This window comes from Mesoplodon densirostris, chromosome 4 (assembly GCF_025265405.1).
Source record: "Mesoplodon densirostris isolate mMesDen1 chromosome 4, mMesDen1 primary haplotype, whole genome shotgun sequence".
NCBI lineage: Eukaryota > Metazoa > Chordata > Mammalia > Artiodactyla > Ziphiidae > Mesoplodon > Mesoplodon densirostris.
Genome location: NC_082664.1, coordinates 49160316 through 49304494, shown reverse-complemented (window position 1 = coordinate 49304494; position 144179 = coordinate 49160316). Strand labels below are relative to the sequence as shown.

Genomic DNA, 144179 nt, shown 5'->3' with positions numbered 1-144179 from the left:
TACAACAAAGAAATTAAATAAGTGGAGGAAGACATTTGATTTGCCAGCAGATTTCAGGCAGCAGCAATGTAACAAAGCCCCAAAATCTCACAACTGTGTGCCAAACTGTTATTAGTAGTATCAGTGTCCTTTTAAAAAATATTTTTAAATTGAGTATGCTTGATATACAAAAAAGCTGTACATATTTACCTGGATGAGTTTGAAAGTAAGTATACAGCCATGAACCTGTCACCACAATAAACACTGTCATAAACAGAACTATCACCTCTAAACATCTCCTCCTCCCCTCTTTTTTGTGATAAGAACATTTAATATAAGATCTACATTCTTAACAAGTTTTGGAATATGCAGAACAGTATTATTAACTATATGCACTATAGTGTAGAGCAGATTTTCTAGAACTTACTCATCTTGCATAACTGAAACTATGTACCCTTCAGCCAACACCTCCCGATTCTCCCTCCTCTCCACCGCCCCCCATAACCACCCTGCTTCTATCGCTGTTTTTTATATAAACAAATGAATAGTTTGATAGTTGTTTGTTTTTGATTAAGCAATTGTTGGCTAAAAGGTACTCTTACATAACTCTGTGAAAACTACATCCTAGTTTATAGAAGCAACAGGAATACTATGCTATTTTTTTCTTAACTGTGCGTTTGTATGTTAAGGAAAGGAAGGTGCAAGATAAAACCTCAAGTAGCACAAAGGGGTATATACTTCAAAATGTCTCCCTCCTGCCCTTGCCCCCTTCGGTAGAGGCATTAAATGATACCATATCTTATATATCCTGAAGTTAGAATTCTAAGCATATATAATAAGCGAGTTGTTTTAAAAAAGTTATATATGTAGTTAGCAATATGATTTTAAAGGGTTTTTATTTGGTATGTAAGTTATGAAAAATGATCTGAGTCATACATTTTTATGTAAATCTTGGAGATGATTCTTCTTAAACACTTATAATCAGAGGCCCAAGGAAGAGGGTCTCAGAGAAGTGCTTAAATCCTGTATGAGTTTCCTAGGGCTGCCCTAACAAATGACCACAAACTGGGTGGCATTAACCAATAGAAATGTATTCTCCCATGGTTGTGGAGGCTCGAGAAGTCTGCAGTCAAGGTGTTGGCAGGGCTGCGCTCCATCTGAAGGACCAAAGGGAAAATCCTGCCTTTCTCCTTCTGGCTTCTGGTGGCTTCAGGCGTTCCTTGGCTTACAGCAGCATAAATACAATCTCTGCCTCCGTCTTCACTTGGCCTTCTTCTCCCTGTGTCTTTGTGCTTCAGATCTCCCATTCCTCTTATAAGGACACCAGCCATTGAATTTAGGGCCCACCCTAAGTCCAGGATGATTTCATCTTGAGATCTTTAACTTAATTGCATCTGGAGAGACCTTATTTTCAAATAAGGTCACATTCACAGGTAGTAGGGATTAGGACTTGGACATATCTTATTTGGTGACATAATTTAACCTATTACAAATTCCCATGTGTAGATAAGCCACCGGTTCCTTTCTGACCTGCCATCCAGCACCTGGGATTCCTCTGGGATCCCAGACCCAAGGGGCTGGGTTGGATGGATAGTTGACTCAAGACATGAACAAGGTCTCCATCTGGAAGACACTAAAGACAGGGACCCCTTTTCTGGGATTCCCTTCTCCCCTTTCTCCTCTCTCCCTACAAGTATTTACTGAATGCTTACCATATGCCAGTCATAATTCTATGGTACTGGGGATTTAACAGCAAGCAAAGCAAAGTTCCTACACTTATCAAGGTAATATTCTAGTGGGAAGACAAATTATAAACAAATAAAACCTAACGTGTCAGATGATAAGGGCTATGAAAAAAGAAACAGAGGAAGGGAACAGGGAATGATGCTGTTTTAGACAGGAAGGTCACAGGAAGCCTCTATGATGAGCAGAGACCTGTATAAGAGAAGGAGTCAGCATTTCAGTGACTGCCCACCCCCAGCAGATGTAATGGGTGCAAAGTTCTTGTGATGGTTACAAAAAATATGTCCATGAATGCTTGGTGCTCTTTAAGAGGTGGAGCTTGACTCCCCTCTCCTGGAGTGTATGCTGAATTTGAAATAAATAGAATATGGCAAAACTGATGATATGTTACTTCTGAGATTAGGTTTTAAAAAGATTACAGCTTCCACTCTGGGTGCTCATTTTCTCTCAGATCACTCTGCCTGGGGAAGCAAGCTGCCAGGAGAGCTGCCCTCTGCTCTACAGAAGAGGTTCATGCAGCAAGAAATTGAGGGCTGTGTCTGGCCAGCAGTCAGGGAGGAAAGGAAGCCTTCTTTCCCCAAATCCACGAGGACCTGAGGCTTGCCAACAACCTCGTGAATGAGCTTAGAAGTAGCCCCTCCCCCAGTTGAGCCTTCAGATGACACTGTAGCCACAGACAAAAGCTTGACAGCAACCTTATCAGAGACCTTGATTCAGAACCGCCCCCACCCCCTGGCTTTCTGACCCTCAAAAACTGAGAAATAATAAAGCTTTGTTATTTCAAGATGCTAAGTGTTGGGGTAATTTGTTATGCAGAAAAGTATAATTCATTAAGGCCTCAAAGCTGCAGCTTGCTTGCCAAGTTGGAATGTGGCTGGAACAAAGTGAACAGGAGGGAGCATGGTAGGTGATGAGGTCAGAGAGCAAACGGGGAGCCATGGAGAGCAACAGTAACACTCTGGCTTCTAAGCCGAATGAGGTAAGTATCCAGAGTGCAGAGTTTTGAGTAGTTGAGTGACATGAGGAAAGGACAGGCTTGACGGGACAGATTGTACGGGGGAGTGTAGAATGTGGGAGACCAACTGGAAGGCTACTGTCATAGGTGACAGCTTGGATTAGAGGAGAGGACCTGGGTTATAGAGGTAGTGGTGACAGTGCTGAGGGGGACTGGACTCCAGATAGATTCTGATGGTGGAACCAGTCGTGGAGGAAAGAATGGCGGAAACATTTCTGAAGAGGTTGCTCTCTTTGCTAGAATTAGGATAATTTTATGAAAGTTTAGGGAAAAAGATGAAGTAATAAAATTGGTTTCCAAAGCATCTGGCAGCCTGTCCTTTTGGCTTCTTGCAGAGCCTCTTGTCCTCACATGTATCTTCATGTTCTTTTTCCTTTCCCCTTTTACCTACTAAAATCTCTCCCAGGGAAAAATCTATGGAACCTGTTCCCAGTAAGGTATAAATAATTGACGAGACAAAAATCAATAGCACTTCTGTACACTAGCAATAATAAACTAGAAAATATATAGTAGAAAAATAAGACATATTTCACAGTAGCAACAGACTATTAGAATATCTAGGAATTAACAAAGAATACACTAGAGCTCTATAAGAAAAAATTTTAAACTCTATTAAAGGACGTAAAAGAAGATCTGAATAAATGAAGAGGTATTCCACACTCATGAACAGAATGGCATAATATGAAAATGCAGATTCTCTCCAAATTAATCTATAAATTAAATTTAATCTCTGTCAAAATGGCAGGGTTGGCTTGTTTGTTTTTTGAGAAACACTGAAAATTTATCCTAAAATTTATTTGGAAACACAAGTCCATGATTTAGCTAAGTCTACCTTGAGAAAGAAAGGCAAAGAGTATTTAAGAATACTACTAAGCTATATGATTCAAACATTATGGTACTGGTTCAAGAAGAGACAAAATGGACAACTGGAGCAGAATGACAGACTCCGAGATAGAACTGTGTTTAGATTGGAACTTGGTCCCCACATATAAGTCTGGGAAAGGATGGACTGTTTACTAGATAGGAAAACTGGCTCACTATATTGAGAAAAATTAAACCAAATCCCTATCAATTACATAAACGAATGTTGGCTCCAAAAGGGTTAAAGACTTATTTTCAAAGCTATCATGAAGCTAATAGAAAAATATATATATATACTTGTGACCTATGTGTGGGAAAGGACTTCTTAAATGCACAAACCATGAGTGGAAACAAGATTTTCTTGATATTGTTGAGGTTGCCCTTTCTGCTCACTGAGGCAGCTGTTGAGTGTTGGGCCTCCAGGGTCACTCATTAAGACAATTTTATCTGAGCCAACCTGATAGCTCTTCAGAGTTGTCCACTCTGCTGATGGGTAAACTCACTCCCAGAGACACAGGCATTCCCTCAATCCCTTACCTGAGACACTGTGCAAATGGAGTCCCATCCCTCTCACTTCCTGGAAACCTGTAAAAGCTACCCTTTCCCAGCTACCCAAGTTTGGGGAAATGCCTAGTTCTTTTTTTTTAATAAACTTATCTATTTATTTTTATTTTTGGCTGCGTTGGTTCTTCTTTGCTGTGCACGGGCTTTCTCTAGTTGCAGTGAGCGGGGGCTACTCTTCGTTGCGGTGCGTGGGCTTCTCATTGCGGTGGCTTCTCTTGTTGCAGAGCACGGGCTCTAGGTGTGCGGACTTCAGTAGTTGTGGCTCGCGGGCCCAGTAGTTGTGCATGGGCTCAGTTGTTATGGCTTTCAGGCTCAGTAGTTGTGGCTCAAAGGCCCAGTAGTTGTGCATGGGCTCAGTCGTTGTGGCTCGCGGGCTCAGTAGTTGTGGTACACAGGTTTAGTTGCTCCACGGCATGTGGGATCTTCCTGGACCAGGGCTCAAACCCGTGTCCCCTGCATTGGCAGGCGGATTCTTAACCACTGTGCCACCAGGGAAGCCCCGAAATGCCTAGTTCTAAGCTCAGCCTTATCCCATCCTCCTCTACATTCACTTAGATCAATCCTCCATGCTGGGCTTGAAATACAAAAACTCTTTTCTTTTCTCTGGGAGAAGAAGAGTAGTAAGGACCACTCAGACACAATATACAACAAATTTAGCACAAACAACACAATGAGTAATTGAGGAAGAAAAACCCTGATGTAACATTTCCTCCTACACTCCACCATAGTTACAGGTTCTGAAAATTCAGAGAAGTCTTTACTTATTCAGCACCTCCCCTTATATACTCAGAGTGCTATTCTGATTTCAGTTTTTATACCTGGGGCATCCTGAGGGCTTTTGGAATTACTCTGAGATTTGGAAATGAACATTGGAGTGTTTTGTGCCTGGCACTCATTCTTAAGTTGCAGGTCCTATACAAAGACATGGGACAAAGAGAACCCAATCCCTGCCTCAAGCACCCCGCACCCCCCAGTGCGGGTGACTGGCATATAGAGAGATAAATACAGTGGGAAGTGGGAAGTCTAAGGAGGCCTGTACACGTGTAATGCTGTGGGATGCCCCCTGCTTCCTTGAGTATGACAGTTACTGCAAAGCTGAGCTTCCCTTGCTGCTCTGTGTTTTGAAGCTGATCATACTTTTCGATAGTTTAAAATTCTGATTGAACTAGCAGAGTTCATGAAGGTAATTTGAACTCCTAGTTAGTTTTGAACATCCTCAAAAATAAGTGAAAAAGCTAAAACAATAAAAATACAAGATATATGTTTGACCAAACTAGGCAACTTCTTTAATTCTGTACTAATTAGGAAGCTTTTGACTGCAAGTAGCAGAAAGTCTGACTCAGACTGGCTTAAAAAATAGGGAAATGTATTAAGTCATATAACAGGAACTCCAAAGATATGTCAGGCTGGACAATATCATCAGTCACCCAGATTTTTTCTGACTCTTTTTGCTCTTGTCCATAGGATTCATCTGAAGGCTGGTTCCCCTTGTGTTCTTCTTGTGGCTGCCCATAGCAATTTGGGCTACCTGATTTCTTGTTCACATCCTCTAGGTGAGAAAGCCATAAAAGTCCTCATGGGCCACCTTAGTTCACATGCCTGCCTTTGGATCAATAACTGTCACCAAAAGGATTGCCACGTGTTGTTTGGCTCAAACCTCGGTCACTGAACCAAACACAGGTGAAGGAGTGGGAAGAATTACTGAAATCGGTTTAGGCCAACCACAGCCCATTTCTTGACTGAGAATCGAGGGATGGAGCCATCTTCCCCTGAATCTCCTGGGCTGTGTGTGGGCATGTTGGATGCTTGAAAAAAGTTGGGGTTTTATTAGAAGGAGAGAAAAGGGGAATGGTACTGAATGGGCAACCAAAGTGAAACTACAAGCCCTGATCTACAACAAAGAGGAAGTGATGCCAGATGCAGTGAGGCTCAGTGAGGGCTGGTGCAGGTGCCAGGCAGAGGCCTTTTAGTGTGGATCCCAGATAGATTCCTCCGTGTGGCGTGCTTACGCCACGAGGGAGAATTCCACACTCCCTTGTCAGAGAGGGATGCAAACAGGCTGGCTTAGGCGGCTGCAGGAGTTCCCAGGTGGCACTGAGGAGTGGCAGGGTTGGGAGGGGTAAAAGGAGAAACACACACCCTTGCTGTATTTGCTGGAAACAGCCTGTCAGTGAAATAAGGTAGGAAAAAAATACCTATGAATTGTGAATAGCCCCGCAGCTGTTGATCGCTACTGACTGGGGAACAGAAAGGGCTAAAGCATCACACACATGCACACACACATGCGCGCACACATAGAACTTTGTGTTACACGGAACAGGGAAGAATTTTTGCCAGCTGAGAACACCGGCTCAGTTCCTCCTTCACTCAAACCTCCTATAAATTACTCTTCCAGGAATACTCATCTTATGTCTGACTCTGCCACTTACTACCTGCACGCTCTTGGAAAGGTATTTAACCTCTCGGTACTTCATTTTGCTCTTACGTAAAATAAGGATAACAATAGTACTTACCCTCATCGGGCTATTGTGAGGGTTTGTGAGAGATCCTGAAGCAGAAGACCCAGGTAAATGTGTGCCTGGATTTCTGACCCACAGAAACTGTGTGGTAATAAATGTGTGTTATTTTGTTCCTAAATTTCTCGTGTTTTTTTATGTAGCAATAAAAAAGTACTGCACAAATTTATATGGAAACTTAGTTTCTGATAGAGGTAGCATGGGTGAGGATTGGATTATTCAGTAAATGGTGTTGGAACAACTGGATAGGCACCTGAGGAAGATATAGATGGAGACCTACTTATCCTGCCACTACAATAAATCCCAGCTGGATCAGATTAAAATGCTAAACATAGAATAACAAATCTTCAAGGAAATGGGGAAAACTTTTGTCATTTCAGGGGACATACAATCTAAATGCTAAACTTTCTGGATGCCACGAATAAAAAGATAACTTCAATAACATAAAACTAAAGAGAGTTCAGTATGAAATAAACAATGTAAGTACAAAGGGAAGAGAAAAATAAAGTGGAAAAAATTGTCCTGTATATACATTGACAAAGGACTATTTTCCTTAACATACAGAGTTCAGTGAATCAGAACAAACAATGCCATACAGAATGGGCAGAGAACATAGTTCACAGAACAGAAAATGCCAGCAGCTCTCAAACATAGGTAAAGATGCTCAGCCTCATTTGTTAAAGAAGAAACTAAATTAAAATTACAACGAGATACCATTTTTTAACTTATCAATTGGCAAACGTAAAAAAGTTGAATAGGGGAAACTCTCATGGATGTGCGTATACAGTTGTATAATCTCTATGGAGGGAAATTTGACAAACTATCTATCAAAATGTCAAAATGCGACATCCCACCTCTAGAAATCTGACCTACATGTATACCTGAACATGATATATGTTCAGAGATATTCACTGAAGCACAGTTTGGAATAGACAAAGATTGAAAATAACCACCATGTGTATTAACAGGCTATTGTTTAAATATCTAGTTAAAAATCAACAAATAAACAGGGGAGTTCTATTTGTACTGATATGAGACAGTTTTCTAAGTTTATTAAAAACAAAGAATGGAACATTGTGTAACATATACTCTTTGTACAAAAATTTACATATACCAGACATGGTTGTACATGCGAAAAACACTTCTGGAAAAATATGCAAGAAACAAATAATGCTTGCTTCCAGGATGGAGAACTAGGTGACTGGGGTGAACACAAGTGAGAGGGGCACTTACTTCTTATTTTACAGTTTTTCAAATATTTTGCATGGATATTACGAATGTATTCTCTATTCATAATTATCAATAAAAACACTTAAAAGAGGGTAGTGTTTTGACACCAAAGGCTCTCTCCAGGACTTAAAAGGGAGGAGTGCTTTCAGGCAGGAAGAAAGAGCCAGTGAATGCCCCCTCTGTTGGCATAAAAGGAGAGAACGCCTACTGCATTTTTAAAGAGCTTCTTAAAATAGTGTACTGCAAAGCTCAGTGGGCTCAGCCCTTTCTGGTTGCTGGTTAGAGGACTGTCAGGATCATTTTCCTCCAGCTAACTTGCAATCCTCTATATTCCAGGTTGTTTTTCCTGTGAAAATGTTTGGGGCTTAGAGGATGTGTCTGTTAAGAGCCCGCAGCTCCACGCAGAGCAGGCGGGGATGCTTCAGAGGAGTGGTCCCTACACAGCTTTCCCCTGGTTGTTTTCTTTCTTCATTTCAGCCAATGCTGCCGCTCCTCTTTCCCGGTCTAGCCTTTGACACAAGCTCTGCAGTTGCTGCCACCGACCCCTCCTCCCTCGTTCCCTCTCTCAGTCTGGAACAACCCTTGCTGGCACCTCTGCAGCTGTGACTCATTGCAAATGCTTTGCATTCCGGGAGGTTCTGCAGGGTTTTGGGTCTCCCCTGCTGCTCGAAGCATTAGGCAAGTTGAAAGGGAGGAGCAAAAGAGGTCCCGCAGCTGCCAAAACATTGCAAGGATGAGGGGAAAAATTGTTAGGGAAACTGAAAACGTTTTGTGAGAGCAGGACCCTGGCCAGCCGCTCCCTGGCGTGGGCCTGCTGGTAATTTGATCAGGGCTGGGGGAAGCCATAGAGGCCGAGTTATAGGGAGTGGTTGTCCAAGACCCGGTGAGGCCCAATCACACATGCAAAAGCACCACAGGCCATCTGGAGACCACCTCCATCTGCCCAGGAAGGACCTGGGTTGAAGCCACTCTGGAAAGCAGAAGTGTGTGTCTCATCCAGAAATGTTTGCTTCAAATATGTTTACCTTTAATTTACTGGAATTACTATGTTAGCTTATTTCTCCTACCCACCACCTACAACTGTACACAATCTATGTTTATATTCAGGTCAACTGATATCTACTTTTTTTTTTTTTTTTCTTTTTTTGCGGTATGCGGGCCTCTCACTGTTGTGGCCTCTCCCGTTGCGGAGCACAGGCTCCGGATGCGCAGGCCCAGCGGCCATGGCTCACGGGCCCAGCCGCTCCGCGGCATATGGGATCCTCCCAGACCGGGGCACGAACCCGTATCCCCTGCATCGGCAGGCGGACTCTTAACCACTGCGCCACCAGGGAGGCCCTGATATCTACTTTTAAAACAGTTGTGTTCTTTTTTCTTCTTCCTTAAAGCTATGGAACCCTGTGTTGAAGTCTGTGTAAAAGAAAGAAATTCTAAACTGCCTGGGTTAATTAAAAAGACATGGGTGGGAGCTGGGGGAGGGGAAAGCCCTCCCCAGTGACCTTTACCTTCATTTCTTCCCTGGTCCTCTGTGCAGGCTCCAATAGGGCATAATTTAAACAAATCTTTTAAATAAACTTCATCAAGGTAAATTTGCATACAATAAAATACACCCATTTTAAGTGTACAGTTTGATAAGTTTTGGCAAATTGTATCTACCCGTGTAAGGTATAATTTGAAACAACTGGCTTAGTAGATATGAACACAATGAAATAAATGTACATTTTTTAAAGGGGAGATAAACTGTATTTAATATTCACCTGTATTGTCCTAACCCCATGGGTGTAACATCATCTCATGTTAAGTCTCCTTTACTATCAAACAAATAATAGTATTTGATTTAGTTTCACTTGTATTTCATAGATGAAAACAACTTGGATTTCTTAGAAAACAAAATTTAAGTGCAAAGAATTGCTGTATTTCCAATAACTTTTTCTTCTTTATAAGAAATATTAGCTCCTGGGATTCTCTGGTGGCACAGTGGTTGAGAGTCCGCCTGCCGATGCAGGGGACACGGGTTTGTGCCCCGGTCCAGGAAGATCCCACATGCTGCGGAGCAGCTGGGCCCGTGAGCCATGGCCACTGAGCCTGCGCATCTGGAGCCTGTGCTCTGCAACAGGAGAGGCCACAACAGTGAGAGGCCCGCGTACCGCAAAAAAAAAAAAAAAAAAAAAAAAAAAAAAAGAAATATTAGCTCCTAAAAGATCTCTTTAAGATTAAGAAGAGAGGGACTTCCCCAGGAGTCCAGTGGTTGAGACTCCGCCTTCCAATGCAGGAGGCACGGGTTCAATCCCTGGTCGGGGAACTAAGATCCCACATGCCATGGGGCACAGCCAAAAAAAACTTAAAAAAAAAAAAAAAGATTAATTAGAGATTTTCGAAGTCACTAAGTGTGTTTGAGTCACGTGTTTCAAATTCATACATTAGTTGACCCCTTTTATGAAAGATGGGGATAACATGGTCCCCCATCTTCACACCCTCTCTCCCCAACTTTTATAGTACTATCTTTATATGTTTGCAACAGTAATGTTCTCTTCAGTGGCAGTGCAACAGTTTGTTCTGGTCTATATTTAAATAGATTTGGTGTTCACCAAAAGCCCTTTATATGGTTTCTCTGTTCCTTTTTTTCTTAAATTTGTCTCTTAATTCCTGGGATATCACCAAGTAGTTTTTTTGAGAGGCTCATGGGTGCTGTGTTTCCTGATTTTTTGCACGTTTAGGAAAGTCCATTTTGCCTATGTACTGGAATGACAATTTATTTGGATAAGACACTCTTGGTTAACGTTACTTTAGTCATTGTTCCTGTTTTCTGACATTAAATTCTGAGGTCAGTTCGTCCGCTGCAGATAATTTAATATTGTTTGTCTGAATGCCCAAAGAATTCTTTCGTACTTTTGAGTTTCAGTAGGTAAGTCATGCTATGTCTCAGTATTGAATGTTCCATGTTGAAGTTTTCTGAAACACAATGTATTTTTTAATTCTGAAGATTCACTTTCCTTTGTTTCAGGGGTATTCTCTTGAATATTTTTGCTTAATTTGATGGGTTTACTATATGAGGGCCATCATTTGTGATTATATTAGATAATCTTTAGTCTTTAGTCTCCATTACCTTCCTTCTTTCTACTTACTTTAGTCTTGGGTTTTTGGGGGTTTTGAAATCTGTATTTACTGTGATTACTTCGAACTTTTGCTCTATGTTAGTAAATCAAGTTTTAGCTATTTCTACTCTGTTCCTTGTTGTTTTACTTTTATTAGTTTTATAAGTATGTTGTTTTGTCCTTATTTTCTTTCAGCTCATCCTGCTTTTTTCTTTTTTCATCACAGGGTATGTGAGCTCTTGTTTTATTTAATGCATATTCTTAAAATGTTTTGTGGTGGAAAGCATTTGTAGGCAATTCCCTTGTTTCTAGGGCTCTTCTAAATTGTGTCCTTTATCTACCATGTTTATGTTCTTTTCCTTCTGTGAATTGTTGGAAAAGCAAGTATGTTTATAAAATTGCTTTGCAGTTTTTTTTTTTTCATTTTGCTCACATTCTATCTAGATTTCTACTTTCTATTTGCTTTGAATCAGGATTCTTTTCCCTCTGTAAACTTCTGAAACCAGTTTGTGGCACTTTGTTTCCCTCTCTATACCTCTCTATATGGTTTGAGGGCTGGAAATTTTGTGTCTTCACACTGTGCTGTCTGTGACTTGAGGTGATGGTAGTGGATAGAGGAAATAGACATCAGCTGAGGCAATTCTCAGTCTTAGAATATTTGAGCTCTGCTTTTCTGAAATGTTGTTAAGTATCCTGTACCAGCTTTCTTTCACCCAGCTGGAGGTTGCATTCTCTTCTTGGGGGGTGTGGGGAGGAATACTTTTGAGTTTAGGTTTGGACAACTATTTCCTGAAGATATACATGTGGTCCTCAAACCAGAGGGAAGCCTGGTCACAATGCTTACTTTTTACCCTATCCTATGCAATCCTTTGATTTAGTCTGGAGAAACACAAAGGATTAGCTTAGAAAATGTGTAGCAGCAGAAACCTGGTAATGAAAACCAATTAACTGCATGATAGCACCATTACTTGAAAGATATTAGTTTTAAGTTTGAACCCAAATTAACAAAATGAAAATTTATATACCCAGCAAGGTCCTCATTCAGATTTGGGGAAATCAAAAGCTTTACAGAGAAGCAAAAGCTAAAAGAATTCAGCACCACAAGACCAGCATTGCAACAAATGCTAAAGGAACTTCTCTAGGTGGATAAGAAAAGGCCACAACTAGAAACAAGAAAATCACTAATGGAAAAGCTCACTGGTAAAGGCAAACATAGAGTAAAGGTAGGAAATCATCCACATACAAATATGGTATCAAAACCAGCAGTCATGAGAAGAGGAGAGTACAAATGCAGGATATTGGAAATGCATTTGAAATTAAAAGGCCAGCACTTAAAACAATCTTGTTTATATATACACTGCTATATCAAAACCTCATGGTAACTACAAACCAAAAATCTACAATAGAAACACACACACAAAAGAAAAAGGAATCCAAACACAACACTAAAGTTAGTTATCACAAGAGAAGAGAACAAAACAGGAAGGGGAGAAAAAACACCTACAAAAACAAATCTAAAATGATTAACAAAATGTCAGTAAGAACATACATATCAATAATTACATTAAATATAAACAGATTAAATGTTTCAACCAAAAGACATAGACTGGCTGAATGGATAACAAAAACTCTTAGAGGAAAACATAGGCGAAACACTCTTTGACATAAATTGTATCAGTATCTTTTTCAATCCATAGGGTAATGGAAATAAAACAAAAATAAACAAATGGGACCTAATTAAACTCAAAAGCTTTTTCACTTCAAAGGAAACCATAAACAGAACAAAAAGACAACCCACAGAATGGGAGAAAATATTTGGAAACGATGTGACCAACAAGGGATTAATCTCCAAAATTTACAAACTGCTCATGTAGCTCAATATCAAAAAAACAAACAACCCAATCAAAAAATGGGCAGAAGATCTAAATAGACATTTCTCCAAAGAAGACATATTGATGCCAAGATGCTCAACATGGCTAATTATTAGAGAAATGTAAATCAAAACTACAATGAGATATCACCTCACACCGGTCAGAATGGCCATCATCAAAAAGTCTACAAACAATAAATGCTGGAGATGGTGTGGAGTAAGGGAACCCTCCTACACTGCTGGTGGGAATGTAAATTGGTACAGGCACTATGGAGAACAGTATGGAAGTTCCTTAAAAAACTAAATATGATCCAGCAATCCCACTCCTGGGCATATATCCAGAGAAAACCATGGTTCAAAAGGATACGTGCACCCCAATGTTCATTGCAGTGCTGTTTACAATAGCCAAGACATGGAAGCAACCTAAATGTCTATCAACAGATGAATGGATAAAGAAGATGTGGTACATATATACAATGGTATATTACTCAGCCATTAAAAAGAATGAAATAACACCATTTGCAGCAACATGGCTGGACCTGGAGATTATCATACTAAGTGAAGTAAGTCAGACAAAGACAAATATCATATGATATTGCTTATATGTGGAATCTAACAAAAATGATACAAATGAACTTATTTCCAAAACAGAAACAGATTCACAGACTTAGAAAACAAACTTATAGTTACCAAGGGGGAAAGGTGGGGGAAAGGGATAAATTGGGAGTTTGGGACTGACATATACATACTACTATACTTATTTGTTTGTTTATTTATTATTATTATTTTTTTGATTTGGTATTTTTTTGGTATTATTTTTTTGGTTGTGTCACGTGGCTTTTTTTAGTTCCCCAACCAGGGATTGAAACTGGGTCCACGGCAGTGAAAGCCCATGTCCTAACCACTGGACCGCCAGGGATTCCCCACACCGCCATATTTAAAATAGATAACCAACAAGGATCTACTGTATAGCACAGGAAACTCTACTCAATATTCTGTAATAACCTAAATGGGAAAAGAATTTGAAAAAGAATAGTTACATGTATATATATAACTGAATCACTTTGCTATACACCTGAAACTAACACAATGTTGTAAATCAACTATACTCCAATACGAAATAAAAATTAAAGAAAAAAAGATAATGTATGGTTGCCCAGTGTCCAAAAGCTTTACCTATCAGGGAGGAACCCTAAGATTATAATAGGGAAGCAGCCCCCCTCCACTATGGAGGCCAAAAGGGCTGTTATCCCCCTGGGAGTATGAGCAAGGACAAGACCTAAGCACAGCCAATCAAATGCTGCCACCTGGACTTTATATCCTGAGGGGGTGACAACACAGCTCAGGCCAATTAGGGATGCTTCCTGGTGGCTGTGCAGGGAGGAGAGTCTGGAAGGGCAAAGTGCATGTCCAATGACAGTAGAACCCAGCACAAGGATGGTAGGTGTCCAGTGGTGCAGATACCAGTCTTGGGGTACTGAGTGCCCTGTCGGTGAGTGGCACGTCCTGAGCAGCCTGTTACTGTGGCGAGTATCTGATCCATTTCTACTTTTTTTTGCTTCTAGGAGCCACCAGATACCCATCCAATACATTCCATTTCTACTTAAGGAACTGTAGTTGGTTTCTGTTATTTATAATCAAGAACCCTGACAAGTATAATATATCTGGGTTCAGGATTCAAAAATCAACTGAGAAGACCTGGATACTTGGCAATTCATGTGAAACAGACTTAGGAATTTTTATGCACCATGATATAATGGGTCAATAAAGTGGCGTAGCTGCCAGAGGCTACAGCAGGTAGCACAAGGAAGGTAAGAGGCCTGCTTCCTCATCCTTCTGCTCTTGTTAACTACAACTAGAGTGTATTTTCCTGTTTAAAGCATTTTATTTTAATGCAGACAGGGACAAATTAAAATTTGTCCAGTGGGAGAGTGATTAGGAAGGTGATGAGTCTTTATATGAAGAACTGGAGAAATTTAACTTAGAAAAGCCATACGGAAGACATTCTATGATTCTTTTAAATTATGTTACCACTGAGATAATTTTATAAAAATGTAACGGTACAAAGGCAGATGAAAAATGGCCTTTAAAAAAACAGCACCCACTCTCTGCACCAAATATCGGATCTGGGTAGGTATCACAAAAAGTGAGAGAAAATGAGAGATGAAACTTTCCAGATGGGACTAGGATGAGAAACGAGTGTTGAATGAACAACTAACTTCCATCACTAGTAGAATGAGCCTGGAGGGACCATTTCCTGGTTCCACCCACTTTCCTCTTGGAAGCCCTTACTCATGGGATGCAGATATCTTCCTCCCAGAAAATGTTCATAAAATAACTAAATAACTAGAGTCCAGAGGCTCCAGATGATTCACCTTTTCCATCATAGAAGAAATATAAGATCTAAATTTACTGAAATATTCCAAAGGTATACTATTGTATACTCTCATATTCTCACTTTGCTTTCTGGTTTCTAATGTGTTAAAGTGAGTGATAAGCCCCAAACCCTGTTCTTTCCTTGCAACTTCATAATAAATCTAAGGCCACTTCCATCATCAGTGTGTCTCTGAGAATAATGGTGATTATTTTGAATTAACTATTTCAAGTAAGAAATGATAAATATATCTCGGAAGTGCATATATTACTTGCATATCTCTTCTAACTTCTATGAGGAATGTAAGAATTGAAATAATTAAGGTTATTTTGCATTTGCAAGAAATAAAAACCTCTGAAGGTCATTAAACTCTTTTGCTAGCTTGTATGTAAACTGGTACTACCACTCTCAGGATCCACTGGCATCAGGAATTGAGAAAAGTTGTGGGGAAATGAAGGCCTCCCCCACCTTCAACTCTCCTTGGCAGAGCACTGAGGACCAAGGCTTCTCCAGGGGAAATACAATCTGGAGATTCAATACCAGCAGGATTTAGAGAGTCAAACAAGAGCTTCATTCAGGCTCATGAGGGCTGCTAAAAGCAATATTGCTGTGAGGATCCTTCTGACTATTGAGCATGCATATTAACCAGCCTAACTTTTGTTCCGTGTTTTTACAGTTATGGCAAATGATCTGGGTTAAGCCATCTCTTCTTCTCCCTGTCCTGTCTTGTGACACATATTTCAGCAAAGTCTGACTGAGGCTTAAAGAACAATCTGTACTAACAGAACAGGCTGTGAGCTCTTTAGGGTGGGGTTGGGAAGGTGTGGAAAGAGGGAGGCTTGGCTTATTGAGTTTTCTCTCTCTTGCACTTAAGAACACTTACAAGCAGGTAGTAAAGGACTGTTGGATTGAATTGAACTAAAAGGAGTGGAACTAACTGGCCCATAATATCAAAACCATACACAAACAAGGAATATTTGCTAGGTAGCTAAACAATTAAATTAATAGATAAAGCAACGTTTTGGCAGGGAGAGAAGCTGGGAAAGTATTTTTCCTTGATCTTCATATTATAGCTTGACCCACTGTAGAATAATTTATGAAGAAATAAGAAAAGAGAGGAAGGCCATTTTAAAGAAAGTCAATAATAGCATTTTTTTTTTTTTACTCCTATTGTCATATTAGGTTTGTTACTTAGGAGAATTTGTCAACAATTCCAAAATAAAAAAATCACAAGACACTTAAATTTATAATTATATTTACCTAAAGCAAAGGAAAAAAAATTATAATTACATTTACCTAAAACATAGGAAAAAATTAAGGACTTTATTCCATTTCTCCTCACTAAAATTTAATTCTCTCTCTTTAAAAAATTCTTCATATGGAGGACAATAGAAATGACATACTAATTTTTATTTATTTAAACAATTTCCAAAATGCTACATTAGGCATGAACTGACATTATTGCACCTAGTACAGCAAAAGGAAGAAGTGCATAAAGATAAAAGTAGATTTTAAAGAATTAGAAAACAGAAAAATAGTAATACTAATAAATAAATCCAAAACCCAACAAAATTAATAATTAACCCTACTTTCACCAATGGACAGATCATCCAAAATGAAAATAAATAAGGAAACACAAGCTTTAAATGATATATTAAACAAGATGGACTTAATTGATATTTATACGACATTCCATCCAAAAACAACAGAATACACATTCTTCTCAAGTGCTCATGGAACATTCTCCAAGATAGATCATATCTTGGGTCACAAATCAAGCCTTGGTAAATTTAAGAAAATTGAAATCATATCAAGTATCTTTTCCAACAACAAAGCTATGAGACTAGATATCAATTACAGGAAAAGATCTGTAAAAAATACAAACACATGGAGGCTAAACAATACACTACTTAATAACCAAGTGATCACTGAAGAAATCAAAGAGGAAATCAAAAAATACCTAGAAACAAATGACAATGGAGACACGACGACCCAAAACCTATGGGATGCAGCAAAAGCAGTTCTAAGAGGGAAGTTTATAGCAATACAATCTTACCTTAAGAAACAGGAAACATCTCAAATAAACAACCTAACCTTGCACCTAAAGCAATTAGAGAAAGAAGAACAAAAAGCCCCCAAAGTTAGTAGAAGGAAAGAAATCATAAAGATCAGATCAGAAATAAATGAAAAAGAAATGAAGGAAACGATAGCAAAGATCAATAAAACTAAAAGCTGGTTCTTTGAGAAGATAAACAAAATTGATAAACCATTAGCCAGACTCATCAAGAAAAAAAGGGAGAAGACTCAAATCAATAGAATTAGAAATGAAAAAGGAGAAGTAACAACTGACACTGCAGAAATACAAAAGATCATGAGAGATTACTACAAGCAACTCTATGCCAATAAAATGGACAACCTGGAAGAAATGGACAAATTCTTAGAAATGCACAACCTGCCAAGACTGAACCAGGAAGAAATAGAAAATATGAATAGGCCAATCACAAGCACTGAAATTGAAACTGTGATTAAAAATCTTCCAACAAACAAAAGCCCAGGACCAGATGGCTTCACAGGCAAATTCTATCAAACATTTAGAGAACAGCTAACACCTATCCTTCTCAAACTCTTCCAAAATATAGCAGAGGGAGGAACACTCCCAAACTCATTCTATGAGGTCACCATCACCCTGATACCAAAACCAGACAAAGATGTCACAAAGAAAGAAAACTACAGGCCAATATCACTGATGAACATAGATGCAAAAATCCTCAACAAAATACTAGCAAACAGAACCCAACAGCACATTAAAAGGATCACACACCATGATCAAGTGGGGTTTATTCCAGGAATGCAAGGATTCTTCAGTATACGCAAATCATTCAATGTGATACACCATATTAACAAATTGAAGGAGAAAAACCATATGATCATCTCAGTCAATGCAGAGAAAGCTTTTGACAAAATTCAACACCCATTTATGATAAAAACCCTGCAGAAAGTAGGCATAGAGGGAACGTTCCTCAACATAATAAAGGTCATATATGACAAACCCACAGCCAACATCGTCCTCAATGGTGAAAAACTGAAACCATTTCCACTAAGATCAGGAATAAGACAAGGTTACCCCCTCTCACCACTCTTATTCAACATAGTTCTGGAAGTTTTAGCCAGAGCAATCAGAGAAGAAAAAGAAATAAAAGGAATACAAATTGGAAAAGAAGAAGTAAAGCTGTCACTGTTTGCAGATGACATGATACTATACATAGAGAATCCTAAAGGCGCTACCAGAAAACTACTAGAGCTAATCAATGAATTTGGTAAAGTAGCAGGATACAAAATTAATGCACAGAAATCATTGGCATTCCTATACACTAATGATGAAAAATCTGAAAGTGAAATTAAGAAAACACTCCCATTTACCACTGCAACAAAAAGAATAAAATATCTAGGAATAAACCTACCTAAGGAGACAAAAGACCTGTATGTAGAAAATTATAAGACACTGATGAAAGAAATTAAAAATGATACAAATAGATGGAGAGATATACCATGATCTTGGATTGGAAGAATCAACATTGTGAAAATGACTCTACTACCCAAAGCAATCTACAGATTTAATGTAATCCCTATCAAACTACCACTGGCATTTTTCACAGAACTAGAACAAAAAATTTCACAATTTGTATGGAAACGCAAAAGACCCTGAATAGCCAAAGCAATCTTGAGAACGAAAAATGGAGCTGGAGGAATCAGGATCCCTGACTTCAGACTATACTACAAAGCTACAGTGATCAAGACAGTATGGTACTGGCACAAAAACAGAAATATAGATCAATGGAACAGAATAGAAAGCCCAGAGATAAACCCATGCACATATGGTCACCTTATCTTTGATAAAGGAGGCAAGAATATACAGTGGAGAAAAGACAGTCTCTTCAATAAGTGGTGCTGGGAAAACAGGACAGCTACATGTAAAAGTATGAAATTAGAACACTCCCTAACACCATACACAAAAATAAACTCAAAATGGATTAAAGACCTAAATGTAAGGCCGGACACCATAAAACTCTTAGAGGAAAACATAGGCAGAACACTCTATGACATAAATCACAGCAAGATCCTTTTTGACCCACTTCCTAGAGAAATGGAAATAAAAACAAAGATAAACAAATGGGACCTAATGAAACTTAAAAGCTTTTGCACAGCAAAGGAAACCATAAACAAGACCAAAAGACAACCCTCAGAATGGGAGAAAATATTTGCAAATGAAGCAACTGACAAAGGATTAATCTCCAAAATTTACAAGCAGCTCATGCAGCTCAATATCAAAAAAACAAACAACCCAATCCAAAAATGGGCAGAAGACCTAAATAGACATTTCTCCAAAGAAGATATACAGATTGCCAACAAACACATGAAAGAATGCTCAACATCATTAATCATTAGAGAAATGCAAATCAAAACTACAGTGAGATATCACTGCACACCGGTCAGAATGGCCATCGTCAAAAAATCTAGAAACAATAAAAGCTGGAGAGGGTGTGGAGAAAAGGGAACACTCCTGCACTCTTGGTGAGAATGTAAATTGATACAGCCACTCTGGAGAACAGTATGGAGGTTCCTTAAAAAAGTAAAAATAGAGCTACCATATGACCCAGCAATCCCACTCCTAGGCCTATATCCAGTGAAAACCATAATTCGATACAGATGATACATGCACCCCAGTGTTCACTGCAGCACTATTTACAATAGCCAGGACATGGAAAAAAACTCAATGTCCATCAACGGAGGAATGGATAAAAAAATGTGGTACATATATACAATGGGAATGTTACTCAGCCATGAAAAAGAATGAAATAATGCCATTTGTAGCAACATGGATGGACCTAGAGATTATCATACTAGGTGAAGTAAGTCAGACAGAGAAAGACAATTATCATATGATATACCTTATATGTGGAATCTAAAAAAATAGTACAAATGAACTTATTTACAAAACAGAAATAGAGTCACAGATGTAGAAAACAAACTTATGGTTACCAAGGGGGGAAAGGGGGAGGAGGGATAAACTGGGAGATTGGGATTGATATACACACACTACTATATATAAATAGATAACTAATAAGAACCTACTGTATAGCACAGGGAACTCTACTCAATACTCTGTAATGACCTATATGGGAAAAGAATCTAAAAAAGAGTGGATATATGTATATGCATAACTGATTCACTTTGCTGTACAGCAGAAACGAACACAACATTGTAAATCAACTATACTCCAATAAAAAATAATAAAAAAATGAATAGCATACCTTGATAAAATATGATTCATATAAGAAATGCAAAGATGGTTCCATTTGAGGAAATATGTATCTATATAATTCACCCTATTAATGTTAAAAAGAGAAAAATCATATGATCATCTTCATAAGTGCTTTTAGAAAGCATTTAAAAAATTTCAACAATTCTTGGTTAAAATGCTTAAAACATGATATAATCACATTATATCATTCATATATATATATATATATATATATATATATATATATATATATATACACACACACATATATATATATATATCCCAACCAGAAAGCCAATGCTCTTATGCTCTATAGGGAAACAGAGGGATGTCTACCCTCACAATTATAACCCACCATCATCATTCTGCAGGTAATAGCCTACCTAATTAGACAACAGAAATAAATAAGAGGTACAAAAATTGGACTGTAAAGATAGAATTAAGATTAACCATTATTAATAGATAATATGATTACACACCTGAAAAACTCAAGAAAGAAAATCACCTGAAAAAACATGATAAACAACATGAGTATTCACTAAGGTAATTAGGAACAAAGTAAATGTAAAAAATAATTAGCCTTTCTTTTAGGAAAGCTATATTAAATTGCTAATATTTAACTTTTTTAGACTCACAGAAATGGTAGTTCCATATAGCTTAACCTAATGTATAACAACCACTGAGAAAACATAACAGGTAAAAGAGGCCATTTATAATGGTCACAAAAAAGACAAAATACTCAATACTTCAGTACAGGATAAAACTAAGAAATGTTCACAATCCATAGAAAGAAAACTAAAAAAAGCTCTAAGAGACACAAAATAAAACCTGAGTGGAAAAACACATCCTTTTCTGAGATAGGACGCTTCAACGTCAAGAAGATGCCTGCTTCATCCCAAATAATCTAGAAATATAACACAATCTCAATGAAAACACCAAAAGAAATTTTTTAAAGTAGAAAAACTGATTTTAAAGTTCTTACTGGAAAAGAAAAAGTAATAGCCAAGAACCTTATGTAAAAACAGAAGAACAGTGAAGGAAGACCAGCCTTACAAGATAACATAGCATTATAAAACTGCAGTAGTCTAAACAGTGTGTGCTTTGTGAATGAAGTCAACGGAATAGATTCCAGAGTACAGAAATACACTTATATATGAAGAATTTTAGCATGATAAAAGTGGTATTTTAATTAAATAGGGAAAGGATTATTAAATTAAAAACTGTTGGACAGTTAGTTAACTAAGGGATGATGTGAAAACCAATACTTCACCTAAAGACCAAGATAAATTTGAGATAGATCAACAGATTTAAAAGTAAACAAACTAATAGAAAAAAACATGGAAAGATTTTTGTGAGATTCTAAATTCTTAGGAAGTTCTTTGGATAAAGAATTTTGGAAGCTCTTTGGAGGAGCAAGTATTTTAAAAATCTCAGGAGAAATTAGAAGTTTTAAGAAGTCTGATTTTCTGACCATCAGTTGAAGAATGGGTTGGTTTAAGCTTCTGAAAGTTTCCTCTTAGAGGTAGGAGTGGGGAATTCCAAGCACTTCCTTTGTGCCTGTTTAAACTGTTGATAAATAAATGTATTGCCTCTTTCATAATCTCATTGTGCAGGTCTTTAGTGGAGGGAGGTATAAAACAGAAGTCAGGTGAATTACCTTCTGCTTTGAAATTCGAAGGGAATTAGTTTGAGCTCTTGAGTGCCTCCTCAGGGAAATCTGGGTAGTCTGTGCATTTTCCAATCACCTCAGTATTTGGAGAATTAATTTCATTTATCAATTGTTCTGCATTGCTTTGTCCCAATGAGGAGCATCAGCCCTTTCCCCCTCATCTCCCCTTAAATTATCATTCACACAAGGCATTTATGTATGGAGTGAACTTTATAGAAGGTTGCTTGGTTTCCCTTTTCCTTTGAGACCCTTTTCACACTTTCTTACCTTAAACTTAACTGGGCTCTCGGGTTCTCTACTCATCAGCTCAATTCTCTTTATGTGCAGAACTATTTTGATCTTTCCCAGGCCTGCCTTTGCATATCTCCAAACTCATCAGTGTGTTTTGCAAAAACAATGGCTCATCTAAGGGAAGGTGAACCTTGAGCCACAAGGAGAAATACTGGCAAAGACTTTTCTTTTTGGCCTCTATGTGAAGTGGGGAGCAGATGTTTTGCCACAGGTAAGAATCACTATTCCACTGTCCTTAGAAGGCAGAAGTGGCTACAGTCAGTTTTGGTCTTACATAATTTGCTTCTTCTCCATCATAAAAAGGACCAGATTTCATAACCTCTGTGATAGAATTTTCCTCCTTGCCTAACATTATTCACTACATAAAAGAAACAAGAAACAATACAAAGGTAAAACAAAACAATAAACTCATTATGGAGCTCCTAGGTCCTGTGAGAAAGTGTTAGATCTAAATCCTGTTATGCATATTTGAATACTGTTCCTAAAATATTTGGACCACCCAAAGGCTAGGATTCATGGGCAAGTGTTATGATTTTAAAAGTTACTTAGGTTATTAGGTTGACTTGAAGTCATGTCCCTGTCAACACTTCAGTTAGTTCTTTCAGAATACTGGGACAGATCGCTCTACTTTTAAAGATTCTGATCCTCTATTCCTTTAAACGTTTGCGTAAGACATTTCTTTCCTGTTTCCAACTTTCTACAATTTCCCAGTATCTTCCTCTGGGATAATAATAATATTTCTATTGCTCAGTACTCTCCAAGAAGAAGAGACATTTGCATTCCATAGTGTTTAGACTGTGGTACGTAAATGTATCCCAGATTATTGTTCATATTATTTTATTTCTGCTATCAGTGGTTGTATTGTTGTTGTTGGTTTTTTTTTTTTTTTTTTCTTTTGCGGTACGCGGGCCTCTCACTGTTGTGGCCTCTCCCGTTGTGGAGCACAGGCTCCGGATGTGCAGGCTCAGCAGACATGGCTCACGGGCCCAGCCGCTCCGCGGCACATGGGATCCTCCCGGACCGGGGCACGAACCCGTATCCCCTGCATCGGCAGGCGGACTCTCAACCACTGCGCCACCAGGGAGGCCCTGTTGGTTTTTTTTTTGAACACATACTTTGCAATAGGTAGTTCACACATACAGTTAAAAATTCAAAAGGCATAAAAGACTATATACCTAAAAGTGAGTTTCCCTCCCACTCCTATCCCTCATCTATCTAATCCTCTTTTGCAGAGGAAACCACTGGGACTAGTTTCTTACCTTTCCAAGGTATTTTATACCTCCCAACCCCCTTCACAATAGATTACATTCTATACATTCTACATTCTATACATGCTGTTCTGCGTTTTGGTTTTCAGTTAACCATATAGCTTGGGGATTGTTTTATATCTGTACATCCAGAACTGCCTTATCTTTAATTTCTTAAATCTTTAAAGTGCACATCATTCCACTTTATGGAGGTACCATCATTTATTTAACCAATCCCAATCAATGGACATTTACATTAGTTCTAATCTTTTGCTGTCACTAACAGTTCTGCAATGAATTACTTTATATGTAGGTCATTTTGCACACGTGAGAACATTTGAAGGATACATTTGTAGAAACAATTGCTGAATTGAAGGGTATGGGCATTTACAATTTTGATAGCTATCACCAAATTGCCTACCGAAGGGCAAACACCTATTCGTGTTTCCGCTGGCAAACAATTGAGAGTATCTGTTTCCTAGACCCTGACCAACAGAGTACATTATCAAGCTTTTTGAACTTTGTCAGCCTTACAGGGGAAAAGTGGTATCTCATACTTTTAATTTAGATTCTTCTCACTGAGCGATTTAAAATACCAACTTTATCATAGACTAAATTTATCTATTTGATGCCTTTCTGGGCTTTCTAGTTTATTCCATTGGTCTCTCTTGTCTCTTCATACACTATAGTGTTTTCATCACAGTAGCTTTACACTATGTTTTACCTGATAGTAGGTCTAATTACCCTTATTACTCTTCTTTCCCCTAAGAAGTTTCCTTGCTATTCTTGTTTATTTTTTCAATATAAATTTGAGAAATAGTTTGTCTTCAAATAAAATCCTGCTGCATTTTTATTGAGATTGCATCATATCAATAGATTACTTAGGGATATCACTACTCACCTGTTATTTAAGGCTTACCATTTCTTGTCCATATCTTTTGAATAATGTCTTCCTTGTGCTTATAACACTGTCTTAAATAAAATGTTTTCTTATTCATTCTTCTCAGCATCTTTGGAAACAGGCAGGGAAGATAGGAGATACAGGATTAGTCCCAGGTTATATTTGATAGAAGATCTTAACCCAGTTTTATATCTACTATTTGGTAATGCCTCACCAGTAAGTAGATTTTAAGAAAATTCAAAAACAAAACAAACTTTTCCACCCACAATTAAATTTTCCTATTGCAAAAGCAAGCAATATGGAAGCACAATTCTGCAGTGTATTTTTTGTGTGGTGATCTGTGGCCAAGCAGTGTGGAATGCATTCCAATCATGGAGTAACAATCTCAGGAGAATTTTGAAATCAGAGTTGGCTTGAATGCTGTACAATGACACCCAGGATCTTGGCTTACTTCCCAGATTTTCCCTTTTTGGTTTTCTAGCAAGTTTGGTCATGCCTGGGAATTTGCTGAATATGGTACTTGGATCAGTGACTTCCTGAATGTTACGTTGGGATCAATGGCATTTGTCTGCCCAAGGGGTTTTGGACTATAATTTTTAGATAAACCTCTGTTGTAAATAAGTTCTCAGGAAGCCCTGGCACGAGGGTGCAGACAGGAAGGGCAGTTTTTGAATTGTTAATGGAAGGCAAAGATCTTGTGAGAGAATGTTCTACTGTGAATAGTACTGAGTTGCATACCTGGGCACACTGGTGTTCCAGCTGGAGGATCGTCAAGATTTTAAGTAAATATCTAGTGTATTTAAAAGCTATCTTTAATGCCACCCTTGACACTCACTAAAGGTCAGCCAAGACTTGATAAACAGTTGCTAATCTGCAGTAACCTGGGCACTGCCTACCATCACCCTAGTTCAATTAACATGGAGAGAGCCGAGAAAGCGCCTACATTAGCTACTGAATTACTTAGGACACAAATATGTGTCAACATATATCTGAGTATATTTTTGGATTACATTTCCAAAACAAGTACTGTTTGCATCATTTATTTTTAGTCAACACTTTTCTCCTCAATGTCATGTGTAATTAAGACCTGACTTAGGTAAAATATTTTAAAAATGTACAGCAGTGTGACACACATACTTAGGTAACATCTGAGGCTTTTTGGCACCGCATAAATGAGAACTTTCTTTAGCTCGTCCCTCTGCAACAAAAAGACTACTGTGCTCTAAACTAGAATGTTATGCAAGAATCTGAATAGTGTACAGTTTACTGAATGCTCAGCCTGTTTAGTGACATACCAAAAAGTAGGACAAAGGCTAAAAGCAAAAATGTAGGGCAAGTTTTAAGCGGTGAAGTTAAAGGCATATGGATGTTGAAATGTTTAATTATCAAGGCAGAGACCAGGTTGTAAAATCTAGCTAATAAAAGTATAAAGATGAGCTGTGAATGGGATAGTTGTTTGATTCAATGATCTCACTTGTTTGTTGAGCATTAAGAGTGTTGCCAAAATGCTGAAATTAGACCTCTCTGAACAGAGAATAGTGATGGTGAGATGGCGTTTTATATCACTTGCCTTTTATTCCCACTATCACAGCAACTCCTTAGATTATAAATATTAACCATTTATACATGAGAAATTAACAAAAGGTGAGGCAAAATGGGGAGCAAAAGTAAAGTGTTACAGTAAATTAGGTAAAGGGTGTATAAAGTTAGGACAGCATTTTCAAGTCTAAGAAAATGACATAAACACAAATTTCATGACTCTACTAAACACAAATTTCATGATTCTCCTCATATTAATAGAATTTGTGTCAAACAAGTCACATGAGAGTCTGACAAACCTCTTAGAGAAATGTAAAATGTGATTTAAACTAAAGAGGGGACTTCCCTGGCAGTCCAGAGGTTAAGACTCCGTGCTTCTAATGCAGGGGATGCAGGTTGGATCCCTGGTCTGGGAGCTAAGATCCCACATGCTGTGTGGTGTGGCCAAAAGATAAAAAGAAAAAGAAAAAGAAAAAAAAAAACTAAAGGGAATTCTAGTTCCTTTTGATGACAATTTTTCAGTTAAGATTTATGGACTCCTTAAGGACCTCTATATAGTTCAGAACCTGAGTGTCTTTATATATATATATATATATATGTCATTGTAGAGAACTGTCTGAAAGATTTCAGAGTCTGAATTCTGCAATAGACTTCACACCATTAAAAATGTGGTTCCAGGGCCTCCCTGGTGGCGCAGTGGTTGAGAGTCCGCCTGCCGATGCAGGGGATACGGGTTCGTGCCCCGGTCTGGGAGGATCCCATATGCCGCGGAGCGGCTGGGCCCGTGAGCCATGGCCGCTGGGCCTGTGCGTCCGGAGCCTGTGCTCCGCAGCGGGAGAGGCCACAACAGTGAGAGGCCCACATACCGCAAAAAGAAAAAAAAAAAAAAAATGTGGTTCCAGGATGATTATGACAGATTACAATACAAGGTATTTTTCAGCCTTTCAAAACCTAGGGAATGCGAGCTAACCATTCCCAGGACTGTTTTATTTAGGTGCTGTATGTACTTAAAGGAGTACAGGTAAGATTATACTCATTGGGCAACTCACCTGTCAAGATATCGGCCATTTCTGCTCCTAGCCCTGAAGGGGGCAAAGCAGGATGTGATCACCTTGGTTTATTCCTCTCATGAAATATGCTCATTTCTATCCTGCTTGCAAGCACTGTGGTTATTTTTACCAGCATCTGAGATCACAAGCAGGGAAGTAAGCTAGAATTTTGACTGAGTTACAATTCTCAGGCTTTTACCTACAGATAGTGAGGTAGAGTCTGGTCCTGAGGCCCATCTAGACTGTCTTCCCACGCATTGCACTGCGAGAGGCAGCACAGTACAGGCTTGAGCAGCAAACACCGCAGCTCCATCCTCTTGTAGCTGTGTGGCCAGGGTCTGGTTACCTCAACCTTTCTATGTCTTGGTTTCCTTGTTGAAAAATAAGGCCTGACAACAGTGTTTACCTCAGGAGGGCACTGTAAACATTAAATGAAGGAATTCATCTAAAGCATCTAGCACAGTGCCAGGTAGAGAGCAAACAGGTAAATGTTAACAATAATTTGAACAAAAGCCACATGATTGAGGGTTTAATAAATTTGGCAAGCTAGTAAGCTCTCCCCCTCCCCCGATGCATATAGACATATCCTTAAATCTTCTTACAGTAGAGAGAGGGAAAAATGAGCAGGGAATCCTTGAGACAGGTGATGTTAGCAAATCTTTACAACCATAGATCTAGTTGAGAAAAATTCCCAGGCTTCAATGTGTCAAACTGGAGTGTTCTCCAACTTGGGGTTACTATGAGGAGCCAGTCAGCCCCAAATAAGATGCCCCAGTTGTTCCCACTTGCTAGGTCACTTTCCACTGTCACCGCCTGCGGGAGCAGTCCTTCCCCTCTGCCGTGCTGCGGTATCCTTTCCCCACACAGGTGCTCTTTAGTACAGCACGTGATCAGTCAACCATCAGAGGCAAAAGTTTTGTGTAAGTACTGACACAAAACTTTGTACATTTATGTACAGGTACAAACTGGTGGTCCTCACCCTCCACAAAAGTTGTGCTCCCAAAGTTGACAGCTGTTCATATGAAACGTGGAAAACATTCCCTTCTTTATAAACAAAACACAACAGAACATTATAACGTCTCTCACAGAAGCAAATTAATGGACCAACTGCCATTTCCCATGAACTCCATCTTCTCCTCCTTTGCTTGTTTTCTCTTCCTTTATGTTTCAGTTGCAGAGAGGGTAAATCATAAATTACCATCTGGTATACAGAGAAAATAGTCTGCAGCTGGAAGGAATTGGGAAAGCACTGAGAATTTTCTTTTCCTAATCATGAATGCAGTGATTACTGACTTCAAAATAAGTAAAAGCTCCGTAAATGGGAAATGAGCAGAAAACATTCTAGGGTGAGGGGACAGCAAGCGCAAAGGCAGAGAGATGTGAACATGCACCGCTACGTTTTGGGAACAGCATATGGCAAGAAGGAAATACTTCTTGGTCACTGTAGGAAGCACCACTGAGTTACTATGGGGCACAAGTTGGGGAGTAATTATGAATACCTAATTAGGCATTTTTGTTCTGCACAGGTAAATACAACAGTCAGTATTTTACATAGTACACCCAAGATCTACTTTCAAGTTCACCCTGGCATACAATACTTCCTACTTCTTTTCTGCCACATCCTAGGAGCTATTAATTTTGCTTTCTTTGGTTGTGGAAAAAGCAAAATCCCTTCTGTCTGAGCCTCTTGGTTCCATGTAGGGTTTGCCTATTCTCAAGGCTTCTCCCAATTCAGCAATTCCCATGAATTTCAGTCATGTAATTTTCATGGTTATTCCTAGCACTTACACTGTACCAGTCTAGATATAATTCAATAAATTTGAGCCCCTATGATGTAGTGACTTATGGAGAGTCCGATGATGCTCCCTACCTTTTTTTTTCTTTTTCTTTTTTTTTTTACGGTATGTGGGCCTCTCAGTGTTGTGGTCTCACCCGTTGCGGAGCACAGGCTCCGGATGCGCAGGCTCAACGGCCATGGCTCACAGGCCTAGCTGCTCCGTGGCATGTGGGATCTTCCCGGACCGGGGCACGAACCCGCGTCCCCTGCATCGGCAGGCGGATTCTCAACCGCTGCACCACCAGGGAAGCCCGATGCTCCCTACCTTTAAAGAGCCTGCCAGTAAGTGAAAAAGCAACAGGTAATCAAAGGCCAAATCAAGGCAAAATGAAACCAGTGCAACAAACACATTGTTAATGGGGGGTGCTAAGGACTGAATGTCCCCCCTAAAGTCATTATGTTGAGACCTAGTCCCCTATGTGATAGTGTTTAGATGTGGGCCTTTGGGAGGTGGTTAGGTCATGAGGGTAGAGCCCTCATGAATGGGATTAGTGTTCTTATAAAGAGGTTGCAGTGGAAGATGCAGTCATTGAGGAAGTGGTCTCTCACCAGACACTGAATCTGCCATTGCCATGAATCTTGGACCTCCCAGTCTCCAGAGCTGAGGGAAATGTTTGCTTTTTATAAGCCACCCAGTTGATGGTATTTTTGCTACAGCAGCCCAAATGGACTATTATGAGAGCTCACGAGCTGTTATTAATTTCAACCAGAGGATTGAGGAAAGTCTTCAAAACATTGTCCTTAAACACAGAATTTCCATTAGGGATGTGGAGGTTATTTTTTGGTCAAATGATTATTAACTTGAATTCTTCTGGACCCAAGGGACAGAAACCCATCTCAAAATAGCTTAAGCAAGTAACAGGAAAGTGGAATTGGGAACGCTGGGGGTGGCATTTGCTTCAGTTCTCCAGGAACTCTTGGCCCTGCTCATCCGTGTGTGCTTCCTCCTCTCCCATAGCAGAGGGACATAACCCATGTTGCAGGAGGAGGGGGTGGAGTTTGACTACAGGTGCAGGTGGCTCCATGCTCACATCACACCATGTGCCACCCGACTGTATTGAATAGCCCCAGAAGGCTATCTGCACATATGGGCCAGCAACTCAGTCCTATGGAAGTCCTCTTCTTGGTCTACTTTGGGGCATGTGCCTATCTCTGGGATAATCACTGTGGCTTATGAGATGGGAAATATGGTCTGATCTGAGACATGTACCCATCACCTGGCCACAGTACAGACGGTGCTTTGACCATGCTGTTTTAATAATAGGGACTCATGCGAAACAAAATAATTTTAACCAAGGGTGGGAAACGTTGCAAGAAGACTTTTATGGGATTAGCAACTTAGAACCACACAGAGTGGGCAGGGCAAGGGCAGTACTTCATAAGGAGATGGGAGGAGAGGACCCTAAAGGAAGAGAAACAGGATGTTGGGTAGACAAAAACAACAGGTAACCACTACAATAACTAAAATGCATGCATTCTTAGGCCAATGGTGTGCAGCCTGTGACAGAAATGCTGCTGAAGATAAGCAGTGAGAACTCAGGCAGGAGATGCAGGTTGGGCTAGGGTGTAGGGCCTCCAGTGATAAATGGAACCATCCAAGGGCTTCAGTTCAAGAGATGTTGTGATCAGACCCATCCCACCCTATCACCCCCCTTTCTCTGAAAATGAAATGTCTAAGCTGCCAGACTATCATGACCAGGGACCAAGTTTCTTTCCTTCCCCATGTTTGCCTTTTCTTTCTCCAGTTCATACACTGTCCCGTCTCAAATTCTATACGTCATCCCTACATCCTGGCCGTTTATTTCCCAATCTAAAGTCAACACCACTTGAGGGAACTGCTTTTATCTAGCACTGAAATGCCTGGATTCTTACAAAATACACCTAAAACCCTACTTTTCAGTCTGACACCAACCAAAGGGTGAGGGAAATGGGAAGTTAAGTGGAACTGTGGTAGTGATTGGTCCCAATCTGTATGGGTTCTTGGACTTACTTTTCTATCAGTTATCACATATTCAGATTAGCCTGAAGGCCTGAGGACTATGGTCATCTTTTGACCCATTCACAATTGAGAAGCTGTGAATGGGTTTTATTCTATAAGATCAGCATGTGCCAACCTTTTCCTCTCACAGTTGAGGGAGCCAGTGTGCCACAGTGGCCACTGACCCTCCTCGTAGGAGGTAGTGTGGTGGCCATTGCTCGTGAAGAGGTAGATTTTAATATTTTCACTCTTCATGAACTTTCTGGATTATCTAATCAAAGATTAGGAGGAATATGTTCCCAAGAATGCTTAGAACAGCCTACTCTTTGAGGCTGTTTACTAGAGAGCACAATACTTGCACTTGGTGAATGAGATAATGAATGGATCATTCAGCTAGAGAAACAGTGTAATCCAGGAGAAAACTACATTTATCTCTCACTTCCTTGAAATTATTAAAGGTGCATGCACTAGTTCCAAATGAGAAAAATCAAAACTGGACAATTCTAAAATGAAAGTTATATATTTTTTGCCCTCTGAACTGATCACTACACAGATCAAACGGGAAAAATGCTTCAGTAAAACTGAACATTCTGAGAAAACTAACCTGCTTTGCTAACTGAAAATGAAAGGCAACAAAGGAAAGGGAAGGAAAAAGGCCACCTTCTGTGAATTGTTACTGTAGTCACTGACAGCACTTAGGGAGGGTAAACGCAAGAAGAGGTCATAGAAGCTGAAAGAAAGGCAACAACGTAAGGGTCGCAAGAGAGTCATAGTGTTAGCTGCCTCTGAGAATTGTACCTAAGAGCAAAAAACAAAAAACTTCTCAGACTCTTACTGGCGGAGTTTGGATTTATTATGACAGCCTTAGACCCACAAAATGGTTGTACTTTTCCATCACAAAGCTCATGGGGAATCAAATATTTTCAGAGATCAAGCAGAGATGGTAGTGAGTGTGGGTGTCGTCAAGGGAAGGTATGAAGGAGCTCATAGATATTCGATGTCTTCCAGGAGAAAGTACTAAAGGTCAAGTATTAACATACTTGTTTTTCATCTTACTCTCCAACAGAAGACCAGATGTAACCTCCCTAAAGAACAGCTTCCCAACACAGCCTGGCAACTGCACAGTGGGAAGGAAGCGAGATGCACTCTGTGACACATAAATGAAAAAACAGAAGGTAACAGACAATACTAAGTGCACTCCCACCCCTATTCAAACACAAAGGCTGAGGAAAAGTTCATGCTAACTACCTGCCAAGAGACTGTTTTTGGGGAAAACACGCACACACACCAGAAACTCGTCTCATATTCTCCACATAGTACTTGACTTTTAAAATTTCTATTAGTTAACCTATGTTGGAACAGTTTTAGAAGGGCTCTACTTGTCATGAATTGATAAAAGGTCAACATATAAACAGTACAGAAAGGAAACAAAAGGAATATTAAACATTATTTAACACTGTGCAACTTGTTTCCCTACCAAGTTTGTATTTGTCACTAGAATGGAAAACTAATACAATGTATCCTGGGCATTTTGGATTTTTCTTATGTAATTTTTTCATTCTTTTGCTTATTATTATTTTCTTTGATTGTGCCACCCAGCCCTCGGCAGTGAAAGCACAGGGTCCTAACCACTTGGCTGCCAGGAAATTTCCTCTTTTGCTTTTCTTTTTTTTGGGTATTTTGAATCTAAGACACGAAAGGAAGTCTATCCAGACCCGGTAGGGCATTCTTTCAGGACAGCCTGGGAACAAAGGAAACCAACTGGGGAACTCAAGCCTAGAGCCATTCGTTGAGAGCTCACAGCTCCAAAAGCATCACGCGAGCGCTCCCCCCCACCCCCCGCCCTGCCCCGACGTAGTTTCTGCCATTTAGGAGCTCGATATGTATTATGGGAAGGAAACACAGGCACTGTGGTGTAAGACAAAGCTGGGAATCAGGGGACTAGGTTCTAATTCTGACTCTGTCATTGGCTGGCCATGTGACCTTATAGGGTGGGAGTGGTCACTTGTCAAACAAAACGATACATCTCTGTAAAATACAGGAATTAAATGTGATGGCACTTCTCTAAGTATATTCATATAAATAAAGTTATGGTTAAATAAGTTTGGAAAAACTCCCCCTCCTCCACCCCACAGCACCAGATAGATTCACACTGCATTTAATGCATCAGAGGCTCCTGAAAGTCCTGCCGTAAAGGAGTCTTCTAAATTTGGCATTTCCCAAACTTATTTTCTGAACCGACATCTATTAAAGTCCCCAGAACATGCTTTGGAAAATGAGGATATCTACAGCCCTTCCAGCTTTAGAATTCTACTGTGGTCAACGACATTTTTCCTTAGAGACACCATCAAATTCCCTCCTCTACTGCTGAGTATTTAGTCTCTCAATGTCTTTGGGCTGAAGCTAACATGCCACCCCTCCCTTCACTTTTCATGACCTCTATGCTATTTAAATGCTCACATGAAACTAAAACAGGGTTGGACTAGATGACCTCTAAAATCTGAACAAACCCCGAAATTTTAGGATCCTTTGAATCATTGCAAACATCCAATGAAGACTAAAATAGGATGCATATGACCAAGGCTGTTATCATGCCAGCAGTAACATTTACTAAATGAGACCTTTGAGATGAAATTTTATATCCCGCCATTCTGTACACTGCTCCAAGCTCAATACTACACATACTTCCTTGGCAACTTCCTTTCCCTCTGACTACTGCAAAAGGAGACAGCGTGGTCTGCAGGCTTCCTAGACCCATCCTAGAAGTAACAGAGTTCAGAGTTCAGTAGGGGCGCTTCCTGCCGAATCTGCTGTAGATACAGCAAAAGTTTTTCTATGTAGGTAAGTTATTATAAGATGTCAGGAAACTATATGCGTTGCCCATACCTAACCATAAAAGGATTTAATGCATGTGTTTCAAATTCAGCCAGAGGACCATCTGACTCTTGGCAGAGGCTTGAGGAGCAGGGATGACAGCAGAATCTGGGTAAGAGACACTTGAGAGTAACCACAGAAGTTACCTACCCAACACTCAAGACTGTCTGGTCAAGTTCCAGTTCTTTCTCCAGTCAATGACTACTACATCCTCTTTTTAGCTCTGCCTTGACTCTTCTTTAATATCGCATATCTTTTTTAGCCCCATTTCCATGCTAACAAGATTATTCAAACAATTGTTAAGACATAACACTCAAATTAGTTTTCTCAATTGTCCAAATGCCTTACTCATTACAGCTGAGAAGACAGAAATATTAACTAACCTAAGCAGAAGGCAATTCAGTTTTTTTCCCTCTACTGTAGGCCTTACAGTGAACTTTCTAGGTTTGGTCCGATTCCACCTTAAAGGGCTCAAGTGTCATCACTGGAAGGAGTTGTGGAATTGGCCGTGACACTCCACTGATGGTTTCCTTTCCTGTTTGCTCTTTGGGGGAAGGATATGACCCAAATGCTTCAGCCCCCAACGAGGAAACAACAGAGAGAAAATGAGAATGAGATGAATGTTTACATGTCACTGTCTGAGGGCTTCTACAGAACGTTCAATGTGAGAATTTCCAAAGGCTGACAGATGCTATTTAATAGAAGACAAACATAAGATTCCTAAGGCTTGCTATGGAAAACTGAGTACATTTTATAATATGTTCTAATATACTGTAACACTGGATTATAACACAAGCATAATTACTGTTGAAAATAAAGTTATGAACAAAACTTTCTCCTCATTCTAAGTTTAAATAATTCTTGGGGACCTAACTAGATTAAAATTGTTTGAACAGTCTGACCAGTACTCAGAAGAATCATCATAGCAGGTACACAAAATAGAGAATAAAATTTTAATGGTATCAAAAATTTAGTACTTGCTGGAATAAAGTTGCAAAATATTACTCAGTAACTGACTTAGCTCCTAAATCAAGCTATAATTACACATACTCTGTATATTACTTGAGTACGTACAAGTACATTCCATGATAACATGCAGACATGGAAACAAGAAGAGTACTGTGAAATCAAAATCGCCATCTCTATTGATGAAATAATGAATTGAAAACAAAACCCCTATCCAATAATCCAGAATATCTCATTTTGAAAAGGGGGTTTTGAATGTTACTATTTTCAAGAACTCAAATAACTTCCATGGGGTTAAATTGGATTTTTTTCCTCAATATGAAAAAAGGGAAGCAGATATATTCCTATAGCTATGGGAATATACTTTTCTTTTTACTCTATATCAAATGAAAAGGTTTGCTAGGTTTTCAATCCTCTCAGGTAAAAGGGGCTCTTCACATTCTAATGGTTAAGAATGAATCCCTTGGGACTTCCCTCGTGGTCCAGTGGTTGAGACTCCACGCTTCCAATGTAGGGTGTCCAGGTCCAATCCCTGGTCGGGGAACTAAGATCCCACATACTGCAACTAAGCGTGCAACTAGAGAAGCTGCAAGCCACACGAAGACCCAGGGCAGCGCCCCACCCCCCCAAAAAAGAGAATGAATCCCTTAAAGCTCTTAGGCATGTGAGTGTCATACCACCCAAATGCTCACATACCTTTAATGATAAAGTCATATGGGATATGAGTTTAATTCTCCTGAGAAGTAAATAGACCTACGAAACAAACAGGGTATGAGAATGACCTGAGTTCACAGGAATCTCTAAATTCGAAAGACATTGCTTCAGCTTTGCTAAGATTGCATCAAAAGCCTTTTATAGCAAGAGTTTCTTAGTGAGTCACGTATTTGGGCATGGAGCCTTGGGATCTTTTTAAGCACTAAAAAGAAGTGCTTTATGTTGTGCAAATTCAATGGAAGGCCAAAAACAGATAGAGGACTGACAGTGCTGAGTAAAACCTACAAGTAATCCAAAGATTCTATCATCTTAAAAAGAAAGGAGAAGGTGAGATGTACAATCGACCAACTTTGCTCCCAGTTTGACGATTCCTGGGGAGCTAAGATAAGCAAAGATAGCACCTTAAGTGGAACCCAGTGGAAGCCTCTCAGAAGTATGGGTTGGTTGTGGCAAAGATGGCTACTGATCCCCTCTAAGTAACTCCTCCTTTGAGTGTGAGAACCCAAGAATGTATATGACGAGTAGGGTAAAGTACTGGCTTCACAGTCATTTTTCCAAATTATGAATTGCAACTTCTGTTATTACTGTTTGCAAAACAAGAGGTCACATGTGAATTATCAGTCAATGAACAGCACATAAGAGAATATGGTCTGTCTTCAGTCTGAGCTCTGATTTGCTCTGTAATCTAATTCAAGGCACTTTAAATGTTTTGGTGCCTTAGTGTACTAACATATAACATGAGAATAACACTCATTTACTTACCTCAAGAAGCTACTACATAGATTATTAAATCGCAAAGCACTTTGAGCTCCTCAGATGAAAAGCACTGTGGAAAAAATTACAGCTGAGGAAACTCTTTCAATGCCTCAGAATCCTGAACTATTGTGTCTATGTCTCAATTACGATTCCTTAAACACTTTAGTGGCACTCCATCCCCTTTTTATATGTTAATTGTTTGGCACACAGATGCTTATATATTCAAAATTTAGTTGTCATACTCCCTACTCCAAAGAAGTTTACTAATTTTCCAGTAAAGTTTATTAAATGTATTCATTATGGAGTATTCCATGTCAAGTTTAGAAAACTTCAGCTTTCTCTGAGGTACATGGGACATAATAAAAAGTTCATTTTTTTTCAAAATAATTGAACTAGTGTTATTTGTGTAAAACTACAATTTTTTAATGAAAAAAATGCTTAAAGTATGCCACAGTGTCTATATATTCATCTGAAGAGTACAAAGATGGAGTTCTGAGAAAAAAGGGTCTTAACACTATAGAAAATAAATATGGTTCTTAAATTGTTCAAAGGAAACATTTTAAAAAATGTAATGTTTCATACATTGACATAAAACAATTAGAGGTAATAAACTATAAATACAATAGTTCAAATGTTGCTTCTATTTTAGCATTAGTTTTTCTAAACAAGTTAAATTCAAAACATTTAAAATCTGTTACACTCATGTTTCAAAGAAATTGTGGAAATGGAAGCTTCCATGGAAATCGAAAACAATGATACCACCTTGTGATCTTTACGTAGAATACCCTGGACCTTGATCATTTTAGATTTATAACATATTTTGGTTAATACATTAGATTCAACCCATTAATATGCCTTTATATTTGGGAGAAATTAGATTGTGATCTATAACCTTGCAGTCCACCCAAGTCCTCCTTACTTCCAGGTCTTGCTTGATTCTCTGCAGGGGGTTCTGTCAGACTCATACTTAAAATGAGGAAAACTATAAATAACTTCTTTCGGACTGAACATTTGCTTTGTTTTTTTAAAGTAAAATAAAGTGCTTCTAAATTCAAATATTTCTTACCCTAAACAAAAGTGAAACATACTTAAACCTGAAACTTCCATATGTTGACACACATATTTTAACAGAAAAAAGTCAGTTTGGGGCCATTAATGTCCTTCAACAGTTCAGACTGGATCAAAGTTGGGTTTTGCACTATTATCGTGCTCATGTTTGTACATGAAGGTTAAAAGAAAGAGGGCAACATCCAAGGACGACCAATAGGCGGTATGCGATGTGACAGCTGACCAATAGCGGCTCTCCACAAGGCCTTCTCTGAGTTCAAAATCAATTCTGTGATCCAATTCCACTAAAAGGAAAAGAAGTCAAACAAATGAATAAGTATTACAAGATTGGTTCTATATAGACTTACTAGAGTTGAGAATAAAAATTTACCACATAGAAGTGACTCTCCTAATTATTATTACTATTTTTTAAAAAGTGACTTTCCACTCTAATCTTACAGGAAAAAACACTCAAGAGCCTCAGCAGCTCAGGATTCTATTTGGTGAACCCTTTCCTTTGTATGCTCAGGTCAATATGGAATAATAAAGCAAATAAACAAAAATCTCGCTTGGTATCACATAGTATATTTGGAATAAAGAAACTGGGCTCAAATCCTGGCTTTCCCATTTAATCTCTGTGCCTAATCCGTAAAATAAGGCCAACAGCCTTCTTGCAGAATGATGGGCCAGGCTTACATGTAACAATGCCTGCAGGAGTGCAACAGGGCACTCAAAGTCTCCTTCATTGGGGAGGCCCTTTACATCAACTGGCTCAGGGAGACGTGTTGGAAGATAACATCTATTACAGTCCTACCACGTTTTCCTCTCCACTTGGCTGAATTCCTCAAAGGCAGCCACGACACACCCTAGTCTCTATCCTGTCAGCAGGGCCTAACATGCACCTGGGACACACACGCTCATTAAATGTTTGTTTAATAAAAGAATCCACTAGGTGGCCAGGAAAGTTAAACTGGGAGGAACAATGGTAATTCTTGAGAGGAAGGATTTCAGTTTATAACAGTGTTGTCTTCAAACAGTTCAGTGAATTCACTCAAGTCTTTTCTAAACACACAGAAAGTCCCTGCAATACGTGTTAGAGAGAAACCACCTTACCAAATCAAGGCTCTAAGATTGCGATCGGTTCATCTAACAAATCCTTAGAACACTTAGAAAACGATAATTTGATCTTCAGGAACTCCTTTAAAACTGTCAATGAGCCATACAATATTTTGAAGGGTCTGTCTTAAAAATAAAAAGCACTGAAATCACTACTATTCAGACACTCAAAGTCGACTCTTTGTTCAGAGTACCAGCAGATGTGAAAAGTAAAAACTGGCAAAAACTAAGGGTGTGGGAGGAAAAGTTGGGTTTTGCGTTACCCTGGAAATTTGGTAATTGCATATAGGAAATCACATCATTTTAGAAAATGATTTCACACAAATGTTTAGCTAATGCTTATTTTAAACAGGTATTTTGTGACGATACCATTTGGTGATTTTAAAATGCATTTACAGTTGTTATTTTTCTATTCAATTGTGCTTTTCTGACAAAGAATGTCAGAAAATATCGATACATTTTTAGATAAGGTTTACACTTAAACAGCATAAATACCCAGTTAGGTTATAAAACCCCATGAAATATATCAACATAGGCTTTTTACAAAGTTTTCTAAAAAACAAAATACAAAGTATTTTTCTCATTTAAATTATGATAAGCTAATCCATAATAAGAAATAGTTGAAATCCACATGTGGAACTGTGGGATAGTAATGTCTTAATTTTTTATCTTTTGTATTCCATGGGACATTTGTGTTAAATTGGTAGGTACATTCTGTCACAACAGACAGGAAGACGAAAAGAGGAAATGAATTCTCGAGCACGATGAAGAAGAGTCAAGGTGAAGTTAGTTATAAAGAAAAAAAAGGAGAAATAAGAGGAAAAACAGAAGAGATGGGAAACATACACAGTAAAACTGGTGAAGCCCACACCAATTTATTTCTAAGAATTCACTTTTTTTTTTTTTTTTTTCTTTTTGCGGTATGCGGGCCTCTCACTGTTGTGGCCTCTCCCGTTGCGGAGCACAGGCTCCGGACGTGCAGGCCCAGCGGCCATGGCTCACGGGCCCAGCCGCTCCGCGGCATATGGGATCCTCCCAGACCGGGGCACGAACCCGTATCCCCTGCATCGGCAGGCGGACTCTCAACCACTGCGCCACCAGGGAGGCCCAAGAATTCACTTTTAAATGCCACTGTAGAATGTCTTCCTAGTCCAAGTCTTAGGTTGAACTGTTGTTTTAAAGTCAAAGAAAGGGAGATGTTCAACTAGTGTTATTTGGCTCCACTTTGATTTTATGTCCCTGAAATGTATTCTTAATATGCTATTACTGTGCAACACTGCCTTTCATATACTATAAACTCAAATGATAAATTTATTGTTCCATTATATTATATGCCCTTGTACTTCTCATCACCCAGAGGATCTTCAATAAGTGTCACTAACTAGATTGCCCCTCCCTATCCCTTTCTATTTATCTGTAGGTTGTCCCCATCAAAATGGGAATTAGGTAGCCAGCTTGTACCTGATGAACCTATTTTAGTCTCTCATCTTCCTTAAAAGGCTTACCCCAGGCAGTCTGGCTGCCATTGCAGCTGACCTCACATTTGTGTTGGTTTTGCAGGTGGATGGATGGATGTAAGAGGGCCTATGTCTCATCTTCCCCCTTTCTGTAGATCACAGAATTCCCAAGGGAGTGGGGTTACTACATGGCAGCACTATTCCATCAATATATGTGCTATGAGATGTGCTCTTGGCCAAAGTTAGTCCAAATCTACATGGAGTTGCCTTGGACCCACTTTCTCATTGTTACCATATCAAGAAGGGGTGGCACCATACAGGTTAGTAGTTTTTTCTGAGTTTCTCTCACCGAGTTAGGTCAAAAAGAAAGGAGAACATAAAATCATCACTTTGCCCTTCTTTCTCTCTCTTGAGTGCCTAAGTGCTAAAATTCCTCTATCTACAAAAAAAAAAAAAAAAAAAGAATGAGATTCCTGAACAATTGAAGAGAGGTAAAAATGAAAAAAAGGTTGTTGGCTTTTAACAATCATCAACAATTTGCACTGTGCCTTCAGCAGAGAATTCTTTTGTGCACAGGGCCTGTCAACATGGATATGGTGTTGAAAAGTAAAATATATGAATAGAAAGTCACCATCTTAGTATTATAATGTGTACTAACTAGACAGGTTTCTTCTATTTAATGGGAGTGTCTTAACTTCCCTGGAGAGAAATTTTCAAAAACTTAATGAATCTTAAAAGTTATCTTATTTGTAAATAACAATTATGGTCATAATTGCATGATTTTTTGCTTCAGGTAGATACCAAGAAAACCACTTAAAGTACTAGGTAAAGGAAACTGGGTTTCCAAATGACTGGTGAAAGATTCATTTGCAATAAGAAAGATTGTGCTCAGAGTTCTTGATAAATTATGTCTTCTTATTTTTGTGCTGCCTCAGAGCAACTATATATTTCACGTGGTTAGGTGTTGGACATCCAAGGAATATTTACATTTTGTGACTTATCATAGCTTCAAATATATTTAAGAATATTCTCTAACCATCCTTTATTTGAAAAAAATAACAAAAACTCCATAATGAGTTTTATAATCAGTTGTCATTTGTAACCCCCAAATTTCCTGACACTAATATACCCTGAAAGACATTCATATACCTAACATTTGACAACAGATGGGCTATTTGGGTAAAAACAGGCTCATGGGTCGAATATAAAGAAACTCCTGGAGATGCCCAGATTTATTGGATCCTCTACCATCTGGTTGGAGAAATGTTCCTGATCACATTCAGAACTACTCCCTTCCACTCATCCTTGGTTCTCCTCAAAACTAACTTCTGGTTCTCTACATACCCTGTGCTTCCCACCTGTGTTTCTGCTTATGCTGTTTATTCTCTCTGCACTGTCTCTTCATCTCTGCTTGTCCAAATCCTACTTCCACAAAGCTTTTTTTGATTTCTCCAGGTTAAATCATTTTCTCATTCCTTAGAACTGACAGAGGCCTTTACCTGTTTCTCTGTTATGTGGCTCATCACATTCTATCATATATTATATATATATATATAATTATTCCTGTAGTTATCTACCTTCCCTACTAGAATATATGTCCTCTAAAAAATACTTAACTTCCACACCAGCATTTAAAATCTTAATGGGCAGCAATGAAATCTGTTTCATCCTGGTATCTTTTCTAGTGACTACCTACTTGGCTCATGGTAAAATTGTTGAATGAATAAAAACAGGAAAAGAGAAAATAGAAGCCATATACATAATACCATCTGAATCAGATCAGTGTGGTGCAATTATGATTAGTGGTCTAATTGCTTGGGTAGCTGGGATGGTTTTAAGGTAGTGAATAAAAAGGACTACTTGAATGTAGGACAAACGTATGAGTGGATTAATTTTCCTTTCTCCAACTAAATATGCAAAAAGCACACATCAATTATTTCTCTATGGAAGTGACCATTACATGAACAGAGGCCAGAGAGAGCACTTATATAAGATCATTTGTTGAGGGGATTTCACTGAGTTAGATCAACACAAACTGCTGTTATAGAGCCCAAAACCCAAATCAGCTTGTTATGCTGAAACACTGTTTTGGAATCTATATCAAATAAGGTTTTTTTTTTGAAAATAGAAAAAAATGCATGAAAATTAGCAATTATAAATACAGAAATTATAAAATTAGATATGGTTAAAAAATCCAAGGAAACACCTGTAACTTATTTTTTTGTTAAAGGTAAAATTCAATATTTAAAAAAAAGGAAAGAGAAAGGAGCTATAAAAAAAGGAATGAGAAGTTAATGATGAAAATAATTTTAAACTGCTAAGATTAATCTTTACTGATACATTTTGAATCTGCTGAAAATTGAGACTGAAAATATCTCTTACATCCAATAATAATAATTTTTTCAAAGCGAACCTACACCTCTAAAGAACATTAAATATTTATGTTGAAATCAGTATCAGTTATGGCATACCAACAGCTCTAGGGGAAGTGTTATTAATATCTGAAATAATCAGAAATGATAAAATCCTTTATACTATGAAATCCTTTTAAGTATATTACATGAAAAGAATACTGAATCTCTTTGAAGGCTGTAGGGCAATAGAGGAGAAAGAGAATGGCCTCATGCTTTTCTCACCTCTCTAAAAGGTTCCTTCTTTGTAGAAGCATATAGGAGTATCATATATTTTAGCACATTAAGTGTCTAATCAATACTCGGGGGTTGGTGGACCACTACATTTAAGATTAGAAAATACAGGAAGAGAATACATATAAAATAGTCTATTAATGGTAACATTCAAGCTGATCTCATAGAACTGATCCAATTTTTCAATGAGCAGGAGAAATCTAAGTAGATCATTTTCATAGTGCTCTGAATGCTATTCCTGACATATACCATACCGAGGGTATTATCTTTATTCTGCATTACATTTTCCGGAAAAAGAAGTTGTGGGAGATTAAAGAACGATTCTTGAAGTCTGAAATCTGTGAAAAAAAAACACAAGATGCTGTAAAGTGTTGGCTGATGGTTACAAATGGCCCTCAGTGATGCAGTGGCCAAAAGTTAGAACAATACTCCCAAATAAGCTGATTAAACCTAGCTTACATAAAGAAGTACACACGTTGGTTTTTGTGAAGAGCTCTTTCATGGAAAATGTAAGCATAATTAACTCTGAAATATGTCATAATCTGTTAACACCCAAATATCTCCCAAATGTATAGTTCATTTAAGTTCTAACCTAGAGGCAAAACAATGCTAAAAGAAACAGATTCTTTTCATAATATGTTACAAACACAGGGGAGTACAAGAAATGAAACAGTAAAACCACTGGAAATAAGCCTATACTTTTCAAAAGAAACTAAGAGTAGCTATGTAAGATGCTTCAAATTGATGTCAATAAGATGGTTTCAATTGACAACACTAAATCTTCAAAGAGAGAAACCTGATTGATCATGAATTCACAGTCGGTGTCCATCTTACCCTCAAAAAGCAAGAGAATCAAAGTTGGCAGTTTCAGAATGAAGGTTATCGAGAAGAACTGAGGCAATCAAATGTGAGCAGAAAGGAAGGAAGAAAGGAAGCCAGAGTCACCTAATCACAGTGACCAAATTCCAGAAAGAAGATTTAAGGAAGAAAGGTTTTATGATTTGCAACATATATCCAAAATAGCAATTATGATTTAAGAAATCTGTCTAAATCAGGATTACATAGAAGAGTGTATTACTGAAGCAAGTTCAAGAATTAGTAAGGTGAATCTTGGGGATTTGATTTAAAAGGTATAATTCTCCTGTAGTAGTGGTCCAATTTTAAAAGTTGGGCTTTTAAAATCTGTATCTAAAGATGAGTACATGTAACTAAGAAATCATGATTAGCTCACAGTTAGTTGAGTCTATAGTTGGCAAGTAATTTACCATTAGGACCAACAAAGAATTTATATGCTAGAGTGACAGAAAACATACTCTGTTAAGATATTAAAATATAATAATGCAATACAGCTAAGCATCTCTACTCACTTGTACTGGAAGAAGAAATAGGTTTCTTCTTTATTATCACTTTGAAATTTCTACGTTAAATAGTAGAAAAACTGAAAGATAGGTTTCTTCTCTCAGACCCTATAGACTTCTCTCTGTATGTCTTCATTACCCCATCTCTTGGGCTCAAAATACCCTGCTCTTCTTGTTCCCTCATTCACCCTAATGTTTACTAGCATCATTGCTGTGCATTAACATTACAAGGAATTGTGACTATTTACCTGCCATTTTACAAAATTCTTTGAAGTTATTTTTCCTCAGAAGTTTAGTTTTCCTTTGACATCTGCATGTTATAACAGAATTTTGTATTTTCACAATCTCATTTCTGATAGTAAGCAGAGGTGAGAGTTTAAGTCAGCAATAGTATAGGAACTCTTATAAGAAAACTATGAATTTTGTACGAATATCAAAATCTGAAATGAATTTTCTAGGCAGTGTTCAAAAGGCTTGCAATTATAAAATTTTTAGTACTCAGAGTCTGACATAGATATGATGAAGTTAAAAAAATGGAATTGACCCAAATAGGAATGCCCAACTCAGAAATGGCTAGGATAATTCATCATGGAGTGGAGGTGACTCTGGAGAAAGATCCAGACCCTAGGACTGTCGTACGGCAATGAACGCTGGTTGTTTTAAAATTCAGAGTAGCAGACACAGTAAGAAAACAAGGCTCTAAGTATCTGAAATGAAATGTTTAAAGATTTTTAGAGGAAGAAAATAAAATTTCTTGCTATAGTTACAGAAAGGAAGTAGCTAGTTTCAGAGTCAACATTTCCTTATGTAAGTCAATGGAAAACTAGGACTTATTAGTCTTATTTTACTGGACATTTAAAAATAAGGTTCAAGTTTACATCCTTGGAAGTAAATATATACTAAGTGTATTAGTGTTTCACAACTATTCAAGAGTTTAGACCTTATAAATCCACTGGAAAAAATTAAATAAAGCTCCATTCTAATATAAGTCCAGTATAATTATCCTTTCATTCACTCATTTCTTGAGTATCTATTTTACACAAGGTAGCTGGGATAGGATTGGAAGCAATACAGTGGATCCAATACAATTAAAGCTCTGAAGGTTTTATAATTCAGTTGGATGAAGGGAACTGAGGGATTAGCACCAGGACGGCTTTGGCACAGCAGTTTTAAAAAGTATCAAGAGTAAATACAGCATAGGTTTGAAGCAATTACATGAATTTCTAAGGCTGAGAAGACCATATTTAAAAAAAAAAAAAACACTTTAGAAAAATCAGGGAGTGCTTACCACAAAGAGATTTGTTTTATGCTTGATGTGTAACACCTCTGTGCCACAAGGCCCTGATTATTAATTCTCTTTACTTAATTCACCAACGCAGAGAGTAAAACTGCATTTACCTAGGGATTATTCCTAAAAATGTAAGTAGAAGAAAAAGCATTGTTTCTTTAAAAGCTAAGGCAGGCTTTAGATTAAGAGTTGACTGCTAGTGTTAATATCTTAACCCTTTGTGCTCCGCACATTTTAAAAAGGAACGGTATAAACTTGTAAAGAACAGTATGAACTAACATGCAGAGTCAAGAAAGCCAGAACTGCTATGTGCAAGGGTCTGCGTTGCCACAGTGGACGTGGGAGGTGAGGCAACCGGCTTCTTCTCGTCTTCCACAGAGTCCCTTGATGCCTCAGATGGCTGTGATGCAGATGAACGTCCGAACCTTGAGAACAACATTCCTCCAAGTCCCTTTCCAATGCTCGCAGCCCCTACATTTCACAAAACAGGCCAGTCATTCTGCTGAATTACACCACAAACCAGGCTAAAGAGCACCACCCATATTTACAGCCAGTTGGCAGAGGGACTAAGCCCTAGTCACGTTTTTCCAGGGTGGGTACATAAGAAAATTACAATTTATATTGTAGGTTTCTAAATAAAAATGGTGTTGAATAGAATGAGAGTTGTACAAACTCCAGGAATATAGCTTACAAAGTAATAAAGATTCTATTTTATTCGTGATCATTGTTTTTTAAAGTATTTTGTAAGATTAAAAATGTTAATAAAAGAACCATGCCATTCACATAGGCATATATTCACTATTGATATGCTTACTCCTGAGGTTAAGTGGATATGTTATAAAAAGCTATGAATAAACAATCTTTATGACGAAGTCAAATATCAATGAGTCCAGCAGATAAAGCCTTTTCATAGTGCCATCTTGTGGCATTTTATACTAAGGCAACTTATAACCAAAAGCAATGGACAAACCAAAGTGGCACAGAACTGGACTCTGGCGCTACACCATTGTGGCTGGTACTGGAGATCATTCAAAGAGAAATTAAATACCCTTGTTGCCCTCAGGAAGGACACATATTTCGAGAGACTTTTAGGACAGGGATCAGAGAACTGGTCGGCAGGGGCACCCTTGGTACTCAAGCACTCCCTCATTTCATGGATGAGGAAGCAGAGCATTAAAAACTACGTGACTTCCCAAGATCTCACAGTAAGGGATGGGGCCAAGATTAAAATGAGGGACTTGATTCCCCGATCTTCTTTTGTGCATCCAGCTACCTCATATTCTTTAACTACAGGATCTGATCTAATTAAGAGAACTTTAGGGCTTTTGCCCTCAAATATGAACAGTGAGAAGGTGGTTAACTCTAACCATGAGGATTAACTGTTGGATGTTTTGTAATACATAGAGTATTTCCAAGTACTTAAAATTTAATGTCTATATAAAAGTGCTTAAATTCATTGATAAGGAATACTGAAAAGAAATTACCTAATATGCTTGCTTTGCCTATATTTGTTATAGATTCCCCATAGTGTCGGCGGGACAAGACTGGTGAAGTCACAGGGCTTGGTATTGTTGAAATGCCTTCACTGTCTGAAATTGAGGTAGGTTCTTTTGCTGGGTGAAGAAAGCTTGGCTTCATATACTCATAAGGTAGAGGATTGGAAGTATTATACCAGTGGATCTGGACTGGTGAAATGTTGCTGTAGTGTTTCAGTATTAACGGTTCTAATCTATAAGCCTTGATTTAAAAAAAAAATTCAAAGAAACAAAACATTAAGGTACAATGCTTGGATTTTAGTAAACTGTTCATTCTTATTTTATTGCATGCTCAGTAGACCTTAGCAAATGTTTAAAAACCTGATATTCTTAACATGCATTCTTATTTCTTCACTGTTAATAATATGTAGTTTGTCTAATTATAGATCCTTGATGAGACTATAAAAAAACAATTAGTCTAGGCTAATAGTGCCCATTAATTTGTTTTTCAGAGAAATATTCATTTTTATTATGTTCTGATATCATCTAGCAATTAGATTTATATTAGTCTCACAAACAAAACTGAAGCAGTAAACAGTAACCTGGAACACAGCAAATAAGGTCAATTTTTAATATCTAAGCTCCCAGTAAACCCTACTTTCAAGTAGATTAATATAGTAACAAACACTAGATGATGGTATAAGACCATTTGTCTAATGTGAAGTAGGGATGATATAGCAGAAAAGGCAATGGACTTGGCATCAGAATTCCCCGAGTTTATATTCTGGCCTCTGTCACTTATTAACTATACGACACTCACCAAGTCACAAGGTCTCAGAGCCTCAGTTTCCTGAGCTATAGAAAGGAGGTAACACTTCCTACTACCTCACAAGGATGTTGGGAAGGATAGATAACTTTGGAAAAACTGCCTAGCACAATTCTGACATAAGCTATTTAAAAAATTTTTTTCACAGAAGAACTATAAAACGAATAATAAAAATAATTTGTAATAATGAGTTTGGAACCCTCCTTTATAATACAGCCGATCCTTGAACAACACAGGTTTGAACTGCGTGGGCCCACTTATTCTTGGATTTTTTTCCCCCATAATTACGTTACAGCACTACATGACCTGCAGTTGGTTGAATCTGTGGATGCGGAACCGTGGATACAGAGGGCTTCCTGTAAAATTACGCCCCAATTCTTGACTGAGCACAGGGTGTACCCCAACCCCCGAGTTGTTCAAGGACCAACTGAATAACAAAGTTTAAGACTGTACAAAGTATAGGGTATATACTGAAAGTTTAGAGTTCACCTATGATCTCAAGTTCACTTTCAAGTTACAGGAGAGTGAGTTAAATGAATGCATATTAACAAAATACTCAAGGTCTAACTGGGTGTTTTGCACACGTTTTACTTAATCCTAACAACCCTATGAGGTAAAATATTATCATCTGCATAATATAGATAAGAAATAGTCTCAGAAGTGAGTTGGCCAAGATCGTGCAGTCAGTATTTGAATCTAATACTAGATTCCATTTCAGTGAAATTTCTTAAATATAACCGTTTTGATTCTTTAACATATGTGAAATTTTCTAAAATTCTGGTGTTTAGTCAATGTTATATTTATTTGGTACTAGATAAAGATCTTTTAAAAGACTTTATAGAATTATATAAAGCTATTTTTCAGAGAATAAATGCTATTTAAAATAGTTTGTCTTAAATCTAGCTATATCTAACCTTGTCCCCAAGAGGATTTAAGGAAGAATTTTTCTCATCCAAAAATCATACTTGGCATTAAACTGTTTACCTGGATGCAGACAGATCCTAGGAGTATTTACATGAAAAAATTTACTTACAGTACAAATATAACAGAGAATGTAAAAATCCAAAATGTCATAATTCCACCAAGCTAAAATAAATTCTTCCACTTTTCTATGTTTAATACATAATATTTAAATATTTTCATTTCTAAGAGGATCTACCAATCACATTTCAATGTTGCAGCATACTTTAGAGAAAAAAGTATTTAAAGTGAGATTTTTAAAATTTATGGTTGCTACATTATTGGTATTACAACTGGTTAAGGTTTGAAAGTCCAGATGACTCCTGTCTTTTGGATTAATTGTCTAAAGCTAATATTTTTACATTATGCTTTCATCCTACAAATACAACATAAACAGAACATCTTTAAGGTATTTTATTTCCTGATCCCTAAACTAATCAAAGAACAAATATTTAAAAAATATGAACTCATGCAAATGTAATAGATAAAGGCATATCTTGGAGATACCGCAGGTTTGGTTCCAGATCACTGCAATAAAGTAAATCACACAATTTTTTTAGTTCCCCAGTGCATATGAAAGTTAAGTTTACACTATACTCTATCTGTTAAATGTACCACAGCATTATGTCTAAAATAACATAAATACCTTAATTAAAAACTAATGCTGTTGGAAAAATGGCACCAATAGACTTACTCAATGCAGGGTAGCTACAAACCTTGTTTGTAAAAAAACGCAGTATCTACGAGAGATGTCTGTAAATGAACGCTTTCTCATAAATTCAGCAGTACCTTGCAAGATTTCTTACAGAGTCTCTTAGGAAAAATTTAATATTGAGAGATAAATGTCCATATTTGCAACTCACCACTGGATCTGTTGGATGAAAAATGTTTAGTAATCGGTTACAAATCTCTCTGGGCAAAATATGGTCTTGACTTCCAGTGTTTCCTGGGCGGATGCCACGCAATGCCAAAAAAACTGCCAGCGGGGACCCCATACAGAAGAAATTTTCAACCTACAATGATAAAGTCATCCTAAATTTTAAAAGTGGTGAAGTGTTTTTCAAAGAATTTGGGCACAACATAATATATGGTAAAATACAAATAATAAATTTATCTCCAAATATATATCTTTTAAAATGAGCTTTGTCTAGATGGTATCTGCATTACTTATTAACTATATAACAACCATTAATTATTCTAAATAGTCTATCCAGGAGCAACTTCATTATCTTTAAATCTAATAGAAAATGAAGAATGAGAATAAGAAGGAAGATTTATTAAGCTACTATTTTGTGTAAAGTAATAGTATATTAGGTATTCTAAAACATATAAAGACCAATAAGGCAGAGCTTCTGCACTCAGAGTTTACAATCCTGAGGGAGAGGCAGAATAAAATAGTGCATAATAGAAGGAAAGCGTGCTCCAGGAGAGTAGACAAAGGAATAATTAATCCCAACTTTGAGGGCTTTACAAAGGAGGAAGCATTTGCACTGGCCATAAAAGATGAAAAGGATTTCCAAAGTTGGGGTTGGGATATACTGGGGCTGGAAGGATATTCCATACTGATAGAACCACATGAACTAAAGCAGAGGGAGGAAAGAAACTGGCTTAATTTAGAGAATAAAAATAACCTGATATGGTTGAAAATTGACTGTGGGGAAAATGTAACTTGGAATGAGAATGTACAGAACCTTGACTGTTTGACTAAAAGAGTTGGGCTTAATTTATTTTACAGGTAGTGAAAGACAATAGAATTTGACCCATGTTTTAGGAGGTTAGTAAATCTGGTAGCAGCTTGTGAATGAACTAGAAAATTAAGAGGCTAGTGACTTGGAGACAAGTTAGAAAACTATTGAAAGAGTTTAGGCAAAAGATAATCTGCACCCAGGAGGACAAGCTGTTCCATTCAGAAATGGATATTTGAGAGATTAGGATGGAATCAACATGAATGAATGGACATGGGGATAAGGAAGGTGCCAGAGGCAATTCACAAGATTTGGGTCTGGCTGACTGGGAAGATATTAATTAATCCATTAATTGTAACAGATACTCTAAGTAAATCATGTTTTTGTTCATAATTAGTTTGAGGTATCTGTAATATACCTAACAGGTAATTGAGAATTTAAGACAAGAAATAAAGAATTGGATATGCCAACTTTTCTTTCTTTGTTTATGATTGGTTTGCAGTTTGGTAGACAAACACACAAAGGAATTATTCTCTCTCAGGTAAGAGTAACGATTGCTTTAGTGTTATCTATATCCATCAAATAATTTTAAAGGTGAAGAAGAGCTTTAGACATTTAGTCTAACCGCCTCATCTAGAGAAGAATAAACAGATGAATTCAGAGATGTTAACTGATTTTGATTTGGCTAATGTTATATAACTAGTTAGTGGCAAAGCCTCATGATCACAACCAAAGCTTCCCACTCTCTAGACCAACGTTTGTTGACATTTTATTTCCACTTTTGAAAGTTCAATGGTAATGTGTGACAAATCTGACACTTTTATTTATGAAAGTAAATCCATCTGCCAGTTAACAGGTATAGAAAGACCTCTGTTTCTTTTAGAACTCTGGAGTACTAAATATTAATTTGCTAATTCATCATATATTCCTTTTTAAATTTCAGATTTCTATATTTTTTCTCTATAAGTAATTAAATAATTAAAAATTCATATTATTAGACTACATGACTATGTATTAGAAGGATACACAATTACAGGGCATAAATTCTGGTAATATGATAACTGAATTTTGAGATAATAATATACTTAGTGGATTTTACTCAACTCTCTAGTACAAAACCCAGGACGTGAAATAGAAGAGTTTACTTTTACTATCAGATCAATTCTACATATTTAACATTGATTATATATAATAACGGTGGTAGAGATGGAACTCAAATTCCAGGTGGGGGGTGACTCCAAAGACCATGCTCTTATGGCTTTTATTTTATTTTTATTATTATATTGTAACATCTTTATTGGAGTATAATTGTTTTACAATGGTGTGTTAGTTTCTGCTTTATAACAAAGTGAATCAGCTATACATATACATATATCCGCATATCTCCTCCCTCTTGTGTCTCCCTCCCACCCTTATGGCTTTTAAATGTATAAGTTAAAAAAAAAACTTTATAAGTCATAGAGATAGATTCAATAAGAATTTTTGCATCATTCCATCACTTAGCCTGTATGTTAAGTTCCCATGATAAAAGATATCAAGAAACAATATAGTACACTAGACATGGGCATATATTCAACTGGAAATGAGTATTAGGAAACTTACGTCATGTTCCATTTAACACTGCAAACAAATTGTTATTCAGGTATAGGCTGTGTCTTCTCCAATGGTCAGATCAATGTCAATGTCTCTCTGCAACTTTTTATTCTTCTAAACCATTGCTTTCGACAGCTCTATTCCGATGCTCAAAAACCCTGAAAAGCTTTCCACCGCCCCTATCAAACATAAGGTCCCTTTTTCTAGCTCTTCCTGCTTTCCTACTGCCTCCATGCCCTTTATCCTGTATATTCTAGACAAACTGGTTTGCTCACTTTGCTCCAAACTAACTGCGTGCACCTCATCTTGTGCTTTTATCATACACTTCTTATTGACTGAAATGTCAGCTTTCCATCCCTGGAATCATCACTGATATAATTCCAGTTATTTTTCTTACCACATACCACTAGTTGGTCACAGATTTGTTAAATTCTAAATATTAGGTATTTACCAGATCTGTCTCTGTTTTTCTTTTCTCACTATTTAAGATTATTTGGTGTTTCTTGGACGTACTATGAAGGTATATCCCTCCACGCCTTTGTTTATGCTGTTTCGTTCAAGAACAGAGCAGCATTTGTCCTTTCCTCTACTTGGCAATATCCAATTTACTGAGATTAAGTACAAATGTCATTCATTTGTAAACATTTACAGGCAAAATTAAACCTCCTTCTCATGCATACATCATTCTTTATACTGCTAATAGACCCAGTAACACTGTGTTACATATTTTGAGGGCTAGGAAACCATCTTGTCCATTCTTAGTGGAACCCAGAAACCAGCAGTGTCCAACACACTGTAAGTGTTAAAAAAAAAAAAAATTCATTTGAAAGAATAATTAGGATTTCATTTGAACCTTAACATCATGCTTCAAATGATGTTTGAAAAAAACCCTAAGATCAACAATGAAAATATCACCTGTCTTTCCTTACCTTAAATTTTAAGGCAGGTGTTTGCGTCATAGATGATGCCTTCAATCCATGTAGCCGTTCTTCTATGTCTCTCAGCCTAGAAAGGAGTATGAGATTATGTACACATTCATATTTATAATTTCATAAGTATCAGATGTTTACCAGTTCACTAAGCATAAAGAAGAAAATAATGACCCATCATCCAATCCCTCAAATTAATCCTTATTGACAGAATTTAATAAATATACCTGCTGTAGTACACATAGTCTAAAAGTTTATGAAGGGACTTCCCTGGCAGTCCAGTGGTTAAGACTCCGCGCTTCCAAAGCAGAGGGCGCGGGTTTGATCTCTGGTTGGGAAATTAAGATCCCATAAGCCGCGTGGTGCGGCCAAAAAAAAAAAAAAGGCTAAAACAAAAAGTTTATGAAATAATTAGTAAAAGTACCCCTATTCTTCAAATACATGCTGTTAATAGCTTTTTGGGGGAAACCTTTAGTAAAATGTGAGGCACATACAAGCATATATACACCTTTAAAAAAAAAAACCACAGCAAATGTTCATACCACATACACTATTCTATATCTTTCCTTTTTCTACAGTTAATAATGAATCTTAGCAATCTTTTCACTTGTCTCCTGACCTATTTCAGCCTTTACAACAACTGTGTAATTGTCCATCATACAGATAAACCACAGTTTAACCTTCCTCTGCTGATGAACATTTGGGTTATATCAACTTTTTCCTATTACAATGTTCTATATCTAAGTCTGTTAAATTTTTTTTACTGCATTTTATGTCTAAAATATGGCTCTGAGGCTTGCCAACATGACATTTTCTTTCAAAACTATCAATTATTTCTGACACTAAAAAATTTATGTATTTTTCCTATGGTACTTAATAAAATTCTAAATGAAATCCTTAGACAACTTCTATAAGACAAAAATAAATTCAACGCTTCCTGAGTGAAAATTTAAGTCAGCTAAATTGGTTGTTTTTATATAATGCTAACTATCAAAATGAGTGGCTTTTCACTATTGTTCTATTAGAATCAATCAGATGATCATTAAGAGAACAAAAGATAGAGCATGTAACTAAAGATGAAGATAGGAATGTAGCAAAGAATTAAAAGATAGTATCAGGAAGGCTGCAAATGATAATTATAAAATCTGTCAAAAATATATTTGTCAACAAAAAAAGGGCTTTAAAATTATTTTCAGAATAATAAGAAAGGTAAAGGCCCATCTCTAAGATTAGTAAAACTACGAAGGATTACAAGCTAGTAAGCATTTTCAGTAAGAATTCTACAAAGTGACTCAGCTTGGAATAAGTTTTAGATTTCACTCCTAATAACCTGTGAAGAAAAGACAGAAGGAAAAAGAGGAAGATGGAAGAATAATTCATTTCATGCTATAGGAAAACACCTAATTAGTATGAAAATTAAGTCTCTAGCTTGATTAGGCATGTTATTCAATAATCTTTGTACCCGAAACAATGTATTTTTTTCTTTATTATGAAAATCTTAAGTTTTCACCTAAGAAGTCCAGTGATTCCATGAAGACATTTTAAATTCTTTTAAGAGATTAGGGTATTTTACCGTTGTTTAGTTATATAGAGCTCATCAAGAAGATGACGTTCTTCATAGCTCATCCATTGTTCATCAGGCAACTCTTCTTCCTTCTGCAACAACTGTTCATAGAGTCGAACTGGATTCCAGCCAGTCATTATGTCATAAGTGATTACACATCCCAAGGAATGTGACACTATTGAGACTTTACCCCCTTTTTCTTCAAAGTCTGGATTCCGAGAACAGAAAAGGGAATATAATCGATTCAGCTCTTGCTGAAGGCCTTTAACTAGCTGTTTGAAATAAGAAAACATCAAATTAGAGTAATCACTGACTACTATAAACTTTATTTCTAAACTCAAATACATTAAGGAAGAAAAACACACATTACTGGCCAAATATATCTAGGTTATTAGAATTAACTCAGAACCCTACAGGAAATCAAGTAAAGGTATATGTAATATTATAATCCATATCAACACTAAAGAATAAAGGCAGATGTTACCCATACAGATCCTTTCATAGTCCTTAAACCAATTACTTAAGGCAGCAGTTCCAGAGATTTAAAAAAAAGTTCCATGCAGATTCTAGTAGATTTCCAAAGAGTCCTGGGTATTTCTTCTTCGTTGCAACGGACTCATACGCAATTCTAAAGTCTTGTACCTTGTAGTTTTTAAGCCACAGTAAGTTTTCGGAAAAGAATATCTGAGTTTATGGTAACAGGGTTACTAACATATTGTATACACAACATATATATACTATTACTTTATGCATTCTTTTAAAGATTTTTTTTGATGTAGACCATTTTTAAAGTCTTTATTGAATTTGTTACAATATTGCTTTTTTTTTTTTTTTTTTTTTTTAATGTTTTGCTGTTTTGGCTGTGAGGCATATGAGATCTTAGCTCCCCGACCAGGGGTGGAACCTGCACCCCACGCATTGGTGGGTGAAGTCTTAACCACTGCACTGCCAGGAAGTCCCACTTTATGCATTTAGATAAGAGTAACGTAAGGAAAGTCCATTGTGTGACAAAAGAAAAAGCTTATGTTGATCTACTTGATATTCCAAAATTCCCACTAAGTTGGTAATATAGATAAGAGCAAAAAGTTGTTTTTAAAAAGCAGGACTGGGCTTCCCTGGTGGCGCAGTGGTTGAGAGTCCGCCTGCCGATGCAGGGGACGCGGGTTCGTGCCCCGGTCCGGGAGGATCCCACATGCCTCGGAGCGGCTGGGCCCGTGAGCCATGGCCGCTGAGCCTGCACGTCCGGAGCCTGTGCTCCGCAACGGGAGAGGCCACAATGGTGAGAGGCCCGCGTACTGCAAAAAAAAAAAGCAGGACTTTTTTAAGGTTTAGAGGTTAATAATGTGGAGAGTATCATAGCCATTTTTCTTTGTAAAACTGCTTTCTTGAAATTTAGCTTTAACAAATATTACTGAAATATTCTATGAAGTGAGAAGAACAAGGTTCTTTTGTTACTCAAATTCATTCATACGGGGCCCTGACCTGACTTTTAAGGCAGTCCTCTCCTCTTCCTATCATTGCTTACTACTACTTAGTTATAAAATTCCTGCCTGATATTCAATTTCTCACTTCAGTCCTTCTTAATATGTCAGCTGTTATTCAGACAAACAAACATTAATTATATACTGCTTCCATTTTCAATCTTTAGCCTCCACTAGGTTTCACTGAACATTCTTTAGCAGATACAAACTGGAAATTATTTGAGCATTCATGCTTGGCTGGGTTAGCAGGGACATGAATGAAGGTGCAATGTTCTTTCTGATTGCTGACATCACAGAGCCCTACACTGCAATACTGAGGTCTGGTTAAAACTATTGAAACCATGTATTGGGTCTGGAGGGCTTGTTAAATACAGATTGTTGGGCTCCATCCCAGAGTTTCAGACTCAGCAGTTCTGGGGACCACACTAGTGGCAAATGCATATAAAAATCTCCCAAGACATGGGTTGTAGGTAATTCTAGTCAACAGAATTTAAGAAATAGGCAGTGTGATATCAAATTACATGCTCTTTTCAAAGGGAGCTATAATGTAATGCTTTGGACTTGGCTTTGATAAGAATATGAACCAACCCTTAAAATTTTGTTATTTTCCTAATTTATAATCTACATGAAGGGAGGTGTAGAAAAAGCTAATGTTCCAATAAAATAAATTCCTTTAAAAGCAATATTTAATAGTTTTTACTTTTGAAGGCCTTGATTTTAAGACTCCTACCATGTAAGTATAGAAACAGTAGATCCCTTTGTGACCAACTATATTCATTTGGGATATCTGAACCAAGATTAATGACATACCCTGTGATCTTAATTTTATTAATTCTACAATATTATCTAATCAGTTCAGCTAACCTCTTACATACGCAGGCATTGGATGGCTCTTCAAAAGTTTAAAAGTTTCTAATTCTCATAGCCACTGCCCCCAAATTAAAATTTATGAAGAAAGTCAACTGAAGAGCAAAAAACCCCAGCAGCTTCAAGAGAGAATCCAAACACCCAAAATAGGGCTGAAGAATATAATTAGTCATTTGTCCATCTCCCTGTTACAGGAAATTTTAATGAGAAAAAGTAATTTAAGTTTTAGTCATATACATCAACTAAACAATTTTCAAATAACAATGGCAAGATAGGGCCATGACAATTCTCTTTATAGTTCTTCATTTTTAAAAGCCATTGAAAAGAGAGTTCAGATATACAAAAGATATACAGTTCTCTCTGGATTTTTCATGTTACTTTATTTAGGGTTGAAGAAAGAGCCAAAGGCTCTCTGATGATGTCTTGATAGACTGGAGTTAGTTTCTTTTTTAAAAACTGGTCCTCAGAAAGTATGGCCTGAGAAGTACTGATTGATACACAAAACTTTTTCCCTAAGCACAAATTTTTAGTGCACAATCACTAACTAAGGTCCTCCCATGTGCATCCCAGAAACTTGAGTGAAAAGGGGCCTTAGAGATGATCTAACTTAAACTGCTGTGAAGATAAAAGTCCCTTCAGGAACACCCCTCTTAAGGGATAAGGAGTTCAGCATCTACCCCAGTGAGTATCTTCATCCAGAAGTGGTCACTTCTATTTAAAAAAAATTTCCCCCCCCAGTTTTACTGAGATATAATTGAGATAGACTGTTTAAGTTTAAGGTATACAATGTAATGATGTGATCTAGGTATATATTGTGAAATGATTATCACAGTAAGTTTAGTTAAAATCCATCATCTTACATTATTTACAAATTTTTTCATTGTAACACTTCTGTATTTTTAAGGCAGTTTTGCTTATTACACTGTTCTTCATTAGTAACCAAACATGTCCCTTTCTGTATTTTCAATTCTCGGATCCTTATTTTACTTTCTAGAATTAACAGAGCAGGCCTATCTCTCTTTTTTAATTTTTTTAAATTGTAGCCCTTGAAATATATAAAGACAGATATATACTTAATTACAACTTGAAAACCTAAGCACAAGGAATTTATATATCATAATATCTTTTTTTTTTTTTTTTTTTGGTGGTGGTACACGGGCCCCTCACTGTTGTGGCCTCTCCCGTTGCGGAGCACAGGCTCTGGATGCGCAGGCTTAGTGACCATGGCTCACGGGCCCAGCCGCTCCATGGCATGTGGGATCTTCCCGGACCGGGGCACGAACCCGTGTCCCCTGCATCGGCAGGCAGACTCTCAACCACTGCGCCACCAGGGAAGCCCTATCATAATATCTTTGATCCTCATGACAATCTTTATCAACTAGGTATTTTATGACCATTATATAAGTGAGGAAGCTGAGAAAGTGAGAAATTTGATCTAAACTAGTTAAGTGGCAGGTTTTGAATCTGCATCTGTTTGACTCCAAAGGTTGAGAGGAAGAGAAAAAAGGCTCTTATTTATGCCTATCAAATAAACCTAACAAGGTTAATTCACCAGGCATGACAATCCTACAGAAACCCTGCTGGCTGTTACTTATCACTACTTCTCTTAGGAAACATATATTGTTGAAAAATAATTTAGTCTAAATATTGCCTAACACCAACCTTGTGTTAAATGGACTTTGATTCGCAAAATCAGCTTTCCTTTCTAAAGAATAAGAACAATTTTTGCCCACTTCTAAGTTTTTCTTTTATTTTCTTTTGTTCTTCACAATGCCTTAAGCAATGTTCCCAAACTTCTCTGATGGTATCACCTGGGGAACTGTTAAAAACACAAATTCACAGGTTCTATCTCAGACCCACTGAATCAGGATCTCCAGAGGAGGGACCTGGGAAAGTATTTTTTAGTTTCTTTTTCTTAACTTTTTAGTTAGGAGTAATTTCAAATTTATAAAATGTTGCAAAATAAAAATAGTACAAAGATCCTCACATAGGCTTTATCCAAAATTCACCTAATGTTAGCATTTCCTCCTATTTGCCTTATCATTTTTTCTGTTTCTGTAACACACACACAACGTTTTTGTGAACCATTTAAGGATATATTACATATGTCATGGTCCTTTACCCCCAAATACTCCAGTGTATATTTCCTGAGACTAGGAATATTCTCTTCCACAATCATAGTGCTGTTATCAACTTCATAATTTACTTTGATATATTTCATCTAATCTAGTCTACCATTCACATTTTAATTTTGCCAGTTGATCTAATATTATCCTTTGTAGCATCTCCCCCGATCCAGTACAGGATACAGTCTAGGATGAGATATTATAATTAGCTATCATATCTCTTTAATCTTCTCTACCTGGAACATTTTCCACAGCCGTTCTTTCTTTCTCTTTTATTATGCCAACATTTTAAAAGAATACAGTCTCATTCCTACTTTTTCGTTACAACTTCCTCATTTTATGTTTGTCTGATGCTTCCTCATGATTGGAATACTGCATAAATAATGCTGTGTCCTTCTCTGGGTGTCCCTCAGGAACACCCCATAAAGTTGTTGCTTGATTTCTCCACTGTATACCTTTATTTTCTAAACTAAAAGCAGTCTGAGAGGATACACTTTAAGACCATGCAAATATTGTTCCTTGTCAAAAAATCTGCCCTCATTTTAGCATCCACTGATGATTCTTGCCCAGTCCTCTCCCCTACCTGATCCTACCATGATGGCTGCAAAATGAGACTTTCCAACTCCAGCATTCCTTCCACACTTATTAGTAGGCCCTTGGCATCCTACTGAAGCAAAGGACCTCCCTTCTTCCCAATTTGTTTATCTATTTATCATTGATAAGGACTTACAAATTTTTCAATGATTTAGAATTCCTTAGTACATTATCCTTATTATAATTCTACAAAAGTACTATTAATAATTCCTTACAATAAGTAATAATTACTTAATTATTTTGGTGCTCAAATTGTTCCAGATTTGGTCAGTGGGATATGCTTCTTTAATTTGACTATTATGTCCTGTATCTTGTGTCATCATTCTTTGGAGCATTTTTCTACCTTCTGTCAAAACAAATTCTTCCAGCTTTGACTTGGACCTATCCTGCCCCAGCCCTGGAATCAGCCATTTTTCCAAGGAACTCTACTTTTTCTTAGTGGAGAATAACAATACTAGAGGCAAAGATCTGGGTGCTAGGTATGCTCATTGGATTGGGGTGTCTGCTTCTTGGCCCTTTCAGCGGACAGAGGTAGGAAGTATAAGCATATATATACTTCTGTGCTTAAGCATATACGCTTAAATATATAGATGTTATCTACATACACTGGCTTATTTTCAAAATCATAAATTCACATTAATACCCTCAATTCCAATGCCCCTCATGGGGTTCTTTTTTTGCCCGCATTTTTAATGAGCACCACAAGTGATTGTTCTAATTAGGGATGTTCGGGATACATTGCTGAAGATTGCTGGTCAATCTCAGACACAAGTTCTCAGTGCTTTTCCATGAAATTCAACTGGATCAAAAAACCAACTAATTTAAAACACTGGGTGTTCTCCTTCCATTTCATTTATCTTAACGATCAGTTCCCTTTTCCTACTGAATATCTGGTTTATTCAATTCCATTCTGAGGAAAATTATCTTTGACTATAAGAACAAAATAAAAAGTGATCACTTTCTCAGTCATCATTCACCAATGGCCAGAGGTCTGAGTCTGGCACTTTTCTCTTTTTAGTTTTTCTGGATATTAACGCCAACTTAAAGTTTTTGAAAAGCACTTATTACTTTTGGGGGGCATGACTCAGCACATTTTAGCCTTGACGATTCAGGATACCGTTTTAGGAGTACTACCAACCACGTGTGCATGTGCGTGCATGTGCATGTGTGTGTGTATGTGTGTATAGTAATATGCTTTCAGCCCTTCTCTTTCCTTTTTCTCCCCCCCCCCCCACCTCACTGGTTTACTTGCAATACTATAGTTCAGTGTTCTAACCTTTAGGGCATATCTAACAATGCCCATTGTACACTATAAAGGAGTATGAACGTGGAAATTATTAGTGTTCTACTTCACCGACTAGGCCTTCCTTTTTGGTTAGAATTAAGCCCAGAATAGCAATTCTCCTTGTAGCTTCTTTTACTGTTCTCAATCAGATCAAGGCAGATCTTGCCCAATACTGGTATATGGCAATGAGGGGATATAGAAAGAGGAATGAAGAAAAATCCTAAGGGGATGGTAGTTGGAAGAGAAGGAATTTTCTCTGGCAACTAACCAAACATATTTCTGTCGATATGTAAAAGATATCCTGGATTAAGTTAGGGAATGACTCTGAATAAACAAAATCAGCAACGGATTGGCTTGGAGTAGCACAGAGCAGCAGAGCCGCTCTATTGGTAATTACTCCTTGTACTAGTTTCTTTACCTTCAAATGAAGATACTAATCATATCTACTTCATAGGGTAAGGATTAAACAAGTTAATACATGTTAGGTAATTAATGTGGTTATTCCCATGAAACAAAATTCTTTTTCTGTTACCAATAAAGTGACAAATTGCATTGGTAGAGATTCCCTCATCCCTCTGAATAAACTATCTCCCTTCACCTACCCTCCCAATCCACCCCCCTTTAGGGTTATCTTTGTGATGCATGAGCAAAATTACCATTTGAGAACTACACAAATCCACTATAGAAATGACACAATAAAAGCAAGTCTTTTATACACAAAAACACTTGAAGGACATTTCTAAGTGTTTAAAACTCTTTTGTGGGACTTCCCTGGTGGTCCAGTGGTCAAGAATCTGCCTTCCAATGCAGGGGACATGGGTTCGACCCCTGGTCTGGGCAACTAAGTCTGCATGCTCTAGAGCCTGCATGCCACAACTAGAGAGCGTGCACGCCACAACGAAGAGCCCGTGTGACACAATGAAAGATCCTGCATGCCGCAACTGAGACCTGAAGCAGCCAAATAAATAAATATTTTAAAAAAAGCTCTTTTGTGAGGATAATACTCATAGACATTACTAATCAGACTTATGAAAACTGTTATTTTTCAAAGAGCTATTTTCTAACCAACCTCTCACTTCCAAGGTTACCCATTTTATTAAGCATCCCAATGAGCAGTTTAAAACTTCAAATGCACTATGAAATACAGGCTATTTATAGATTAGTGGATTTCTATAATTTCTCACTTGCTTGTAAAAAAAGAACATACAATGTTAAAATTCAGGACACATGTTATCACTCAAAAAAATACCCAATAGCAATAAGATAATCATGATACTTACTTCGTCTCTATAAAGTGGGCTAGTATAATACATTATGTCCATTGCACTGCTATTTAACATATCCCTTAAACCTCGCACTTTGTCTGGAGTAATGGAATCAACAGTGTCTACAAGTTAAAAAAAAATTAAACTTAGAGAAGATTCATTTTAGGGAAAGAATAAACTGTGAAAAAAGTTACATTCCTTGAAATAACTGCTTTAAATTAATATTTATATATTCAAGACTAGCTTTGAATCTAATGAACCTTACCTTCTTGAAATTTTACTATTTGTAAATTTAAAAATAATGATGAAGGGTATTTACCTACCACAAACATCACTGCGCTCATTAGTGCTGAAAGGTTAAAAAACATTTCCTCTGAATCAGGAACAAGCTAAGGATATCTACTCTTTTTTTATAATTAAAAATTTTTTTATTGAGGTTCAGTTGATATACAATATTATATAAGTTCCAGGTGTACAAACAGTAATTCACAATTTTTAAAGGTTATATTCCATTTACAGTTATAAAATATTGGCTATAGTCCTAGTGTTGAACAATATATCCTTGTAGCTTATTTATTTTATACGTAGTAGTTTGTACTTCTCAATCCCCCCCTTCCCCTATCTTCTCCCTCCCCCCGGTAACCACTAGTTTGCTCTCTGTGAGTCTGTTTCTTTTCTGTTATATTCGCTAGTTTGCTTTGTTTTTTAGATTCCACATATAAGTGATAACATACAGTATTTGTCTTTGTATGACTTATTTCACTTAGCATAATACCCTCCAAGTCCATCCATGTCATTGCAAATGGCAAAATTTCATTGTTTTTTATGGCTGAATAGTATTCCATTGTGTATGTATATACATGACATCTTCTTTATCCATTCATCTGTTGATGGACACTTAGGTTACTTCCACACCTTCACTACTATAAATACGTAATGCTGCTATCAACATTGGGGTGTGTGTAACTTTTCAAATTAGTGTTTTCAGTTTTTTTGGATATATACTCAGGAGTGGAATTGCCGGGTCATATAGTAGCTCTATTTTTAGTTTTTTGAGGAACCTCTGTACCATTTTCTAGGGCTGCGCCAATTTACATTCCCACCATCAGTGTATGAAGGTTCTCTTTTCTCCACATCCCCTCCAACATTTGTTATTTGTGTTCTTTTTGATGATAACCATTCTGACAGGTGCGAGGTAATAGCTCACTTTTTTTTTTTTTTTTTTTTTTGCGGTACTTGGGCCTCTCACTGTTGTGGCTTCTCCCGTTGTGGAGCACAGGCTCCGGACGCGCAGGCTCAGCAGCCATGGCTCACGGGCCCAGCCGCTCCGCGGCATGTGGGATCCTCCCAGACCGGGGCACGAACCCGTGTCCCCTGCATCAGCAGGCGGACTCCCAACCACTGCGCCACCAGGGAAGCCCAAGAACCCTGATTTTGACTTATAAACTCAAACACTACATTTGTTTAAAGTACTGTCCTCTTCTACAGTAAACTGAGACAATCCTCTACTCCATAGGATCACTATCATAGTGCTCAAATGGCCACGTATGTAGAGACTTTAGGCAAGCACGTATGTCTACTAAATCACTTGGTTGTAATGAACTGGACACACGGACACGGACACACACACACACACACACACACACACAAAGAGGGGCAGGGGAAGGAAAGGAAAGAAAGATGAAAGAAGATAATCAGGGATGGAGGAAAAAAGGGAGGGATAGAGATAGACAAATACATAGGTATTTGCATTGTCTATTTTAATTTGCATTTCTCTAGTGATTAATAATGTTGAGCATCTTATTTGCCTGTTGGCCACTTGTGCATCTTCTTTGGAAAAATGTCTCTTCAGGTCTTCTGTCCATTTTAATTGTGTTGTTTATTTTTCTTGATGTCGAGCTATATGAGGTATTGGATATTAAACCCTTATTGGTCATATCATTTGCAAATATTTTCTCCCATTCCACAGGTTGTCTTTTCATTTTGCTGATGGTTTCCTTTGCTGTGCAAAAGCTTTTAAGTTTACTCAGGTCCCATGTGTTTATTTTTGCTTTTATTTCCTTTGCTTTAGGAGTCAGATCCAAAAAGGTATTGCTATGATCTATGTCAAAGAGTGTTCCACCTATGTTTTCTTCTAGTTTTGTGGTTTTACACTTAGGTCTTTAATCCATTTTGAGTTTATTTTTGTATATGGTGTTAGAGAATATTCTAATTTCATTCTTTTACATGTAACTCTCCAGTTTTCCTGGCACCACTCACTGAAGAAACTGTCTTTTCCCCATTGTATATTCTTGCCTCCTTTGTTGTAGATTAATTGACCATAGTGCATGGGTTTATTTCTGTTCCACTGATCTAGGTATTGGTTTTTGTGCCAATACGCTACTGTTTTGATGACTGTAGCTTCATAGTATAGTCTGAAGTCAGGGAGTGTGATTCCTCTAGCTCTGTTCTTCTTTCTCAAGATTATTTTGGCTATTCAGGGTCTTCTGTGTTTCCATACACATTTTAAAATTATTTGTTCTAGTTCTGTGAAAAATGCCCTTGGTATTTTGATAGGGATTGCACTGAATCTGTAGATTGCCTTGGGTAGTATGGTCATTTTAACAATATTAGTTCTTCCAATCCATGAACATAGTATATCTTTCAGTCTGTTGGTGTCGCCTTCAATTTATTTCATTGGTGTCTTATAGTTTTCTGAGAACAGGTCTTTTACTTCCTTAGGTAGGTTTATTCCTAGGTATTTCACTCTTTTTGATGTAATGGTAAATGGGATTGTTTCCTTAATTTCTCTTTTTTGACAGTTTATTGTTAGTGTATAGAAGTGCAACAGTTTTCTGAATATTATTTTGTACCTTGCAACTTTACTGAATTCATTGATGAGCTCTAGCAGTTTTATGGTGGTGTCCTTAGGATTGTCTAGGTATAGTATCACAACATCTGCAAACAGTGACAGTTTTACTTCTTCCTTTCCAATGTGGATTCCTTTTATTTCTCTTTTTTATCTGATTGCTGTGGCTAGGACTTCCAATACTCTGCTGAATAAAAGTGGTGAAAGTGAGCATTCTTGTCTTGATCCTGATCTTAGAGGAAATGCTTTAAGTTTTTCACCACTGAGCATGATGTTAGCTGTGGGGTTGTCATATATGGCCATATATGTTGAGGTATGTTCCCTCTATGCCTGTTTCCTGGTGAGTTTTTATCATAGGATGTTTACTATTTTAACAAATGTTCTACTTGTAGTCTTAGCCAGTGCAACACGATAAGAAAAATAAATAATAGTTTTAAGAATCGGAAAAGATCTGTTTTCATTTGCAGGTCATGTGACTGTCTACACAGAATATACAAAAGAATCTACAGAAAAATTAGTAGAACCGACTCTCAGTTTTAATGCATGTATAGTTTTGCATAACTACCACCATGATCAGGATACAAAACTGTTCCATCACCCTAAAAAAACTCCCACATGCTGCCCTTTAGAACTCAACTCCCCACCTCCAAACCTTGGCAGCCACTGATCTGTTCTCTATCCCTATAGTTTTGTCTTCTGCAGTACATCATATAAATGGAAGCATAAATTATATAAACTTTGGGCTTCACTTCTGTGATGTTGTGATATAAGAAATACATATTTCGTCTTTGTCCCTGGTTCCGACAGAGGGTTCCAAAAACCCTTTTAAGTTCCTGAGTGATAGGGTGAAAGGAATGTCTTTTATAATTCATAATGAGCCTCTGCCAATCATAACTGAGTATATGCTAATGAGCTGACTCTTAGAGAATGGGGGCTGGTTGCCAGAGGAACCAATTTTGAACTTTCTGTCCCATTCACCAACCTCTGGGGAGAGGGGCTGGAGGTTAAGTTCAATTGCCAATAGCCAATGATTTAATCAATTATGCCTACATGATGGAACTTCCATAAAGACCCTAAACAACAGGGTTTGAAGAGCTTCTAGTTTGTTGAACAAATGGAAGTACTAGAAGTACTGTGCACTTGAAAGGGGACATGAAATCTCTGCACCCCTTCCCCATACATTGCCCTATGTAGGTCTTCATCTGTATCCTCTGTAATAGTCTTTAAATCAATAAATGTAATTTAAACGAGTAAATGTAAGTACAGTTGATCCTTGAACAACATGGGTTTGAATTCTGTGGATCCTCTTATATGCAGATTTTTTTTCAATAAATACATACTACAGTACTAGGCCATCTGTGGTTGGCTGCATCTGCAGATGGGGAACTGTGAATACAGGGTTGGACTATAAGTTTATACTTGGATTTTTGACTGGGGGTGAGGGGGATGTCAGTGCCCTTAATGTCCACATTGTTCAAAGGTCAACTGTAAATGTTTCCCTGAATTTTGTGAGTTGTTCTAGTAAATTACTGAAGCTCAGGAGGGGGTCATGGGACCCCCCCGCCCCCAATTTATAGTCAGTCACAACTACAGGGGACAATCTGGAACTTGTGATTGGCATCTGAAGTGGGCAAAAGTCTTGTGAGACTGAGACCTTAATCTGTCTATACTATCTCTGACCAGTTAGTGTCAGAAATGAATTAAATTGTAGGACACCCCACTGATGTCCACCAAGAACTAAAGTATTGGCTGGTGTGGGAAAATCCCCAACATATTTGGTGTCAGAAGTGTTGAGAAGAGAGAGAAACAGTGGTGTTCTTCCTTTAGCTTCTTTCACTCAGCATAATGCCTTCAAGATTCCATTGTAGTAGTTTAAACCTAACAGAAAATTACAGATGTAGGGGTTTTATTAAATGTTAATTCATCCATGTTACCTATTGATACATTCCTGAGCAGCCTAAAATATTTATCTGAGTGAATGGAAAAAGCTCAAAAGATAATGTTACTACACCAGAACTTTACATATGAGCTGTTGCTGCTGAGAAGTCTTCTTTGGTCACAATCTTTTTTTGTTGTTGTTGTTAAACGCATTACAACTTTGATGTCACTTTGGTTTATAAGCTATAACTGACATTCCTAACTGACTATGAGGCAGAATCACAGACTAGGAAGAAATTTTGGAAATCATCCAGGGAGGCAGTTCAGATGAACAAGGGCTCTGGTACCATGCAGACCTAGATTTTTGCCTGCCATTCTTCATTAAATTCACATTTTACTGAGTTTCAGTTTGCCTATTTGTAAAAGAGAAAATAAAAGTAGGTATTTCATAGATTTGTGAGAAAATTAAATGAGATACTCCAAGTAAAATGAACCGCAGAGTGCCAGGCACATAGTAAAAGCTCAACAAACAGCAGCTGCTACAATGCCCAGTACAACTCTCTCATCTTTCAGATTATGTAAATAATCAACCTAAACATTCTATTTTCATGGTTTTAATATTCAAAGGACAAAACTTTGTGTAAAGAAAGACGCATATATAATTTCTCTATGTTAGATTATAATTCACCAGCCCAAGGAATGCAGGAACAACAATAAAATAAAAGGCCTGAGATTTTTATCTTCCAAATATAAGGGAAGAAAATTATTAGGAAGAAAATGTAAGCTTATATAAAACTGTGGACAACAAATGTTTTAAAAGCATTGACAGGTCACTTCTCTGTCAAAAACTTTAGAAAACATTTTGTTCCCTTCACTTGTCCCTCTCCTTCCCCCCATCCACAGAGGGCATGCATAAAAACTGTGTTATCTGTGAAATCTATATGGTGGTCCAAAACGACATAAGTTGAAGTAATTTTTTTTAATCAATGGATTTTATTTTCTTAAATAATCTAGAACAAAGAGTGAGTATAACTCAAGACAAATAAATTAAAGACCCTTCATTCCCAATGAGCAACACTTTGTTGCCTGACTAAATCATTTAATTTTTAAACAAAATGTACCTCCATCCAGAGTAAGTTTTGACCGCCACTCAACAGGAAGAAATTCAACATGTGTTGCATGGTTGGAAAAATGCCTTTCTTCTATTTTTCTTGCAGCCTCTCTCATCCTAAAAAAACCAAACCAAAACAAAACTTTATCAGAGTAACTTCCCATATGTATTTACATGGTATAAAATGTCTTTAATCATAACACTTCCACTTGCTTATGTCCAATTACATTTCAATTACTGCTACACTGTGCAACAGTTTGTAATACTAGGACAACTTCATTTCAAAACTATTTTCCTAAATTTGCCATCTATGATTTCAAATATTACAAGCTTCAATATCATATTCTAAATAATTATATGTATAAATCTTCAGAAGAGAGAATAGTATAATAAAATACCCCAGCTCCAAATATTAGCACATCGTGACCTATCATTTCATCTATTCCTCCACTTGCTCTCCCCACAATATAGATATTTAAATTTTATTTTGAAAATTAAGGTACAGCAAAATTGACTTTTTTCCTTTTTGGTGTCAATTTTATAGATTCGTGGTTAGCATCACTACAATCAAGATACAGTTCTATTATCAAAAAAAACTCCCTCATGCTATCCCTTTATGTTAGCACCCTTCCCCCATAATATTTTAAAGCAAATCCCAGATATCACAGCAGTGCATCTATAAATAGTTCAGTATATATTTCTAAAATGTAAGGAAAACATAACCTATTCAGAACTATTATCATACCAATCCTTCATTTCAACAATTATGTTTAGCGGTCCCATTTTCCCAGTTAGACTATAAATGTTATTTTATAATAACATAAAAAATATTTTTTTACACTTTTGAATTGAGCTCCGAATACAGCCTATGCATTGCAATTGGAAGATATGTCTCTCAAGTGTCTTTTAATCTATAAATCGCTCTCTCTCTTCTTTGGCTTTTTAATTCTGTTTACGTTCTGTAGAGTTTCTGAGAGTCTGATTTTTTTTTTTTTTTTTTGGAGAGTCTGATTTTTAATGACTGCATCCCCAAGTGTTATTTAACATGTTCATTGCTCCTTATTTGGTAGTGAGGTATAGGGACCTGATAAGATTCAAGTTCTATTGTTTTGGCAAGACTACTACCCCATAGGTTTATATACCTGGTTTTCTCTCTTTTTGGTGATACTAGCAGTTGTTACGATCACTGCTTATATCCGTTAATTTACTGATTGCAAAAAAAGTGTTTTTTAAATCCCAACACTCCTTATACTTCTGGAAAGAGAAACTTCCTCACATCAAGTATTGGCTGCCTTGTGATACAATCAAATAGTTTCTGTGTGAGCTGAGAAAAGGCAGGATAAATGGTTAATTCTTCTCTTTTATTAACAATTAAATACTGAGTTGCTAGAGGTTTTATATTTTTTGACATCATTCATTACTAACCCATAGATTTAAACATATTTGAAGTATTCCAACCCACTGTAGTTATTATCCTTACGGATGCTCGAATTGTTTCCTTTTTTGGTCAGTGAGTCTCTTCAAGTTGACTTGTGTCTTTCTGACACGACCTCACTAGTTTTTTTTTTTTTTTTTTTCCAACAATTCAGTGGCTTTTAGTATATCACCGAGTTGTACAACCATCACCATTATCTAAGTTCAGAACACTTTCATTACTCCCAGAAGAAACACCATACCTAGAGTAGTCACTTCTGATAATTCCTACCTCCAGGCCCTGGCACCATAATCTACTGTGTGTCTCTATGAATTTGCCTATAGTGGATTTTTTCAGATAAATGGAACTATAATACATGGTCTTTTGTGTCCGGCTTCTTTCACTTAGCACAATGTTTCAACGTTTGTCCATGTTGTATCATGAGTCACTACTTTGCTTTTTATGGTTGAGTAATATTCTACTGTATGAATACACACTTTCTGCTTACCCATTCACCAGCTGATGGACATTTAGACTGTTTCCTTTTTTTTGGCTATTATAAATAATGCTGCTATGAATATTAACAAGTTTTTGCGTAGATGTATGTTTTCAATTTTCTTGGGTATATACCTAGAAGTGGAATTGTTGGCTCATATGCTAACTTCACATTTAACTTTTCTGAGGAAGTGCCAAACTGTTTTCTAAAGCAGCTGTGCTATTTTACAATCCCATCAGCAACATATGAGGGTCCAAATTTTTCCACATCCTTGCTAATACTTGCTATTTCCCAGCTTTTTGATGAGTCATCCTAGTCAGCATGAAGTGGTATGTCTCGGTGGTTTTGAATTGCATTTCCTTAATGACTAATAATACTCAGCATATTTTTATGTGCTTATGGGCCATCTGTATATTTTATTTGGACAACTGTTTATTCAAATCCTTCACGTATTTAAAAAATTGGGTTATTTATTTTATTATTGAATTTGTAGGTGTTCTTTATATATGTTAGATGCTAGACCCATATCAGATATATGATTTGCAAATGTTTTCTACCATTTTGTGGGTTGTCTTTACTTACTTGATAGTGTTCTTTGGAGAACTAAAGTTTTAAATTTTGACAAAGCCCAATTTATCTTTTTCTTTCCATAGTGGCTTTTACTTTTAGTGTTATATATCAGAAACCATTGCCTAACCCAAGGCAATGGTTGTAAATCACAAAGATTTACTCCTATATTTTCTAAGAGTTTTATAGTTTTAGCTTTTATATTTAGGTCTTTGATTCACTCTGAATTAATTTTTGTATGTGGTGTAAGGTAGGGGTTTAACTTCATTCTTTTGCATGGGGATATCCCGGTGTCCTAGCACCATTTGTTAAAAGGCTATTCTTTCCTGATGGCATTATTTTGGCACTCATGTTGAAAATCAACTGAACTCTCAATTCTATTCCATTGATCTAGGTCTATCTACAAGCCAGCCAGTACCACAATGTCTTGATTACTATAGCTTTGTAGCAAATTATGAAATTGGGAAGGGTAAGTCTTCCGTCTTTATTCTTTTTCAAGATTGTTTTGGCTATTCTGGGTCCCCTGCATTTACATGTGAATTTTACGATCAGCCTGTCAATTTCTGCAAAAATGATAGGCGAAATTTTAATAGGGATTGTGGTGAAATTTGTAGATCCATTTAGGAAGTACTGGCATCTCAACAACATTAGATCTTCTAATCCTCAAATGTGGGCTGTCTTTTCCATTTATTTAAGTCTTCTTTAATTTCTTTCAATGGTGTATTATAGTTTTCAGTGAACAAATCTTACACTTCTTTTGTTAAACTTATTCCTAAGTATTTTATTTTTTTGATGGAAATGCTTTAACTTAATTTTCATTGCTAGTGTAGAAATACAATTGATTTTTTTTTGGCCACACTGCACGGCTTGTGGGATCTTTTTTTTTTTTTTTAATTTTATTTATTTTTGGCTGCATTGGGTCTTTGTTGCTGCACACGGGCTTTCCCTAGTTGCAGCGAGCGGGGGCTACTCTTTGTTGCGGTGCATGGGCTTCTCATTGCAGTGGCTTCTCTTGTTGTGGAGCACAGGCTCTAGGTGCACAGGCTTCAGTAGTTGTGGCTCATGGGTTCTAGAGCACAGTCTCAGTAGTTGTAGCACATGGGCTTAGTTCCTCTGTGGCACGTGGGATCTTCCCAGACCAGGGCTCGAACCTGTGTCCCCTGCATTGGCAGGTGGATTCTTAACCACTGCGCCAGCAGGGAAGCCCTCCATTTTTAGAAGTTCTTTATATTTAGGGATATTAACTGCTTATCTGTGATACAAGATGCAAATGGATTTTCTCAGTTTGTCTTTTTTTTTTTTTGCCATATGGCTTTTTTGGAATGATATATTTATCAATATTTTCCCTTAACGTCTCTGGATCAAGTTATAGTTAGGACAGTTTTCTCTATTACTAAGGTACATAAGAATTCAAACTCCCCTCAATCCTACCTTTTAAATCCATAGTATTTGTATGGTTTCATTTCTTAGGTTCAAATGTGATCCCACTGAAATTTATCTTAGTGTGAAAAATGGGCCCAATTTAATTTTTTTCCATATGGCTGCCTAGCCATCCCAACACACTATTTATTAAAAGTCCATCTTTCTCCATTTCTAGTATATTTTTATTTTTAAAATTATTTACTTGTTTATTTATTTATGGCTGTGTTGGGTCTTCATTGCTGCACACAGGCTTTCTCTAGTTGCAGCAAGCGGGGGTTACTCTTCGTTGTGGTGTGTGGAGCGCACAGGCTTAGTTGCTCTGCGGCATGTGGGATCTTCCCGGACCAGGGATTGAACCCATGTCCCCTGCATTGGCAGGTGGATTCCTAACCACTGTGCCTCCAGGGAAGTCCTTCTAGTATGTTTTTAAAGCATTATTTACAATATGATTATATTTTATTGATTATCTACCACCAAAGTTGCCATTTAAAAAGTCTATATAGACTCTAGGTTGTGAAAAAGAAAATCTGCTTCCATTAACATCACTGAAAATAAAGATGATAGCCAAAACTTCAGACTCTTTTATTACCACATTCTAAAAAAGGTTTTTTTTTTGCCATCTTTCAAGTGTTCAGCTTTTAACAAATTTGAACATATACAAGAATATATTTTAAGATTTCTAATATTATTCTATGCCCTTATTCATTTTTGATGGCTGTATAGTTCATATATATTTCATTATGATATAACAATCAGGAAGTGGTATGTGTGTTGCTGTCTGAATTTACAAAATAAAAAAGAAGTTCATTTAGGCTAGTGGTTCTCAAACATGCATATACTTTTTTTATTCCCCCCCTCCAGGGGACAATGACAATGTCTGGAGACTTTTTTTTTTTTTGGAGACATTTTTGGTTGTCACAACTAGGGGTTCTATTTGGATCTAGTGGGTAGAGGTCAGTGCTGCTGCTAAATATCTTACAACGTATAGGTTAGCCACCCGTAGCAAAGAATTACCTGGTTGAAAATGTCAATAGTGATGAGGCTGAAGAACCCTGATTTATTTATTTATTTTTTTTGCGGTACGCGGGTCTCTCACTGTTGTGGCCTCTCCCGTTGCGGAGCACAGGCTCCAGATGCGCAGGCTCAGCGGCCATGGCTCACGGGCCCAGCCGCTCCGCGGCATGTGGGATCTTCCCGGACCGGGGCACGAACCCATGTACCCTGCATCGGCAGGCGGACTCTCAACCACTGCGCCACCAGGGAAGCCCAAGAACCCTGATTTTGACTTATAAACTCAAACACTACATTTGTTTAAAGTACTGTCCTCGTCTACAGTAAACTGAGACAATCCTCTACTCCATAGGATCACTATCATAGTTCTCAAATGGCCACATATGTAGATACTTTAGGCAAGCAGGTATGTATACTAAATCACTTGGTTGTAATTAACTGGAGTGACACACACACACACACAAAAGAGGGGCAGGGGAAGGAAAGGAAACAAAGATGAAAGAAGATAGTCAGGGATGGAGGAAAAAAGGGGGGGACAGAGATAGAGATAGACAAATACATAAGTAGCGAGAGAGACAGAGAGAGCAGGAGAGAGACAGTGCACACGCTATGTCCCTACTACTGCCTTACTAAAAATAATAAAATCTGTTTCCTAAATATATAGGTCTTGACTACATGAGAAACACTGAGACCAAGGAGGGATGGAGGAAACGAGAAAAAGGAATGGTTTAAAAATATTATCCTACAGCTCAGACTTAACCCATTACTGTGCAGCTGTAATGCCATGCACAAAACTCATGATTTCAGTTCTAAGCTTATTAAACTTCCATGTTCTCCCACTAGGCAGTGAATGTTTAGTTCACATTTTGAAAAAGGAAGGAAGAGATTAATAGCACCTGAGAATTACTGTTTAATTAAGGATCATTAAATAGCTCTGAAAAAAAAAGTCTTTATAATTCTTCTCAATTAGGAAAACAATCAACTGATAAACTAACTGGTTTTAAGAGTATATATATATATATAATATATATATATATATTATATATATATGAAAGGAGGGCAATAGAAAATCATGCAAATAATATCCAAGATACATTTTTTTACACAAGAAAGCAATGTCTAGAGTGTATATAGTATGCTGCCTTGTGAGTGAAAATAATCTGTATTTTGTCTAAAGAAACTCCAGAAGAATATAAGATAAATAACATTGCTTTGAGACACAGGGATGAGTGACACTGGGGGAAGATGGAGACAGGAAGGGAGTCAGATGTTTTTCACTCTATACATTTTCCTATTTTGATTTGTGAACCATGTGAATGTATTTCCTATTCAAAAAATAAATCTTGTTGATATTCTTGTTTGCTGTGTCCTCCCATTTTTTTCTGTACATATGGGTCTACACCAATTTATTTAAAAAATTATTTTGCTATCATTTTCAGTGAGGTTTCAGGAGGTAATAAGCTATGTGTTAAATCTGCCAGGCTTAACTAAAAGTCTCTTTTTACTCTTCTAAAATTGTAGCTTTAAAATTACTAATTTGTAAAGCAATTATAATCCAATAAAGATATTTTAAAAATATTTTTTAAAATTATTTAATTAAATTTAATTTATTAAATTTATTTATTAGATATTTATTCTAATTTATTCTATTAGATATATAAGTTCAGTTATATATCTTATATAAGTATCATATATATATAAGATATATGTTATACATCTTATATAACTTATAGATATATAAGTTCAGATATTTATTCTAATTTATTCTATTAGATATATAAGTTCAGTAAAGATTTCCCTTGTAATAAAATGCTACAAAATGTAAATCCAACTGTATTTAAAATACATTCATCCCTTTTAGTAAATCAATTCTGATATTCCTAGAAGTTGTCTATAAACTTTCTTCTCAACTCATTTAAATAATAAACATATTTTGCTGGAACAAAATTGATTAAATCCAGTTTGAATTCATTTGCACATTCACTAAAATAAGGTAAGAGGCAAAAATCTCTATTTCCAGGCCTCTGGGACATGATTTCAAGAGATCCTCAGAGAACAGCAGGTTGCCAAAGAAGTGGAGTGTGGTAAACCCTTATTCTATGTTGCTCATTTCAACAGTAGTCTCACAAATCAAATCACAAGTACAAACAAGCTTCAGAATAGCAATGACAAGGATGAAGTTAATTTTACTTTCCTTAAAGTCCTGACAACTAACTTAGGAATGGTAGAAAGCCGGAGAAGGGTAAGAAATCCTCTGAAGTTTCCCATCTATTATTGAGCAGAATTGCTTTCTGTTTGAATATTTTCCATCAATTACTAATTTATGTGAGGAGTTTCCCATCAAATTAACCTGTCTCTGCAGAAATGATGGCCATCCTCTCTGTAGTGAACACTTTTTTTTAAGCCACCTTATATTCACTCATCCTACTTCCAATGGTAGCTCTTGATTTTTATCTGTGGCTCTACCTCTCCTTATGGTTATGATGAAGCCAACTTCCATCTGATTCTAGGTTGATGACAAGTTTTGCAGATCAGATCATGGCCATGCATAGATTCAGGCAGTTGGAGGGGACACCATCAGTCACTGAAATGCATAGACTAGCAGGGACTTCTGGAAAAAAAAGACTTTTCTTCTTGAACTCGAACACAAGATGATATAAACCACATCTGGAACCACAGGAGATGTCTGAAAATAGCTCAAAAATGAAGGCAAGTAGAACAGATAGAAACTGGATTCTGATGACTTGTTTGGCAAATCTTAGACTTATCAGTTTTATGGGCTACTAAATCCTCCTTTTGAGTTAAGTTTTCCCTCACTTGCACCCAAAGAAATCAAGCTGGTACCTTTCCAATTATCAATAGCTGCTGGTACCTTTCCAATTATCAATAGCTCCAGAGAGAACATGTTATTAAAACTACTTCTCAGGTTCCTTAGATAACCAAGCAAAAAAATTAGCATCTTGACACAGAACATAATATAAATATTGTGGGAAGTAACGTGCCAATCATCAGAAAATAAAATCAGAATCAGACGGAAGAGATCTCTGTAATACAAGCTATGGAGATTGACAAGGGTCAGGATGGCCTAGCAGTATCTGACAAAGATTTTTTTTTTTCTAAATTGAACTGTATTTTTATTTTAATCTATGAGCTGGCATTAAGAGGTATTACAATAAAATGTGAAACAGAACACTATTATTATAGAGATACTGCTGAGGACATAGTTCCTGGTATCACACAGTATTTGCTTTATAAGGACTCAAGAAATACATTTACTTGAAGCTTCAGAACCTAATAAACTGTGTTCTCAACAACTGATTTGTTCTCATCATATTATAAATCTGATAAGATTTTTCTTTATACTGGCTGCTAGTTCAGAGCCAAGTTTGTGGTGGAACCCTTAACTCTAAAATTTCCTTTTTACACAGTCCTAAACATTTTGAAGCACAAATACAAACATCTCTCCCCCCAACAACATCTTAAAAAATTTTTAGAATAAAGCTGAATATAAATAAACGAGGTAAATAACCAGCCTGGTGTGTTGGCAAAGCACCCACTGTTTGTTCTCCGTGTAAAATTTAGAGTTCAATTTCCTCTGGTTGTAATTACTTGGACAAGTTAAGCTGCTGACTGGCAACTTAAACAATTCTTAGCTTTTTCAGAATTATAGAGTATTCTCAGTGTCTGCAATTCAGAGAGTAACATACAAACTTCAAACCAGACTTTTTTCTTGTTTTCAACCTCAGTTTAATGTAAACTAACAATATATTAAGTTAAAAAGGCTTTCTTAACCCTCTTCTCCAAGTTATGGAGGAAAAAGAATCAAATAAATATCATCATCATCATCTAGATATAATCACTCTCAAAATCTGGTCCAGAAACTTACTCTACAACTTAAACACATAGAATAGTTGGTACTGAAGAAGCATGTGGCATAACGAATAAACTCTATTATACCTTGGACAAAAGTTTGGACTCTGACAAGATGGAGAATGTATTCATCAAAGAACTCACATGGCTGTATTTTTGATAATTCTTCCTTGGTCCATTTTCTGCCCAATGCCATGCACAACAAATACAATATGGGCAGTCTGTGATGGCTTGTCTTCTAATGTGGCTTCTTCTACATAACCTCTATGAAGTCTGGTCCCACTACTTGATGCTGTAGGAAAATTATGATTCTAAGTTTATTGTTTATTACAAAAATAGCATTTTCACAATATATTGAAAAAATAAAGAAATAAAAGGAATACTATGAAAAAATTTCACTGGGTTGGGGGGGGATAAAATTTGTAAGATAAGTATTGATCAGTTCTAATATAACCTGCTGAACTGGACATGACAGCGAAGCCAGAAACCATAAGGCAAAAGGAAAGAAAAAAGGATGAACTGAACACATAAAAATTAAAAACTTCTCTATAATGAATGTATCATGAAGCAAAGATAAAAGATGAATGACAAACTGGGAAAGTTTTTGCAAAATATGACACACAGTAATAAGTTAATTACGTAAGTATACAAAAAGAACTTATTCATCAAAAAGTGAAATGAATCATCCAAATAGCAAAATGGGCTAAAGATGTTGATAAGGTAACTCACAAAACAAATACAACTGACTAATGAACATGTAAATATTCAAGCACATCTATTATCAAAGAATTAAAAATGAGACAGTAAAAGAATTATCAGACTTAGAAAAAAATTTTGAAAGATTTTTTGATAATGCATTCACCTCTTCCCCAGGTACCAGTCCCTCTTTTCTTTGTTTTAGTCAAACTTGTTTAAAGAGCTATCTATTCTCACTGCCTCCATTTCTTCAACTTCTACTTAAACTTCAACCCATGCCAATCTGGTTCTATCCCAGCAATCCATCTAAGTCACCGATGACCTACATCTCACTAAATCCACTGAAAAATTTCCAGTCTTCATCTTTACTGACACTGTATTTCAACTGCCATGTTTTATTTCACATCACTGCCTCAGATTTGACTGCTTTTGTGCTTTTAGAAGTAAAAAGTGTATTTATTAATCTTGCCAGACCATTCTGAATATATAATTATTCATTAATGAATACATGTTAACTCAGTCACTTTAAAAAGAGTTTAACAGGGTAGTAACTGTCACTAAATTTAATACATACTTAAAAAATACTAAAAATAAAACCTGAATCATCTATTTTGAACATAAGAGAGAAAGTTAGATTCCCAACATTTTGACAAACTCTAGTAATATTTAACAAATACCTTTAGAAAATCCCAGTTTTTGAGTAACTGTTCTTGCAATTTTAGATGTTGTTGCATCACTATAAAGATACACTTCATCCACACTGTGCCAGTCCACGTGGTTTCGACTCAACTTGAAACTATGAATAGCTGTTGCAAAAGGAAAAACTAATTTGAAGGTCTCCAAGACAAACTTCATTTGTGTGAAAATGATAATACACAGATTTTTTTAATCAATATTTTAACTCAGTTCAATAAAAAACTATTTCATTGAAACATATATTGATGTGAAACAAATAATGGATAGGGACTTTATAAGTTATAAAGCATGCTACAGGAAAAGGCAACTTGTTGGAACAACATGGAATAAACTGACTTAACTACCATAATTTTAACCTCTATAGGAAATATGCTCTGATTATTAAAGAACTGCTTTCCCAGGTGAGGTGGCCATTCCTTAGGACTAAGGGATATACACCTTCATGAAAGTTCTCAGTACAGCTGACATAGAAACTTAAGTTTCATTTCTTCTGTTGATTTTATTTTTTGATCTGTGAAAATTTCACTCAGCACAAGATAAAACAAGACTCAGATGAAAAAAAATTATCTTTAAACTGGGAAGAGAATCATCTAATTTATTAGAATATAAGGTATTTTTGGAATGGATACTAAAGCCAGTTATCACTGGATATTGCCCACCATAACAGAGCTCCAAGGTTGAAAGATCTTTTAACAATAAATAAATTTTTTTCCTACTATGATGTTCAAATTAGTACGGTTATTTCATTTCTGTAACCGAGGTATGCTTGGTGAAAATGAGCTCTTAAAAAAAAAATGCAAACCTATATTCTTCAGGAATACGCAAACTCTGTGAGGCAGGGACTATACCTTGGTCATTTTGTATCACTAGCACCAAACACAGTCATAGCACAGTACTTGCCACATATCACAAATTTAGTAATGTTTGTGGAAACAACAGTTAAGAAAATTGTCAAAGCATGTCCACCAATTCACAGTTTGATGTCTTATTGTCTGAAGGACTTTAACTTTTCCTCTTTATCTCTTGTATAGAGGTAAGAAAAATTCACATACCTTCAGAAAACCAGCCACCTTCAAATCACTATGCCTAGTTTATTTTCTTAAAATCCTCTTTAGGCAAAAATATGATCTCCCCTTATATATAAAGACATACAGGTACAAAGGGATTAACTGACTTGCCACAAAGCTAGTTAGTGACAGAGTCCAACTCTCCTGATTTGAAGATGCTAACTATGAAAGGATGGAGTCCTGGTCAAGATCTAAGATCATAAGACATTTTTGTGAAAAGCTATTCCTTACTAGAATACATAAAAAAGCAAATCATTGCCAGGAAAATGTACTCCTGAGTTATGGTACAAATGCCACTTCAAAAATTTGCAAAAAACCTATTTATATCTTACTTACCTGCCAGGACACATTACTAATATTGAACACAAGACCAAGATGCAATTAACATAACAAACATGAATAACATCTTCAGTTGCAAATAAAACACAAAACCAGTGTACAAACTCAGGTTTTAAATAAAAGAACTTTTCATAAATTAAAAAAATCTTTTGCAAGAGTTTAAGAATTATTTCCTTTTCTACTTCTATGTCTGATCCAAGTCAGTACTTTAAGCCTTTTAATCCAATGATTTGAAACTGCATTTTGTTAAAATAGTTTTGAGCAACATATGCTTAAAACATTAAAACTATAAGACCAAGTTGAGCCAACAAAATTTTGTTTCACTCTACACCATTCGTGTTGTCTTAAAGCATCTTAATATTGGCGAATATCCCATTATAGAACTATACACATTGTTTGCAAATGTTTACACCACTTATAATTAACACTAAGCAAAATAATACAATGGATACATTTCTAAAATACTAGTAATTTCTATGCTCTAAATACAACCGAATGCTATAAACACAACTGAAAGCTACAAGCCAGGAATATAACTACATGGTGAAATAAAACTACAATTACTGTACCTTGGGAACGCTTTCGTTTAAGACCTGCCGCATCTGTACTCTCCTTATATCCTCTCCATTTGAACAGAGAAGGGAGGGAGAAGGGAGGGAGGTGGTAGACAACTAAGAAAGCAAAAACACTGAGCTTCAAAGCAAATTTTAAATGAGGTTTGCCTTTTTGTTGTATTAACTTTAAAAAATGACTTGTATTTGACAAACATTATTCTAAATGCTTTATTTATATAATTTCTAATTAAAAATCAGTGCAGCAAAATATTAGTTTAATAATGTTTATCAAATATATGCTCTACTTTTACTGAAAATAAAAAAGGCAAATGATATCTAAATTTATCAATTAAAGACAACTCTGTGATCACCATTTTTAATGTCTTTGTATAGATGGAATAGAAAAATAGAACATGGCATTTTTGTATGCATAAGAGATTTATAAACCACATCTTTACAATACTAAGGTTATTTACTCTCACCAAATTTGTGACTATGACACAGCCAACATCTGATGTGCAAATTGAAAATGCAATAAATAACATAAACATCTAATGCAGCTTTCCTAAGAAGATACCACAGTATACGTTCCACTAGATGCTTTCCGTTACTGAAGTGTAATAGAGCCTTCCCACAGAAACAAAATATTCTTTTCACATCTCTGTTCAAGTTGTTAAAATGCTTTTAAAAATGAAACTTTTCCCCAAAAAAATTAAGTTGAAAGCTCTACTTTGAACTGACTTATTAGTGACAAAATAATGAAAGATCTGTTAGCAACAGAATGACAAAAAAAAGTCATTAGTAAAAATGTATGCTGTGACATCTTGTAAGTGGTAAAACAGACAACAGAGTAAAACAGACAACAGAGTAAAGCCAGACATAGACTTGATATTTGGTAAATCAGTAGATAACCTTAAAGTCAACACTTTCCCTGTCAAATATTGCTAGTTACATATCAATAAATTTCTTTACATTTTAAATAAGCATTTATTTTAAAATCCACTTAGAATTGAATCTTACAATCATTTTCTTTACCGTTCAGTTAATCACAGAATCTTTATGATTTAGTTCAAATTTATGTTCTAATACATTTGATTTTCATCCTCACTCCCTTCTACATTAATGTGACATTCAAAGGTTAAATACCGCTCAAATACAAAAATACTTAATTCCCGTTGTATAGTACTAGAAGTTAAAAAAGAAACCTGCTGTTATATACAGATAAGGTATATTTAAAGATATATGTGATAAAGGTAATTGAGAAATGCTTATGAGGCACTTAATAACTTTAACTGCACGTAATTAGATGACTATAAAAAAGTATAGACAAGAATTAAAAACTGGGTTGTAAAATCAGGATTATGAAAACATTTCATTGTCATAGATGGGTGGAAAATGACAACCAAAGTAATTTTCTTCACTGAACATGTTTCTTCTTTCATGTGCCTTCTGGTCAGTTACTGAGGAGTAGATGTACCACTTGCAAGAAACATTTTCACACAAAAAAATCCTTAGGAAAAAGCTAACATAACCAAGTAGATCAAATTTGGCATAAACTTGAGACTATACTGCTCAAACAAAACCTAGATTTTATAGGCCTACTAGTAAAACTAACATGAAACAATTCCACATTTACTAAAAAAGAACTAGTGGGAAACACATGGACCACCTGATCACACTTAAAATTACATAAACACTTTCTAAAAGCTAGTCAAGATACAAAAATGAAAGGCTTTTTTTCCCCTAAAGGAATACTAATTTAAGGATTAACATAAAGCCAAACACCCCAATATACTAAAATCACAGAAATATATTTATTTAAAACATTTTCACAAAATTGGATAGACATGCTTCTTTACCTTCTTCTCATATTTAATTCTTATTTTCACTTGAAAATCATTTGCTTTGTTACAACATCCTCTAGCACAGAGAGCTTAACTTTTTCTCAACCCAAAGCAAAGGATAAGTACCACCATAAGTACACTAGAGACAAAAAGGTTTACTATCATTCCAACAAGGATCACTAAAATAAAGTTTTAGTTAAGAATTCTTATATAGTGTTATCAAAAGTATGCATAAACACAAAATGAAACTAAAATGCTAATTAAATGCTAACATTTAATAAAACTTTTCATTTATGTATTAAAGTCTTACAAAGCAATGAAAAAGATTTTAAGCACTAAAATACAGTGTTTTCAATAAATTTCCTTACTATAATTCATCTCTTAAAGAAATGTTCTTCATTATATAATTCTGAAAGCAGTGTATCAAAAAAGGGGGTTGCTGGGCTTCCCTGGAGGCGCAGTGGCTGAGAGTCCGCCTGCCGATGCGTGGCCGTGTCCCGGTCCGGGAGAATCCCACATGCGGCGGAGCGGCTGGGCCCGTGAGCCTCGGCCGCTGAGCTTGCGCGTCCGGAGCCTGTGCTCCGCAACGGGAGAGGCCACAACAGTGAGAGGCCTGCGTACCACAAAAAAAAAAAAAAAAAAAAAAAGAGGGGGGGGTTGCTGATGATATAGTATTCCCTAGAATAGAATAACTCTATATAACTTTTCCCTCTATAAAAGCTGGCAACCTAGATAATCTCAACTGCAAGGGAAGAAGGCTTGCACATCTAAAACCTACCAACTATAATGAGAAAATTTCTGTCAATCTTCTTGGATCTCAGAGAAATTAAATTAAATACATTTATAAAAATTGATAACTAAAAGCTAGAAGGTGGGAGTCCTCTTAGTCACCAAAGAGAAAGGAAAAGAAAAGCCAATTAGAAAGGGTTAATACTCCTTCCCTCTCCCCACCCCGGCCCTCCCCCTTTTAGACTTTTGAAATGATATATTCACAGTTTGGGATATCCTTATCCAGCAATAGGATAGGCATATACACTACATGCCAAATTGTTAAATGCTGTAAATCCTTAGAGATCCACCAACACTTGTGCTGTCATAGCACCCCAAATTAGCTTGAACAGTAAAAAGTCCTTTTTTTTTTTTTTTTTTTACTTTCAGCCTACCTGTGATTTTATATTGAATGTGACTCTACTAGACAGCATACAGTTGGATCTTGCATTCCTAGCAAATCTGCCCATCTCTGATTTTTAATTTAAGTGTTAGTTCACTTATATTTACTACAGTTTTGATATGGGTGAATTTAGGTCTACCATTTCCCATATATTTTCTTTGTTCCATCTGTGTTTCTTGCTTCTCCTTTTGTTGTTTCTTTTGGATTAATTAAATATTTTTTACTATTTTAATTTCTCTACTGGCCTTAAGAAAAAACAAAACACCTTTTTATTGTGGAATAATTTTCAACCTACAGAAAAGTTGCAAAAATAGTACAGAGTTACCATAATATATCTTTCACCCAGCTTCTCCTAATGTTAGCATAACTATAGTACAATTATCAAAACTAAGAAATTAACACTGGTATAATACTATCAACTAAAATATTGACTTCATTCTGATTTCTCCAGTTTTTCTATTAATGTCCTTTTCTGTCCTAGGATACAATCCAGGGTACCATGTTGTATTTTGTTGTTATGTTTCCTTAGTTTCCCCTCAACTACAACAAATTCCTCAGTCTTTCCTTGTCTTTCATGATCTTGACACTTAAAAAATTTTTTTCAGCTTTACTGAGGTACAATTGACAATATTATAAGACATTGAAAGTGTATACTGTGTTGATTTGACATACATTGTGAAAGAATTCCCCCCACCTAGTTAATTATGACCTTGACACTTCTGAAGAATACTGGTAAGTTACTTTGTAGAATGTCCCTCAATTTGAGTTTGTCTGATGTTTTCTCATAACTGGGTTGAGGTTATTATACATTTTTTGACCAGAGCAGGTGCAGAACTACCCATTTAGTTCAACCATTTTTTTTTACTGATTACTGCTTGCATAGATAAATTATAAAATGAGGGAAATACTACTCTAGTACTTTTAAATATTTACAAAATTATTTATTTGAAGGCCTGATTTTATTTGTATGATTCATCCCCAGTGAACTTCTAGCTTTCATTTGTTAGGCTGATAGATAAACATTTCCTAGCCTAGGAGGTGGGGTGGGAAGAGAATCATTTTTAATTTTAACTCTCAGAGAAAATGAAATCTAAATCACAAATATGATTATACTTTGGGGGTTTATCTTTCTTTGAATGATAAAAAAGTTAAGCTAAACTTCAATCGATCATTCATTCCTTCATTCATTTATGGCTATGTTGGGTCTTCATTGCTGTGCACGGCTTTCTCTAGTTCCGGTGAGCGGGGGCTACTCTTCATGGTGGTGCGCGGGCTTCTCATTCCGCTGGCTTCTCTTGCTGTGGAGCATGGGCTCTAGGTGTGCAGGTTTCAGTAGTTGTGGCTCACAGGCTCTAGAGCGCAGGCTCAGTAGTTGTGGCACATGGGCTTAGTTGCTCTGCGGCATGTGGGATCTTCCCGGACCAGGGCTCAAACCCGTGTGCCCTGCATTGGCAGGGGGATTCCCAACCACTGTGCCACCAAGGAAGTCCCAATAGATCTTTTTAATTCAATGCTTACTTTGAGATTAGTAGGATAATTAATAAGGAAAGAATAATAAATATATTCAGTGTATTTGTGGCAATAACTACCCTAACCAAGACATAGATAAAGACAGAAGGAAAAGGAATTAGTATTTTATTTCATTAGTATTTTATTTTATTTCATTAGTATTTTATGTCCTTCAAGGCAAGAACTCTGTTAAGTTTCTTAGGAATTCCCCAGAGCACTTAAAAAGAGTTCTTGAATACAGTACTTTAAAATTATTTTAAATTATTAAATACGGGATTGTACACTATTGTATACTCTACAATACAATAATTGTATTGTACAATTTGTACAAAAAATATTGTACAATTTATTGTACAATAAATACTCTATTGTACATCCCTTTTCAGAATGTTTAACATGCACTGTCTACTTTGTTACCTTGTACTTACTCTTTGTAACTTCTCATCTGCAGGCTTTGTCATCCCCAAAGGTTTAAAACTCCCTGAGAGCCAAAACCCTGTTTCTTTCACAAAAGTAACTGGCACAGTACTATATGCACAAGGAATATTCAAATCTTCTAACAATATGAAGAGTCAAGGCTTTATCCTATGTACATGAGAAAAGTTAGGTGGAAAAGCTATTTTTCCCCCCTCAGATTAATAAAATATGAAATTTCAAAAGCTTGGAGGTAAGAAGCAAAATAATCAAAAAATTATAATACTTTTTATCTTTGTGTTATAAATTTGAGTTATTTTTCCAACAGCGGTAGCTTTTTGGGCAGCAAATGTTCTTTCATTAAGACCAGTGATAATTTTCAAATGTACTACAGAATTTCCCATAATCTTCAAAGTCAAAAGTCACATTTTAACACATGAATGTATGCTTTACATAATACTAAATAATAAATAAAATGGCTGGAAATTCATGACAACAGTATATATACTGAATTGAATTTATAACCTTTGTTGATAACAAAACATGCTGATGTTTTATGTCACAGTATATTTAAAAAATCAATTTTTCTTCCAATGAACCTCAAAAGATCATCATTTTGAAAGATTACAATACAAAAGTGTTCTAAGAGTTTAACAAATTTCTGTTATTACTAATACGAATTTTACCACTCAATGTGTATCTTTAAAGCTAGCAAAAAATAATACTATAATATCCTAGACTGATACTCAAGAATTGACACAGACTCAAAGATATACTGAAAAATATACTCATACAAACTATGTTCTTTTATCAGACTTATTTAAGTGACTGGATCATAAAATTAGGGCACTTTGAAGAAAACTGAAGTATGCTGCTCCATTTAACATTTCAGATTCCAAGTAGATGGGATCTAGAGATGAAACAGAGCTGATGACTAACTTCCACAGGGAGAATTAGCAAGTGGAAAAGAAATGCTTTGAACACAGTATAAGAAAGGGGACAATATACTTATATTTTTATTTTTCATACTCATCCTTTTCCTCCTCCAAGCTCTTGGTTTTTTCCCATGCATTAACAATAAAGAATTTGGGTCGATAAACTGGGTTTGTTAAGGTGAACTGCCATTTTTGAGGCAAGACTTAAGGAGAATTAATAGAAAGGAAAAAATCCAGAACTCAGCCTTTCCCAATAGGAATGAAACTTTGAAAAGAGTTCAGTCTTTCAAATACTATGAAGTAGGCTTTTGTGATTATTTTGATAGTGGTGATGAGAGGTTCCAAAATATTTCAGTCACTAATTAAAGATCAGAGATATACAAAATTTGCTATCTGTGCTTTAACCAGAGTATTGTCTTTATGGCAATCTGCAGGAATATAGATACAGCTCTGCTTTATAGATACTGAACTGTTCTTTATATATTGATATGTAAGAACCTTGAGCTTGAATTTCACAGTGAAATAAGAACACAGTTGACGCTAGGGATTAGCAAAATGAAATATTTAAAATTCCTAGAATATGGTATCTGGTACATAATAGACATTTCTTAGATTTAATTACCAATTTATTTAGAAGCCACCATTTTCCTCAATTATGCAGACTTTTAAAGGTACAAAAGATATTTTTACTTGGTATAAGCTAGAGTATACAGTTTCCCTGCATATGTGTGTGTGTGTGTGTGTGTGTGTGTGTGTTCAGAGAGAGATAAAAGAGTAACGAATATGAGACAGAAAAGACTTGGAATGTTATTAACAATAAGGGGGAAAAAAGCCAATTTAAAGCTTATTGTTTTGTAGTTAATTATGTTATATAATCAATTGCTCCCAACTACATAATTCATTTTTTCCAAGCTGCATTCTGTGAATTACTTGATCAATATTGAGTTTTTCTGCTGTACAAATGTTTTACAAGGAGAAGGAAAAAAATCACTTAATTCATAGTTTAATTCACTAGATTAAGTAGGGCTTGCCAAGAAACTTCCCAAATAAAGGCAAGCATGGATGAAGAAACACTTTTAGGAAAAAAAAAATTAGAGAAATCCACAAATTCTCATCTACCTGTAGTGTTATACTCACCGGAATAGTTGATCCCACTGCCTGCAGTAAATGGAACAACAGAAGTATTTTTAACTTTACCACACATTTTGAATTTTACTCAAGATCAGACACATAATGAAACATGGCAATCTTGGCTAGTATATAAGTATTTTAAACTACTGAAAGAAAAAGTATCCAAATGCCAAATAAGGAACTATAAGGAGTAGATTGTTTCAAATTAAAAGTTGATACGGTTATCAATATGGAGACACCTAAAAGGGACTTATACAAAAGAAATTAAAGTTTTTTAAACTTCAGGAAAAGAACCAACAATAAAATATGAGCAAAACTGCTCTTTTGATATAATGACAAGGGATTTTTTATAAGTTCAATTTTCTTTGATGACTAAAAAGCTACTCAAAAGGACTAATTCAGAGAGCACATTATAACAATTTGTACATTTACAGTAAATCATGTGTATGTCAGTGAAAACACATATTAAGTAAAATAAAAATGGAAACAGTTCAGAAATTTACAGCAGTTTTAAATTCTAATAATCGAATGTTTGAAATAATCAAATTGTATAAATTCTAACACTTCTGAATTACTATTTCAAACTTAGGAACCACTCTAAACTTTATCAACAACTTACTTGGTTTACAAAACATATTAAATATATTAACTGGTCTTACCATCTTTTCCATCTATGGGTTTTGACACTTCAATATCAAAACTTTCCTGCATCTGCTGACCTCTAAAACAGCTAAGATGTTCTTGCTCAATTAAATTACTTTCTTCTTCTTCTAGCGGCTGCCAAGTACCATCAATAAACCACTGTCCACGCATTACTGGTATTTTATCGGACTCTGAAAAGGGAAATCACAGAATTATACGCTTTAGGATCCAACCTCTCAGGAAGTGAAACAGTAACTACAATTTTATATTTTGCTACTGCTGTGGCAAAAACAGAGTTTCGTGATCCAATAGAATCATTTAAAGTTTTAAATTTCAGACATCAAGCCACATTTAATTTTGTTTACAACATATAATTTTACTTGTATTAAATATTACACATAAAAGGTACTTTGGCATTAGAAAGGGAGAGGAGCATTACTTATGTAACTGAGGCCCCAAGTAACCAAAATTAGTAGGCTAAGGGGTTGACAAACTTCATGCAAGACTTCAGTGTTAGTTCCAATGTCTTAGAAAATACTGAGATAAATTTCCACAAGTAGTTTAGAAATAATGTGTATTGTCATAGTGTGGTACACTTTTTAGGGCTGCCTTGGAGGTCAAGGGCTCCCAGCGAGTATACAGGAATAAGTGAAACTTTTTTTTTTTTTTTTTTTTTTTTTGCAGTACACGGGCCTCTCACTGTTGTGGCCTCTCCCATTGTGGAGCACAGGCTCCGGACGTGCAGGCTCAGCGGCCATGGCTCATGGGTCTAGCCGCTCCGCGGCACATGGGATCTTCCCAGACCGGGGCACGAACCCGTGTCCCCTGCATCGGCAGGTGGACTCTCAACCACTGCGCCACCAGGAAAGCCCAAGTGAAACTTTTAATTACAGTAAATTCCTCATCAATTTCAGAAAAAAATTGAGAAAAAATTTCTTTGAAAAACTGAACATTCCTTTGATTAAACAGTGTCCCATAAACCTAAGACTTTTAGTTGCTATTTATAAACCACAACTGTTAGCTAAGTAATCTTGAATCCTTTAAAATAATTTTTAAAAACCCATAAAGCAAAAATAAAATTGAAACAACAAAACCCTAAAAATAAAAAGCAAAATGAAAAAAAAATGAACCTTACTATACAGAGTTGGTGGTTTAACCACATATAGAGAAGTTATTTCAAAAGGATTCAAAACACAGTAATTTGTATATACATATTAGGATATACCCTATGTACAAAAAGAACTGCAAACATATCTTAAAACTTTTGCAGTAGCTATGCTGTTATAATTGTAATAATATTGGTATTGTTAATTTGAAACTGTAGATTAAGATGAATATATTAATTTTATTCATCATTAGAATAAATTAATATCATTAGAAACCAAGATTTTTAGCACACGTAGAAAGAGATACAAATAATAAAAATCAAAGAAATAAATCTGTATTTTAAATTTCAATTAGAAATGTCAGCATGAAATAATGATGTATATTTTCTATTAAAAAAAATTATCCTAAGCTCTGTGTGCCAAAAAGGCCTAGAAATAAAGACCAACCCCATATAAGTGAGCACTCCTGATATAAAGATCATGATCTCTAAATATCATTTCCTTAAAGAAAAGGCCAATTCCTGGTTTGAAACAGGAAATTTATTAGATGATCCTGAAACATCTTGTACCAGACTTATACTGTGATGTATTCAAAATCTCCTATTATGTGTTTCTAATTCTTCTTGCATTATCCTTTATTCTGCTATAGCAATTCTGCTATAGTCAGATGTTTGCTGTGTTATTTGGTGGATACTCAAAAATATAAATTCGTTGAGAATTTTGGGTTTTAACATTATAAAGTACACTCTGTTGTGTTTGATGATTTTTTGCATGTGTGCTAAATTCTACTTTGTCTATCAAGATTACAACCCCTGCTTTCTTATTGCTTCCATTTGCCTGTGATGTTTTTGTACATCCCTTTATTTTTATTTTTTATTTATTTTTTTTGTGGTACGCGGGCCTCTCACTGTTGTGGCCTCTCCCCTTGCGGAGCACAGGCTCCGGACGCGCAGGCTCAGCGGCCATGGCTCACGGACCCAGCCACTCCACGGCATGTGGGATCTTCCCGGACCGGGGCACGAACCCGTGTCCCCTGCATCAGCAGGTGGACTCTCAACCACTGAGTGACCAGGGAAGCCCTCTAGTTGATGATTTTGCTTTTCAAAAAAATTCTTTTGGTATTTTGGAATATTTGCATTTTTGGTTCTAGGGGTTACCTTCACACATGGATGTGTGAGTATGAATGTATTTTACAGTGTCCTAAGTCTCGTTTTTGTTTATTTAAACTTTTATTACCTGGTCTGTCCATTTTAAGTGGTATCCAAAATTCTCACTTATTACTTATATAATAGGGAATGATCTTATTCTATTTTTCCCTTTCTCTGCCTACCTACTTACATGTAACAATTACACCCATGTCCCCACCACTGTTTTAGTCTTGGATCTACAATATATTAAATTCTCACTAAAGATTTCCTGAATTCTTTCATGTTCAAAGCTGCTTATCTATAGCCTTGATACTTGAAGGACAGGTTGGTTAGCTTGAACTTTGTTTCCTTGAGTTTTAAAAAATGCTCTACAGTAGCCTTTCTTTGTATATCATTCTAGAGAAGTCTGATGTAAGCCTAATTTTTTTTATTAGTAATGTGATTTTTCCCCCCACCAGGAGGCCCAGAAAAAAATTTGCCTTTAAAATCTAACAGTTTTACTAGTCTTTAAATTCTAACAGTTTATGACTCAGAGTTCATTGCTCTGAATCAATTTGCCAAGGTGGGTCCTTTTAATTTGTAGATTTCAGTTTTCCTGTTATTTCTGAAAAGTTTCCTTGGATTAGTTCTGTTCCACTGATTTCTTCTTCAGAGACTCCAATTATAAGTATGTTGGGTCTTCCTTTGCCTGTATTGCATTTCAACCACTTTCTCTCTAAAGCTTTTGACTTCTTTCTGCATCTCATTTTCATTCTTTTGGTTGTTTTCCTTCCTTTCATCAGTGCCCCTTACATCGACATTCCTTTCATCAATGTCCCTACTAGCATGTCCCTAAGTTTGTTTGAGAATATTTGGTTGGAGTGTTACAATACAGTTTCTCTTTGTTTTGCGTTTGCTTTTGGGGGAAGAACTATAATCAGTGGAAATGTACTGATCTCACATTTTCTGTATTCCTCTTAGAGTAGCTTTGTATGGCATTTGATTTATTTCTGTTCATGAGCATTTTATGGATGGATTTCTTAGTTCCAGAGTGTCTGCTGCTGCAGATTATTAAGAGCAGCTCCTTTAATGGGTGGATGTTATGGTGGTGGCAGTGGTGGTAGTGGTCAGTGAAGACTGGATTGCTGTGCCTTGTTCTTCTTTCATTTCTCCAGGACCCTTCATCTTCTCCTTACTTCTTCTTTCCTCTTATTGCCATGGCTCCAAGGGGCAGTATCCTTTCTCTTTCTCCTCTCCCACCAGCAATGTTTCTCTGATGTTACTACTTCTGGTCCCTCTCACTTTCACACACCCTCCCTACAGTTAGTGATATGAATTACCAAGTCCCAAGCCTGTGTTCGTATTTTGCCAGTTGTGTGGAGGACATTTTCTTTCTGAGGGTGCTTTTGTGCTTCATTTTAACCCCTAATCTCCTCTCTATTTTCACTGTCTCTTAAGCCTCTCCCTGCCCCAGTCTCCAGATTCAGAGGTTTATAGCAGTAACAAGAACTATTGTAATTTGCTGCTTCTTTACTTACAAGTAATTTAAAATTTGTGGTATTGTCTCTCTCCTAGTAATGCTAAAGGTGTCAGCTATGTATGGGTTATGTGTATGTGGTTTTGGGGGAGAATGTGTGGAGAGATTTAGATTTGGACAGCTGCCATTATCCTCCACATCCAAAAGCTCATCTCATTTAATCTTAACAGTAATCTTAAAGATAGCTATGACTTCCCCAGTTTTACAAATGAGTAAAATGACTCTTAGTGAACCTAAATAATTTGCCTAGAGGCAAACAAGTATTATGAGAACCAAGATTCCAACCAAAGTTGACTCCAAAGTTCACTCAAACTCTTTCTACCACACAATGCAACCTACATTCTCAAACAGAAATGGTCCCTTTTTATCTCTCTCCCCAAGAAATACAGGCTAGTTAGTTGTGTTCGTAATTTTTAAATAAATAATTTGGGAAATTTTACATTGCCAGGCTATTATCAGACTTACAAACCAGAGGCAAGCATGCCTCCCCATAAAAACCATGGAAGTAAAAAGCAGAGTTAAAAAGAGTAAAACAAGTTTTAGCACACATCTACACTCTCAAATCCTTTCCTCTCGAGCCTCATTTTGGGTTGGCCAAAAAGTTCATTCGGTTTTTTCCATAAGCTGGCTCTAGTAGCACTTAGTCTTTAACTTCATTCAAAACAATTTTGTTAGATTGTATGTGACAGCTGTCATATCAGGGTGCATTTAAAAAAACTTATCAAAACTGGTGAATTTTTGTGTAGCTATTTTAATATTGAAGACCGAAGAAAGCAACATTTTCAGCATATTATGCTTTATTATTTCAAGAAAGGTAAAAACGCAACTGAAATGCAAAAAAGGATTTGTGCAACCTATGGAAAAGGTGCTGTGACTGATCGAACGTGTCAAAAGTGGTTTGAGAAGTTTCGTGCTGGAGATTTCTCTATGGATGACGCTTCATGGTTGGGTAGCTCAGTTTAAGTTGATAGCAATCAAATCGAGACATTAATTGAGAACAATCAACGTTATACCATGTGGAAGATAGCTGACATACTCAAAATATCCAAATCAAGCGCTGAAAATCATTTGCACCAGCTTGGTTATGTTAATCACTTTGATGTTTGGGTTCCACGTAAGTTAAGCAAAAAAAAAACCTTCTTGACTGTATTTCTGCATGCAATTCTCTACGTAAACGTAATGAAAACGTTCCATTTTATAAATAAATTGTGACAGGAGATGAAAAGTGGATACTATACAATAATGTGGAATGGAAGAGACCATGGGGCAAGCGAAATGAACCACCATCCACCACACCAAAGGCCAGTCTGCATCCAAAGAAGGTGATGTTGTGTATATGGTGGGATTGCAAGGGAGTCCTCTATTATGAGCTCCTTCTGGAAAACCAAACGATTAATTCCAACAAGTACTGTCCCAATTAGACCAACTGAAAGCAGCACTTGATGAAAAGCATCCAGAATTAGTCAACAGAAAACGCATAATCTTCCATCAAGACAATGCAAGACCACATGTTTCTTTGATGACCAGGCAAAAACTGTTACAGCTTGGTTGGGAAGTTCCGATTCATCTGCTGTATTCATCAGATATTGCACTTCCGGATTTCCATTTATTTAGGTCTTTACAAAATTCTCTTGGGCTTCCTTGGTGGTGCAGTGGTTAGGAATCCGTCTGCCAATGCAGGAGAAACAGGTTCGAGACCTGGTCTGGGAGGATCCCACATGCTGTGGAACGGCTCAGCCCGTGCACCACAACTACTGAGCCCGCATGCCACAACTGCTGAAGCCTGCGCACCTGGAGCCCATGCTCCACAACGGGAGAGGCCATCGCAGTGAGAGGCCCGTGCACCGCAACAAAGAGTGGCCCCCCGCTTGCCGCAACTAGAGGGAGCCCGGGCACAGCAACGAAGACCCAGTGCAGCCAAAAATAAATAAATTAAAAAAAAATTCTCTCAATGGAAAAAATTTCAATTCCCTGGAAGACTATAAAAGGCACCTTGGAATCGTTTTTTTCTCAAAAAGATAAAAATTTTGGGAAGATGGATTTATGTAGTTGCCTGAAAAATCGCAGAAGGCAGTGGAAGAAAAGGGTGAATATGTTCTTCAATAAATTTCTTGGTAAAAATTAAAAATGTGTCTTTTATTTTAACTTAAAAACCGAAGGCACTTTTTGGCCAACCAAATAAATCTAAGCATGTATCCTCTGGATAGATGTCTTGGAAGCTTTACACCTAAGCTTTAAATTCCAGCAGTATGTGGTCGAGTACTACATCATTTTGGTTCAGGCCTCTGTCTTGAACTCTACATCCAAACATTCAACTGCCAACTGAACATCTCCTAGTAGAAAGATCAATAGTTACCAGAATCACAAATAGCCATGGAACACATTAGGTTCCTGGAAGAAACAAAACAGAACACAAACCTGTTACTCCACCTGTATTCCCTATCATGGCAAGTGGTGTGCTGACAGTATTTAGCTGGTCACCCAAGACAGAAATCTGGGAGTCATCCAAGATGTCTCCTCCTTACATGTGTCTTACAACTATAGCTGGACACACACTGAGGACTACATTTTATCGCCTCAGTCACCCTCAGATTCATCCCTCACTCATCAATTTGGGGTGGTGCTGCTGCTGGCATCTAGGCCAGGGATGTTGCTAAACATCCTACAGTGCACAAGACAGCTCCCCCAACCCCACATCACCCCTCCCAGCAACAATGAATTATCTGGACCAAAATGTCAACTGTGCGGAGGCTGAGAAACCCTGGCCTAGCAGTACCTTTTAAAACCTAAAAACACTTCTATCTTTTACAGATCAATTCTAGAAATACACTTTATAAGAACTCTTGCAAAAATGCCTAAAGATACAGCACAAAGATGTTTATCTCATTTTACAATAGAAAACAAATAAAAACAAACAAACGAAATGACCTATATTTCTACAAATAGATGATTGACTATGTAAATGATGCTTGGCACACAGCAGGTGTTAAAAATATTCATTAAATAAATCAAAATATGAATGAATGGATAATAATCCATAGTGAAATAATGCTCAGAAGACATGGAATAATATCTAAAATAGAAATGAAAAAATTAAATCTTAATACTACATGTATATATATTTGTGCATGTGCATATATATGTATAAATAGTATAATCCTGTTTTATAAAAGTATACATATGTACTGAAAATAAGTGGAGAAAAATACACTAAGCTATTATTAACAGATATCTCGGGGACGTGGGACTATAAGGATCTTTCTGTTTCCATATTATAAATACCTATAATGTTTGGCATGTCGATAATATACATGTTTTAGTTTTATATGCAGAGTGGTTAATCTTATGTATCAACTTGACTGAGCCACAGGGTACCAAGATATTTGGTCAAACATTCTGGGTGTTTCTGTGAGAGTGTTTTTGTTTTTTTGTTTTTATTTATTTGTTTATTTTTATTTTATATTGGAGTATATTTGATTAGCAGTGTTGTGTTAGTTTCAGGTGTAGAGCAAAGTGATTCAGGTATACATATACATGTATCTATTCTTTTTTCAAATTCTTTTCCCATTTAGGTTATTACAGAATATTCAGCACAGTTCCCTGTGCTATACAGTAGGTCCTTGTTACTTATTTTAAATATAGCAGTGTGTACATGTCAATGTGTAGGTGTTTTTGGATGAGATTAACATTTAAATCCATAGACTGAGGAAAGGAGACTGCCCTCCATAATGTGGGTGGGCCTCATCCAATCACTTGAAGGCCTGAATAGAAGAAAAGGCTAACCCTCCCTCAAGTAAGAAGGAATTCTGTCAACAGCCTTCAAGCTGGAATATTAAGCTCTTCTTGTTTGGTGATTTGAACAGGAACAATGGCGCTTCCTGGCTCTAACAGTAGCCAGCTGGCCTTTGGATTTGAACTGGGACATCTCTGTAAATTTTGGACTTGCCAGCCTCCAAACCTGCATAAGCCAATTCCTTATAATCTCTGTTACTCTCAGGAGAATCCTAATACATTCAGCAAAAATAAAGATCACATATTTTGGAAGAAACTGCTAGATGCCCGTCCTGTATCTATCCTCTTCCTATTCCTTATAGCAGAATACCAATTTATTCAGGGCAGTAATATGTTCAGTAAAAAGACTATTTCTGGTCTCCTTGGGCAGTTAGGTTTGGTCATGTGATTGAATCTGGGTAATAGGATACAGCAGAAATTACTGGTGGTACAGCTCTTTGACCTTCCCCTCTTTCTTTTCTGCTACCTATGTCTTGAGCTCCTGAAACTCTCTTAGATCAAGTCACTTACAAAGAATGGAAAGCTGAATAATAGAAGGAGCCTCTGTCCCTGATTACAGTGGAGCTGTCACATAGCCCTGAACTCTAGACATCCATATTTCCTCTAAGTACAGAGAAATAGACCCTTTTGTGTTTAAAGCCACTGTTATTCTGGCTTTTAAAAATCATACGCAACAGAATCTCATGCTGATAGGGACTTGCACAGATATATATTTAAAATGTCACCTGACTTTGTACTTATGGAATGGGAAGATCTGGATACATCTGTTATACAACAGAGTATGTAGACAGAGACCAGAGACAAATTTTTCAAAGGGCTAATGGATTAAATTAATATGCTGAAACTAGATTAACAGAGAATTAGGTTTCATTTATAAAACACTCATTGAAAGTCAATTTAAACTTAATAAAGACTAGTACTTATCATTACCACCTGCCTGGAAGAAAATAACCAAGTTATTATCCTAATTATCTCTTAGGCAAATCATGATAAAAGGTGGGCCTTACTAGAATCAAAAGAAAAATGTGGGTTCTCCTTGACTAGAAAACAATTACAAGGTCCATTTTCCACTATGAACACTTCCTTCATTTAAGCAAAAGCCTGAGTGGATCTCTTATGTGTGGGTAGGGGAATTCTGGGAAAAAGGATTTTATGTATTGGGACTTTCCTGGTGGTCCAGTGGCTAAGACTCCACGCTCCTGATGCTGGGGGCCAAGGTTCGATCCCTGGTTGGGGAACCAGATCCCACATGCTGCAACTAAGAGTTTGCATGCCGCACTAAAGATCTCACATGCCACAACTAAAAAGGACCCTGCATGCCGCAACAAAGATCCGAAATGCTGCAACTAAGACCTGGCACAGCCAAAAATAAATAAATACATACATACATACATAGTAAAAAAAAAAAAAAAAAAAAAAAAAAGAAGGATTTTATGTATTAAAAAGTTAGACTTATACCAGAAGGCAGAGGGAACAATTATAAGATTTCTAAAGGACTGTTTTCAAGAACTATTTCAACCCATATTGTACTTTGCAGTGTATGATATGTATAGAGAGAAAGTCTTGACACTTTCCCTCCAGCTTCACCACGCCCTTACAGCTTTCCACACTTGGGTACAAAGCATGCCTATAATTCACTGCTCTAGAAACTTACAGAGCACATCTGACCACAGAGGACTTAAAGATGAAGGAAGTCACAGAGTAACGGAAAATAGGGATGGTGGAGTATTGCTATTCAGAGGAAGAAGAAATAAGAAAGGATGAGATATAAGAAAATTAGAAGACATAAGAAAAGGGGAAGGAGATATGAGAGACAAGGAGGATAGAAAAGAGGTGGAAGATTAAGAAAAATACTTAATACCTAGTATTTACTATCTAGTACTCTGAATATACTTCTCATAGAATTTAGCGCTATAACTAGTGGCTCGGGTTCTAGATCAGCCCCAAAGAGGCCCACTTAAACGATTATGTGGCTAACATTTTGCTGAATTACTTCTACCAAACTGTCCTTTATAATGGAAGAGGAAGGGGTTTCTCTCTCTGGTTCCAGTGTGCTCACCTTATTGAATTCTTGCAGGGTGTGAATTTTATTTTTTAGTGCCCAGGTGCTAACAGTGATGGCACCCTCCCATGGGCAGCTTTGCCCAGGACCACAACCCTGCAGGCAGTTTCACTGTGGAATGTCACCTGCCAGGCACCTCCCCTTGAAATACTTCTTCCACACCCCCTCAGGCAGCCTGTGTTGAGTTCCTGTGGAAGTCTTCCCCCCAGCACTCCAGAGGGCAGATTTCCAGCAGTCCCAGGGGGGTAGCACCTCAGTGACTACTGTCACACTCTCTGGGTCAGAATCTCAACACTGAGAGGAAATAGCCTCTTCCTTGAGTGCTCTAGCTCAGTCCTAGGGATGGTGGCTGCTACCTGCATCTGCTATTTCTGTATGTTTCATAGAGTTCTCCTTGTCCTGTGACTTCATTCCTCTGTTAATAATTCTTCATGTTACACTTTCTCTGTTGAAATTACTGTGTGGTTTCTGTCTCCTGACTGGACTCTGATATAACAAGATTTTCACAGAAAGGAAATCCAAATAGTCAATAAAACTATAACATGAAATATGCTCAGATTCACTGGTAATCAGAGAAACAGTTCCATTCCTAGGTATATACTCTACAGAAATTCTGGCACATTTGTACAAGGAGATGTATAGAAAATTTTTTATTACAGCACTGTTTATAATAGCAAAAAACTGCAAACATCCTAAGTGTCCAAAGAGGAAAACAAACTGTGGTAAATTCATGCAGTGGAATATTATTATATACAGAGAAAACAAGTAGCTGGAGTTACATGTGTCAGCATGGATAAATCTCAAAATCCTAAGCTGAACCAGAAAGCAAACTGTAGAAGGCACAGAATGGCAACAGAATGGCACTAATAAAGTTATTAAAACAGACCAAAAAATGTCGATGTGAATACTAATCTAATAATCTAAAAAATATATGGGAATAAACAGCAAATCTAAGAGAGTCATTACTTTTGGACTGAAGAAAAGGGAACGGGAGAAGTTGCAGAGGAGATTTTGATTATATCTGTAATGCTTAAAAAGCTAATAAGCAAGGGGGAATACTGACTGGTGGTTATATAATCTAGACTTTTGTATATACTTGAGATCATTCATAATAAAAATCAATATTAAAAGTAACAAACTGACTTTCTCAAAATGTGGGTGATAAGAAAAACATTATGCATGAAAATAATAATGTTTAATTGGTAAATGGAATGAAAGGTAGTAAATTAGGAACTAGATAACAAAATGCTACGTTCCATTCTAATACCTGAAGACTTGCTCATTCACTAGACAGGAACTATAATCTGGAGGAATACTGTAGGACAAAGGTAACTAAACAGTCATTATCCTAATCATCATTTAGCTTAGCTACAAATGTTATAATTGCAAAATTTCATTAGTTGGTAACACTCATAAAAAATTCTATCTTATGAAAGAAATACCTATACCTCAAAACATACCGGGGATCCCATCTGAAAGTAACAATTACACTAAAAATACTAAATTATGTTTAGGCAAGAGCTACCGTTAATATTTATGACTCACCAAGTTTAAATCAATTTCATAGGGGTAAGAAACTCTGGGTAATATAATTATACCTTAAATACTTTTTGCTTGACTCAAGAAACAAGACCATAAGAGTTTTAAAATTGCATATATTTATTTCTTCATTAGTGTAACTGTAAAGTTGAATAAGTGGTTTACTGTCCTCTATTAGTCTGCTAGAGCTACCATAACAAAATACCACATTATTATTATTAATTTTTAAGATAGTATTTATTACTGCCTTTGGGGAATACATTGGCTTTTTTTAAATGTTATTTTATTTATTTGTTTATTTATTTATTTTTGGCTGCACTGGGTCTTTATTGCTGCATGCGGGCTTTCTCTAGTTGCAGTGAGTGGGAGCTACTCTTCGTTGTGGTGCACAGGCTTCTCATTGCGGTGACTTCTCTTGCTGCAGAGCAGGGCTCTAGACATGCAGGCTTCAGTAGTTGTGGCACGTGGGCTCAGCATCTATGGCTCAAGGCCCTAGAGCGCAGGCTCAGTAGTTGTGGCACACGGGCTTAGCTGCTCCACAGCATGTGGGATCTTCCCGGACCAGCGATAGAACCCATGTCCCCTGCACCGGCAGGCGGATTCTTAACCACTGCGCCACCAGGGAAGTCCCACAAAATACCACATTCTTGGTAGTTAAAATAAAATAAACTTATTTTCTTGCAGTTCTGCAGGGTAGAAGTCCAAGATCAAAATGTCAGCAGGTTTTGTTTCTTCTGAGGGCTCTCTCCTTGGCTTACAGATGGCCATCTTCTTACTATGGCCTCACATGGTCTTTACTCTGTGCATGTGTATCCCTGGTGTCTCTTTGTGTGTCCAAATTTCCTCCTCTTATGTGGACACCAGTCAGATTAGATTGGGGCCAACCCTAATGGCATTTAACTTAATCATCTCTTTAAAGGTCCTACCTAGAAATACGATCACATTCTGCGGTGGCGGCAGTGAGGACTTTAACATATAAGTTTGTGGGGGACACGAGTCAGCCCATAACAGTCCTCAAAAGTTTTTACTACATGATCCTTCCAGGAATTCACGTTACATTTTCATCCTTTTCTCGTACTTTCATTCACAGAAGGCAGTTTTTACATGTTGTTAGCAATCTCTCCATTTCAAAATGGAGAATAGGCTTTAATTCATATACCCTTTTGCCCTTAGCCTTCCAAGGTTAATATTCTGAAGGATCGAAGATCTAAGTAATGCAGAATTTTACACGCTTAAGGAACATATTCTCTCTAGGTACTTGAATGTTTGATATAATCTGCATAGATACGGGAGAGAAACCTGTGCCAAAAATGGAATATATAACATTAAAACAGACTTTTGAATTTTTAATGTTAATTTTAGCTTATTGGAGATAATCAATTCAATACTGACTATGGTCATTCTATCAGATTATTAAAATCAAAAGAATAAGAATTAACATAGTTGGAGCTTTTAGAATCAGCAAAGTGTCATTCAAACCTGTCTATCTTTTCCTTATCTTCTCTTTCTATACTCTACATATTTTCCAGTTTTAATGTGTGATTCTCAAACTTGGACAATTATCAGAAATACCTGTGGAATTAAATTAAAAGATGAACTTTTCATATTTCCTGCTACACACTTAATAAATCAGTCTCTGGAGATAAGGTCTAGAAATATGTATTTTTTAAAAAGTCCTCCAGGTTATTATTGTAAAGCAAAATGTTCAGACTGATCACTAGTTCCAACCAGTTTAAATTATTATCTCCAAAAATATTTTAAGCATATTCTCATACATATGTACTTATTTATAAATCACGCATATGCATTAGTGTTCTAAAATGTTTTATACACTATAAAACATACAAAAATAGAAAACTTGAAAAGATGAAACAGAAAGTAAATATGTATTCAAACATTTTTGTTGTAACACACCTAATACAGAGTTTGCATACCCCAATTTAGAGACCACCAGTTTAAATTATGAGGATTTTTGCATTTTTAATTGCAGCACTGTTTTCTTCTGAGCTCCAGACCTATTTATCCAAATGCCTAGTCAATGTTTCTACCTGGGTGTACAATAGGCACCTTAAATGCAATGTCAAAATAAACTGTTATTTAACTTCCCTCTGCCACCCCAAGATGGACCTGGGTGGGAAACCTCTTCTTCTTCCACAACCCACCCAAGTTAAAAACATCAGCAATAACCTGGACCACCCTTCCTTTTACTCATATTGCAATGATAGTGGACATTCTACTTTCTTAATATCTTCCTCCACCCCTTCAATAACCATTCAATGAGTGATGCCCTAAGACCAGAGGTCCCCAACCCCTGGGCCGAAGACCAGTCTGTTAGGAACCGGGCCGCACAGCAGGAGGTGAGCGGCAGGCAAGTGAGTGCAGCTTCATCTGCCGCTCCCCATCACTCACATTACAGCCTGAACCATCGCCCCTGCATTGCTCACATTACCACCTGAACCACGGATCTCACTACCGCCTGAACCATTCCCTCCCCACCCTTCCACGGAACCGGTCCCTGGTGCCAAAAAGGTTGGGGATGGTTGCCCTAGACCCTCACGGTTTCTCACTTGCAGTACTGCAGTAACTCCTTAACTAGTCTCCCTGATTATGATATATCACTTTTCTGGCTCTCCACTTATCTCTTTTTTTTAATATTTTTAAATTAATTGTCTTTTATTGAAGTATAGTTGACTTAAAATGTTGTGTTACTTTCAGGTGTACAGCAAAGTGATTTACACATACATATATTCATTTTCAGACTCTTTTACCATATAGGTTATTACATAATATTGAGTATAGTTCCCTGTGCTATACACAGTAGGTCCTTGTTTATCTCTTTTATATGTAGTAGTGTGTCTATGTTACTCCCAAATTCCTAATTTATCCCTTCCCCCACATGGCTCTCCACTTATCTTCCACATGGCTGTCAGAATGATAATTTTAAAATGCAAAACTGACCAAGTAATTACTCCATTTTATACCTTCCAATGTTTCATTTTCATAGGATAAAATTTTCAGTATGAAAGGGCCTGTCCTGATCTAGTCTCTATCTATGTACCCAGTTTCCCTCTTCCACTCTTTTCTACCTTATTTCCAATGCTCCTGCCAAAGAGAGCCTGTGTCCTCTGCATGCATTACCTTCCTTCATAGCTCCAGGCCTTTAAACATGCTATTTCCTCTGCCAATAACACCCTTCTTTAAGATCCAAATCAAGCATACATTTCTCTGGAAAGCTTTTTATAAACTTGAGGTAGAGGTGATCACTCCCTTCTTTTATCTAGTAGACATCAGACGAGTATTGTGGAATGAAATAAAATGTGACCTGCTGATTTAAAAATAAAAGTACTGAAAGAAAACAATTCGTATTATAAAAGAGTAGCACAAAATTTAGGAAGCTGGCAAACAAACGTCAGACTGTCAAAACAGTTTCTCTTCAGGCAGGTTAACTAGCCATAAGTGATGATCAGAATTTAAGCTCTATATTGGGTCAAAATCAAAAGAAAAACTAAAGCTGAGGAAAACATTTGAGAAGTTCCTAAGACTAAAGTCACAAGGAACTTATATGAGGAACATATTCAGAAAATCATCAAATAGAAGGAATAAGTAGCAGTAAAAATGGGCAAGTTACTCTTGCACAGGTTACAAAATACTCCAGGATATTAGGTATTGCTGGCATATAATCTTCACATCTGACTTCACATGGCATAAGCTGTGACATCATGGATGCTGTGACACAGCAGAAAGGAACTGGTTAAGGACTCAGAAAGCCTGGGCTCTAATTCCAGTTCCATCCTTAACTTCTCTGAGCCTCAGTTTATTATCTGTAACATGAGGATATTCTATCTCACTGCAGAGTTATAATAGTGATTCATAAAATAACTTATATGAAAGCATTCTGTAAACTATAAAATCCCATTCCAAATTATGGCATTATTGTATACACACAATATCTAAAATCAAACGCAGCAGTTAAATCTGACTATATCAAGACTAGCTTTCTAGAATCCTCAGCCATTTGATTTACCTAGCCTCCTTTTCCCCCATTATCTCTTCCAAAATGAAAACCTCACACTATGACAACCAGAAAAGCAGGCTCAGAAAACCAAAAACTAGGGACTTCCCTGGTGGCACAGTGGTTAAGAATCCACTTGCCAATGCAGGGGACACGGGTTCGAGCCCTGGTCTGGGAAGATCTCACATGCCGCAGAGCAACTAAGCCTGCGGGGCACAACTACTGAGTCTGCGTGCCACAACTACTGAAGCCCGTGCGCCTAGAGCCCATGCTCCACAACAAGAGAAGCCACTACAGTAAGAAGCCCGCACACTGCAACGAAGAGTAGCTCCTGCTCGCCACAACTAGAGAAAGCCCGCAGCAATGAAGACCCAACACAGCCAATCAATCAATACATACATACATACATACATACATATACATAAAAAAGAAAACCAAAAACAAAGTATAAGCTAAGACTTGCAGATGAGATCACAGACACACATGACTGGCAGCTTAATCCAGTGCTCCAATTTACTTCCTGGTGATATCAATAAAAGGTGCGTCCTTTGAATGTGAAAACAGATCCTCAAGAGTCTGTTTTTACATTGAGTTAGAAGAAATAAGATGGTAAAAGAAAGGTGGAGACTAGGAAGCATGAGAAATTAAATGCAGCAACTGATCTGTTAGGCTACAGGTGGTATGCCAGCAAAAAGAGGCAACAGCAACGAGTTCTGGTGTACAAATCACTTCTATTCTACAGCCCATAAAAACAGCTGCAGAAGACATCTCAATTCTAGTCTGTGTAGCAAACAGCCACTTGATCCATATTAGCTTACTAAAGGTATTATCTTTGTCTATTCCAACATTCCTGGGAAGGAAGGCACGCAGGATATGAGAGTAGTAGGTTGTGCCTAATAAAGAGAGAAATAAAGAAAGATCAAGAAGTGAGAGACTAAATCAGTTCGCTAAATTGGAAGGACAGACTTCTACTTCTAGCCATGAAGTAGACTACTACTTCCAGCAACACATACTGGATTTACTGTCCTACCTTAACTAGAAAATCAGACAGAACACATGGAACGATGAGTTTTCAGATATTGCACAATAGGCAGGGGAGGACAGTGATCATGAAAGAACTCCTACAACTGCCCAAGCTTTGTGCCTGGAGTTTCCAGGCTACAGCACAGGAAGAGGTAACCCACACAGAGTCTAGCAGTCTTGCTCAGTAGTGAAATGGCTCACAGTTCAGGGAGGTCAAGATAGCTAGAATGTGTGAGGCAAAATATTGGAAAGTGGAGGGCTATCCAGAAAGAAAGTGCTGGAATTCTCTAGAGGAGTTCCCTTGAGTCTTTGGTCGAATACTCACCTATGCACGCATGGGAGGAAACTACCTGAGGTCAGGGGAAAGGACCACTGGAAAGGGGTAGGAGGAACAATCTCCAGAGCTCAGATAGAGCTACGAACAGTTCAAGTTCTAATCAATCAGAGCAAAAATGACCTATTCCATGGGGAAATGAGTAACGTTCTCAGAAAGGTACTGCTTCAGTAGCAGGAATAAATTATCCCCAAACTAAAGGCTGCTCTCACCACTCATAAAGCTCAAAAGAAAGCCTTGATAGGATCAAACTAATCTGAAGTGACAAATGTGTACTAAAACAAAATCCAACAATGTTAAAGGAATCCTACAAAATCCAGCACACAATATAAAATGTATAACATCTGGCATGAAAGAAAGAAAGAAAGAGAGAAAGGAAGAAAGGAAGGAAGAAAGAAAAGAGAAGGGAAGAGGAGGGAAGAAAAGAGAAGGGGAGGGGAGGCGAGAGAGGGAGAGGGAGAGGGGAGGGGAAGGGAGGGGATGGGAGGAGGGGAGGGGAGGGGAGGGGAGGAGAAGAAAAGAAAGAACAGGTATTCAAAGCAGCAGGAAAATTCAACCCTTAGGCAGGGAGAAAAGTCAATCAACAGAAACAGATTCAGAAACAGCACAGATGGTAAAGTTATCAGACAAAGATGTTAAAACAGTCACACACTCCCTAAATTCCAGAAGGCAGAGGAAAACAAACCTAATGAGGAAGAAAATGGAAGACAAAAAAATACCTAAAACTGAACTTCTAGACATGGAAAATACATCAGAAATGAAAACTATACCAGACTTCCCGTGCAGTGGTTAAGAATCCACCTGCCAATGCAGTGGACACAGGTTTGAGCCGTGATCCGGGAAGATCCCACATGCCGCAGAGCAACTAAGCCTGTGCACCACAACAACTGAGCCTGCGCTCTAGAGCCTGCGAGCCACAACTACTGAGGCCGCATGCCACAACTACTGAAGCCCATGATGCATCTAGAGCCCGTGCTCCACAATAAGAGAAGCGACCACAATGAGAAGCCCGTGGACAATGAAAAGTAGCCCCTGCTTGCCGCACCTAGAGAAATCCTGTGCACAGCAACAAAGACCCCAAATGCAGGAAAAAAAAAAAAAAAACCACACCAAGACACATCATAATCAAACTGCAGAAAATTGTCAATAAAGTGGGAAAGGGTGGAGTGGGGGAAGCTGTCAGAAAAAGAAAATGACATCTAGAAGAAAGATAAAAGTAGCAGCATACTTCTCAAATACTTCACAAGTGAAAGGTAGTGGAGTGACATATTTAAAATTCTGAAGGAAAAATGTCAACCTAGGATTCTATATCCAGCAAAATTATCTTTCAAAAATGAGAGAGAAATAAAGACTTTTTAGATAAAAGCTAAAAGAATTTATCACCAGCAGATTCACAGTATGAGAAACAAAAAAAAAAGTTCTTTAAGCAGAAGAACTAGATGAAAATTTGAAGCTACATAAAGGAATGAAAAATAATAGAAACGATAAGTTTTGGTAAATATAAGACTTTTCCTTTTGTTTAAAGAAATCTCTTTTAAAAATTGCTTAAAGCAAAAATATTTTATAACATATGTAGTAGTAAAATGTATAAAACAATAGCAAAAAGGCTATGAGGGAATAAATGGAAGAACAATAATATGGTTTTTCTTGTACTCTACATGAAATGAAATATAACTTTTGAAGTTAGACTGTGACAAATTAAAGATGTTTAGTGAAAATCCTAGAGCAACCACATATACAAAGAAGTGCAACTGAATTTCAGCCTTTGCTTAGGATGTAGAAAGCTGAAAGACTGTTGCTTCTACCCTGAAAACAAAAAAAAAACACATTTAATTTGTAAAATTATGTCTTCTTACACCCTTCAGAGACCTAAGGACACAGGGCAACTAACTAATACAATATCTAAGGAAAAATAGGGAGAAACAAAATGTGATGAGCACTTACTTACTGAGGGTAGACACCAGATGCCATACAAGCCAGTAAAAAACTTTCAGCTAAAATTTTTAACAAATTGCAAAAGTTCAAGTGTGGGTTACATCAAGGAAACAGAACCCCTGGAAGACACAAAAGGAAACTGTATCTGAAGGGACACAAAGGGAAACTGCACCCTTTGCACCCCCTTCTCCAAAAATTTCACCAGGAGCTCATTAAGAAAGACTAGGGGAAGGGTTAGAAACCTGAAAATGTATCCTTTCATGGTGCAAGCCTAGGGGAGAGGGATACCAGCAGCTGTGGAAAAGATATGAAGCCTTGCCTGAAGCCTTCCTATCTCACCTGTAGAGCAAAAATGTTAAGCTGCTGCTAGTGAAGGGCAGCAAATTCTGTTGTGTTTAGGATACAGATGAAGACCCATATCAGTTGGGAAAAGGCAACAGAAACAAACAAACAAAACAAAAACAAAAACAAAAACAAACTACCCCTGGTGTAGGGGCAGGATGCTGTCCTGGGTCTAGATCCTACAGCTGGGGCAGGGGTAAAACCACTGAGAAGACCTCACTCTTAAGACTCAAACATATTGCCCCTAAGAATGAAAATGCATCAGAACAACAGAGAATGTCCCTTTCTCCACTCCCACCATTATCACCAATACAGCAAACATTCAATCTACTGCTGGGGAAGGGTAAGCACATGGGAAAAAACCCTTTGGTAAACCAGCCGCCAATCTAAACACAAAGTAAAGAAGGCAATTTTATGCCTGTAGTGCACTGATTGTAACTATTGTAGTAATAAGATCCAAACCCAGTTCAATCCCCAATTAGATTGATCAACCTCCCCAGCTAAAGGCCTAACAAAAGACCAGGTGTGCCTAATTCTAGGCATAAATACTTTACTGTCCAACATGAAATGTCCAGCTTTCAGCAAATAATTGAGACATACAAAGAAGAGGAAGAAAAAAGAAAAAAGCAGACCAACAGACAAAACAATCAACAGAATTAGACCAGAGATGTCCCAGATGTTGGAAATATTAGAGAATTTAAAATAACTATGATTAATATGCTAAAGGCTCTAGTGGAAAAGGTGGGCAACATGCATGATCAAATGGATAATTTCAGCAGAGATGGAAACTACAAAAATCAAAAATGCTAGAAATTAAAAAACACAGTGAGAGAGAAAGAATACTTTTGATGGGTTCATCAGTAGACTCAACACAGCACAGGAAAGAATCGGTTAACTTAAAGTAAATCAAAAGAAGTTACCCAAACTGAAACACACACACACACACACACACACACACACACACAGTGGTGGAAAAATTAAAAAACAGAATAGAGCATCCAGGAGCTGGGGAGCAGTATCATAAGATCTAACATATGTGAAATAGCTCAGAAAACACAAACCAGGATAAATACGAAAAAGGTATCCCCAGAAGTTAATAATGAAGATAAAAAAGAATCATAACTCAATCCAAAAGAAGGCAGCAAAAGAGGAGAAAAAGGAACAAAGAGAAATGGGACAAATAGAAAACTAGGAAGATGGTAAATTTACACTCAAACGTGTCATTAATCACATTCAATACAAAAGGCCTAAAACACCAAATAAAAGGCAGGGATTGTCAGAATGGATTTTAAAAAGCAATATCCAATAGGTATATTAAGACACTTGCAAGTTTAAAAGTAAAAGGACAGGAATAGATATAACATGCAAATACTAATCAAAAGAAAGTTAGGAGAGACAAAGTAAGTATCAAAGTAGACTTCACTACAAAAATAAGCCAGAGATAAAAGGATATGCTTCAAAATGATAAAGGCATTATTCCATCAAAAGGATATAACAATCCTAAATGTGTATGCACCTAATAACAGAGCTTCAAAATACATGAAACAAGGTAGTTCCCAAGACTGCGGAGTAGGAATACTCCGAGTTCAACTCTTCTCATGGCAAACAAAAATCACAACTATTAATAGAGAAACTATTGATGAGAAGGACCAGAATCTACTAGAAAAGGCCTTCTACAATTAAAGATATAAAAAAGGAACCACCACGAGATGTGTAGGAGGGTAGAGTTGCAGTACAGTCAAGGCTCATACAACTACAACTGCAGAGGTTCTCCCCGAGGAGCAAGGTGTCTGAGCCCCACATTGGGCTTCCCACCATGGGGATCTAGCGCCAGGAAGATAAGCCCCTAGAACATTTAGCTTTGAAGGACAGCGAGGCTTACTTTCAGGAGATCCAGAAAGCTGTGGGAAACAGAAATTTCACTCTTAAAGGATGCACACAAAGTCTCACTGGGACCCAGGGCCCCCCTGGGTTTGTTCCACAGCCAGCTGTGTTGTGACCTGGCCCCACCAACCAGAGGCTGGCAGCCTCTGCACAAGGCAGGGGCCAGCCATGCATATCAGACTGCCCACAATAGTCAGCCCATCACACAGCCCACATAGGGGGCACCCCTAGAACATACAGCTCTGGTAACCAGAAGGGAGTAAGCTGCTGAGATACATAGGACGTCTCCTACAAAAGGCCTCTTCTCCAAGGTCAGGAAACATAACCAACCTACCAGATACATAAAAACACATAAAGGAAATCAAGCAAAGTGAGGTGACATAGGATCATGTTCCAAAGAAAGGAACAAGATAAAACCTGAGAAGAAAAACTGAGTAAAGTAGAGATAGGCAATCTACCTAAGAAACAGTTCAAGGTAATGATTGTAAAAATGATCAAAGAACTCAGAAGAAGAATGGATGAACAGAGAAAGAAGTTAAAAATTTTTAACAAAGATTTAGAGAATACAAAGAAGAGCCAAACAGAGATGAAAAATATAATAACTGAAAAGAAAAATACACTAGACGGAATCAGCAGTAGATTAAATGACACAGAGGAAAGGATTAGCAAGCTGGAAGACAGAGTATTGGAAATCACTGATGCTAAACAGAAAAAATAAGAAGAAATAAACACAGTTTAAGAGACCTGTGGGACAACATCAAGTGTACTGACATTTGCATTATAGAAGTCCCAGAAGGAGAAGAGACAGAGAAAGGGGCAGAGAACATATTTGAAGACATAATATTTGAAAACCTTCCTAACCTGGAAAGCAAACAGATCCAAGACTAGGAGACACAAAGTCCCAAACAGGATCAAACCAAAGATGACCACACCAAAATACGTTGTAATTAAAATGCCAAAAATTAAAGATAAAGAGAGAATATTAAAAGCAGCAAGAGAAAAGCAGTAAGTTATGTACAAGGGAACTCTCATAAGGCCATCAACTGATTTCCCAGAAGAAAATCTGCAGGCCAGAAGGGAGTACATAGAGTTATGAAAAGCAAAAGCCTACAACCAAGAATACTCTACTCAGCAAGGCTTTCATTCAAATTTGGAGAGATCAAAAATATAATAGACAAGGAAAAGCTAAAAGAGTTCAACACAACCAAACCAGCTTTACAAGAAATGTTAAAAGGACTTCTCTAACTGAAAAAGAGAAGGCCACAAATAGAAACATGAAAATTATGATTGGAAAAAGCTCATCTATAAAAGCAGATATAAAGTTAGTAAACCAATCAAATTCAAAGTTAGCAGGAAGATTAAAAGACAAAGGTAGTAAAACACCTATACTCACAATTAGCAGTTAAGGGGTACACAAAACTAATAGATGAAAATATGTCAAAAACAGTAACCATGAGGGGAGGGGAGTAAATATGGAGGGTTGTTAAAATGCATTTGAAATCGAGAGATCAGCAACTTAAAATAATCACACACACACACACACACACACACATACACACTCTATATATGGCTATATATAAACCTCACGGTAATCACAAACCAAAAATCTATAATACATACACATACAAAAAAAGGGAAAGAAATACAAACATAACGTTAAAGATAGTCATTGAATCACGAGAAGAGAACAAAAGAAGGAACAACAACAAAAAAAGAACTACAAAAACAGCCCCAAAACAATTAACAAAACGGCAGTAAGTACATACCTTTAATAATTATTTTAAATTTAAATGAACTAAATGTTCCAATCAAAAGACATAAAGTGGCTGAATGGATTAAAAAAAACAAGATCCATATATATGTTACCTATAAATGACTTGCTTCAGATCTAAAGACACACACAGACTGAAAGTGAGGGGATGAAAAAAGGTATTCTATGCAAATAGAAATCAAAAGAAAGCTGGGATAGCAATACTTACACCAGAAAAAATAGACTTTAAAACAAAGATTTTTACAAGAGACAAAGAAGGACATTACATAATGATCAAAGGATCAAGCCAACAAGAAGAGTTAGTAATTGTAAATATATATGCACCCAATCAAAACAGTATGGTACTGGCACAAAAACAGAAATATAGATTAACGGAACAGGATAAAAAGCCCAGAGATAAACCCATGAACCCATGGTCTCCTAATCTATGACAAAGGCGGCAAGAATATACAATGCAGAAAAGACAGTCTCTTCAATAAGTGGTGCTGGCAAAACTGGACAGCTACATGTAAAAGAATAAAATTAGAACATTCTCTAACACCATGCACAAAAATAAACTCAAAATGGATTAAAGACCTAAATGTAAGACTGGATACTCTAAAGCTCTTAGAGGAAAACATAGGCAGAACACTCTCTGACATAAATGGCAGCAATATATTCTTTGATCCACCCGCGGGAGTAATGAAAATAAAAACAAAAATGAACAAATGGAACCTAATTAAACGTAAAGCTTCTGCACAGCAAAGGAAACAATAAACAAAACAAAAAGACAACCCATAGAATGGGAGAATATGTTTGCAAATGAAGCGACTGACAAACAATCTCCAAAATATACAAACAGCTCATGCAGCTCTGTATCAAAAAAACAAAAAACAACCCAATCAAAAAATGGGCAGAAGATCTAAATAGACATTTCTCAAAAGAAGACATACAGATGACCAAGAGGCACACGAACAGATGCTCAACATCACTAATGATTAGAGAAATGTAAACAAAACTACAATGAGGTATCACCTCACACCTGTCATAATGGCCATCATCAAAACAATCTTCAAACAATAAATGCTGGAGAGGGTGTGGAGAAGAGGGAACCCTCCTACACTGTTGGTGAGAATGTAAATTGGTACAGCCACTATGGAGAACATTATGGAGATTACCTAAAAAAAAAAAAAAAAAATGAGCTACCATATGATCCAGCAATCCCACTCCTGGGCATATATCTGGAGAGAACCATAATTTTTTTTAACATCTTTATTACAGTATAATTGCTTTACAATGTTGTGTTAGTTTCTGATGTATAACAAAGTCAATCAGCTATATGTATACATGTATCCCCATATCCCCTCCCTCTTGCATCTCCCTATCCCACCCCTCTAGGTGGTCACAAAGCACCAAGCTGATCTCCCGGTGCTATGCAGCTGTTTCCCACTAGCTATCTATTTTACATGTGGCAGTGTATATATGTCAGTGCTACTCTCTCACTTCGTCTCAGCTTACCCTTCCCCCTCCCTGTGTCCTCAAGTCCATTCTCTACACCTGTGTCTTTATTCCTGTCCTGCCCCTAGGTTCATCAGAACCATTTCTCTTTCTTTTTTTTTAGATTCCATATATATGTGTTAGCATGTGGTATTTGTTTTTCTCTTTCTGACTTACTTCACTCAGTGTGACAGACTCTAGGTCTATCCACCTCACTACAAATAACTCAGTTTCATTTCTTTTTATGGCTGAATAATATTCCATTGTATATAGGTGCCACATCTTCTTTATCCATTCATCTGTCGATGGACACTTAGGTTGCTTCCATGTGCTGGCTATTGTAAGTGGTGCTGCAATGAACATTGTGATACATGACTCTTTTTGAATTATGGTTTTCTTAGTGTATATGCTCAGTAGTGGGATTGCTGGGTCATTTGTTAGTTCTATTTTTAGTTTTTTAAGGAACCTCCATACTGTTCTCCATAGTGGTTGTATCAATTTACATTCCTACCAACAGTGCAAGAGGATTCCCTTTTCTCCACACCCTCTCCAGCATTTATTGTTTGTAGATTTTTTGATGATGGCCATTCTGACCAGTGTAAGGTGATACCTCATTGTAGTTTTGATTTGCACTTCTCAAATGATTAGTGATGTTGAACATCTTTTCACATGTTTGTTGGCAATCTGTATATCTTCTTTGGAGAAATTTCTGTTTAAGTCTTCTGCCCATTTTTGGATTGGGTTGTTTGTTTTTTTTGATATTGAGCTGCATGAGCTGCTTGTGTATTTTGGAAATTAATCCTTTGTCCGATGCTTTGTTTGCAAATATTTTCTCCCATTCTGAGGGCTGTCTTTTCATCTTGTTTTTGGTTTCCTTTGCTGTGCAAAAATTTTAAATTTCATTAGGTCCCATTCCTTTATTTTTGTTTTTATTTCCGTTACTCTAGGAGGTGGGTCAAAAAGGATCTTGCTGTGATTTATGTCATAGAGTGTTCTGCCTATGGAAAACCGTAATTTGAAAGGACACATGCACCCCAATGTTTACTGCAGTACTATTTATACTAGCCAGGACATGGAAGTAAACTAAATGTCCATCAATGGAGGAATGGATAAAGAAGATGTGGTACATATATACAACAGAATTACTCAGCCATAAAAAAAGAACAAAATAATGCCATTTGCATTGAAATGGATGGACCTAGAGAGTGTCATACTGAATGAAGTCACAGAGAAAGACAAATATCATATGGTATTACTTTATATGTGGAATCTAAAAAAATGGTACAAATGAACATATTTACAAAACAGAAACAGACTTAGAAAACAAACTTATGGTTACCAGTGGGGAAAGGTTGAGGGGGAGGGATAAATTAGGAAGTTGGAATTAACATATACACACTACTATACATAAAACAGATAATTAGCAAGGACCTGCTGTATAGCATAGGCAACTCTACTCAATGCTCTGTAATAACCTATATGGGAAAAGAATCTGAAAAATAGATATATGTATATGTATAACTATTTCACTTTGCTGTACACCTGAAACTAACACAACATTGTAAATCACCTATACTCCAATACAGGGACTTCCCTGGTGGTCCGTGGTTAAGACTCCACTCTTCCACTGCAGAGGGCACGGGTTTGACCCCTGATCGGGGAGCTAAGAGCCCACATGCCACACAGTGCAGCCAAACAAACAGGCAAAAAACAAACAAACAAACAAACAAAAAAACCCAGAAAACCAAAAAACTATACTCCAATATAAAATAAAAATTTTAAAAATAATCACCAAAAAAAAAGCCCTGAAAATTAGATCAGGTGAATTGAGACTTATAAAGGTCTCCATAAAACAGAAACAAACAAAAAATTGCAGAGCAATGGACACTTCCAAACACCTTCTATTAGGTCACCATCACTCTGATACCAAAACCAGACAAATATATCACACACAAAAAGAATGAACATAGACAGAAAAATTCTTAACAAAGTATTAACAAACTGAATCGAACAATACATGACTAAGTGGAATTTCCCCAGGAATGCAAGGACGGTTCAACATTGGCAAAATCAATATGATACACCACATTAACAAATTGAAGAATAAAAACCATATGATCATCTCAATAGATGCAGAAAACGTTTCTGACAAAATTCAACACTTATTTATGATAAAAATGCTCCAGAAAGTGGGTACAGAGGTAACATACCTAAACATAGTAAAGGCCATATAGGACAAACCCCTAGCTAATGTCATACTCAATGATGAAAAACTGAAAGCATTTCCTCTAAGATCAGGAAGAAGACAAGATGTCCACTCTCATCACTTTTATTCAACATAGTATTGGAAATCCTAGCCACAGCAATTAGACAAGAAAAAGAAATAAAAGGAATCCGCATTGGAAAGGAAGAAGTAAAACTGTCACTGTTTGCATATTACATACTACACATAGAAAATCCTAAAGATGCCATCAGAAAACTAGAGCTCATCAATGAATCTGGTAAAGTTTCAGGATACAAAATTAATACACAGAAATCTGCTGCATTTCTATATACTAACAATGAAAGATCAGAAGAGAAGTTAAAGAGACAATTCCATTTACCATTGCATCAAAAAGAAAAAAATACCTAGGAATAAACCTATCTAAGGAGGTAAAAGACCTGTACTCCAAAAAAACGTAAGACAGTGATGAAAGAAAATGATGATGACACAAACAGATGGAAAGATATACCATGTTCTTAGACTGGAAGAGTCAATATTGTCAAAATGACTATACTATCCAAGGCAATCTACAGATTCAATGCAATCACCTATCCAAATACCAAAGGCATTTTTCACAGAACTAGAACAAACAATTTTAAAATGTGTATGGGGGCTTCCCTGGTGGCGCAGTGGTTGAGAGTCCACCTGCCGATGCAGGGGACACAGGTTCATGCCCTGGTCCAGGAGGATCCCACATGCCGCAGAGCAGCTGGGCCCGTGAGCCATGGCCACTGAGCCTGTGCGTCTGGAGCCTGTGCTCCACAACGGGAGAGGCCACAACAGTGAGAGGCCTGTGTACCACAAAAAAAAAAAAAAAAAAAAAAAAAAAAAATGTGTATGGAAACACAACAGACCCCAAATAGCTGAAAGAAGAACAGAGCTGGAGGAATCATGCTCCCTGACTTCAGGCTATAGTACAAAGCTATGGTCATCAAAACAGTATGTTACTGGCACAAAAACGAACACATAGATCAATGGAGCAGAAAAGAGTGCCCAGATGTAAGCCCATGCACACATGGTCAATTAATCTACAACAAAGGAGGCAAGACTATACAATGGGGAAAAGAGAGTCTCTCCAATAAGTGGCGCTGGGAAAAATGGAAAGCTACATGTAAAATAATGAAATTAGAATGTTTTCTCACATCATGTACAAAAATAAACTTAAAATGGATTAAAGACCTAAGTGTAAGACCTGAAACCATAAAACTCCTAGAAGAGAACATAGGGAGAACACTCTGACATAAACTGTAGCAATATTTTTTTAGATCTGTCTCCTAAGACAAAAATAAACAAATGGAAGCTAATCAAATTTAAAAGCTTTTGCACAGGAAAGAAAACCATCAACAAATGAAAAATGGCCTACTGAATAGGAGAAAATATTTGCAAATGATATGCTCAATAAAGGGTTAATATCCAAAATATATAAACAGCTCATACAACTCAATATCAAAAAAAAGACCCAATTAAAAAATGGGCATAAGACCTCAACAGACATTTTTCCACAGAAGACACAGAGATGGCCAACAGGCACATGAAAAGATGCTCAACACTGCTAATCATCAGGGAAATGCAAATCAAAACCAATGAGATAGCACCTCAAGCCTGTCAGAGTGGCAATCATCAAAAAGATCATAAATAACAAAACTTTATTGCAAATGTGAGAAAAGGAAGCCGTTTTGTGGGAATGTAAATTGTTGCAGCCATTGTGGAAAACAGTATGGAGGTTCCTAAAAAACTAAAAATAGAACTACCATATGATCCAGCAACTCCCCTCCTGGGTATAGAGACAAAGGAAATAAAAACACTAATTTGAAAAGTACATGCACCCCAATGTTCACAGCAGCATTATTTACAATAGCCAAGACATACATAGAAGCAACCTAAATGTTCATCAACAGATGAATGGATAAAGAAGATGTAGTAATAACATGCACACACATATACACGATGGAATACTACTCAGTCATAAAAAACAATGAAGTGTTGCCATTTGCAACAACATCGATGGACCTTGAGAGTATTATGTTTATTGAAGTAAGTCAGACAGAAAAAGATAAATACTGTTATCACTTACATGTGGAATCTAAAAATCAAACAAATATAACGAAACAGAAACAGATTCCCAGATATAGAGAGCAAACTAGTGGTTACCAGTGGGGAGAGGTCAGCAGGAAGGGGCAAGATAAGGGTAGGGGATTAAGATGTACAAACCACTACTTATAAAATAAATAAGGTTCAGGGATATATTGTACAGTGCAAGGAATATAGCTATTATTTTATAGTACCTTTAAATGGAGTATAATCTAGAGAAATGTTGAATCACTATGTTGTACATCTGAAACTAACATAATATTGTAAATCAACTAAACCTCAATAAAAAAAATTTTTTTAAACCCACAGAAGACATGAAACAAAAACCAATATAACTAAAATGAATAAATAAATCGACAGTTACAGGTGGGGACTTCATCCTCTGTCTCAATAATTTATAGAATGAGTAGATAGAAAAATCAGTAAGGACACGGAAGTTTTAAATTGGAAGGACAGCAAAAATAAGTAGGTAAAAGAAAAACAGAGATGAAACAAAATACAAAATGTGGGTTGAAGGCTACTTCCTCTACAACCCTTTCAAATGCAACTTTGGATTGGCTGAACTGGTAATTTTCTGAGTGTATGTGAAGACAACTCAAGGTGAGGCAGCTTTGAGCCATTTAGACTGGAGGAATTAATGAACTAACAGTGTCATCAATGTGAGGTCTATAACCCTCTTCAATCAGAATTACTAGGGATGCCTATTAAAGAGATAGACTCTTAGGCCCCAGGCTCAGATCTCTTGAATCTAATATCCAAGGATGAGATCTAAGAATCTACATTTTTTAACAATTCTCCCAGTGACTGTTAGGCTCAATGAAATCTGCAAACTACTAGTCTAAGACAGGATGCCATTCCACCGGCAAGGGAATCCAGCAGAGGTGATTCAGAGGCTGAAGAGTATTCCGCTGTCCTTAGTTCACCTGGAAAGGTATTCATATTTTTCAACCTCAGAGTCTACAGAAGGAATTAAGGTTTCTGCAGTGTGATACTTCATTGTGATTCCCTGAACTCTCAGGGGTGATAAAGCTGGTTTAAGATGAGAACATAGATGTATACGTAGAGGGGGGTGGGGGGCTGGGGGGAGTGGGAGGGGGAGGAGTATGTGTGTATGTACGTGTCATGTGCATATATGGTCATCGAATTTAGGCTGAAGTAATTTTGGTAGAACCATAGCCTCCTACTCTTGTTTTTCAAAAACACAACAGGTCAACCACACACTTTTTAATTTCCAGAAGCTAGGCTTGGCTTCTAGTTCAAGAGCCAGTATACCAGCCTGACTTAAATACAACAGCTAACATGTATTAAAACCAGGTTCTGTGCTAGGCGCTCTACATGTGTATTTCAACAGAATCTTCAAATATCCCTGTGAAGCAGGAATTATTATCCCCATTTACAAAGAAGCTGGGCCACACAGCAATTATAACTTGCCCAAAGTCATACAGTTATGGTAAATCAAAGATTCAAACTAAGGGAATTTGACAACAAAGATCTTTTCTCTGGGCCCACTTGGCTTTTACTGTTAATGCTGGATAAGGAATGGCCACTTCAGACCCCTGGAGTAAGGGTAGATTCACATTTGAAGCTAGACCTTGTACTAGGTGCCAGAATCTAGCTGCCATCCCTACCACTGCTGGTTCAACTGCAGGTCAATTAAGAGAAATTCCTCAAAGTTTTCAAGCTGAGGTCTGCACTGTAAGAGGAATTATGGGCCACTTCTTTTTTGTCAACGTGGCAGAAAATCCAGAACACTACTAGCTCTGCCTTGACTGAAAACTGAGCCGTCTTTAAGAAAGCCGTAAAGTTCTCTAGTGTATCAAAAATCCTGATACCTGGTAGATGTTTTAAACGAGCTTTTGGGGTGGACTCAGCACCCCCTACATCTGGTGACAAGATCTGCACAATAAAAAACAGTAGAGGCTTAAGAATTTAGAACGCTTTTATGGGAAAGAATTCTTCCTTTTCCACAGGCAGTAGCTTTCTGAGGGAATGACTGGTGCACTTCTCTGGGGTCCAAGCCAGGAAGACTCAAGATAGTACAGTTCTTTCAGGGGTCTGAAAGACTAGGCAAAAATCAGTCACAGTTTCTCACAAGAGAAGGCAACAGCTATAGCAGTTCTAGGGCTGTACCTCACAGTTGATTATCAAGATAGCAGGCCAAGAAATTGCTACGTCAGGAAAGAGACTACAAACTGGAACAGGAGAGTTGAAAGCCAAGAATGTCAAGTGAGTTGTAAATTTGAAAGGATAGAAGAGGGAGGAAAATGAAGAAATAAAAACAGTTGTTATATATAACTTACTATTTGTCATGGATGTTTCAAGATCTTCAAATAGTTTAACTTATTACAACAATTCTAAAAGGTAGGTACTCTTATCCACATTTTACAGAAGAAGAAACATGGAGCATTTAAGTTGTCCAAAGTGACACAGATAGTACATAGAAAAGCTGCGATTTGGACCTAGTTTGCCTCCAGTGGTTATTTACATTCATAATCACTGTACAACACTGCCTCTCTAGAAAAACTGGTATGAACTGAAACGGAGGTGGCAGAGATGAAATTGATGAGCTGAGGTAGGATTAAGAGTTGATCTGAAAACAAATGTGAATCAGGTCCACCCTTTATGTTGTGATCTACCATACACTTTGATGGGTTCTAGGTCTGTCCATAAAAGACAGAGTCCTGGCAGGCTAGCATAATTCTAAAAAATTCAACACAGTATTCTAGGATTAGGGACATTCACTATGTATGAGGTACAGTTACACCCTTCTCCCCCACCAAAAAAGTGTAACAGATAATGTAGTTTACACAAAATAATATGAGGCTAAATAGTAAGCAGGTTAAAGAATAAACTGCAATAAACTGCAACTATATTCAAAGATATTCTAAAATATAAGGTCCCAATTTTTTTCTAGTGAAAGGCAAAGAGCAGAACCATGGGTAGTGGTGCTAGTCTTAAACAAGAAGAGCAAAGGCAAGAATCGATTCATAAACATTACAGACACGTACACCTGTCTCATTTAGTGCCAGACATGTATACGGGTTCATTTCAGTAGTGGAGAGCCAGCATGGAAGAGGGAGTGCTGTTGAAAGTGCTTGAGCAGTGTACTGTGCTTTCCTCAGGCTGAGTGGTCCTCGACAATCTCTTTGAAGTAGACTCTCCTTGCAATATCTTTGGATTCACAGCAAAGATTTCATTTTCCAAACCATAAACAAACGTGGGGGGTACTTAACATTAACATATATATCAGCTGTTAAAATACAAGTTTTCCTGAAGATCTACGTGGGTGAATCAGGTAGAAACGGGATACCCGGGGCCTACTTATAAGCGATTCTATAGAATGAGAAGCAAATAATGTATTCAGTCGATAAAATATTAACTGAAAGTTGATTATCTATAGTAAGTAGTAAAATACAAGGCGGGATTGCATTTAACTACGTATATCAAGGCTCAGAAGTAATTCTAACTCTGCTCCTTGTGCTTCACCTAAAGTTATTTTTGCACCTCCTTCCACGGCATGTGATTTAGAGTCTTATGTTTTAGCGTAGTTCATCCAGTTCTTTGTTCTATATCATGTGTCCCAAGAACTACCTGCATCGATGTTCAGAAGGATGGTTCACTGAGAAGTAGCCAAAGGGAGAATAGTAATATTAGAGCGTTTTCCATTCATGTAGTTAAAATTCTACGATAGCAAATAAAAGCTTAACTCTCAACTATTTGGAAAAGCCATCCATTCAGATGGAGTTTATATTTCTCAAAGATTCCAGATACCTGAGGTCCGTGGGTACAGAAATACTAATAACATTGTAATTTCCAAAGACTGGCCTTGCCCCCAACAGTCAGTGAAGAGAGTTTATTTGAACACACAAGTGTAATGATTATAAAGATTATGCAGATACAGTTAAATGTAACAAGATATTAGAACAAATATTCATGATTGTATAGTTTATTCTTATCGTATGGTAATCTGGCAAAATTAGAAAGCAGTACATAACCCAGAATTACTTTTATATGATCATATCAATATTTCTACCATTTCCCTTAGTTCTCTAGCACAGGCAATTTCTATGTTTCGCCACTTTGAATTCCACGTGTCCCCTAATCCAGGGACATCAAAAAGGTATCTGTATTACGCTTTTCATCCCATTAATCCACTCTTGTGTCAGTGGTTCAACATCTTTTATAGGCACAATTTCCCTTTACCAAGGCAAACTCATTGTAGGTTAAATATAGTGGCTATAAAAATGTTTTTCCTTGTTTTACTTTTTAACTGAGCTTTTAGGAATGTACTGTGGCAAAAAAAGAGAAGAGACTGTATTTATAACCTTCATCAGTGTTGAAGTTCTTCTTGATAAAGTGCACAGTTTAAATTTCATCAGACTCATGAAAAGATAAAGGTCTTGGATCAGATTGCCCAACAATCAGGGATTCTAGAACTGCCTACCTCCCCATCTCTTCTGCCAGGAATCTTCATCTTAGGCTTCCTGTGAACACATTCCATACTTCCCTCTCTCCTTTTTATCCCTCTACTCTCCTCACCCAGTGACCATAATTCTCAGAGGATTCCATGACCAGCACAGCATATCCAGCTTTTCCTTGCTCTCTACAGAAAAGAATCAGCCGTAGGGTTTCAGACATCAAAGATCTTAGCAAAGCAGAAATTACAGGGTGTAATGTGAAGATAAAAGACCCAGGGAATAAAATTTGGAAGAGGGAAGAGTAGAAAAAGTCTTTTTTTATGGCAAAATAGTAAAGGAGGAAACAACAGGGTGATGACAGATGGAGGAAAGAAAAGCATACTAATCACTCTGAACATTTATATAAAGTAACTTGCACAACATGCATTATCACAATTGAGCCATACACAAACAAGGTGGATCAATAACTGATATTAGATCAGTTTTTAAACTAATGGTACAATGCAAAGGGAAAGAAAAGTCCTGAATGCTTTGGTCAGGTAGTGCCAAGTCCTGCCCTCCACACAAGTCACCCACTAGTCATTCATATATTTGTGCTATTTCAGTAGGTCTCTGAAACAAAGTCTAAAGCAGGCTTGATCTGGAATGGAGCTCTCAGAAGATTTCTGCCAGGGTTCTAAAACCTGAACAGTCAGAATTCCAGTGCAGCCCAAGGCTGCTTTCCAGGCTGAGCTAGTGGGAGATAATGCAGTTAAAAAGAGTAAAAGAGTAAAAGATAAAAGTCTCCCAAATTTTTCAGAGTCAGGCATCTCTAGTCCCTATAGCTCTGCTTTACTGAAGGCAAAAACTGATCAAGAAAGAGTACCTTCTACCAGCTTGGACTCTATTACTTTCCCCTGATGCCTTGTGCTTCATAAAGGATTATTACTTATTAAGGTTATTAACCCTTGAATGAAAAAGACCTAAGAGATGGTTACAGCTATGCCAAGTTAATAAAAATCATATAATTTGGGTACTTGAAGAAAAAGCCCTAATTTTTCTATCTTTTTATTGGGATAACACTTTCCAATATTTTATTGGGATAATAATATTTTCTCTTCAACATATCATGAAGACTGATTAATTTCTTAAGTGTTTGAAACTGCAAATGGCTTAGAATTATAATCATGTATATAGGCCTGACAGTACACAAAATGGGGGAAGGGCAGGGGTGAGGGAAGCTGTGGCTTATAACTAATGACTGCTTCTGGAAACTACACATTCATATAAATATTTGGTCAATTAAATAACTAATTTAGGACTTCCCTGGTGGCGCAGTGGTTAAGAATTGCCTGCCAATGCAGGGGACACGGCTTTGATTCCTGGTCTGGGAAGATCCCACATGCCGCAAAGCAACTAAGCCCGTGTGCCGCAACTACTGATGCCACATGCCATGGCTACTGAAGCCCGTGCGGCTAGAGCCCATGCTCTGCAACGAGAAGCCACTGCAATGAGAAGCCTGCGCACTGCAACGAAGAGCAGCCCCTGCTCACCGCAACTAGGGAAAGCTTGCATGCAGCAATGAAGACCCATCAGAGCCAAAATAAAAATAAAATAAAGCTAAAAAAAATAACTAATTTAGTCAATGAATGGATACTACCTATTCCCTAGTGCACACTGCACACATCACTGCTATCAGAATTGCTTTAAAACTATTATTTTGTTTGTTTGTTTTTTGTTTTGTTTGTTTTTGTTTTTTTAGTTTTTGGCTGCATTGGGTCTTCGTGCTCCATGGCATGTGGGATCTTCCCGGACAAGGGCTTGAACCCGTGTCCCCTGCATTGGCAGGTGGATTCTTAACCACTGCGCCACCAGGGAAGTCCTAAAACTATTAACTCATCAAATATCTCTATAATGTTCCATAGCCTACTACTAAATGCTCCAGCCATTCTTGTTATTATTCTTGACAAACGTTTCACCTGTGATGAGGTAAAGGCCAGTGACAACAAACCCTGGGTACTCAACAGTTTGAATACCCAGTCTTATTAACCTTCACGTGAGTTTCTACAAGTAAGGTATAAAGTTTTCTGAGACCCACACAGATATAGTTAACACCTAGTACTTTGTGTCTACTATTGTTCTAAGCATGTTATAATAATAATTCTCAAAACAAGCCTATAAGGTGGCTACAAGCAGCTTAGTTAAAACACAGGGAGCGGGCTTCCCTGGTGGCGCAGTGGTTGGGAGTCCGCCTACCCATGCAAGGGATGCGGGTTCGTGCCCCGGTCTGGGAGGATCCCATATGCCGCGGAGTGGCTGGGCCCGTGAGCCACGGCCGCTGAGCCTGCGCGTCTGGAGCCTGTGCTCCTCAACGACAGAGGCCACAGCAGTGAGAGACCCGCGTACCGCAAAGAAAAACAAACAAACACAGGGAGCAAGGGAGTTCACTTAGCCATTATCAGCAATGATTAGTTTTTATCTAAAATGTCTACATGAATTGAGAAAAATATCTCAACCGTCAATAAACAAAAATAAGTTTCCTACAACTAAAGTTTTCACATGTAATAGTATTGGCTTCCTAGCTATGGTAGACAAAAATTTTGTTCCCCTTCCAATTCATGTACCCCAAATTGGTTCAAATTTTATCTGTTAGTAAAAATTCAAAAGGAAAAGTAAATATAAATTAAATTAACACCTTTCTTTTAGACTAGGCATAGATAGCTAATGTATTGGCTTCAATACCCAGATAAAGTGTACTTAGGTCATAAAAGTCACTAGAATCCTACCACCATTGTATGTAGGAACACATTGGACTCTTTTTTAACCTTTCATTACCACTATTTGGAAAATTTCCAGAAAGGTTTAAAAAGAAAAGTAAAAAGGAGGAAGGTGAAGAGCTGCAAAGTTCATAAGAGTCCTTCCATTTGAAGAAAGGCTGAAGAGACCATACTGGGACTGAACCATCCTGAGATGGTATGAAACCTTACATAATATACAAAGACCTGAAGAGCCAGTTAGAACAAAGTTACATGGGATTTTGTGAGAAGTAGTAAATTATGGACAAAAGCACTATTTTCCTTTCAACTCATACGGAGGCTTGGGACACCCACAGGATTGTATCTTGCAGAAAACTACCCAGAAAGTGCTAAAATGGAGTCAAAATAGGTGTTGCTGTTATGCCAGTAAACGAAAATTAATTTATAAGCTATAATTGGTCTGTCTATTGGTGATCTGATTTAGGAAAGAAGATTTGAGAAGACTAAGCATTTCCTTTCCGGTTAATTTTTGTAGACCCTAACTGTTCCTCGATTTATGACACTAGCATTCTAATGATATCCTCCAACTGTCCAATCAACCTTCGTGTTGTCACTAATCATCTAAGTAATAGAGAACCTTCAAGTGTTTGGTTCCCTGATAACAGGGTAAAGTCCAAACTCCTTAGCACTGCATGCCTACCCTCTTCCTTTCCTAGCTACTCTCCCAAATGCACCATTCACAGGCAGATGCTTCCTTCACTATCACCTCATGTCCCTAATCAAACACGTCTGTCTCTGTGGTGGTCAAATCCCAAACCTAAGCTGTGTGGTTTGACCCCTGCAGGTATAGCCCTAATTTCCTCAAAGTGCCATGAGGTTTAATGCTTCTGTATCCTTGCATATGTTACTTCATCTGGCTGGTATGCCTTTCTCTCCATCTCCCTGGTTCTTCTGTCTGATTAAATTCATCCCTGAAGACTCAGTCCCATATAATCTGAGAAGCTTTTCTGACATCCTCATCCCTAGATGGGTCAGATGCTCTTTGGACACTGGGCTGTATTCCCCCACTAGACTATGAACTTCTTTACCACTTTCTAGGTGAGTGACCTTGGACAAGTTCATTAATTTCACTGAGCCCGCTTCTTCATATAAAGAACATTAGCATTCATTTGCTGCTATCACTATGAAATAATGAATGTGAAAAATCACTTTGTAGACAGTCAAGCACTGTGTAAGCATTAACAATCTTATCATAAACCAAAAGAGCACACAGTATTCTAGGTGAATATACTTCAGTTGATCTAAAGGTAAGATTCATCTCTTGGTTTCCAGGCCTCTCCAAGGATGCCCTGCATTTTATCCAACTTTATGACTCCAATTAAGTCCTTGTGCTTCTATCTTCAAAGGAAAAAAAAAATCTATCATGATGTCTAGGTCATCTGAAGAAAAGACTTAGTGGTAAGCTCCTCAAGGGTAAGGATTGTCCTTTTTTTTTCACCTTTCCTATTGCCTTCACAAGAGTACTGCGTGATGTACAAATACTGGTAAAAAGGAAAAAGATGAATGAGTGAGCGAATACAAGCATATCTTGTCCTTAGTGAGCTTATAATCAAAAGGAGTGAGTGATGTGACAAGTCCCATATGAATCTGGCCTTGTGAAAGTGGTAACAAATGCCTTCAATGTCATCTTAAAGTGTAGTAAGAAACTGAATTTCCTGCTATGCTTATTTTGTTTGGTGATTTCATACATATTGTAATTGCTATCTTAGTGACTCATGCTTAACGTGAATGTTTTAACATTATAGAATCGCTTATGCAATTCAATACCTATTTTAAAAAATATTTTCTGCACTAGGCCCTATGAGAATATGAAGACAAAGGTGATGGACTTTGCCCAGAAGATGCTAAACATACAGAAAGGAAGCTAAGTCATCAATACATATAATTAATACAAGGCAGAATGTTGTAAGATGTACGGAAGACATCTGAGCTAGGCCACTGGGACCATAAAAATTATAGCTATATATTACAAATTACTGGGGGCCAATAGCTTCTTCTATTATAGAATATTATATACATGTATATATATAAAACATTTGCTACATGCAATGGTGGATATTTCTGACGGCCTTCCTCCTTAACCTAATTACAAACCTAACTGTGTTGTTGTGTAATGAATAAGGACTTACTGTTAACACCTACATCACACGTGTGTACCAAGCACAGTTCCAAGACGCTTAGGTATATTGCCTCATTTAATCTCCACAACAACCCTACGAAGTAGATACAGTAATCCCTATTTTACAGAGGAGAAAACCAAGGCATAAACCTTGTACCTTTTCAAGGTTAAGAGGCAAAAATAGAAAGATGTAAACAGGACCTGAGAGAGAAAAACGAGTATTCCACATAGAGAGAGTGAGCGGACTCCACCTGCCACAAATGCTTCGACCAGTGCTTTCCACCTCCCCCAAACGCACCCACTGGGAACAACCTATCTCCTTTCCCTTCCCGCCAGGGATTAATTTTCTTTTCCCAAGTCCATAACTGAACGGCTGATTCAGATTCTCTCAAACGTTCCCAATCCAGAGGGCAGACTGGTATTTAAATCATAGGCAGTTCAGGGTAAATGAGACCGAATCAGATCCCGGGGTGGACGAAGCTCAGGTAGGATCACGAAATTAAAGCTTTGGCGCTGGCCATCCGTTCCTGGATCACCTCCAGGGGATGGCAGCAGCACCCGGCTGACCCAGGGGGCGCTACCCCGGCAGTATCCCACAGGCGGCTGGGGTTTTGCCATCTGCTCGCTTTACCCTTCACCTGCCGGCGCTGCCTGCACGGTCTCCACCCTACTCGGACTAAACGCCAGGCCTCACGCGCCTCGCTCTCTCCGCGGTCAAGTTCCAAACCCACCCGGGTGCGTGTCGGCCCCCGCAGAGGCAGCCCGTCCCTCTCCCTCCCCCGGCCGGCTACTCACGGTTCCAATACACCGGGTAGCATTCTCCTTGGGTCACATCCACCTCGTAGAGGCCGCCCCGCACACACACCCGCTCGATGTTCACCAGCTCCTCCATCTCGCGCCCGAGCCCGGCAATGCGCGGGCAGAAGCCGCAGACGCGGTCCTCGGCGTCGTCCTCCAGGGAGCTGGAGGCCGGCCCCGCGGGGGAGGCCGGGCCGCCCACATGGTCGCCGTCCGGGTCCTGCGCCCGGGCCCGGGCCCCGGTGGCCTGCAGCAGGGTTCGGAAGGCGAGCTCGATGCGGAGGGAGTCGTAGCCGATGAAGGGCTTCCAGGTCTTCTTGTCCTCCTTGTAGAACCAGCGCACCTCCTCCGGGCCCAGCTCCGTCACCACCTCGTAGCGGTGCCGGGCGGCCGCGCCGCCGAGCCGAGTGCGCTTCCTCTCCCCGGGCCCCCCTGCCGCCGTCCCGCCGCCCCCCGAGTTCGTCGCGACCAGCGGCGGCTGCTGCGGCGGGTGCAACGACGAGGAGCTGCCGCCGCCACCACTCTCGCCCTCGCTGTAGTAGCGCAGCGAGGAGCCCGACTCGGCAGAGCTGAAGTCATAGTTCTCGTCACTGAGGCAGGGGTCCAGCGCCAGGTGGTGGTTGTGGTCCTCCGCTCCCGACGCCAAATGCAGTCCGGGCTCCCCGCGCAGCAGGGCCAGGGGCACCTCGTCGTCGCCCGGGTCCCCGGCGGGCAGGTGGTCGAAGCAGCAGACGCTGTCGCCGAACGCCGGCTCCGCACCCGAGCCCAGCTCCCAAGCGGCGGCAACGCCGCCGCCCCGGCCGTTATGCTCGGGGTTTCGGGGAGGCCCGTGGCCCGGGTAATTCATGCTGTGGAGATGCCGCCGGCTGCCCGGCCCGGCGCCGAGCCGTGGCCCACAGCGCTTCCGCCACACATTCAACGCCGCCGCCCTCTCCACCAGGAGTTTTTAATCTTTCAAATCCTGACCGGGGCTGTGGCGGCAGCGGCGGCTGCTCCGCCTCCACCGAGGCCCCCGGCCGCCGCAGTCGTGTTCCGCCGCCCGCCCCATTGTCACGCAGCTCGACGTAGGTGGCGCTTGGCCCGGAGCCCCGCCCCGCCGGCCGCGTGTGCAGTCCCGGAAGTCCCTTCTCAGCCCAAGCAGTGCGGGAGCCTCGCCTCTTGCTCTTCCCGCCGCGGTTGAGGGGTCAGCTCATGATTCCTCAATTCCCTTCGTCTCCTCTCCCTTCTCCCTGCCTCGGACCCCGCCCTTCTGAGGGTCAGAGCCCAGGTGTGGAGAAGTTTTAGCTGACTCATCCTTGTAATGCAAGTCTGGAGCCCAAAGCCTTAAGCTACCTGTCGAGAGGGCCCTGGGAAACTGGATTCTCCTGACACTGCTTTGTGACCTTAGGCCTGCCTGCAGCCCCAGCTGAACCTTATCAATCACCTGGTTCTGGTCCCTCCAGAATTGTCGGCCTACGCGAGGGCACTCCACCGCTTGCCCACTGATTGCTTACGTGGCGCCACCACTCCCACTCAAACCCAAGTCTAAATCTCCCTTCATATGCCATCTCATATTACTGCTTGTCTTGCAATACTTATTTCCTGTTTTCTCAACTTCATTGTAAGGCCCCTGTTGGAGACCAAGTCTATATGTCTCAATCTCTCCCACACAGTGGATGCACCGTCAATGCTGATTATAATGGTGTCAAGCACAGCCAGGTGTGATAGATTACTGGATTGAAAACCAGAAAACCAGGTTCTAGACTTAGTTTTGATAACTAACTGCAGGCTGGTCACTTAATCTCCATCTGTTTGGTTTCCTCATCTGTAAAATTAAATGATTATTGGACTAGATGCTCTCTTTAAAGTCTCTTATAGCAATGGAATTCTGTAACCTTTTTGTAAAAAATTAATATTTATTTGGCTGTGCCAGGTCTTAGTTGCAGCACATGGGGCCTTTTTAGTTGCGGCATGCGGGATCTAGTTCCCTAACCAAGGATAGAACCCGGGCCACCTGCAGAACCCGAACCTGTTCTCCGTGCATCTCTGATTCTGTAGCTTATTTCCTGGGATCAGGTTGAATGCTGAGGCTCCCCTATGCGGTTCTTTTATATTACAAAAAAAGTTTTATAAGCCAATCACCCTATGTTAAGAATCCAGAGAAAAACAGTCTCCAACGTCAGTATTCTCGATTCAAGATCAGACAATATTCAGTTTCTTTTTCCTCCATTTGTGGTGGAATCAGACTGATAGAGCATTTTTTTTCTTGCTGCTGGAATCTAACCTGTCAGAGATTGCCATTATTTAAAACAGGACAGTCTGGGACTTCCCTGGTGGTGCAGTGGTTAAGAATCGGCCTGCCAATGCAGGGGACACAGGTTTGATCCCTGGTCTGGGAAGATCCCACATGCCACAACTACTGAAGCCCTCACACTCTAGGACCCCCGAGCCACAATTACTGAGCCTGTGTGCTGCAACTACTAAAGTCCATGTGCCTAGAGCCGGTGCTCCGCAACAAAGAGAAGCCACAGCAGTGAGAAGCCTGCGCACAGCAACGAAGAGTAGTCCCCGCTTGCCGCAACTAGAGTAAGCCCACGTGCAGCAACGAAGACCCAACGCAGCCAAAAATAAAAAACAAAACAACAAAAAAAGGACAATCTCTAGCTTGTATGCGTTTGAAAAAAGGCATTGCTTCCCATGGGCAGATACAAAACAATGTTGGCAGTCATGGCTTGGTAAGTAGAGCATAGGCTGGATTTCTGCTCCAATTTGTGCCCTTGGCTGGATAATCTTGCACAGTGAACAACCCGCCCAACTGGACACTGCAGCCCTGACTCAAAGCACATAAGATCAGAGCCCTTGTTTCTGTTTATATTGCTTTCTGAGTACCTGCATGTCAATTTCTTCTCCAGTCTTTCTATGGACAACTTTCAGAATCTGAAATTAGGTCTGAACTTTGATCTATTTGCTACCCATAACAGCATTCATTCTACAGTGTTTTGATGGTCACCTATGTGCCAGGTATCTCTGTGCTAGGTTCCGATACAAAAGAGAATGGGAGAGACTCAGTTCCTTCTTCAAGGACATTAATGCCTAGTGGGGGATACATACAAGTAAACAGATACATTATAGTACAGTGTGCAAAGTACTATAAAGGTTATTTAATATACAGGATATCACAACATTTAAAATATCTCTATCCCTTTAGGTTTCTTGATGGACTACCTGTATAGCTACCTGGTCAGAGTATTTTAGCTAAATTCTAACTCTTAAGGACAGTACAATTCCCACTAATGAATATTATCCTCTGTAAAAAAAAAAAAAGAAAAAAGTTATTCCCTTCCCTGTACTGAATGAATGTTCCTATTGTTTAAATGTTGTGCTTATTAGGTTATGCTGAGAAGATTATCCTCTTGGAGACCATTGCATAAGGCCACAATTTTTTAGGCAGCATGATCTTTCTTGAAGAAAATGTTGATCCTCAGAGATGATGAACAAAATCACTATCCATTTGGCAGGAGTAGGGAACCTCAGGTTCTCTCCTGACCTCACTATCTTGATTTAGACCTTGGTGAGGGCAGATATCAATCAGTATTTGTGGGAGTTAGTTGAGATTGCCTCTGTGCCTTGGAAATGAGCTGGGACCAGAAGGACAGAGCCATGTAGCCAACCTCAGGCTGACAGTGAATAAAAGATATTTGAAAGTATAATACCTAATTTCACATAACTGTATGTGTTTATTTCATTGTTATTCCTCGGCCATATCAAGGTAAAAGCCACAAACCTGCTCTATTCAACGTCTTCTGCTTTAAGAAGTCATCTTTTATCTGATCCTTCCTGCTACCACTATCCTACCTTTGCTTTCTAGAGCATCTTTTCCGATCACATGATCCTGACAAGAGGGGGAAGTGTTCCTCTATTCCAGTCCCAACCTGTTGGAACAGGTGTCAGGTGGGTCCTCACCACTCTACATTATTAGTGTATGCGATTCACACAGCAGTATCTGAACTTCCATGGTTGTATGCAAAGCATTCTCTTTTTTTTTAAAATAATTACCCAAGACCAAGCCTTCTTCACATAAGCCAAATAAGTATGATCGATTCAGACTTTTGGCATTTGTGGACCCATGCTGCTGCAATAACCAGGTGGATGTGGAGCCAAGCCTGGAAAGTTCTCATTGGTTGGGAGAGAAAAAGAGGCAAAGCCAGCTGGTTTGTAGTACAATAGACTGAAGCATCTCATCTGCACATCTTGCCATGCTCTATTTACTATTGGGCACATGGCAGGGGCTATCTAGCAATAACAGCCATCTTCCCCTCGCCACCTCTCAAAAGTTACATGGTGCAATTTTGTGCCACCCTTCCCTTTTCTTCTCTCTTTTTTTTTTTTTGCGGTACGCGGGCCTCTCACTGTTGTGGCCTCTCCTGTTGCGGAGCACAGGCTCCGGACGCGCAGGCTCCGGACACGCAGGCAGGCTCAGCGGCCATGGCTCACGGGCCCAGCCGCTCCGCGGCATGTGGGATCTTCCCGGACCAGGGCACGTACCCGTGTCCCCTGCATCGGCAGGTGGACTCTCAACCACTGCACCACCAGGGAAGTCCCTTTTTCTTCTCTCTTAAAGGTTGTCCCTGTTGTCCATTTTAATCCATTTTCACCTGTGTAAAAATATTAGGGTTAGCCTTATGCCATGTAATTTATTATGAGCCTGTAACCCACACCTGCACTTGAAATGGCTTTGTCTAAGGTATATGGCAGAATATTTAGAGTGAAGAAGGTCATATAACAATACCCTCCATCGCTGTATTTCCTATTTGATAAACCATCTGCTACATTTAAATTTTTTATTTTTAGGATAACTATTTATTTAGTTTCTTAAAATGTGAGTGTCTTAGTCTCAGGCTGCTATAACAAAATATAATAAACTGGGTGGCTTATAAACAACATTTATTTCTTATAGTTCAGGAGGCTAGTAAGTTCAAGATCATGGTGCTGACAGATACTGTGTCTGGTGAGAGCTTCCTGGTTCATAGATGTTACCTTTTCACTGGGTCTTCACTTATTGGAAGGGGCTAAGGAGCTCTGTGAGCCTTCTTTATAAGGGCCTTCATGACATAATCACCCTCCAAAGATCTTCACAGATGAAGATCTACCCTCCTAATGCCATCACCTTAGGGATTAGGATTTCAACATATGAATTTTGGAGAGACACAAACATTCAGACCATAGCAGAGAGTGTCTTTGGTCACAGACTAAATGGAATGATAAGCTAGCCTGAAGCAGGAAACATTCATTGAACCTGTATAAGATGTCTACAGAGTTTCAGGCATTATCCTAGGCCCTGCAGTGAAGCATTCAACAATCTAGAGGTACCTTTAAATAAACCCAGAATGCCAACTTTTTAGTTCCCATGAGGAAAATATTGATAACTGTAATGCCAGAATGACCACAGGAGTCATTCTTTCCCTAAAGACAAATCAAAAGAGGAAGCCAAGTTACAATCAAATGTAGCTAGGCAAGCAGAAATAACGTAGGAATACATAATGAATAAAGTCATTCATCCTTTTGTTTATTCTTTCAACAAATATTTATTGTCTAGTGCTATTTTGCTGATGGTTTGTTGTTTTTATGTTTAATTGAAGTCACACTTAAGATGTAGAATTATTAAATGCATTTACTTAAAGATTTGCAAAAAGTCTGCCCACAAAAGTGTACTTATCAAAACCTCATAAAAATTTTTTTATATTCCTTCTGGAAATAAAGGTCAATGGTATTGAAGGTTTATATTCAAATGAAAGAAAATGTAAATCAATACAATATTGATGCTCAGTGGAGGCAGCCACAAAATCCTCAGCTTGTTTATATCAGAAAGAGCAGATTTAGCTATCTCCCTGACCTTTCATTATAGAAAAGTGAGTTGGACCATAACCATAGGCTGCTGTGAGGTCTACATTATGCAAGCATTATAGATGCATTTGATGACTTTTGTGCTTCAGCATTCCTTCCTATCTCACCCCGGGGCTAAACTGAAAATTTAGTATATAAACTGGAAATACAGCAGTTATATAGTATATAACTCATATGGGCCTTCAACACAAAGTAATTGATAAGCATAATATTAGGCTGAGAAAGACTTAGAAGCAGCATCATGTACGTGTATAGTTTATTCTGGTTTCATATAACAAGAGAAAAAGGAGAGAAGAAAGAAGTTATGTTTCAGTAGGGATTTCCATTAGAGCAACTCTGGGTAATTCGCAGAGTTTTTCAAGGACTGAATGGCAGAATCGATTCGCTGTTTTTGCAACTGCTGCTTAAGAGTGTTTATCCTTACACCATAAAGTCAGCATTTCAAATATAAGGTTTCAGTTTGAATAATATATAATTCTAGACTCACAAGCCCACAGATAAAACCTCTTTCACAACTTTCCCACCGGCTTTTTGATCCACACTAAACAGCTGTCAGGGTAAGGTCATTGATGAATTAAAATGGGATGGTAGGAAAGCAAAGTTCTTCAGGAATACAATCTTCTTCAAGATTTAACAACTTGCATTTTGAATACAAGAAACGAGTAACAACGGCCTTGCTTTTACACTCATTATTTCTTCACTTCTTATGTTTGATTAGTTTGATTCAAACTAATACTTAATCATCAATGAGAGCATACAAATAGTACCTCATCTGAGTATTCATATTACCATGCTTCTCAAGTTAGAAATGATAAACCTTGATCACTCATATAACTGTACTTCCAGGTTAGAAACTATAATCCACAGGTGCTCTTGAGATAATTTTAATAAAGACATAGAGGGACAGTGTATCAGTTCCCTAGGGCTGCCATAACAAATTTCCACAAACCAAGTGGCTTAACACAATAAAAACTTATTATCTCATAGTTTTGAATGCTAGAAGTCCAAAGTCAGGGTAGGTTCCTTCTGGAGGCTCTGAGGGAGAAACTGTTCCATGCCTCTCTCCTAGCTTCTGATGGTTGCTGGCAATCCTTGGTTTATAGCTGCATCACTCCAATCTCTCCCTCTGTCATCACAAAGACACACTTCTTCCTTGTGTGTTTGTGTCGCTGTGTGTCCTCTCCTTATAAGGACATTAGTCTTTGGAGTTAGGTCCCACTCTAATCCAGGATGACCTCATCTTAAGTAATTACATCTGCAAAGACTCTATTTCCAAAAAGGGTCACATTTTAATGTTCCAGGTGGACAAGAATTTTAGAATATACAAACACAAGTGTTTAAACAACTTTGTTGAACATATATATAAATAATGATTAGATTATTTTTACTTGGAGAGCTCTTGTATAGGTAAACTAAAATGGTAAGTGTAGGGCTTCCCTGGTGGCGCAGTGGTTGAGAGCCCGCCTGCCGATGCAGGGGACACAGGTTCGTGCCCTGGTCCGGGAAGATCCCACATGCCGCAGAGCGGCTGGGCCTGTGAGCCATGGCCGCTGAGCCTGCGCGTCCAGAGCCTGTGCTCCTCAACGGGAGAGGCCACAGCAGTGAGAGGCCCGCGTACCGCAAAAAAAAAAAAAAAAAAAAAAAAAAAGGGAAGTGTAAAATCATAAATACAGACGCGGGAGTTTCAACATTCCAAATACTGAAAAGCATATGGTACAAAGAAGATTTTGCAAAATGTTTACTACAGTAAGGGCAGTTACTCATTACAAAACAAAAATGATATTTGCAGAGGTTGCTCCAGAAAAAGTGGTTTTTGACTCATTTGGCCATTTCCATTCTCTGCCCATCCAATTATCTGTTCATCTTCTCACCTACTCAACAAGAATTTAAGGTGATTTCTAGAAGTGCATTCAAAACAATGAATATAAGTGAAAAAATTGGATAAACGGGAAAAGCGAGCTTAGAAAAATAAGAAGTCAGCAAATAAAGCGTACAGGATAAATTCTCATGTATTTGTGAAATAGAGATGGACCACAGTTTGGCTCTGAGCTTTCCAGTATATTAGTTATATGATCCATGGTCTTGATAAAATGAAACAGTTATTGATATCTTTCTTTATATATAAACAAGGAAATCAACATTATTTAGCAAAGGGAATTACTTATTTTCATCTTTAGAATTTTAGATGATAAATATATTATTGTAATACTTTACTATGGATATTCCTTTCCAAAATTTCTCAGAGAAGTCATGGGTTTTCTACAGAACATTTTGGGGGGTGGGCAATGGGAGAGAATATCTTTCCTAAACCCTTACAGAGACATAGTACTAGAAAATACAATTCAAACTGTATTATCTCTGTTTTGAAAACAACACAATAAGAACAAACAAAACAAAAAACTAACGCAGAGTAGGAAGTATCTTGGCATTGGAATAAAAATAGCAGAATGGTTAAATAATCTATTGTACATCTGTGAAACTATGAAACATTAGGCAAAGAGCAATAAAAAAGAATGTATTGGCACAGAAAGATCTCCAAGTCGTATTACTAAGTGAAAATAACAAGTTACAGAAGAATTATCTGTGGTTTGATTGCATTTTTACATTAAAAACACAAACCCACACTCTATATGTGTATATAGACACGTTTGTATATATTCATCTATATCTGTGTAAATAATTGGTAAAAGTTTGAAAGGATAAGCTGCAAATTACCCACATAGTTACTTCTGTATGGTGGAAAGAAAGTGAAGTTGACCTTAAGTTCTATATTAATTGAACTTTATATAAGCATACATTTTATGTTACTTGTATAATTAAAAAATTACTGTACTGATATTATCATCTTTCTCATATGGTCCCACCAGGGGCTTATCCTGTGTAAGTCTTTTTTAAGTTTTGATGGGAAGGACATTGCAAAGCTCAACCTGCTTCAAAATATTGATATTTCTCCAATAACCTGCCATGGTGAGTCCTTCCTTCCTGGTCTGATATACACCCATAATTTGAGGCACTTTTTTGAGTTATATAATAAAGGTAGGTGTATTGTTCTTGTATATGTACCCTTAAAATGTGTGTAACTGGTATGGCCAGGCTTTTCACTAAGTATAAATGAGGTCATATTAAGTTTTTAATGCACAAATTATTACTTGAGCTCCCACTGACTAGACTGCTAGTCAAACATTTCCCAAATATTTTCTGTTGTCCCCAAAAGAATGGCTTACATCTGCTCACAATCTGTTCTGTCCACTACAATAATCATCCTCGCCCAACACATTCCATTTCTACTGCTCTGGTAGCACTGTGTCTACCCACGTGCTCTTACTGGCCTCCAAGTATCTTGAAGGAACCTCACTGTCACCTTACTAATGGTGCCATCCTCTCCTGATATTGGCAGTAGCTTTGCCAAGTTGCTGTCTTCAGACTCTCCCCGAGCCTCCACCATCCAGGTGCCAGAGTAGTGCCAGGCTGAGTTGGGAGGAGGAGAGATCAGCCCTCTTCTGGGCTCTGAGCAACACCTTTCACCTGAAACTTAGAGACTCTGCCTAGAGTCACAAAGCTTCCCCTTCAACCTCTCCCTTCAATTTCCAGTCCCTAGGGCCAACTCTCAGCTCCCCGCTTCTTCCTGTCTTTCCCCTTCTCAACATAAAAGATGAAGATAAAGCTTGGGGGCCTCCCTGGTGGCGCAAGTGGTTGAGAGTCCGCCTGCCGATGCAGGGGATACGGGTTCGTGCCCCGGTCTGGGAGGATCCCATATGCCGCAGAGCGGCTGGGCCCGTGAGCCATGGCCGCTGAGCCTGCGCGTCCGGAGCCTGCGCGTCTGGAGCCTGTGCTCCGCAACGGGGGAGGCCACAACAGTGAGAGGCCCGCATACCGCAAAAAAAAAAAAAAAAAAAAAAAAAAAAGATAAAGCTTGGGGTCAACTAGCACAGAACAGTATGTGTTCAGATCGGAACATGTAGCATCTGTGGTCAAGTTAATACATGAAAAAGGTCAAGCACTTTGATAGCTTCTCCCAAGAACAAAGGAATAGTCTCCGCCAAAGGCAAAGAAAGAAGCCTCTGCTTCTGGGTACAAAAGAAACTACAACTCTTATATGACAACCTTCTCACTTATACTCACTGTATAGGAAAACCCTCAACTTTTCCCCTTCCTCCTGTTAGGGAAAAACCCAGTTCTTCCCTACTGCCTTTTTCTCCTGTGTGTCTCCTTTACCTTCAAACAGAATGCTTCACTTCTGACACTTCTGGTCACCAAATGTGTGGAGGTTTTTCCCCACACCAAGAAATTCTCCATGACACCAGCTGGGTGTCCTACAATTTAACTCAATTCTGACACTATCTACCTGGAGATAGTGTCAGATCCTGCAGGTTAAGGGCTCAGTCCCACAAGCTGCCCCTCCCACCACACTTCAGATGCCAGCTGAAAGTAGTAGGTTCCCAGGTTACCCACCACTTCTGTCTAACTTGGCTGCAGATGGAGATTCCCACAATCTCTCCTAGTTTTAATTTGCTAGTGTGGCTCACAGAACTCAGGGAAACACTTACTTACTTTTACCAGTTTATTAAAGGATATGATAAAGGCTACAGATGAACAGCCAGATGAAGAGATACATAGGGCAAGGGATGTGGGAAAGGGCCTAGAGCTTCCATGCCCTCTCTGAGCCCACACTCTCCTGGCCCCTTCATGTGTTCACCAACCGGGAAGCTCTCCGAACCGCATACTTTTGGGATTTTATGGAGACGTCATCATGCAGACATGATCAATCACTAATTCCATTTTCATTCCTTCTCCCTTCTCAAGAGAATGGGGGGGGGGCAGGGCTGAAAATTCTAAGCTTCCAATCAAGGCTTGGTCTTTAGGGTAACCAGCCCTCATCCAGAAGCCATCCAGGAGCTGAATCAGAGTCACTTCATTAGAACAAAAGACATTCCTATCACCTAGGAAATTACAAGGGTTTCAGGAGCTCTGTGCCAGGAGCTGGCAGCAGGGACCAATATGTATTTTCTATTGTCTCCCACTCACCCAGGTTTGAAAAACCTTAAGGCCCAGGCCCAGCTAGGGCATCCTGGGTACAATGGAAGCTCTGCCATCCAGAAGGAAAAAGATAGCTTTTTTCCATTAACCCAATAAAGTCACAATAGTTTATCAGATTGGTAAAGGCACAAAGGGTTAAAACTCTTAAGACCAATCAATGTCAGTGTATGAAAGAGTTGGAGCCAGAAAACACTGGGTAGTTCCATATGAATCTGGTAGAAAGCAGGAAGGACAGAGGGTAAGAGGAAAAACTTCCAGAAAAAGATTCTAGACATGAGTTGTGTGGAAGAAAATCTCTGCCCCTATCAATTAAGTGATAAATGTTTTGACTTTCTAAATTCACCCATAAGTTAGTATCATCAACAAACTGAAAAAGTTGTCATAAAGATGACTGACATAAGATTATAAATCTTAATAGATAAAGAGTTCCTATTCATAGATTGGAAAAACTAATAAACCTGTCAAAAAACTGGGCAGAAGTTATGAAAAGAAAATTAGCTGAAGAGGGAAAGAAAACTTAAAAATGGTTAAAAGAAATGGATAAAAGGTTTATTTGGCACATTAACAAAACCAAATATAAAGTGAAACAATACTTGCATTCTGTTTTGTGCCAAGCAAAGTTTGTTTGTGCTAGATCACAGAGGCCCCTGAGCCAGTACCATGCTCGTGAGGCTAGAATTCATTCTGTAATACTAGGAACACACAGACTGTTTTTTTAGTAGAAGAGTAACATCATCTCAGCCCCTTCCCTCTTTTTGAAAGGAAGATTAATTAGTCAATGGGGTATAAGATGGATTAAAGAAAATGAGATTGCCTATCATAATTGTAAAGATGAGGGAACAGTTCTAGAAATGATCTGTACAGGCATGTTGTTGGAAATCTAGCTTTGGCAAAACCCATGAGAAAGGACTGAATTATGCACTGACTTCTTCCATCCATTACACTGTCTCTCAGTAGACCTTGCTGCTTGATAAGGGATGCTAATGTATCATGAGGCTCTGTATAAGTGGATATCACACAAGAACAGCCCAGAACTCATTTTTTTCAAATTGAACAGAGGTGTCCTTTTAAAAAAATGTTGTCCTTCCACAAAAATTAGGAGGCATCAGCATCAAGAATTAGGGGATTTCCATTTTCAGAAAGTCCTTTTCTTTTTTTTTCCTTCTCAGTGACCATGACCCATGAGGAACAATTTTCTAGGCCTCCTTAAAATGGCTATGCCATCCTTTTTCTTTCTTTTTTTTAAATTTTTTTTTTTTTTGCAGTACGCGGGCCTCTCACTGCTGTGGCCTCTCCCGTTGCGGAGCACAGGCTCCGGACGCGCAGGCTCAGCGGCCACGGCTCACGGGCCCAGCCGCTCCATGGCATGTGAGGTCTTCCCAGACCGGGGCACGAACCTGAGTCCCCAGCATCGGCAGGTGGACTCTCAACCGCTGCGCCACCAGGGAAGCCCGATGCCATCCATTTTTAATCGTCCTGCTTCATTGCAAAGATAGTCTACCTTAATTAGGTTTCCTTAAGTTTGGCTTCACTTCAGGAACAAAGAGTTTTCAGATACATATTTTAACAAATACTGCAACCTTCTTAGAAGATGCCCTTCCCCAAATGAACATAAATATTGCTTCCTTCTTTCAAAGAAATAACAGAACAGCAATTCTGTTTGATTGGCAATAACATTAAGCAAAGCCCCATTTTCCTGTCTAGATTTCTTCTGTTTACTTCCTATGTTTTAACTATGTTCCCCACAGCTCACCAAGGACATGATGATGCAATGATGGCTTACCCCTTGCCCAGTGGAGGCCTGCTGTCATCTGGTCCATCAGCTGTACTCAACTGACTAGAGAGCCAGTTAACTGTTTCTGTTTTGTTTTAATAACTATCGCATGGAAGTATTTTTCAGAACTTTTCCAGGAAGAGCTCTGGGTTTGGAAAAATAATATTTGGGCTATAGTAACTTTCTCTTTCTTTCTGTAGGTGGGTACAGTTGGCCTTGTGGATCCCGAAAGTCCTTAGCAGGGTCCTTCATAGAAATGGAAGGAAAAATTTTGGTACTATTAACAGAGGTCAGGGAAAGCATTTGTGTTTCAAGATGTAGAGTGAATAGCAGCATATGGGAATGAAGGAGTGGAACAAGCATGGGACAGGAAATTAGGAAACCAGGATTCTAGACTCAGGTCTGCCACCAGCTAGACATGTGACCTCTGGCAACCCTTTTAGCCTCACAGGGTCTGACTTTTCTCATATGCAATAGGAGGAAATAGAGCTAAGGTTGTTTCTAGCTATGATCCTCTATGATTATTTTTCCTACTCCCAAATTTGGTGTCTATGACTACATAAGATTTTTGGCTCTTTTCCCAAATGGGGGCATCAGGCATACCATTATTAGCACCTACCAAGATGTAAGCAATTACACTGATATGTTATGTTCACCCAGAGGGAACTAAAGCTATTGAAATAGTGGGAATGTCCCACGGGTAGGGGAGACATTGGATGTGGCTTAGTAACTGCTTACATGATCTTATGTATTCTCTCTTCTCTATGCTTCTCTCATTTTTTCATTCTTTTCTTACCTTATTCTTGTGTTTTACAGTGTTTTATATTCCTCTCCCAACTCTGACCCTTTTCTTTCCTTTCCAGTATTCAGGTTTCAGTGCTCTTGCAAAGGAATTTTCAGAATTCAGGGTCTGAAAGAAATGTCATATTGTAATTCTTGCTAAATGAAATATAATCCTGGCCAACTTCATGCATCAGTTCACACTGGGCAAAACCTCTGGAGTGTGAGTGTGCGTGGCGCTGCCCCTAGAGGAGTTCCTGGCACTGGGGTCCTGGGAGAGGATCCTTATACTTGTCATCCAAGTACAAGTGCCATGTGACTCCCATGGCATGAGGTAGAGGCTCTCGATTTGCTTCTGTCCATGTTAACATTGTGCCCTATCTCCTTGTTTTTTTTTTTTTTTTTTTTTTTTTGTGTGTGTGTGTGTGGTACGCGGGCCTCTCACTGTTGTGGCCTCTCCCGTTGTGGAGCACAGGCTCTGGACGCGCAGGCTCAACGGCCATGGCTCACGGGCCCAGCCGCTCCGTGGCATGTGGGATCTTCCCAGACGGGGGCATGAACCCGTGTCCCCTGCATCGGCAGGAGGACTCTCAATCACTGCGCTACCAGGGAAGCCCCTCCTTGTTTTTTAAAAACACTTTTCTCTCTGTTTAAATTGCAACTTCTATTAACCAACGTAGAGTGTACCCATTTCGGGCTACATATGCAGTTATGCAAGGGACGTTCCCTCTTTTTTCTCTATTCTGCCAGGTGGTCAAAATTCATCTCAGGGTCTGAGTTCTGGGGTGCTCACCTCTGCCAGGCGCCAGACTGGAGGTGGGGAGCCGGGACATGTGCTTTATGTTGTCATCATTTAGCCATCCTGGCATCTGCCAAGATTGTCAGCTTTCCTCTCTGATCTTTGATGGTTGGTCAGTGGGTCACTCTTGTGTCTCCCTTGTCCCAATCTCAAGGCATCTTCAGGCCTGCTGGTCCTTTCTCAGTTGTATGTTGGGCATTGTTCAACTTGAAGGCCACAGTGGTACATGGAAAACTCTGTGAAGCTGTCTCAGGCCCTCTGGGCAAGGGGAGACCTTGTGCAGCCATTTCTACTCCCCCACACTAGGCCAAGTGGGCAAAGGTGAAGGACCTAGCAGGCTTCCTAGGTCCCCCTGGAGACAGTGAATGTAGAAGGACCTACTGTGGGGCCCAGGGAAGGGCCTAGGAATACCAGGCACTACTGAGTGGAGGGGTGGGGGAGGGGTAGAGGGGTGAGAGTAAGGGAGAGAACTCTAGGTTAATATTGAAAAATATTATCCCACTACATCAATATTAATGAGTTTATATTTAATCCTTGATTTGGGGCACAACAATAATAAACCTATAAACTATTCTGACTTTTTCATTCTAAAGTATAGCTAAGGTAGGATATTGTATTCAAAAGTCCAATGCTGTCCATAGTAACAGTGATTTTACAAAGGGTTGATGCTGCCTGGTGCTCCTGTTTTCCTTTTCTTCTTTCTTTTTCTGTCTTTCAGTGCTTCCTCTTCTGAGTTGCTTCTGCTATCCGATTTCTTCTGTTCCAGGGGGAAAATGAGATATTTCATTCATGCTAAAAGTCTCTGTCCATAGGAGTATTTAAAATTTTTTAAAGGGTAGTAGAGATAGGTCAATGTTTAACACAAAGGAATGTATCACCATAAGTGGAATTTAAGATAATCGTAGGGGAGAGATTTTTACCTCTTTTTCACTATGGGAGTGACCATTCCATGGTTCAGGGGAAAGGAATGGGTACTCTCTCCTCCCTCTCTGAAAGGCGGGGCAAATCAGGTAAGGGAGGAAAACTCAGATGAAGGAGCAGCCCCGGAGGCAGAATGAGCTGATGTGAGGGAGTATCTGCAAGGCTGTACGGGGCAGAATTGCAAGGCTGCTGTCAGAAGGAGCCAATCAGAGACAGGCAGGCATGGAACCTGGCTGGTACACTGGAACATCAGGATGGGTTGAGAAGTACCGGTGGGGGCTGAGGGTTTCCCAGGTGAGGTCTAAAACTCAGAATGAGAAAAGACGTTTGCTTTATGTGGTGCTTGGTGTTTGCTGTGGGCTTAAAGATACAGAGCCAGACTGGTTAGTGATCATGACGAAAAGATGAGGGAAGTAGACTCTCTTTAGTGGTCTTGGAAAGTCCCTACCATGCAAGTGTTCTGTTTCCTGTGTTTTGTAATACAGTCAGAATTTATTTTCAAGAGCTGGTATTTGGCATATTCAAGTACCAAGCAAAGTTCTTAATATAATGGCTTTCAGATGTATCTTATTACCTATATTCTCTGCAAAAGTTGTAAAAAAATGTCTGTCATAGTCTTTTGGGCTGCCATTACAAAATAACCATAGACTGGGTAGCTTTTAAATGATGAAAATTTATTTCTAACAGTTCTGGAGTCCAAGAAGTCCAAGATCAAGGCCCTGGAAGATTCAGTGTCTGGTGAGGGTCTGTTTCCTTGTTCGTAAACATCCGTCTTCTTGCTGTGTCCTCACATGGTAGAAGGGTTGAGAGAGCTCTCTTGGGCCTCTTTTATAAGGGCACTAATCCCATTCATGAGCACTCCACCTTCATGATCTAATTACCTACAAAAGGCCTCATCTCCTAATATGTCACATTGTGGGTTGGGATCTCAACATATGAATTTTAGGGGGACACAAACAATCAGTCCATAACAGAGTCTTACTTCTAAGATCTTCCAGTATAGCTGGATCCTTTCATTTCAACTTTGGCCCAGCAAAGTGGGCCAGGGTCAGTACATAAGGAATCACCTAGAATATTGTCAGGCTCCCACAGTCTGGCCTGACCTGCCAACACCTGGTTCAGTGTCTCCTTACAAGACTTAGCTTGTCCCAGTGCATCTATATCTGTTTAGTCAACCCTCAGCTGATTGGCTGCTTACGATTCTGGACTCTGGCACCAATCTCCTGCTTTCCTGACTGCAGGTCTTCACTCTTGGCCAGATTTGGATGCATGTGCCAAGGCCTAGGGCCACCCTTTGGTATATTGTTGTCCAGACATGAGGACCTTGATTAAATTTATTAGTATGACGGAGGGCAGGATTGGGAGTAGAACCCAAATAAATACATTTAAGCTATAACTGAATTTCCTCCACTTGTCTTCAGTTATTGAAAAAAGATACTGTACTTGGGATAGTAATTGTAATCCTACAAAACTTCTTTTCAATAATTTATTTGTAGTCCTATCATCACTGATATTTAACTAAAATAAAACAAATAATTTTTTTGCTTCCATTTTTCTGGGTGACAAGCCAGCAGAATACACCTTTAGAATCAGGTTCTTCTTTTTAAAAAATATTTATTTATTTATTTATTTTTAGCTGCATTGGGTCTTTGTTGCTGTGCATGGGCTTTCTCTAGTCGCGGCGAGTGGGGGCTACTCTTCGATGCAGTGTGGGTGCTTTTCATTGCGGTGGCTTCTTTTTGTTGTGGAGCACGGGCTCTAGGCGCACGGGCTTCAGTAGTTGTGGCATGTGGGCTCAGTAGTTGTGGCCCATGGGCTTAGTTGCTCCGCGGCATGTGGGATCTTCCCTGACCAGGGCTCAAACCCATGTCCCCTGCATTGGCAGGCAGATTCTTAACAACTGCGCCACTAGGGAAGTCCCTAGAATCAAGTGCTTCTTAAGAATTATTAGCAAAAGGGATTATTGACTGAAGGCTGACGAACCTTGCTTGGGAGACTCTCCTGAGGTGAGGTGAGAATTAAGATGAATCAACTTCAGACCAAAGAGGAAATGGATACACTGAATTAAATACACACACTATTCCTAGCTGTAGATTTTGCAAAATGACAGGAGCTAACAAGCAAGCCAAATACTTAAGAAACCCTGATGGGGCTTCCCTGGTGGTACAGTAGTTAAGAATCCCCCTGCCAATGCAAGGGACACAGGTTCAAACCCTGATCCGGGAAGATCCCGCATGCCGCAGAGCAACTAAGCCCGTGCGCCACAACTACTGAGCTTGTGCTGTAGCGCCCGTGAGCCGCAACTACTGAGCCCACGTGCCACAACTACTGAAGCCTGCATGCCCAGAGCCTGTGCTCCACAGCAAGAGAAGCCACCACAATGAGAAGTCCACGCACCACAACGAAGAGTAGCCCCCAACTCGCCCAATTAGAGAAAGCCCACGTGCAGCCACGAAGATCCAACATAACCCAAAATAAATTAATTAAATTAAAAAAAATAAAAAATAAAGAATCCCTGATGGCGGGACTTCCCTGGCGGTCCAGTGGTTAGGACTCCATGCTTCCACTTCAGGGGACATGGGTTCGATCCCTGGTCAGGGAACTAAGATCCCACATGCCATGAGACACGGCCAACAAAACAAAACAAACAAACAAACAAACAAGAATCCCTGATGGTGTGGTCCTTTCTGAGAAACATTTCAGGACAGAGGTTAATTAGAAAGTTTCACAAGCACAGTCTTGTCTTACCGAGAGCAGTCTTACCTTACCCAGGCTTACTCAGACAGCAAGAGGTCCATTAGCACAGTGGACAGAGTCTGAGCTTGGGAGCCAGACAGGCCTGAGTTGAAGTTTTGAGCCTTCCAGTTCACCAGCTGTGTGCTCTTGTGTGAGATGAGCAAATCTTCTTCAGCTTTGGTTTTCTTCAGCCAGAAAACAGGGATAGTAATATTCATCTGAGAAGTTATTGTAGTGATTAATGATAATGCATATAAATCTGTTGGTCGATAAATGACA

The 144179-nt window shown here is 38.1% G+C and overlaps 1 protein-coding gene across 7 annotated transcripts; it reads right to left on the bottom strand.

The window, feature by feature from the left end:
- Nucleotides 1-31905: 31905 nt before the first annotated feature.
- Nucleotides 31906-127018, bottom strand: DDHD1 (DDHD domain containing 1). Of its 7 annotated transcripts, XM_060096196.1 has the most exons (14): nt 125968-127018; nt 87564-87737; nt 79916-80017; nt 77922-78050; nt 76693-76840; nt 67779-67885; nt 61947-62053; nt 54323-54585; nt 52750-52825; nt 49406-49555; nt 46766-47018; nt 45561-45752; nt 42890-42973; nt 31906-37722 (listed from the first exon to the last, which is right to left on the bottom strand). In XM_060096196.1, the coding sequence occupies exons 1-14, from the start codon at nt 126815-126817 to the stop codon at nt 37541-37543; spliced, it is 2817 nt and encodes a 938-aa protein (XP_059952179.1). In that variant the 5' UTR covers nt 126818-127018; the 3' UTR covers nt 31906-37540. The 7 variants fall into 7 exon arrangements, with proteins under 7 accessions (XP_059952179.1, XP_059952180.1, XP_059952181.1 ...); XM_060096197.1 differs by lacking the exon at nt 42890-42973; XM_060096198.1 differs by lacking the exon at nt 79916-80017.
- Between the last annotated feature and the right edge of the window lie 17161 nt (nt 127019-144179).

What these genes read in the sequence shown, in the direction of transcription:
- DDHD1 (XM_060096196.1), bottom strand. Translation starts at nt 126,817, where the DNA reads ATGAATTACCCGGGCCACGGGCCTCCCCGAAACCCCGAGCATAACGGC. An exon ending in TAAACGAAAGCGTTCCCAAG is followed by an intron (nt 78,051 to 79,915) that starts GTACAGTAATTG and finishes CTTTTGCAACAG; the next exon opens with CTATTCATAGTTTCAAGTTG. An exon ending in TGGCTTTCTTGACTCTGCAT is followed by an intron (nt 42,974 to 45,560) that starts GTTAGTTCATAC and finishes TTTTTTTCACAG; the next exon opens with ATTTCAGACTTCAAGAATCG.